The following is a 121896-nucleotide window of genomic DNA, read 5'->3' as shown; positions in this document are numbered from 1 at the left end:
CTGGTTAGCGCTTGTAGCATAATCAAATCCTGATATAATGGCTGAGTGACTGCATACCAGTAGAAATATGTATTTTGTACAAACACTATAAATGAGCAAAAAATGAGTCAGACTGTGTGCTTTTCAGCTACTTTAGATGATTTGGCAGTTGGACTGAGCAAACCGGAGCCAAACACAAGCTTAGATTGTTCAGCAAATGTCCGGCTAAGTCCGGGAAGGGTTCTATTCGCAGATCCCCTCAAGTTCCTGATTGAAGACACATGCCCAGTGTCCTATGTATGTTTGTTTCAATGTATATATCTATGGAGGATATAAACAAGGCACATATTAAATAGGAAGAAAGGAGGACAGTAGGAGTATGTTTGAGTTTGTGTGTATGTATTGGCACATGCGGCAGAGCCTGGATCCCCTTGCCACTGGACCAAGACCCTGCTCTGTCAAGCCCGTGTGGTGGCTGGTGTGCAACGGCCACCCCACGTTAAAAAAATCCACTCACAGGCATCTTCCACCATTTAAAATGAGTTCAGTCACCTGAGTACTCATTTTTAGTGTGGAAGCTAGTTATCCTCAAGGGACTGCCTATAAATGAACAAACATATTAAATGTATAAGATAACAGTACTCCCATTCCTAGACACCTGAAATGGTGATGAAATGAATAAAAAAACACTGGCATTGTATTGGAAGACAAATAGGAGATATTTTAATAAGTATGTTGGCTAATTGTTTACAACATGATCAAAATCAAATGAGCTTTATTTTACTATTATCCTATTCCCACAGGAAATGTGAATACTTTATATATAATATATCAGCTTCAGTGGTTGACCAGGTCCTTTTTTTAGTTCGGTTTGATGTGGCACAGGATTTGAAGGGCTGTGTTCCAGTTTAGGTCTGGATTTGATCTGCATGTTTGTGCATTTGCTTACACTCTGGTACTACTCTACTCGGAACTCCCTCACGGCAAATGAGCCAAAGGTGGGCAGAGAAAATGTTACAAGGACACGCTGAAAGTCTCCCTGATAAAGTGCAACGTCCCCACTGACACTTGGGTGTCCTTGGCCAAAGACCGCCCTAAGTGGAGGAATTGCATTCGGGAGGGTGCTGAGCACCTCGAGTCTCGTCGCCGAGAGCATGCAGAAATCAAGCGTGGAAAGAGCGTGTGGCAAACCTGTCCCACCCTCCCTTTCCCTCAATGACTATCTGTCCCACCTGTGACAGGGACTGTGGTTCTCGTATTGGACTGTTCAGTCACCTAAGGACTCATTTTTAGAGTGGAAGCAAGTCTTCCTCGATTCCGAGGGACTGCCTATGATGATGATGATGGTACTACAACATCTTCACATCAAATAACCAGTGCTGCTTTTTAACCTCCTGATTTCCAGCAGTGATAAATCGTAGCTTTCAGAACGTCTTTGTTTCTCTCCCACCCCATCCTTCCCAGAAGCTCAAAGGTGCAGCCCAGATTTTGGAAAGAGGGAGGGAGCACCAATTCAACACAAGGATGTGCAACAGTTGTGAATTCAATGTCTAGGCTTCTCTGGGTATTAATCCGGGTGATGGAGGCTGGGGGTTTGGGGCACAATCTTGTTCATTCAGCAGAGGATCAGATATTGCTACAGCGACAACTTTAAAACACAAGGCTGGTAAAAAAAAAAATATACAGCTGAAGTTCTGCTTAAAATATTCTTTAATCCTTGTTGGGGGAAGAGAGGGAAGGCTTCTTTTCCCACGAGCGGGCCCACTGATATAGAGGGTCGACGCTCGGCCCAGCCCACGTAGCGATACTCGAAGTTAGCAGACAGAGACGGATGGCAAAGTATAACGATCTTTATTCCGAACGTCCGGGAACAACCCGCATCACAGCCGCCTGTGAGTGGGGATGCTCCCCAAACAGCACAATCATACAACTTTTATACATTTCAAAAACCCCTCTGTTCCCGGACAAGACCTCCCTAGATCTCTAATTGGACTACCTTATCAGCGCTACTTCCCTAATTGGACTACCTTATCAGTACTACTCCGGATTGACAGGCCATGATCTCGTGACCATCTTAGACCGTTCCCAGAATGGTATCATTACGTTGGGATTTGTTATACATTTCCTTTGGAGCCATGAAGTCTCTCTCTGGTCTCTTCTCACCGCCTTATCAGCGGTCTGTTTAGGTTCTCTCCTATTGACATTCCATGTTGGAATACTATCTGGTATCCCAACCCATAACAGTACCTTCTGGAGCCTTGGAGCTGGAATGTACAAGGCGCGAGAAGAGGTACAAGGCGTGAGAAGAGATACAAGGCGTGAGAAGAGAAGCCTTTACCTCCTTATGCAGGGACCAGCACTTTAACCCTTGTCCCGCTGGTACCCCTAATGCCAAATTTCTCTTACAATCCTCAAGCTGATGCTCATACTTGATAAGGGATTAAGGGGTTATGGGGAGCGGGCAGGGAAGTGGACCTGAGTCCATGATCGGATCAGCGATGATCATATTAAATGGTGGAGTAGGCTCGAGGGGCTGTATGGCCTACTCCTGCTCCTATTTCTTATGTTCTTATTCATAATAGCCATTTAAGCTATCAAAGTTATCCTTGTGTTCGCCAGAATTAAGTGTACCCAAAAATCCAGTGCTGTAATTGAACCATGACTATCCCCCTTCCCTGTTATTTTAATATATTCTACATCCATAAAGGTGTCTAACTTGACGGGTATTTCAGTTATCAATGAGGGGTCACGTTTTGATACTCACAATGGGGCCATGTGTTCCAGTTCCGAACTGCTGTTTTCCCATTCAGTTGTTTGCGAGCGGAGGCCTCCTGGCCCACACACACACCACGCAGTTCTTGGGCCGAGCCACACTACACCAGACGGGGGAAAGAGAGTGCCAGGCAGAGCAGAATGTAACTCCCACGGCAGCTCTTGTGCACCTCCCTAATGGTTTCATGGCGGCACTTGCGATGGTCTGGGAGCGAATGATTCGTTCTTTCGGCTGGATGGGGCATGGGGATGGGAAGAAATCCTCAGCTTCGGATCTGTGAGTGCCACTGATGGTGGAAAAACGGCACACCTATCATCCCCTTTAACGTAAAACCACTGACAAGACGCCAATATTTTACTTCAAGCTAATTGGAAATTGAACAGCATAGATAAGTGTGGGTACAAGTTAACATTGCCTATATATCAATTCGGAAGAGCAGTCCGTCATCTTTAGCTTAAGCTTAGCAGTCTAGTAACTCTTTGTTGGTAAAATGGGTGCAGATCTTCACAGTTCATACTTGTCATCAGCCTTCGCATTGTCTGCCTCAAAGCAGACAATTGCACTTTTCCCCTCAGGGATGTATACAAATGCATCCACCTCTCCACCTCCATTGCTGGGTTTCTGGAAGTGTATTTCCAAAATATCCTGAAGGATCTCTTCATCCATTACATCTGGAATTCCAGTAAACAGCACGCTCCTCTTGGACACAATCTCACACGTCTGAAGGTAAAACAGAAAGCAACAGAACGTTTCAAAAGTATGAAGTCCCTGTACTGCAGTCACTGAAAATAAAAACAGAGGAAGCTGAAAATATTCAGCAAAGTCAGGCAGCTTCTGTGGGGGAAAAAGGACTAGAAGATATTACAGTCCTTTACAGCTGAACGGTACTGTAAAAAAGAACAGAAGAAGGGAAAGGGGGAAGGGACGAAGGAAAAAAGAAAAACAAACACATGGGGCAAGATGTTCCCTAAAGGCCCTCAATGCCTAATTGCCCGCTGAGAAGAACTGCCAATGTTCGGTGAGTAAAGCTGGCAAGAATTTCCATTTTCATGTTTAAAGTAATTAAAACGAATCGCCCGGCGAGAAAATGGGCGTTGGACACTCATTGTCAGCGGTTTTCTCGGCTGTTAGGTGGAAAGTTAGTAACATGGGCGGTCGTTACCAGAATGGACGGTAAGTACTAAAATTTAGTCCGAGGCTAAAATTTGGGCCTAGGGAGGTGGGAAACCTTAAAAGCACTCACCTACCGCCCCGGTTAAACAGCTTTTCCAGGGCGGGTCTCTCGGCGATCTGGACGTCAGCGGTTGAGGCCAAACTTACGCCCTGGCGATTGTTCTCGGCGTTGCACGTGGGCGGTTCGGTCCCAGCGGGTGTGTTCAGGTGTGGACGATAACATTGAAAAACTTAAGTGGAAACTTTCGCCGGGCGGAAAAACAGCTGTACCGCCGAGAAAATTGCCGACAATGAAGGCGAAAGTCTAGCCCATGGGAAAAGAAATAGAACGACCTGTGCATTGCTTGGGTGGAGAACGGGAGATGGTTAAATGGCAGGCGTGATGTTAGCAGGAGATAAATGGAGACATAATGAGAGAAATAGAGACATATACACGGCACAGAGGTTGTGTGAATAGCTAAAGCTGACAGGTAGAAAGGGAAGAATGAAAAGCTGGCAAGGCGCAGGAGGCTCCAGTGGCCTAGGACTCTGGTTGGTGAAGGAAAAAACAGCGGATCAACATTAACGGTGCACCCGATCGGTGCGCTGTAAATATTACACTGTTCTCGATCGGTGCGCTGTAAATATTACACTGTTCTCGATCGGTGCGCTGTAAATATTACACTGTTCTCGATCGGTGCGCTGTAAATATTACACCGTTCTCGATCGGTGCGCTGTAAATATTACACCGTTCTCGATCGGTGCGCTGTAAATATTACTTCCCTGTTCTCTGACTAGTACGCTGTAAATATTACTACCCTGTTCTCTGACTAGTGCAGTGTAAATATTACTCCCCTGTTCTGACTAGTGCAGTGTAAATATTACTACCCTGTTCTCTGACTAGTACGCTGTAAATATTACTACCCTGTTCTCTGACTAGTACGCTGTAAATATTACTACCCTGTTCTCTGACTAGTACGCTGCAAATATTACTCCCCTGTTCTCTGACTAGTATGCTGTAAATATTACTCCCCTGTTCTCTGACTAGTACGCTGTAAATATTACTACCCTGTTCTCTGACTAGTGCAGTGTAAATATTATTACCCTGTTCTCTGACTAGTACGCTGTAAATATTACTACCCTGTTCTCTGACTAGTACGCTGCAAATATTACTCCCCTGTTCTCTGACTAGTATGCTGTAAATATTACTCCCCTGTTCTCTGACTAGTACGCTGTAAATATTACTACCCTGTTCTCTGACTAGTATGCTGCAAATATTACTCCACTGTTCTCTGATTAGTACGCTGTAAATATTACTACCCTGTTCTCTGACTAGTGCAGTGTAAATATTACTCCCCTGTTCTCTGACTAGTACGCTGTAAATATTACTACCCTGTTCTCTGACTAGTATGCTGTAAATATTACTACCCTGTTCTCTGACTAGTACGCTGCAAATATTACTACCCTGTTCTCTGAATAGTGCAGTGTAAATATTATTACCCTGTTCTCTGACTAGTATGCTATAAATATTACTACCCTGTTCTCTGACTAGTACGCTGCAAATATTACTCCCCTGTTCTCTGACTAGTACGCTGTAAATATTACTCCCCTGTTCTCTGACTAGTAAGCTGTAAATATTACTACCCTGTTCTCTGACTATTACGCTGCAAATATTACTCCCCTGTTCTCTGACTAGTACGCTGTAAATATTACTACCCTGTTCTCTGACTAGTGCAGTGTAAATATTACTCCCCTGTTCTCTGACTAGTACGCTGTAAATATTACTACCCTGTTCTCTGACTAGTACGCTGCAAATATTACTCCCCTGTTCTCTGACTAGTACGCTGTAAATATTACTACCCTGTTTTCTGACTAGTGCAGTGTAAATATTACTCCCCTGTTCTCTGACTAGTACGCTGTAAATATTACTACCCTGTTCTCTGACTAGTACGCTGTAAATATTACTCCCCTGTTCTCTGACTAGTGCAGTGTAAATATTATTACCCTGTTCTCTGACTAGTACGCTGTAAATATTACTACCCTGTTCTCTGACTAGTGCAGTGTAAATATTACTCCCATGTTCTCTGACTAGTACGCTGTAAATATTACTACCCTGTTCTCTGACTAGTGCAGTGTAAATATTACTCCCCTGTTCTCTGACTAGTACGCTGTAAATATTACTCCCCTGTTCTCTGACTAGTACGCTGCAAATATTACTCCCCTGTTCTCTGACTAGTACGCTGTAAATATTACTACCCTGTTTTCTGACTAGTGCAGTGTAAATATTACTCCCCTGTTCTCTGACTAGTACGCTGTAAATATTACTACCCTGTTCTCTGACTAGTACGCTGTAAATATTACTCCCCTGTTCTCTGACTAGTGCAGTGTAAATATTATTACCCTGTTCTCTGACTAGTACGCTGTAAATATTACTACCCTGTTCTCTGACTAGTGCAGTGTAAATATTACTCCCATGTTCTCTGACTAGTACGCTGTAAATATTACTACCCTGTTCTCTGACTAGTGCAGTGTAAATATTACTCCCCTGTTCTCTGACTAGTACGCTGTAAATATTACTACCTTGTTCTCTGACTAGTGCAGTGTAAATATTATTACCCTGTTCTTTGACTAGTACGCTGTAAATATTACTACCCTGTTCTCTGACTAGTACGCTGCAAATATTACTCCCCTGTTCTCTGACTAGTATGCTGTAAATATTACTCCCCTGTTCTCTGACTAGTATGCTGTAAATATTACTACCCTGTTCTCTGACTAGTACGCTGCAAATATTACTCCCCTGTTCTCTGACTAGTACGCTGTAAATATTACTACACTGTTCTCTGACTAGTACGCTGTAAATATTACTCCCCTGTTCTCTGACTAGTACGCTGTAAATATTACTCCCCTGTTCTCTGACTAGTACGCTGTAAATATTACTACCCTGTTCTTCGACTAGTACGCTGTAAATATTACTACCCTGTTCTCTGACTAGTGCAGTGTAAATATTATTACCCTGTTCTCTGACTAGTACACTGTAAATATTACTACCCTGTTCTCTGACTAGTACGCTGTAAATATTACTCCCCTGTTCTCTGACTAGTATGCTGTAAATATTACTACCCTGTTCTCTGACTAGTACGCTGCAAATATTACTCCCCTGTTCTCTGACTAGTACGCTGTAAATATTACTACACTGTTCTCTGACTAGTACGCTGTAAATATTACAACCCTGTTCTCTGACTAGTGCAGTGTAAATATTATTACCCTGTTCTCTGACTAGTACGCTGTAAATATTACTCCCCTGTTCTCTGACTAGTACGCTGTAAATATTACTCCCCTCTTCTCTGATCGGTGCTTTTTTTTGTGTTCAAGTCCCTGGAGTGCACTTGAACTCACAACCTTCTGATTCAGAGGCGAGTGCTTCCTGTTCCCTGACCAGTGCGTTGTAAATCTTAATCCCCTGTTTTCTGGGCCCTTGAGAAATGTGTCAGATTTCCCATCAATTCTGCCCAGTGAAAAGTGTGTGCATTGCTCAGCATCTCTCCTCAGTCGCATTGTCAATTCGGAAACTTACTGACTGTCACTAAACTCAACTCACGACCCCCATAAAGTATATATAATGCACACATATTCTAATTGTTGCCTGTAGGTATGATAATTTCACTTGATAAAAAATATTCATCCCGATAAAATAAACAAAAGACAAATGGCAGACTGCGATTCCTTCAATACCTTCAGCTTCACAATTTCACCAGTAATAAAAGGCGAGACCCTCAGAGGCATATTTTTCTCATATCCTCGAAACTCCACTTGGTGAAACTCTTTCTTCGTCAAATTCTGAGCAACTGAAAGAAATATTAGATAAATGAAACTTAACTTTGTATCCAGGTGTAGTCATGCAAGTATTTCTGCCTCGAGCACTGCTATTCCTGTAGCACCGATCACTTTTGGAAAGTCTCTAAAATCCTTCACATGTTGCCTCCATTGTTGGTCCCGTCCCCGAGGACTCAACAATTATCGGAGCAGAAAAGGATGACTTGTCGGGCCTCTGTAAGACTTGCTTGGTGACCGGGCACTTCAAGGTGTGTGGCAATGAAAGGGAGCGAGTGGGGCTCATTGTATTATTCCCTCTTTCTTCTAGTGGCCAGGACATCCTTGAAATCTTTGATTTCTCAGTGGAACATAGGAACAGGAGTAGGCCGGTCAGGCCCATTCGAGCCTCTTCATCCATTCAACGAGATCAGTAGCCTAACCGAGACCAGGAACTCACATTGTGGGGCCCTGAGAAGCGTAACTATTTTCCATTTTATTCCTCACTGGGTTGTTTTGTGGGCCTTTTGTGGACTCAAAATCTGTGTTTTGACCCCCAACAGCTTTTGAATTCACCAAGGAGGGAGCAGGGCAAGGGGGGGCTACAACTAGACTCATATTTTGAAGTTCCACCCCCTCAGCTGGTTAAGGCAGTGGGTAGCTGAGCTGCACGGACCTGGAAGGTTGCAGGCTTGATCAATTCTGCGACTACTCACAAATGGATTCATTTTTTTTCATCATTTAAACCTGCGACCACTTTTTAAAATCACACGTGCTTCATACTGTTAAAATCATACATGGAACAAATCTCACCCTCGCGACTGTTCTTCACGTGTGAGTCCAGACAGTGATCCTCGGCGTGATGTTCAATCACAGGGAACATCACAGCCAATCCGGCCCTCAACCAAATCTATGCCAGGAGTGTCCAGACAGTGGTCATCGAAACCTGCAAGCCCCAGCAATCTGAAGCAGAGGAGGGCCACAGGACTAATTCCAAGTCTAAAGCATCTTAGTTATCAAGATAGGCTGGAAGAGTTGGGACTCTACACCTTACAGCAGCATAGATTTATGATTGGGGTTTATAAGCTAATGAAGGGAATAGATGGGGTTTCAGCTGACAGTTCATCTCAACTAAATAGGTTAGGCTGGTCCAGAAGTCACAAATTTAAGTTGTATAGGGCTAGATCTAGGTTAGACGTCAGGAGGTGGTTCTTTACCAAATTGGCCAGAAATAGCAGCGATCCTGGGGACTGGGAGAAATTTAGAACTCAGCAGAGGAGGACAAAGGGTTTGATTAGGGCAGGGAAAATGGAGTACGAGAAGAAGCTTGCAGGGAACATTAAGGCGGATTGCAAAAGTTTCTATAGGTATGTAAAGAGAAAAAGGTTAGTAAAGACAAACGTAGGTCCCCTGCAGTCAGAATCAGGGGAAGTCATAACGGGGAACAAAGAAATGGCAGACCAATTGAACAAGTACTTTGGTTCAGTATTCACTAAAGAGGACACAAACAACCTTCCGGATGTAAAAGGGGTCAGAGGGTCTAGTAAGGAGGAGGAACTGAGGGAAATCTTTATTAGTCGGGAAATTGTGTTGGGGAAATTGATGGGACTGAAGGCCGATAAATCCCCAGGGCCTGATGGACTGCATCCCAGAGTACTTAAGGAGGTGGCCTTGGAAATAGCGGATGCATTGACAGTCATTTTCCAACATTCCATTGACTCTGGATCAGTTCCTATCGAGTGGAGGGTAGCCAATGTAACCCCACTTTTAAAAAAAGGAGGGAGATAGAAAACAGGAAATTATAGACCGGTCAGCCTGACCTCAGTAGTGGGTAAAATGATGGAATCAATTATTAAGGATGTCATAGCAGCGCATTTGGAAAATGGTGACATGATAGGTCCAAGTCAGCATGGATTTGTGAAAGGGAAATCATGCTTGACAAATCTTCTGGAATTTTTTGAGGATGTTTCCAGTAAAGTGGACAAAGGAGAACCAGTTGATGTGGTATATTTGGACTTTCAGAAGGCTTTCGACAAGGTCCCACACAAGAGATTAATGTGCAAAGTTAAAGCACATGGGATTGGGGGTAGTGTGCTGACGTGGATTGAGAACTGGTTGTCAGACAGGAAGCAAAGAGTAGGAGTAAATGGGTACTTTTCAGAATGGCAGGCAGTGACTAGTGGGGTACCGCAAGGTTCTGTGCTGGGGCCCCAGCTGTTTACACTGTACATTAATGATTTAGACGAGGGGATTAAATGTAGTATCTCCAAATTTGCGGATGACACTAAGTTGGGTGGCAGTGTGAGCTGCGAGGAGGATGCTATGAGGCTGCAGAGTGACTTGGATAGGTTAGGTGAGTGGGCAAATGCATGGCAGATGAAGTATAATGTGGATAAATGTGAGGTTATCCACTTTGGTGGTAAAAACAGAGAGGCAGACTATTATCTGAATGGTGACAGATTAGGAAAAGGGAAGGTGCAACGAGACCTGGGTGTCATGGTACATCAGTCATTGAAGGTTGGCATGCAGGTACAGCAGGCGGTTAAGAAAGCAAATGGCATGTTAGCCTTCATAGCGAGGGGATTTGAGTACAGGGGCAGGGAGGTGTTGCTACAGTTGTACAGGGCCTTGGTGAGGCCACACCTGGAGTATTGTGTACAGTTTTGGTCTCCTAACCTGAGGAAGGACATTCTTGCTATTGAGGGAGTACAGCGAAGATTCACCAGACTGATTCCCGGGATGGTGGGACTGACCTATCAAGAAAGAATGGATCAACTTGGCTTGTATTCACTGGAGTTCAGAAGAATGAGAGGGGACCTCATGGAAACGTTTAAAATTCTGACGGGTTTAGACAGGTTAGATGTAGGAAGAATGTTCCCAATGTTGGGGAAGTCCAGAACCAGGGGACACAGTCTAAGGATAAGAGGTAAGCCATTTAGGACCAAGATGAGGAGAAATTTCTTCACCCAGAGAGTGGTGAACCTGTGGAATTCTCTACCACAGAAAGTAGTTGAGGCCAATTCACTAAATATATTCAAAAATAAGTTAGGTGTAGTCCTTACTACTAGGGGGATCAAGGGGTATGGCGAGAAAGCAGGAATGGGATACTGAAGTTGCATGTTCAGCCATGAACTCATTGAATGGCGGTGCAGGCTCGAAGGGCCGAATGGCCTACTCCTGCACCTATTTTCTATGTTTCTATATTTCAGTATTGAGTGATAGATGAACACAAGCAGCAACAAGAACCGCAAACTTTGCAAAAAGACAAAAGCATTTACTGCTTACAAATACACAGAATCAAGTCAGGGCAAGACATGTTAAAATCTATAATCATTGAATACACACAGCAGGAAGTCCAAAGATGCAGAGGCGTTGGCGAAGAAGCCCGAATTACTATGTGCCAAAGAAGGGGACATTAGGAGGGGAACAATCCACATATCTTACCTCCTTCGTCAATAAATTTAATTACAACATTGCCGGAATCTTGCAACATCTCAATTTTTTCCACTTCTCCTCCAGAATTTCTCAGTTTGCTGAAGTGCAGCTCCAACTTGTCAAGAATCTGATCGTTTGTGAAAGACTTTGGGATTTCCGAAAGCAGGATTCTATTTTTACACACTCGTGTCTCAATCTGCGGGAAAAGTTCATTTGTAAATGTCAATTATCTTATTTCATGGAGATTGAGCGCAGACTGAGTGCAGGCCAGAATGCATAGCTGACCCGGTAAAACTCACAAAAGCTCTCAACTTAATGCCCATTTGTTAAGACCTATAACATGGCACCCGACAGAAATGCATTCTGAAACCACTGCAACGTAACACGTGGTAAGATGGCATCATCATAGTAAGCGTTGAACCAAAAAGTGAACCGGTCAAACAAGCAGTCTGATAGAAAAGAGGCAGCAGGGGGGGGTCAAGAGAAGTGATGAAGAAGTAGAGCTGGGTGTTGTCAGCGTGCTTGTGAAAGCCGACCTCTTATCTGTGGATGATGGGCACATCAATAAAAACAAGGAAGGTCAGGATGTGAATAGGGCCACTAAATAGAAAAAAAAGAAAGACTTGGATTTATATAGCGCCTTTCACGACCACCGGACATCTCAAAGCACTATACAGCCAATTAAGTACTTTTGGAGTGTACTCAATGTTGCAATGTGGGAAACGCGGCTGGCAATTTGCGCACACTTAAGCTCCCACAAACAGCAATGTGATTGTTGTGTATCTGTAAAGCATGCACTCTGATGTTCCGCCACCAGGGAGCTCATCCCCTGAAGACCCAAGGGATCCCTTGGGAGCACTGTATATAAGCCTGCCCCTAAGGCCTGTTCCTCACTCTGGAGTGTCTTATTAAAGACTGAGGTCACTGTTACTTTAACCTCCCTGTGTGCAGTCTCATCTGTGTTAGGAACACAGTAACTGGTGACGAGTATACGAATCCAACGCAAAGATGCAGCAAACTGTGGGCATCCTGGAGAAGTTCTCAGTGGGTGAGGACTGGGAAGCCTATGTCGAATGGCTAGACCAGTACTTTGTAGCCAATGAGCTGGATGGAGAAGGAAGCGCTGCAAAAAGGAGAGCGGTCCTCCTCACAGTCTGCGGGGCACCGACCTACAGCCTCATGAAGAATCTTCTGGCTCCAGTGAAACCCACAGATAAGTCGTATGAGGAGCTGTGTACACTGGTTCAGGAGCATCTTAACCCGAGGGAGAGCGTGCTGATGGCGAGGTATCGGTTCTACACGTGCCAGCGATCTGAAGGTCAGGAAGTGGCGAGCTACGTCGCCGAGCTAAGGCGACTTGCAAGACAATGTGCGTTTGATGGCTACCTGGAGCAAATGCTCAGAGACTTTTTTGTACTGGGCATTGGCCACAAGACCAACCTACGAAAACTTGTGACTGTAGAGACACTGACCCTCAGTAAGGCCATTGCGATAGCACAGGCGTTTATGTCCACCAGTGATAACACCAAACAAATCTCTCAGCACACAAGTGCTAGCAATGTTCAGAAGTTAACTGGAACTGTGTTTGCGAGCAGAAATGTACTGGGCAGAACCCACGAGTCTGCAACTGCCAGCAGGCCGCAGGTGACCCAGATGACTCAGAGTCCCCAACAAATCTGAATGGTGACAGATTAGGAAAAGGTGAGGTGCAACGAGACCTGGGTGTCATGGTACATTAGTCATTGAAGGTTGGCATGCAGGTACAGCAGGCGGTTAAGAAAGCAAATGGCATGTTGGCCTTCATAGCGAGGGGATTTGAGTACAGGGGCAGGGAGGTGTTGCTACAGTTGTACAGGGCCTTGGTGAGGCTACACCTGGAGTATTGTGTACAGTTTTGGTCTCCTAACTTGAGGAAGGACATTCTTGCTATTGAGGGAGTACAGCGAAGATTCACCAGACTGATTCCCGGGATGGTGGGACTGACCTATCAAGAAAGACTGGATCAACTGGGCTTGTATTCACTGGAGTTCAGAAGAATGAGAGGGGACCTCATAGAAATGTTTAAAATTCTGACGGGTTTAGACAGGTTAGATGCAGGAAGAATGTTCCCAATGTTGGGGAAGTCCAGAACCAGGGGTCACAGTCTGAGGATAAGGGGTAAGCCATTTAGGACCGAGATGAGGAGAAACTTCTTCACCCAGAGAGTGGTGAACCTGTGGAATTCTCTACCGCAGAAAGTAGTTGAGGCCAATTCACGAAATATATTCAAAAGGGAGTTAGATGAAGTCCTTACTACTAGGGGGATCAAGGGGTATGGCGAGAAAGCAGGAATGGGGTACTGAAGTTGCATGTTCAGCCATGAACTCATTGAATGGCGGTGCAGGCTAGAAGGGCTGAATGACCTACTCCTGCACCTATTTTCTATGTTTCTATGTTTCTATAGGAGGAATGCAAGGCAATTCACACTTTGTTGGCGTTGTGGAGGCTTCCATTCAGCCTATTCATGCCGCTTCAAAGGGTATGTTTGCAAGAGCTGTGGAACAATGGGGCATCTCCAACGAGCTTACAAACGAGCTGCAAACTCTGCAAAACCTGCTAACCACCACGTGGCAGAGGAAGATCAGTCCATGGTGGATCAAAGCAATTTCGAGTCTCAGAGAGAGGAGGCAGATGCTGAAGTACACGGGGTGCACACATTTTCGACGAAATGTCCACCTATAATGCTAAACGTAAAATTTAATGGCTTACCCGTAGCCATGGAACTGGACACTGGCGCAAACCAATCCATCATGAGTAAATAGATGTTTGAGAGACTGTGGTGCAACACGGCATTCAGACCAGCCCTGAGCCCCATCCACACGAAACTGAGAACGTACACCAAAGAGCTGATCACTGTCCTGGGCAGCGCCATGGTCAAGGTCACCTATGAGGGCACGGTGCACGAACTGCCACTCAGGATTGTCCCGGGCGATGGCCCAACACTGCTTGGAAGGAGCTGGCTGGGCAAAATCCGCTGGAACTGGGATGACATCCAAGCGCTATCACATGTTGATGAGGCCACATGTACCCAGGTTCTTAACAAATTTCCTTCCCTTTTTGAGCCAGGCATTGGAAACTTTTCCGGGGCGAAGGTGCGGATCCACTTGGTCCCAGAGGCTGGTGGTCTTTCAGAATGACATATTGGTCACGGGTCGGGACACCGCTAAGCACCTACAAAACCTGGAGGAGGTCCTCCAGCGACTGGATCGCGTAGGGCTGTGGCTGAAGAGGTCGAAATGCGTCTTCTTGGCAACAGAAGTGGAGTTTTTGGGGAGAAAGATCGCGGCGGACGGCATTCGGCCCACAGACGCCAAGACAGAGGCTATCAGGAACACGCCCAGGCCACAGAATGTTACGGAGCTGCGGTCGTTCCTGGGACTCCTCAACTATTTTGGTAACTTCCTACCGGGGTTAAGCACCCTTTTAGAGCCCCTACACGTGTTATTGCCCAAAGGTGAGAACTGGGTATGGGGAAAAAAAACAAGTAATTGCTTTTGAGAAAGCCAGAAACATTTTATGCTCCAACAAGCTGCCTGTATTGTATAACCCGTGTAAAAGACTTGTGCTAGCATGTAACGCGTCGTCGTACGGAGTGTGTATTACAACAAGCCAATGTTGCGGGGAAGTTGCAACCTGTCGCCTATGCTTCCAGGAGCTTGTCTAAGGCCGAGAGGGCCTACAGCATGATTGAGAAAGAGGCATTAGCGTGTGTGTGTGTTCGGGGTAAAGAAAATGCATCAGTACCTGTTTGGCCTCAAATTTGAGCTGGAAACCGATCACAAGCCCCTCGCATCCCTGTTCGCTGAAAACAAGGGGATAAATACTAATGCCTCAGCCTGCATACAAAGGTGGGCACTCGCGCTATCAACGTATAAATATACCATCCGCCACAGGCCAGGCACCGAGAACTGTGCGAATGCTCTCGGTCAGCTACCATTGCCCACCACGGGGGTGGAAATGGCGCAGCATGAAAACTTGTTGATGGTGGCACAGCCCGCAGACTTGTTGATGGTCATGGAAGCGTTTGAAAATGATAAATCACCTGTCACGGCCCGCCAGATTAGGACTTGGACCAGCCAAGATCCTCTGCTGTTCTTAGTAAAAAACTGTGTACTGCATGGGAGCTGGGCCAGCATCCCCGTTGAAATGCAAGAGCCAATCAAGCTGTTCCAGCGGCGAAAGGATGAGCTGTCCATTCAGGCAGACTGCCTGTTGTGGGGTAACCGCGTAGTGCTACCCAAAAAAGGGCAGGGAGACGTTCATCTCGGATCTCCACAGAACACACGTGAGTATAGTAATGATGAAAGCGATAGCCAGATTCCACGTGTGGTGGCCCGGTATCGACTCTGACTTAGAGTCCTGTGTACAGCAATGCAGCGTATGTGCTCAGTTGAGCAACGCGCCCAGAGAGGCACCAATAAGTTTGTGGTCCTGGCCCTCCAGACCATGTTCGAGGATCCATGTCGACTATGCGGGCCCATTTCTCGGTAAAATGTTCCTAGTGGTAGTGGATGCTTTTTCAGAATGGATTGAATGTGAAATAATGTCGGGAAGCACCGCCACTACCACCATTGAAAGCCCGAGGGCCATGTTTGCCACCTACGGCCTGCCTGACATACTGGTCAGTGACAACGGGCCATGTTTCACCAGTGCCGAATTTAAAGAATTCATGACCCGCAATGGGATCAAACATGTCACCTCGGCCCCGTTTAAACCAGCCTCCAATGGGCAGGCAGAGCGGGCAGTACAAACCATCAAACAGAGCATTAAACGAGTCACAGAAGGCTCACTCCAAACCCGCCTGTCCCGAGTACTGCTCAGCTACTGCACGAGACCCCACTCGCTCACAGGGGTGCCCCCGGCTGAGCTACTCATGAAAAGGACACTTAAAACCAGACTCTCGCTGGTTCACCCCAACCTGCATGATCAGGTAGAGAGCAGGCGGCAGCAACAAAATGTAAACGATGGTCGTGCCACTGTGTCACGGGAAATTGATCTGAATGACCCTGTGTATGTGCTAGACTATGGACATGGTTCCAAGTGGATCGCAGGCACGATGATAGCTAAAGAAGGGAGTAGGGTGTTTGTAGTCAAACTAGACAATGGACAAATTTTCAGAAAACACCTGGACCAAACGAGGCTGCGAGACCAACGACACCACGCTGGACCAGGAAATCGATCCCATCACGCCCAACAGCCCAACAAGGCCAGGCTCACCCAGCAGCCCTGCAGGGCCAACAACACGCCAGCCCAGCGAGGGCACAGCCAACACACCAGAACAGACATTTGTACCGAGGCGGTTCACCAGGAAAAGAAAGGCTCCCGACCGCCTCACCTTGTAAATAGTTTTCACTTTGACTTTGGGGGCGGGAGTGATGTTGTGTATCTGTAAAGCATGCACTCCCATGTTCCGCCACCAGGGAGCTCATCCACTGAAGTCCCAAGGGGTCCCAGCATCCCTTGGGAGCACTGTATATAAGCCGGCCCCTAAGGCCTGTTCCTCACTCTGGAGTGTCTTATTAAAGACTGAGGTCACTGTTACTTTAACCTCCCTGTGTGCAGTCTCATCTGTGTCAGGAACACAATAGTGATAATGACCAAATAAACTGTTTTTGTAATGTTGATTTAGGGATAAATATTGGCCAGGACACCGGGGCTAACTCCCTTGCTCTTCTTTGAAATAGTGCCATGGGATCTTTTACGTCCACTTTTAAGAGAGCAGACGGGGCCTCGGTTTAAAGTCTCATCCGAAAGACGGCACCTCCGACAGAGCAGCACTCCCTCAGCACTGCACTGGAGTGTCAGCCTCGATTTTTATGCTCAAGACCCTGGAGTGGGATTTGAACTCTCAACCTTCTGACTCAGAGGCGAGTGTGCCACAAAAGAAGTAGAGCTGGGTGCCATCAGTGTACTTGTGAAAGCCGACCTCTTATCTGTGGATGAAGGGCACATCAATACAAAAAGAATGGTGGGATAGGAATAGACCTACTCAGGGATGGACAGAATAATACCACTGGCAACGAGAGAGGGATGGCAGAAATATTAAATAATTACTTTGCTTCAGTATTTACCGGGGAGATAGAACATGTGGACATGACATTGGATCACCGGATTACTATGAAATAAATGCATTTAAAATAATAACAGGAGATAAATTAAATAAACTAATCAACTCAAAGAGGAGAAAACCCCTGGTCCAGACAGATTACATCCACACATTTTAAAAGAATCTAGGGAAGAGATAGCAGAGACATTACTACACATATTTAATCATTCGTTTAAAAAAAGGTGTTGTGCCAGAGGACTGGCGGATTGCTTACGTAATACCTATATTTAAGGCGCAAGTTCGGGGCCCAGAAGAGGCGAGGGCCCAGGGGCAGCACGGGCCAGCCCACACTGTGATATGTGTGCACTAGGTCCGTGCACCAGAGCATGTCTCCAAGCGTCTTGGTTAATCCTTGCTACTGGGCCAAGACCTAGCTCTGTCAAGCCCGTGTGGTGACTGGTGTGCAACGGTCACCAGACGTTAACAAAATCCAAGCACAGGCATCTTCCACCCTTCAAGATTTAGTTTGGGCCTGGAATTTTAGGTCCATCATTGAAACACCTGTGAACTTTTTGACGTGGAAGCAAGTCATCCTCGATTTCGAGGGACTGCCTATGATGATGATGATTTAAGGAGGGGGACAGAACACGTCCAGGGAACTATAGACCAGTCAGCTTAACATCGGTGGTAGGAAAAATAATGGTTTCCCTACTAAAGGAGAAAACAGAACATCTAAAAGCCAAAAATATTCTAATTAATAGTCAGCATGGATTTCAACCAAGCTTGACCAACCTCATTGAATTTTTTGAAAAGGTAACAGAGTGAGTAGACAATAGTAATGCAGTAGATGCAATTTATCTAGATTTCCAAAAGGCCTTCATAATAGACAAATGAATAAGGTCAGAGAATACGAAGACAGGGGACAAGTAGCAGAATGGAGATTTCAAGACAGAAAGCAGAGAGTAGGGGTAAAGGGTAGCTATTCAGTGGCAGAAGGTAGATAGTGGTGTTCCACAAGGATCAGTGCTGCGATCACTGTTGTTCACAATTTATATTAATAATTTAGACTTTGGAAGTCAAAAACACAATTTCTAAATTTGCAGATGACACCAAATACTGAGGAGGACTGCAACAAATTGCAGGAGGACATTAATAAACTTGCAGAATGGGCACATAATGTGAGGTATTATATTTTGGGAGGAAGAATAGGGAGGTCACTTATTACTGGGAGGGTGCGAGTCTGGATGGGGTAGAGGAGCAAAGGGATCTCGGAGTACAAATACACCAATCTCGAAAAGTAGTGATGCAGATTAACAAGGCCATAAAAAAGCAAACCAAGCAGTAGGGTTTATTTCTAGAGGGATAGAATTGAAAAGTAGTGAACTTATGCTAAGCTTGTATCGAACACTCGTACTGTGTACAATTCTGGTCGACATATTATGGAAAGGATATCAAGGCACTGGAGAGGGTGCAGAGAAGATTTACAGGGATGATACCAGAAATGCGAGGGTATACATTAGGAAAGGATGAACAGGCTGGGTCTCCTTTTGCTTGAGAAAAGAAGGCTGAGGGGTGACCTAATAGAGGCCTTTAAAATTATGGAAGGTTTTTATAGAGTAGAGTCAATGTTTCCACTTGTGGGGAAGAGCAAAACAAGGCCATCAATATAAGATAGTCACCAACAAATCAAATAGGGAATTGAAAAGAAACTTTTTTTCCCAGAGGGTGGTGAGCATGTGGAACTCGCTACCTTAGGGAGTAGTTGAGGCAAATAGTATCGATGCATTTAAGGGGAGGTTAGATAAGCGACTGAGAGAGAAAGGAATAGAAGATTATGTTGATAGATTCAGATAAGGAAAGACAGGAGGAGGCTCGAATGGAGTATAAATGCCAGCATGGACTGGTTGGGCTGAATGGCCTGTTTCTGTGCTGTACATCCAATGTAATCCTATGTAATGATGTTACTAAGAGGTAACATATAGATGAGGAAGAGGAGGGGGAATCAAGGATAGACTGGAGGTGGCAGGGCATGGGTTGGGATGGGGGGGCGGGGGTAAGAGAAGCCAGTGATGAAGATGCTCTGGCTACGATTGGATATATCAAGTGTGCAACCAAGGGAGGGAGGGCAGTCCCATCAATCTGGACAACAGAACTAAAGCAATGGATGAGGATGCTGTGCTTGATCATGTCAAAGGTGCAGAGAGCTTGAAGAGCAATAATGCACCATGGTCATAGTGACAGAGAATGTCATTCATGACTTTGTTTATGGCCATGGTACACACATAGCGACACATATGTAATGAACCGTTACGTATGCCCTGCCACAGGACACCATTGCTAATATGTCCTTACTACACAGTATAAATGCACACGAGGCCCATACTTGAGAGAAGGTCACTCTGTGACCAGCTACCTTTATTACCAAGACCTCAAGAGAGTGAAGGTGGGTGGAGCTTCCCCTTTTATACCTGAAAGTCCAGGTTAGGAGTGTCCCCCACAAGTTCGCCCCCCTGTGGTCAATGTTCTCAAGGTGTACAACTTAGGTCAGCTTATACATGGGTTACAATGATAGTTGAATACATGACAATTGCCAATTTTTAAACCAGAAAAGAGAAGGCACATTTACAGCAACTGAGGCTCTTCTGAACAAGGCTCCATTGCTGTGAGTCAGCCACAGTGCCACCTAGTGGCCGATAACTGCAGGTGATTGATCCCACAAGACCAAGGGTCCGAAATCGCCCTGCGCCCCGGTTGGGGGCAGTAACCCGCTGGGGCCGGGGCTTCCTGCGCCCGGTGCAGAAGTCCCGCCTCGGGCCGCTGAATTTGGCTTACCGCCCCTCGAGGGAAGCGGAGCGTGATCTCACGTGCTCCATTTCCTCTAGAGGCGGGTCCTGGGCTGATGCTGGGGCGGGGGGGGGGGGGGCTGCGGTGCTTTGCGGCTGCTTCGCGTAGCACTGACGTGCTTCAACGTCCCTGCCCTTCGCTTAAAGGCTGCACGACGGTGGCCCGGAGCACGCAAAAACGGACGTAGGGAAGCCGACCCGAGAGTCGTCCAAAACAAAGCGAGATGGGGGCGTTGGCGACTTCCCCTTCAACCTCCGCCCCGCGAGCGGATGTCGGGTCGGGAAGCTGGTGTTGACATCCACTCCCGCCAGCCTCGGAGGCTGTGGGGCAATTTCTCCCGCAGGGCGGAGAAGGGTCGCAGCACACTGTGATGATGCCATCCCTGGTTGAATGGCGGCCCGGGACACTAACAGCGGGGCGCTGCACTGCCATGGCAGCGTCTCCACAAGTTCCCCAGGAGCCAGTAGCACCCCTGCACTCCCCCTCCCACCCGCCCCCCCATCCCCACCCGCCCTCCCCCAGGAAAAAGGAGACATTTCACCCGATAAGCCTTACTTCAATTTCTTCTAACATCAGCAGCTTCAAGGAATGAGCTTTTATGTTAATTCGACACTCTTCTATTTCAACCAGATGCTCTTCCATTTTCAATATCTTATAAGCAACTGTAATAGAAAAAGTCAAAAGAAAAAATTCTTAGGGTGTTATAGGTTAACCAGTTTTATGTTTCCAATAATATTTACAGGTAATTCCCAATAATATGATGACAAACACCACAGCTTTGTATGGATACAGCCATATTGGTTCGCAAAACACAGGACCAACAAAGTAGGAAATGTGTTCACTTTGGATGCAATCCTCATCATCATAGACAGTCCCTCGAAGCGAGGATGACTTGCTTCCACGCCAAAAAGGGATGAGTTCACAGGAGTTTCAATGAAGGACCTAATATTCCGTATTTTTAACCAATAAGGGAAATAAGGGAATTAAGGGTTATGGGGAGCGGGCGGGTAAGTGGAGCTGAGTCCACGGCCAGATCAGCCATGATCTTGTTGAATGGCGGAGTAGGCTCGAGGGGCTAGATGGCCTACTCCTGTTCCTAATTCTTATGTTCTTTTGTTCTTATCCCGAATTACATCTTGAAGGGTGGAAGATGCCTGTGCGTGGATTTTTTTTAACGTGGGGTGGCCGTTGCACACCAAGCCACCACACGGGCTCGACAGAGCTGGGTCTTGGTCCAGTGGCAAGGATCGGTCCTGGCCTGCAAGACCATCAGCAGGCCGGGGCCATTAGAGGGAGCAGCGTACGGCAACCCGGCCCGGAAAATGCAATCACACTGCAGCTGGGAGACATTCTCTGGAGGTTTTGCACATGATTTATAAATGCATGGTATAATATTCATTACATTTCTTAGTGGCACATACTGGAGGGACGTACAGAAAGGGTAACGCAGTGCTCAGTGTATTGTAAGGCCGTCGAGTTTGGAGATCTTTAGCGGTAGAACTTTGGATCTTGTTGCTCTCCTTTTACGAGGGTCAATTTCGGGGAGCAACGCCCTGCCCCTGATCAGTGCCAAGGGTATGGGTACCGGCTCACTTTCATAGCTGGTTGCTCAGGCACCTGTGGCGGCCACCAGCAGCGAGCCCCCTACATGTGTAAATGAGGGGCCTCACAAATAAATTGGTCAGAGAGGAGCAGAGCAGGTTCCGGGCCGGTCCGCTCACCGGAGGTTAAGCTTTAAGCCTTCCTGTGCCCCCCCCCCCCCCCACTCCCTGGCTCCACAGCAGGCCCGAGGACCACTGCCTGTCCACGAGCGGACCCTCTCCCTCTGTCCATCCACTCCTCTCCCAGGCCGCACCTTGGGGCTGCTGCCGGCAAAGCGGTCGGCCAGAAATTAAAACCGTTACAACGGGATAGCACGACAAGTGCCGGCAAGGTGCTCAAATTATTAGAATGAGGCCCGAGGCCCAATTCGTGGCGAGCCATCAAAGGTCGGGGTGCACACCACTGGTTACGTGCCCAAAAAAACAGGCCGTAACTAATTTTTTTACCCCTTAATCTTTTCTGTCAAACAGGAACACAAAATATAACTGAAACTGACTCAAACACTGGGGCCAAAATTTAGTCCCGCCAGAAAGCTGCCGCTTTTTTAAAGTGTTTTTGCCACCGTTTCGGAAGAGGAGCCCTCTTTCGTGAATTTCACCTCTTTTTTTTCCAATCGGCCAGGAAGTTGGTCACAAAGGGGGCGGAAGTGTGGCGGTAAGTGCTGGTGAGGGGAGGGCGGATGTAGAGGTGGGACAGTTTCGCCGCCCCGGTCACTCAGCAGCGGAGCGGCGGTGACATCATTGCGCGTCTGCGTCACCGCGTCTCTCGCCTCCGTTAAAGGGGAGAGAATCGGTCATCAGTCGCCATCGGACACTGGGCCACCCAGCGAGGGCTTTGGCCGGGCCCAGCGGCCTGGCACCCAAGAGGGGGTGCCAGGGTTGCCTGTTGGCGGCCCGGCCGAACCCGAGGGGCACAACGGTCTGGCCGGCATGGAAGTCAGGCGGCAACAAAAAAAAAAATGGCGGCCGCGGCATTGGGCCCTCGCCTTTAATGGCCGCCGCACAGTCAGGGCAGAGAGAGAGAGAGAGAGAGAGAGAGAGCAGACAAGGTGCACCGAGAGAAAAAGCTGTCGGGGGCACCGCTCGGCGGCAAGATAATTTTGCGCGCTAAGTTTTGCGGGAGGAGGGGGGTCCCGGCGGTACGCGCGCTGATGGCCGGTCGGCAGCCGTGGATCGGAAGCAGGGACCGTCAGAAAACCCCCCCTCCCCCCCGAGCTGAATTTAGCTTGCGGCGACCATTCGACTAGAAATCGGTGGCCACTCGACTCTGCCGCATGGCCGCCGCAAATGGGCGGTAACGGGCCTTATTGGGGAGCTGAATTTCGACCCCACTGTATCCAGCAAAAATGTTCCCGCTAATTTTTTTTTGACCCACGTGGCCCCTTTAATGGGCTGCGCGGGCCATTCAAAATTTTGCCCAAGCGTGGTTTTCAATTCAAAGGCCGGCCTACCACCGCACAGGATCTGCAGAGCGCTGCGCGGCTGCAGTTTAAAGGGAAAGTTGCCCATCATTCTCGCAACAACAACAACAACTTCTATTTATATAGCACATTTAATGTAGTAAAATGTCCCAAAGCACTTCACAGAAGTGTTACAAGACAAAGATTTGACACCGTGGCACACAAGGAGAAATTAGGGCAGGTGACCAAAAGCTTGGTCAAAGAGGTAGGTTTTAAGGAGCATCTTAAAGGAGGATAGAGAGGCGGAGAGGTTTCGGCAGGGAGTTCCAGAGCTTAGGGCCTAGGCAACAGGAGGCACGGCCACCGATGGTTGAGCGATTATAATCAGGGATGCTCAAGAGGGCAGAATTAGAGGGGGTTGTGGGGCTGGAGGAGATTACTGCAATAGGGAGGGGTGAGGCCATGGAGGGATTTTAAAACAAGGATGAGAATTTTGAAATCGCTTATCCGATGAGGGTTTCAGCAGCGGATGAGCTGAGGCAAGGGCGGAGACGGGCGATGTTACGGAGGTGGAAATAGGTGGCCTTAGTTATGCTGCGGTTGTCTGGTCGGAAGCTCATTTCGGGATCAAATTCAGGGTCCAGGTTGCGAACAGTCTGGTTCAGCCTCAGACCGAAGTTGGGGAGAGGGATGGAGTCAGTGGCTGGGGAACGGAGATTGTGGCGGGGACCGAAAACAATGGCTTCAGTCTTCCCAATATTTAATTGGAGAAAATTTCTGCTCATCCAGAACTGGATGTTGGACGAGCAGTCTGACAATTTAGAGGCCGAGGAGGGGTCGAGAGAAGTGGCAGAGAGGTAGAGCTGGGTGTCATCAGCGTACCTGTGGAAACTGATGCTTTGTTTTCAGATGGTGTCGCCAAGGGGGCAGCATGTAGATGGGGAATAGGAGGGGGCCGAGGATAGATCCTTGGGGGGACACCAGAGGTAACGATGCGGGGGCGGGAAGAGAAGCTGTTACAGGTAATTCTCTGGCTACGATTAGAGAGATAAGAATGGAACCAGGCGAGTGCAGTTCCACCCAAATGGACGACGGTGGAGAGGTGTTGGGGGAAGATGGGAGTCGTCCAATGCGTCAAAGGCTGCAGACAAGTTGAGAAGGATGGGAAGGGATAAGTTTATCTTTGTTGCAGTCACAAAAGACGTCATTTGTGACTTTGATGAGAGCCGTGTTGGTACTGTGGCAGGGGCAGAAACCTGATTGGAGGGACTCAAACATGGAGTTACGGGAAAGGTGGGCTCGGATTTGGGAAGCGACAACATGTTCCAGGACTTGAGAGGAAAGGGAGGTTGGAGGTGCGATGGTAGTTTGCAAGGACGGAGGGGTCAAGGGTTGTTTTTTGAAGAGAGGGGTAATGACGGCAGATTTGAAGGGGAGGGGGACAGTGCCTGGGGAGAGAAAACCGTTAACAATGTCGGTTAACATGGGAGCCAGAAAAGGAAAGTTGGGTAGTCAGCAGTTTGGTGGGAATAGGGTCGAGGGAGCAGGAAGTGGGTCTCATGGATAAGATGAACGTGGAGAGGTCACGAGGGGAGATTGGAGAGAAACTGCAGAAAGATGGAAGTTCAGGGCTAGGATCGGGGGGAACCTTAGGGGAGGTTTAGCCCAGCATTCTAGTGCTTACAGGTATATCCAGCCCAACAGAAACCAGTGCAGGGAACCATTCAGTATTTAAAACCAATAATCTTTTAACTTTGTTCACTGGGATCCTAATACAAGTAGCACAGGTAGACATTCAGTACCAACTGATCCCGTTTCCACTTTCTTACTGATGATGGATTGCGTCTTACCTGCTTCATCGTCGAACGTAATCAGCGCACATCCCCCTCTAACTGGATACCGAATGAACGGCTGTACGTCAAATTTGACTTCTTGCTTGTAATCTTCCAGTACATTGCCAGTAAAAATCCATTGTTTCCGAGGCATACAGGAAGAAATCTGCAGAGATTTCAAGAAAGCCAGAAAGTGAATGTGACTGGCATGGGTAACAAATAAGTAACATTTGTGTAAACATATGTTAGCATTAAGATGTGGACTGTAGACTATTAAGACATACTGTCCGATATTCAATGGTTACTACTGGCCAGACTGTTGTTAGTAGAGTATCTGTCGGAAGTATTATCCACAAGGACAGTCCCACTATATAAAACGGTTATTCATTTTAGACAAGGTGTTGCATGAGTAACACTCCCTCTCGACAATTCCTTCCCTCCAAACTATTTCACCACAAAACCCACGCTCAATCTTCCACTCAGGAACTTCCCTCTGGACTATTCCTACAATATCCTTTTTCCTTCCCATTGTCGCAAGTCGCCAGTCACAGGATAGCCAAACAAGCTGCTCACAGGCCTCTGCCAGTGCTGCTAAGAGGTAATCCTTTGGCAGATGGGACCCTCTCTTACCACTTTGAACCCATCAGTCTTCGGCATTCTAATGGTTATGTTTATCCCAGGCCCAACAAAACAAAGTGTAGGCAACAATTCCGTTAATATTTGAACTCTGGTCACTGGGATCCTAATAGCAGCACACGTACCAGATCCTCGCTTGATGCTTTCCCATGATGGCACAGCCAGTGTTAGAATCTTCCCATGTGAGGAGATTGGGAATATCGGCGTACATTAGATTTTGCAGAAATGCTGGTATGGAAGGAGGCCATTCGTGATGGTGCTCATTCCCTCACCAGAGCTATCTGCTAATCCCATTTCTTCATTCTTTGATGCAGTCCATTCCTCTTCATTCACAGTAGTTTAATGCAAATGATCTGATGATTAATTTTTTTTATGTGCTGAATTACCATTTGGCTGTTATTTATGTTGCTTAATTCAAATTATTGGACAATTCACTATGGATTTCCGGCTTGTTGCTGCCTCTGTTTTCACCCCGGAGAGGCGGCAATGGCGGTGGTGAGCTCTTCCGAGCGGGCAGCCAGCTTCCAGCGTCCCGCCAGGGTTTTCGGGGCTGGTTTCGGCGGGGTCGTGGAGCATTATCGCCCGGAAGAGGCGTGCCAGTGTGCCATGCCCCTGGTTGTGACACCGGCTCGATTTTTGGTTCCCGCCCGATCCGTATCACTCCGTAGAACGCCCTGGTGGGACCGCCTGTGAAAGTAGGCGGTTGGGAATTGTAGCGGCTGCAGTGAGCGACCTCAGGTAAGTGTGATTGTTTTTTTTTTGTGATTTATGATGTGGTGGCATGAGTTATTTATTGGGAATGTTTTTGGTGGGTTTTTTTCATGGTTTTTCTCTCCCCAGGCCTCTCTTAGAGCGCTCTGGGGGCCGGATTTTCGCATGCTCAGCCAGCCTAGTGCCCGAAGCGAGGTATGCAACGCCTCCCTTAGCGCTGCGTCCCACACTCAGGACCCAGCTGATGAATGTTACTGACTGAGGCGCAAACTGTTTACTGCCCCGTCGTCATTACCGCCCCGAAATGAGCAAAGCCAAAAATCCAGCCCGCCTCCCTCAACAAATTCAACTCATCAGGAGTAGACTATCTTCTTCATCTAATTCTTCTTAAACGCTGTGAACGACTTGGCTTCAATCGTTACCTGTGGTAAAGAATTCCAAATTCTAATAATCATTTTTGTGAAAAAACAAATCTGCCCCTTTAAACTTATTAGTTTATTTTTTGACCCCTTGCTACTGAATCTTTTCAAGATTTAGCTCACAGTTCGGAACACTTCGATTAGATCCTTTTTGATCTTCTATTCTTCTCTGAATCGGGCCCAACTCTAGCACTGTAGCTCTGTGACATAGAAACATAGAAAATAGGTGTACGAGTAGGCCATTCGGCCCTTCGAGCCTGCACCGCCATTCAATGAGTTCATGGCTGAACAACAGCAGACACTCCAGGCAACCGCATATGCCACTTTGCAATTGACTCTAAAGAGGTGTGTTTGATGACTCATCACTTATCTCCTCCCCCTCCAGGAATATGTGTGCATTAGCAGGTGATCCCTATGGTGTGATTGTCTTTTTGGGAATAGCCTGCTGGATTTAGATTCAGGTTCCTCACCTCGACACTTGAAAATTTTCAACTCGGTTCAATAGGAATGAGTTGGCATGGGAGAACAAGAGCTTTTCAACATGGAAGCAACTAACGTTAGGTCTGGAGAGCTCAATGGCGCAGCATTATCATCATCATCATAGGCAGTCCCTCGGAATCGAGGAAGACTTGCTTAACATGAGTTCTTAGGTGGCTGAACAGTCCCTGATGTTCCAGGTCCCGAGCTTCATGTTAGAGGAGTGGAAGATGAGTTCTTTTAACGTAGGGTGGTCGTTGCACACCGCACAGGCTTAGCATATTTATACAGGCTCTGGCAGCTATTCATCAGCATGCAACTCCTCGAATGCAGTCTCCAGCAGAGCGATGTCGAGGCACATTAACCCAAGTGAGCCAGCACAGCACAACTGATTCTGAACATTAAACGAAAGCGATCCCAGATTACAATCGCTTCTGGCTTGTTTCCTCTCAAGCCTATGAACACCCGACAGGATAATATTGCTACCTTACCTTGAGCTGCTTCTCTAGCTCTGCTTCTTCATCTTCGAGCTTTGCTAACTCCTCCTTCATATCACCCTGCTTCTTGAAAATAGCATCGTTCTCCTTCACCGCTTCATCCATTTGTTGCTACAGAAGAACACACACATAGATCGATAAAAACGCTGAAATCATCGGGATTGTTTGCAGCACCAGGCACGTGCTAGTAATGAGCTCAAAAATCATGTTTTTCCCTTATGTAGTGCGCATTCTAACCAAGAGCTACGTATGGTGGAGACCTCCAAACAGACTGATCTTATGTTTTCTGCAAACTGAGTTTGAAAGTAACAAGTATAAGGGTTCTGAGAGTAATCCCAATAATACGTCGCCCCAACCCTTAGAGACAACACCGAGGTAGATGTTCCAATCGTAAGATCAGCAAGTGAAAGCTTCAAAATTTTTTAAAATTTCATTTAAAAAGCATATTGGCTTAGAAATGACTGTTGATGGTATTTACAGACAAGCATTTAACACACATACACATGAACAAATGAAAATGACAGGCAAGAAAAGACCAGTTGGCCCATCAAGCCTGTCTCACATACACGATGGCCAGAGCATCATGACCAGACACTTCTTATTTATCGCTCCAAACGTTTGCACAGTTTCGAACACTTCTATTGGATCCACCCTCCCCCCAACCCCTGCAGTCATGCAATACCCTGAGAAAGGCAAAGAAAAACAGAAAAACCCAGGGCCAATAAAGGGGAAAAAACCTCTGGAGAATTCCCCTCTGAACCCCTCAGGCAATGGAAAGAAGTCCAGGAGATCACATGGACTACACATTCGTTATCTGCTAATCCTTCTATATGACGCCATCTCTGACTCAGTTCCCTCTTGAATGCGTGCAGGGAGTCAGCACTCACTGCAACAGCTGTAGCAGTAGCAATATTTTGATGAGGTATTAACCCATTTAAAAAAACACAAGTTATCGCCTCCCAAGAAAATAAGGTACAGAAGAATATCATTGGAATACAAGCATTTGTAGGTAATGTAGTCAACAGTCATTTCTAGCTTATTTTTTTTTCGATGAATATTCAAGGCGAAGGCCACTGTTTGGCTTCATACTTCATTATTCATTTACATATTGCTGCATGCAAGTGAGGGAATATGACATCACTGTGTACCGATGTTACCTTATTTCCTATCCACTAAACTCCCCAATTAGTGTGCTCACTGACCTACATTGGGTCCCAGTTAAGCAACGCCCCGATTAAAAAATTCTCATCCTTGTTTTCAAATCCCTCCATGGCCTAGCCCCTCACTATCTCTCTGTAACCTCCTCCAGCCCCACTCCCCTCCGAGATCTCTGTGCTCCTCCAATTCTAGCCTCTTGCACACTCCTGAATCGCTCCACCATTGGCGGCTGTGCTAAGGACGTAAGCTCTGGAACTCGCCCACCCCCCACCCCCCAAACCTCTCTGCTTCTCTGCCTCTCTTTCGTCCTTTATGACACTCCTTAAAACTTACCTCTTTGACCAAACACCTGTTCTAATATTCCTTTATGTGGCTCGGTATCAAATTTTGTTTGATAATGCTTCTGTGAAAGAGGATGTTTTACTATGTTAAAGGCGCCAAATAAATGCAAGTTGTTGTTGTAAGCATCCAGGCAAAAATGCTCACTTTAGTTTATTTTTAAAAAACAGATCTTCTTGCTGCTTCGCCAACATAAATGATTCACTCACAAGTCCACCACGTGAATGTTCGTGATTCATGCGGAAAGTTCCCACGTTATTGTGTCCTGATCATTAATACAGCTTGTGCAAATCACAGGACTCACAGGTGAATCACACAAGTTGGAAACTTTATTGCTTCAGTAGTTTAAAAATTAAACTGACATGGTTTTCATGGTTCCCATAAAATGTAAACAGTCATAAATAAAAATAAATCCAAACCACAAAATTGCCAACCTGAAATTTTAAATGCTGCATTTGTTTTTCAAATTTCTCATCCTCGATTCCTTGTTGAAATCTTCCAATCCGGCTGTTATAATCTTCTACCATCTTTTCTAGTTCAAACTTTGCTTTTTCCAACTCAGCCTTGTCCTTTAGCATAGCATTACAATAGTCCTGGTAAGACATAAAAAGACCATTTATTACATAACTCCACCATCAACGTGTTGCCTCAATTGGATTGGAAAATTGTAAATGTCACTCCATTATTTAAGAAAGGAGGGAGAGAGAAACCAGGGAACTGCAATGCTTACCTTGCTCTTTTTTTAAAATCTGGCATTGGACCATGACTTAAATATTCTGTCAAACACACTTTATAGTTACTGAGCTGCCTTTCAGACTTAACAACCCCTTCTAGTTCGGTCTTCCCCCAATTATTATTGAGCTTCAGAATCCAAGATGGAGTTAAATGTAGTCCTTACTACTAGGGGGATCAAGGGGTATGGCAAGAAAGCAGGAATGGGGTACTGAAGTTGCATGTTCAGCCATGAACTCATTGAATGGCGGTGCAGCCTCGAAGGGCCAAATGGCCTACTCCTGCACCTATTTTCTATGTTTCTATGGAATTCACCGTAAGAAAAATATTAAAAAGTAGAATTCAAGCTCCATCCTCTTTAATTACCCCCCTCCCCCACACCCCCATAATTATTCCTGTCAGAATACATGTCGCTTTATGTAACACAAAAACATAAGAAATAGGGACAGGAGTAGGCCATACAGCCCCTTGAGCCTGCTCCATCATTCAATAAGATCATGGCTGATCTTTTATCTCCACTTCACTTTCCCACCCTGTCCCCATATCCCTTGATTCCTTTAGTGTCCAAAAATCTATCGACCTCAGCCTTGAATACACTCAACGACTGAGCATACACAGCCCTCCAGGGTAGAGAATTCCAAAGATTCACCACCCTCTGAGTGAAAAAATGTCTCCTCATCTCAGTCCTAAATGGCCGACCCCTTATCATGAGACTGTGCCCCCATGTTCTAGACTCCCCAGCCAGAGGACGTGTCCTCCCTGCTTCTACCGTCAAGAAGCTATGTAAGAATTTCATACGTTTCAATAAGATCACTTCTTATTTTTCTAAACTCAAGCGAATACAGGCCCATTCTACTCAATCTCTTCTCATAGGACAACCCTCTCATCCCAGGAATCACTCTGGTAAACCTTAGTTTTACCCCTCTAAGGTGAGTATAGCCTTCCTTCGGTAAAGAGAGAAAACTGTGCATAGTACTCCAGGTGTGGTCTCACCAAAGCCCTCTATAATTGCATCAAGACTTTGTTACTCTTATACTCCAACCCTTTTGCAATAAAGGCTAACATACATTTGCCTTCCTACTTGTTTGCTGCACCCTCATGTTAACTTTCTGTGATTCGTAACGACATTATAAATGCACTTGTGAAATTGCATTTGTGGGTTTCACTAGAGACACTGAACACAAGAGATCTCAATCACATTTACAAGGCTGCAACACTCAGAGAAATTCCTACCATGACGATTAAAAAATGCAAACTTTTATTTTCAAATTTTACTTTAAGCTTACCTTCTGATTTGCTATTTCTCGTCTGATGTGTTTCAACTGTGAGGCCTCATCCTGCAACGGGTTCTGGCGACTATTGAGGAGGCCCTGTAAAAAGAAACAGACACACATGAAGGGTTCCATTTGAAACATTAATCTCTTACAAAACTCTCAGTTTGGCTTAGTTGGTCGCACTCTAACCCCTGCTTTAGAGGTTTATAAGTTCAAGTCTCACTATAGACTTGGCCTTCAAATTAGGCTGTTATTGCTATGCAGTACTGAGGCAGTGAGTGCTACATTGTCAGACGAGTTATCTTTTGCATATTACATTAAATTGAAGCTCTTATCTGCTCAGGTGGATGTAATGTAAAAGATTCCAAGTTACATTTATAAAACAAAAACAATCTGCAGATTCAAAATCTGATTCTCCTTCAGAAGGTTGTGGGTTCAAGTCCCATTCCAGGGACCCGGAGGTTTGAGGGGCATTATGTCGTTAGCGCCACGCCTCATGCTTAGCGCCCCAGACCTGGCGCACGCTCGGCGATGACATCATTGCCGTGTGCGCTGACCTCTCTCACCACAACGCGTCAACCCCATTGCACCCCGCGAGTGAAAGTGTCATGCAGGCAGCAAGAATGGCACCGGTCGATGTCACCACCAGCTCGCGGGGTCGGACAGCCGCTGCCGAGGCGCCCCTTAAAGGGGAGGCCGCGGGCCGCCATATTTTTCTGTCAGCCGACTCAGCCTGAAAATAGCGGCCCTCGCCTCGACCGGCCAACCATCCTGCAGGCCGGCACTCCGCTATGGGTGCCAGGCTGTTGTCCTGGTCGAGGTGTCCCTGGTGTCCCGGTGGCAGCCGCCAAAGGGTGCGCAGTGGCCCTCTCCTTTAATTAAAGTGGAGAGGAGTTTTGCCGCATCAGAGCTACAGCGCTGATGTTGCCGGCGGGGGCACTGAGCTCGAGCGTGGAGCTGAACTCCGTGCCGCGCGACCGCCCTCCACGGACACGGAGCACCTCCGATAGCGCTCCACCTCCGTTGGGGGGGGGGGGGGGCGGAAGGGCTGAATTCCGCGCCGGGGGAGGAACTTCTGGGCGGGGTGATAAATGTCCCGGCCCCGGAAGGTTACCGGCTCCAAACTTCGTCCTCTCTGTTTCTTCGCAAATGTGTTTGGCAAACGTGTTTTCCCTTTGAAAACACAATGGGCTGGAATTTGCGGTCGGGATGACAGCGAGCTGGCAGCGTTGTCCGGCATTCCACTTTTGAAACCGACCGCAACATTGGGATTTGGCACAGGCGGAATCCCTGAAGTTACGGTCTGTCATTGACAGTTCCAAAACAGGCTGCGCTATGCACCCCCCCCATCCCCACCCCCCACAGAGCTGGCAAGCTGTGTAATCATCCCAAATCGGGGAACATAAGAACATTTAATACGAGCATGGCTGCTCCGATCATGGACTCAGCTCCACTTCCCCGCCCGCTCCCCATAACCCCTTATCCCCTTATCGTTTAAGAAACTGTCTATTTCTGTCTTAAATTTATTCAATGTCCCAGCTTCCACAGCTCTCCGAGGCAGGGATTTCCACAGATTTACAAGCCTCTGAGAAAATAAATTTTTCCTCATCTCAATTTTAAATGGGCGGCCCCTTATTCTGAGATTATGCCCCCTAGTTCTAGTCTTCCTTATCAGTGGAAACATCCTCTCTGCATCCACCATGTCAAGCCCCCTCATAATTTATACGTTTCGATAAGATCACCTCTCATTCTTCTGAATTCCAATGAGTAGAAGCCCAACCTACTCAACTTTTCCTCATAAGTCAAACCCCTCATCTCCGGAATCAACTGAGTGAACCTTCTCTGAACTGCCTCCAAAGCAAGTATATCCTTTCGTAAATATGGAAACCAAAACTGCACGCAGTATTCCTGGTGTGGCCTCACCAATACCCTGTACAGTTGTAGCAAGACTTCCCTGCGTTTATACTGTCAAAAATTTCAGCTCTTCCGCAGTGAGTAGGCTGTTAAATTCCCCACTAAAAGTTAGACTCAAAGGAGCTAGGTGTAACTGTGGTTTTACTGCGTTATTAGTGCTAAACAAACGTAAGGGCCTGGAAAACTCATTTTAATTTTGTGTAGTGTCAAATTTGTCCATTTTAATAAATATAAAAATGTTAAAGAATTTTTTTTAAATTACATTTTTTTTAAGTTTGTCCATCTTTATTTCAGGTTTGTCTTTTCCTCATGTGAGAGCCCCAATCTTTGTTTTGCCCTCCCTAACATTTTTTTAAAAGCTGTAATTTTAAGCGCTTACTTATGTCCTTGTTTGCTGTCTGTGAGAATTCTGTGTTTTGATTGGTTTCTCAGACAGCCCGTTGACGTCACAGCAGCTCACACTATGGGATTCCCACTATACTTCGTTGATTTGAATTGAGTGTCAGAAAACTCGAAGTTCTTGACATGGGGATCGCGAGATCCTTGTGCGGAGCATACTTCAGGGCCAACAGCAAACGCCTTTGCTTTGTTGCCAACTGCAAATTTCGGGCCAACATTATCAGGTTAATCAAAATGGAATCCATCACTTGAAGGTGATCCCTGGTCTGCGCTGAATTACTGCGACAAGTTTTGGATACTGCATCTGAGGAAAGAGATATTGGCCTTGGAAAGGGTACAGCGCAGATTCACTAGAATGGTACCAGGGCATAAAGGGTTAAAATATGAGGATACACTGCATAAACTTGGTTCTTATTCCCTTGCGGGTAGAAACTCGAGGGATGATCTAATCAAGGTGTTTAAAATAATAAAGGGGTAGATAAGGTGAAACTATTTCCTCTGGTGAGGGGACCCTGAGCAAAAGGGCATAATCCCAAAACCAGAGCGAGGTCATTAGGAGTGAAATCAGGAAATACTTTTTCACACAAAGGGCAGTGGAAATCTGGAACTCGCTCCCTCTAAAATACTGGGTCAACTGAAATGTTCAAGACTGAAATTGATAAGATTTTTGTCAGGTCAGGGGAACAAGGGATATGGAGCAACGCAGGGTAAATGGAGTCGTGGAACAGATCCGCCATGACCTCATTGAATGGCGGAACAGACTCGAAGGGCTGAATGGCCTACTCCTGCCCCTATGTTCTTTTGTCACTGTGACAAAAATCATGGGCGGTTCACCTGTTGCGTCTATGCATGCTCAGTCACTCCAGAGAAAAATGGGTTTATCAGACATTTGTACTCAGGAAAGTAATGTCCCTTTCACTATAGCACACAGTTGTTTTATTTAAACTATTGACTCACCTGTTCGAAACTGGCATGTGTGGATTCCATGATGAAATTTATGCAGCCTCAAGATTGTAAACCTGTTACAAAAATATAAAGTTTCACATTAAATTTCTCCAGGAAATAATCAATGATCTGAGTATAGACCATGGATTATATTTTGCTCTGTCTGTTATTGTTGGGACGTTTTATTATGTAAAAGGCGCTATATAAGTTGTTGTTGTGAAAAAGTGGGTATAGGAATAAAGCAGGTTATCCACTTTACAGACACACTGATATTTATGCCAGCATTAGCACAGGATACCTGATGTTTTTCTCCCTCACAATCACCCCCCCCATTTTCTCCTCCCCTTTCCGAAGGACCCTTTGTTGGAGTACAGCTGCATGTGAGCCAGCAACCGTTGATACCTCCCCTCACATGTCATTCTTCACCTGTGATTCTCTTTTGCTTCCTTGTCTGTGGGCACTGAGGCCAAATACAGCTAACTCATCAGAGACCATGGATCAAACTTGGGTCCATCCTAGGCCTTATGGCTTAGTATCACACCACAGACTGAGCCACTGTGGGAACTCTGGCCTGTGCAATGAAATCTCATCATTGATACTGCCCCAGGTCTCTGATTCATCCAAAACTTCCACAGCAGTAACTCTTGTGGCTGCTTGGTTATTTGAAATTGTCAGTGATTAGCAGATTCTACACAAATGGCAGCGACCAGTTTTTGTCACATGAGTGGAGATTTGAAGTATTCTAATTCAGGCTGCTTGAGCCTGATAACTGTACCAGTGTTTGGAAGACCTGAGCAACAAGGACTTTATCGATCCCCCTATAACCACGTTTTGCAAGTTCCTAGGCAGACAGCTGCGTAATACTTAATCAAAGCAAAGACTCCAGGAGAAGAAGGCATCTCTGTGAAATGCAATGGATGTTGATAGACTATCGTTTCAGCCAGACGGTTGGAAAATTACACAGCCGCTTCTATTAATTAATCAAATATTAATCTTGATTTTAAAACCTCATTTGTATCTTGCACTACTTAATATTAATCAGGCTTTGAATTTACAATTTTTTTTTATCAGGATAAACTTGGCTTCCAAATGACTCATCTGTGAGCAGGTAGGACTGGAAAGGTTCAGCAGAGATTATGGTATTTAAGACCTCATTTAAAAAGCTACATTTTGTTCTCCATAAACACAGGACACAAGGACTATTGCACAGTACCAGTAATTCCTATTATATTCAAACATAAGGAAAGCACTGCACACTGTACTATGCACAGAAACATTGGCAATGCAACTGATGCCAAATAACTTTACCATAATGTGAACACTTTTGCCCCCACAGTATTGACGGTATCATCTCCACCAAGTAGACAATGTCTCATGGTAATGGCATCATGCCATGTGGTTTTACAAAAAGCCAGATGGCTGGGAGATATTTTTTATACTGTGATATATGTGATCAAAGGGAATAAGAAAAGAAATACTGAATGTACACCAGTGATAACATTGGCAATTACTGACAGGGCTCAACTAGTTTGTTCATTTTCTTTTGACAGACATTTCTCCTCCTCCTCTTCCCTACTTTTTATATAAAATGAGCTTATCCTAACCCAAATTGGATGATGTTTTTTAAAATGCGTTCATGGGATGTGGGCCAGGCCGGCATTTATTGCCTATCCACAACTGCCCTTTGAGAAGGTGGTGGTGAGCCGCCATTTTGAACCGCTGCAGTCCGTGTGGTGAAGGTGCTCCCACAGTGCTGTTAGGGAGGGTGGTCCAGGATTGTGACCCAGCGACGATGAAGGAACGGCCGATATATTTCCAAGTCGGGATGGTGTGTGACTGGGAGGGGAACGTGGAGGTGGTGGTGTTCCCATGCGCCTGCTGCCCTTGTCCTTCTCGGTGGCAGAGGTCGTGGGTTTGGGAGGTGGAATAGAGGAGGGAGGAGGGGGAAATAGAGGAGGGGGGAATAGAGGAGAGAGGAGGGGGGATAGAGGAGGGGAATCGAGATGGGGGGAATAGAGGAGAAGGCGGAATATAGGAGAGGGACTGGGAGATTTTTAAAAACTTTACCGTGTTTTTTTTACACTTTAACGAGAATTTACCAATTTAACAATGAAATACAAAGGAGAACACAAGCTAAAGATCGCCTTCTGTATAAAAACACAGAAATATGATACTTTATAACTAATTTTCAAATGCATGTTACAAAATAATGTAACCAAAGTCAGCACTTTCACTTTCGATTCTTTGGAAAAGCAATTAAAACTATCATCGCTTCGCATTAGCTTTTCCCCAAAATAAAATTCGCCAATTTACTACACAACACAAAGCCCGCCAAGATGTAAAATGAAAAGAGTTAATTATCTTTTCAAATAACGAGTGTGGAACTGGAACGATGTCCCTTAAGCTTCCGTATTTTTCTCGCTATTGCGTTCTGAATCAATAAAATACACGAAATACAAAAGAAAATCAACATTTCTGCCATCACTATAAATGAGTGGAGGGGAGAGAGGACCCCGAAATCTTACCCGAAAACCAGCTGTGGGTATGTGACAGAGCAACAACGCGGCCAGTTCCGGGCTCCAGTTCTTCATGTAACTACGTACATTACAGAAAAGTGAAACTCACCAACTCCTTGGGTTGTTCACTGCAACAACAATCCAGGAGTCCACCGCAAGGGCAAAGCACATCACCTCGGCATATCAAAGCGGGCCACAATTCAATGCCCGACAAACTTTCACATATAAAGGGTTGCTGATGTTACACCATCTCTGTAATCATTATTAGATTCAGTAATAATAACTCCTCATAATCCCCTCAATGTCACTTACTGTGTTTAAAGCCAGGAAGGGTTTAGCGAGACAGAGAAGCTGAAAGGTCGATAGCCAAAGGATACACATTCAAGTTTGAAGTGGAGCTATCGAGCTCTGTTAAATTTAAAAGGTTAACATAGAAACATAGAAAATGGGTGCAGGAGCAGGCCATTCGGCCCTTCGAGCCTGCACCACCATTCAATATGATCATGGCTGATCATGCAACTTCAGTACCCCACTCCTGCCTTCTCTCCATACCCCCTGATCCCTTTAGCCGCAAGGGCCACATCTAACTCCCTTTTGAATATATCCAACGAACTGGACTCAACAACTTTCTGTGGTAGAGAATTCCACAGGTTAACAACTCTCTGAGTGAAGAAGTTTCTCCTCATCTCAGTCCTAAATGGCCTACCCTTATCCTTAGACTGTGACCCCTGGTTCTGGACTTCCTCAACATCGGGAACATTCTTCCTGCATCTAACCTGTCCAATCCCGTCAGAATTTTATATGCTTCTATGAGATCCCCTCTCATTCACCACCACCCAGTTTAGTGTCATCTGCAAACTTGGAGATATTACACTCAATTCCTTCATCTAAATCATTAATGTATACTGTAAAGAGCTGGGGTCCCAGCACTGAGCCCTGCAGCACTCCACTAGTCACTGCCTGCCATTCTGAAAAGGACAAAGAGTGTTAAAAACACAAGCCTGAAGGCTCTGAGTCTCACTGCGAGGAGCATTCGTAATAAGATGGATGAATTAACTGCGCAGATAGCTGTTAACTGAGGAAGGACGTTCTTACTATTGACCTAATCGGAGGAAGGATGTTCTTGCTGTTGGGGGAGTGCAGCGAGGGTTCACCGGACTGATTCCCCGGATGGCGGGACTGGCGTGTGGGGAGAGACTGGATCGACTGGGCCTTTATACACTGGAGTTTGGAGGGGTGATAGGGGATCTCATAGAAACTTGTGGTATTCTGAAGGGACTGGACAGATTAGATGTGGGAAGATTGTTCTCGATGATTGGGAAGTCCAGAGCCAGGGGACACAGTCTTAGGATAAGTGGTAGGCCATTTAGGACTGAGATGAGGAGAAACTTCTTCACTCAGAGAGTTGTTAACCTGTGGAATTCCCTACCGCAGAGAGTTGTTGATGCCAGTTCATTGGATATATTCAAGAGGGAGTTAGATATTGCCCTTGCAGCTAAAGGAATCGAGGGGTATGGAGAGAAAGCAGGAAAGGGGTTCTGAGGGAATGATCAGCCATGATCTTATTGAATGGTGGTGTAGGCTCGAAGGGCCGAATGGCCTATTCCTGCATCTATTTTCTATGTTTCTATGTTTCTATTCTTCTAAATTCCAGTGAATATAAGCCTAGTCAATCCAGTCTTTCTTCATATGTCAGTCCTGCCATCCCGGGAATCAGTCTGGTGAACTTTCTTCGCTGCACTCCCTCAATAGCAAGAACGTCCTTCCTCAGATTAGGAGACCAAAACTGTACCCATTAAGAATGGACCTCGGAATTAAAACGAGCTGACATCGGCTGTTGTAGTGGTCAACTTTGTAAGGGTGTTTATAGGGAACTAACATATCGGAATGATTAATTGTTACAAGCTGTGTAACCTGAGGACAATTGCAGGAGGCCAAACTGTGGAACCACAGGAAGCCCAGAGGGGCAGTTAAACAGGGCAAGGGGTCAAAAGTGACACAATGGTAAAACTCCATCTGGTGAAGGCAAGAGAGATAAGATAACATTCCAATGTGCTAATGAACTTTTGGGACACAGCGAGGTTTCTGGAAAAATACTGGAGATAGGTGTGGTCAGGATTGTGTCTTTACTTTGAGTGACAAGGGGTTTGACCATTCAAATCAATGTGTGTCTCATGTATTGAATGTCCGGCCATTATAGGCCGAGGAACTGTATAAAAACCCTGTGTTTTCTTTGTTCAGGGAGAGCAAGTGAGGACAACTCAGCAACAGGTTGACTGCAGACTTGACCCTCCCTTGCAAGAAATTAAAGACTACTTGAAGCTTCGAATCCAGACCCTGGTGTTGAGTGTTAATTTTAAATACCCCACTACAAAGGTGATTGACAAAAGATCCAGAGGCGATGTGAGGGAAACCTTTTTTACGCAAGGAGTTTTTAGGATTTGCAATGCATTGCCTCATAGGGTGGTGGATACAGATTCAATAGCAGCCTTCGAAAGGGAATTGGTGATTACTTGAAGGAGAACAAATTGCAGGGGTATGAGGAAAGAGCAGGGGGAGTGGGATTAACGGGATTGCTCTTCAAAAGAGCTGGCCAAATGGTCTCCTTCTGTGCTGTACTATTCTATGATTCTCTGAAGTAGGGATCTCACACTTCAAAAAGGCTGGTATTTTTTTTACATTGCCTAGGTATAAATGATTTCTCCATCGCACCAAAATACATTAGCTACCTTGTAATCATTTAATAAAAGGCATGTAGACATCTACCCTTGCATCATCTGCAGTTCAATGACAGAGGATGGGACGACCTTGGATCTGGCCTGGAGGCGGCAGACGTTAAAACAGATTCCCATCTGTACGCTTGCATCTGCGCACACTCGGAGGCTGAACTCCAAGTCAGTGTCAACACCTTCACCAAGGCGTACGAGATCATGTGGGCCTTACACTAAACATCCATAACACAAAGGTCCTCTACCAACCTGATCCCACTACATAGCACTGCCCCACCGATTATCAAAATCCACGACGAGGCCTTGGACAAACGTGGACCATTTTCCTTACCTCGGGAGCCTACTGTCAGCAAGAGCAGACATTGACAACGAGGTCCAACACCGCCTTCAGTGCGTCAGCGCAGTCTTCGATCGCCTGAAGAAGAGAGTGTTTGAAAACCAGGACCTCAAATCTGGCACCAAGCTCATGGTCTACAGGGCAGTAGTGATACCTGCCCTCCTATATGGCTCAGAGGCATGGACTATATACAGCAGACACCTCAAAATGCTGGAGAAGTACCACCAGCGCTGCCTCTGCAAAATGCTGTAAATCCATTGGCAGGATAGACGCACCAACGTCAGTGTCCTCGCTCAGACCAACATCCCCAGCATCGAAGCATTGACCACGCTCGATCAGCTCCATTGGGTGGGCCACATTGTCCGCATGCCCAACACAAGACTCCCAAAGCAAGCGCTCTATGTGGAGCTTCGATATGGCAAGCGAGCCCCAGGTGGGCCGAGGAAACGCTTCAAGGACACGCTCAAAGCCTCCTTGACAAAGTGCAACATCCCCACCAACTCCTGGGAATCCCTGGCCCACGACCGCCCAAAGTGGAGGAAGAGCATCTGGGAGGGTGCTGAGCACCTCGAGTCCCATCGCTGAGAACAAGCGGAAACCAAGAGTAGACAGCGGAAAGAGAGTGCGTCAAACCCAGGTTCCCGCATTGGACTCCTCAGTCACCTTAGAACTCATTTTTAGAGTGGAAGCAAGTCATCCTCAACTTCGAGGGGCTGCCTACAATGATGATGATGACATCATCTGTATGGTTTGTTCCAAACATGTCCCAGAAAGTATGACACAGAAGATTTTCAGGATAGCAGCCTCCTCAAAACATCTTTAAAAAAAACTATTGCTCCTAAAACACTTAATTGCACATTTCCCACCAACAACCTAATTTTCTCTTCAGAGGGCCGTGATTCATGCTGCAGTTCCACAACTCTTCGGAATCAGGTATGAACAGTTGTTTCAACTTAAAAATGTTCAAAATCATTCTTTACAAAAGAGAAAAATGTCACCCTAGTTTTCACACCGATATAGCACTGGTATATATTCGCAACACATTTACAGGAGGGTATACTGCTGGCAGGGAAGGGCGCGGTTTCAGTCTCGAAGCTCCTGTGGGAGTAAGGCCAGGCAATCACATACATCAGAGCTGTTGAGTTTACTCAGAAACTTAATCTCAACATCAAGTTGCCAGGTCTGTAGTAGTCCACACAAGTTGTCATTTTAGGGGGCTCAGATTAGACAGCGGTCTCCAGAAGCCAAGCCAGATCTCAACTGAACACAACTCGATTTCTTTCTCTTCTCCACACTGTAGGCCCATGCTCCATGTGATTGCTGCATGCCTCTCAGACCCACCCCTCCTTGATTCTACATGTGTTTTGGTGCAACTCCTTATCAATGTTGCATACATTCCAGCAGAGATTACTGATCAGCATCTGGGGCAGGAAATCATGACTTTCCTCCCAACCCCTGTAAGGACAATTCTGATACCTCACCAATGCTACATCAGACCCAACACTGAGTGATGATCAAACCTTGGTCTTCATTGCTAAGTACCACAAGTCAGCAAATGAGCCACTAGCTGACTTGTAATATATTAAAAATATTGCATTAAAAGTAATACATTAAAAACTATAAGGTACATTGTGTTCAGGAATCTTTGCTCAAAGAGCAGTAGGTAAGTGAGAGTGCGTGTATTTTTTAAAATTCATTCACGGGATGTGGGCGTCGCTGGCAAGGCCGGCATTTGCTGCCCATCCCCAATTGCCCTCGAGAAGGTGGTGGTGAGCCGCCTTCTTTAACTGCTGCAGTTCGTGTGGTAAAGGTACTCCCACAGTGCTGACTTTGCAGTGGAGGTTTTGGTATAACTGAATGGCTTGCTAGGTCATTTCAGAGGGCAGTCAAGAGTCAACTACATTGCTGTGGGTCTGGAGTCACATATAGGCCAGACCGGGTAAAGATGACAGACTCCTTCCCTAAAGGACATAGGTGAACAAGTTGGGTTTTTCCGACAGCCCAGTAGTTTCATGGTCACCAATACTGATACTAGCTTTTTAATTGCAAATGTATTTAATTAACTGAATTTAAATTCCCTCAGCTGCAGTGTTGGGATTTGAACTCCCGTCTCTGGATTATTAATGTAGTCCTCTGGATTACTGGTTCAGTAACATAACTAGTCTAGTGTATCCAATATAGTCATAACAAAATTAAATTAAATTAAACAATGGAACCTACTGGAATTTTTCACAATAATTACACTGGCATTTCTATCACGTCAAGCAGTAGTACTACCCTGGCAGTAAACACTGCTTCATCGGCAGTAGACAGAAACTCAAGCAGTGACTTTCCATGGCACCTTGAGATAGCAGCACCAGCATTGAAAAATATAACTGCTGCTACAGCTGATGCCAGCTTACACTTAAAAAATAGTTGGATGATGCCGGGAAAAGCAAATATGACAATAAGGCACTACAGTTTAAAAAAAACATCTGCATGAGGTTACTTTAACTTTCAGACCCTGGGATATTAAATACTTACCACATATTAATCCTGAAATGTTTTTTGAGTGAATAAAATTCAGGATACTTCATCTTGCTCCTCCTAATAAGATGGTAGTTTGTTATTTCGTGGCCCTTTTCACTGGTTGCTGTAAAACTTGTCAAATCTAATGGTGGTGCTCGTTTAATTTCTTCTTCATGCCAGTATAAATGTTTGGTTGGTTTTGGCTGAAATTCTTCCAAGCCCTGCTCTGCCCTAAAAGTTTAGTGTGGTAGGCAGTACTTCTGGTTGTTATTGACCCTGTCCCAAATCTTGAGGATAGGTATTAGTATAAAGGGGGAAGGATACTCACACTATTATACAGCACTTCATGGCATCCATTTCACTGGAAGTAAACTGTTGGCTTTAAAGCCGATATCAAGCATTGAAAAAATTGGCCAATATTGTTGCTTTCCTAGTGGTAATCAATCACTCCGGAATCAATTGCTGTTAGGAAAACATTGTGGGCCTCACTTCTTTCAGGTGGCTTCATATATGCCTCCATGGTCCAGCTGTACCTTTTGTGGTGTGTAGGTGGTAGAACTCAGCAGGTGCAATTCCTCCCCCCCGCCCACCCCCTCAAACCCCAGTCCTCTCTATTCCTCTGACATCAGGGCAGACACAAAAAGAACCCGTCCCCTCTCATCACAATTTCTGGAGTAAAAGGAGCAGAAACCCAGCAAAACCAAGTCCTATCCTCCTGGGCCTAGGAATTTCAGGACCATCTTGTTTAATTTGAGGCACACTTCAATAGCAGTTGATATACATGTTCAAAGTTTAATAAACCTCCACTCTTGAAAGGAATTAACTCCGAGCTGGAACATGCTTCAACATCTGTCAGTCGCCTGAGTTCCAAGTGGCAATTATTCACACGCAAGCCTCACAGCTGGTCCCACCCTTGCCCTCCACCTCCCCTCCCCCAAACACACATTCCCAGGTAAATCACTCGGTAGCAATCCGGAACAGAATCTCAGGCTAATTTTTCCCAGCCCTCGACCAGGAGCACTGAGGTCAACTGTAATGCTTCTAATCCTGCTCGAGGTGATCAGCATCCTGGGCAATCAAACTTGGAAACTTCCTAGTTTGTACAGCTTAGCGACACACTGGCTCAAGTTGCTCAGTCAGTGACAGACCCAAGAAAGCCTCGTTTTATTGACATTTAGGCAGCAACTGTTAAAAACCCAGAATTTCCCAACCTTAAATATCTTAAGGTTTCTCAAAACTGATCTTATGCGGGCTAAAATGGCAAATAAGAATAGAGTATCGTTTAAATTCATGAAAAGATAAGATTGGTGGTTCAGAGATTTAGGGGAACATGTACATGTATCACTAAAATGTAGTGGTCAGGTACAAAAAACAAAACAACCTGTGTTTATATAGCGCCTTTAACGTAGTAAAACGTCCCAAGGTGCTTCACAGGAGAATTATAAGACAAAACAAATAAACTTGACACCAAGCCACACAAGAAATTACGGCAGATGACCAAAAGCTTGGTCAAAGGGGTATTAAAGGAGGAAAGAGAGGTCGAGAGCCGGAGAGGTTTAGGGAGGGAGTTCCAGAGCTTAGGGCCCAGGCAGCTGAAGGCACGGCCACCGATGGTTGAACAGTTATAATCAGGGATGCTCAAGAGGGCAGATTTTGAGTACAGACATCTCGGAGATGGGGGGGGGGCGGTGTTGTGAGGCTGAAGGAGATTACAGAGATAGGGAGGAGCGAGGTCATGGAGGAATTTGTAAACAAGGATGAGAATTTCGAAATTGTCGCATTGCTTAAGCGGGAGCCAATGTAGGATTTCTGAATCTCTCTGGGCTTACATTTGACAGTGAGATGATTCTTTCAAACAATTAGAAGTTTATTAAAAACATAACAAACATGCACATTAGCAGCAGTGGTCAAATATCCTGTAGATCTACCTTAGTTACAACAGAGATACAATGAGGTTATAATAAAAAGCAATATACGTTACGCCCCTTTTGATGGCTAGTTTGAACACACGGTATGCTGTTTTGGCTGTTCTTCAACAGATCTTTTGCCGTGTGTCCAGCAGGGAGAGAAGAGAGAGAAAGCAACCTGTGTAGCTTGAGTTTTTAAATCCCTTAAGTCCATTGTCCTCAGAAAAGCCCCACGATTGGACCTTGGCTCGAGGGCAGTTTCTTATTGGCTCTCCTCACACAGGTGGTTGTCTGGAGGCCAATACACAAAAGCCATGTGGCATCTCTCTGGGGGCTTTTATTTTGTTTCAAAACTCAGCTCATGCTGGCAAACTGTGGGCTTTCATTCTGTTTCAACACAAACAGGCCGTTCCGTATAATCTACACCTTTAACATTTATACACACACAGAATCAATTTTTAATCATTAATAAACACTTTTATTCTTACAAACTCCCCACTTTTGAGGGGGAAATATCCTTATTGACCCCTCATATATCGTAAGCGTTGAGGAGGAGAGGAAAAAAAGTGGGTTGCCTGTCTTGGTCTCCACCTCGTAAGGTGTAGGGGATTTATTTTAGTCCAATCACATCTCCAGTGGAGACTCTCCCCTTCCCGTATCTTCAGTGCTCCGTCGCTTCTCGAAGCACGTTGAGGATTGATGATGTTCGTGAGTCATGCTGCAGCTCCCGGTTCTCCATCTTCCCTCGGCTTCGGTCATGGCCAGTGTCGTCCTGACAACCGTATCATGGTCTGTGGGAAACAAGATCGGTGCAGTATTTACTCTTTGGCTGTTTTTAACTGATTAATGCGAAACCACTTCTTGTACTTAACACCCTTTTTCCCCGGTAACTGAATCAAATAAACCGCGGGGTTCAATCGGTCTATACTCTTGTGTGGTCCCCACCACCCGGGCTCAAAGGCATGCTTCTTTTTCCCATAATTTGGAATAATTACCGAGTCTCCCACCTTGTATTCAAAGGGATGTACTTTCTTGTCAAAGTACTTTTTAATTTGTCTTTTTAACTTCCCCAATTTGGTGGCCACAAATCGATTGATCTGATCGGTGATCTACCACTTGTTCCAGCCACTTGGAACTACAGGTTTTCATTGTCAGGGGACTCATCCCTGTTAGTGTTAGCTGGCCTGGTGTTCTCATGAGCCTCCCCGTCATGGCCTGATATGGGGAGACCCCTGGTGTTCTATGAGGTGTGGACCTCATTGCCATTAAGCACATTGGCAGCATGTTAGCCCATTGAGTGGGGTGGTCCAAGCACAATTTTTGTAACATTAACTTGAGGGTCCCGTTCCCCCTTTCGACCCCTCCGGACAACTGGGGGTGATGAGCAATATGTAATTTGTGTTTTATCCCCAACATTTCCTGCAGGTGGGTAAAAATGTTACCGGTAAAGTGTGAACCTTGATCGCTGTCCACTTGTACTGGTACTCCCCACCGACAAAACACATGATTCAATAATGTTTTGGCTGCTGTGATTGTGGTGTTGGAGCGGCAGGGGAATGCTTCGATCCACCACCACTAGGGCATGCTGAAAATTGCCATGCGCCTGTGGAATGAAGTCTATCTGGAGGTGAGTCCATGGCCCTTGAGGTGGGGGTGCGCTTTGAAGCAAGGCTTTGGTTAGTGCATGCGGGAGGATTGTGTTGCAGGCACAGTAGGCATTGTGCCACGTATTGGTCGATTGTTCCCCTCATGGAAGGCCACCAAGCTGTGGATGCTACCTCGTAGAAGGTTACCAAGGCCGAATAGTGCCCTGCTGTGGGGTGGGAGTGAAAGAGGGAGAGCAGTTCCTGACCCACCTCTGGTGGAACACACACCACCGGGCAGGCGTTTGGCTTTCTTTTGAACATCAGCAACTGCTCATCTGAGTAAGGGGCAGTGGCTAGTCTGGTATTGGGAGCCCAGGCTGTTGGTTGAGGAAGGGTTCTGTCTTCCTCGTGCCAGGTGCTTATAACAGCATATGACCAGTATTGCTACTGCAGGGATTTTAAATCTAGGTGATCTGTTGGGGAGGCCTTGCTAACAGCATTGCAGGGCTCAGCAACTATATCCTCTATCTCCCCATCAATCGCAGTGTCCTTGGCTGCTCTGGAATTTCCCTCACTATATGGACCCTCTTTTCTATGGGCTGCTACCTTTCCTATGAAGCAGGGCTGGGATCACTGTTTAAGGTATGACCAGAGCAGGCGTAACCAGGGCCCATGGACCAGGGCCTTACCATCTATCGTACAATAGTCATTTTTGTGGTATAGGGACAGGGAGAGCCTGGTGTTTATAGCATATGCATTATCGGACCAAATATTCACGGGCCTATCTGAGGTTTCCCTTGCAGCAGTTAGAAATGCAGCGATTTCTGCATATTGTGAAGACTGTCTGTTGCATCTTCGCTGGATGGTTCTTTCTGGCAATACCACAGCATATCCGGTGTGAGGGGATCCTACAATGTGATAGGAGGACCCATCGATGTAGACATCTGGGGCACCCTGTATGGGCTCTTTCTGCACAGGATGGGTCTCAAATTTAATCAGGGGTAACGGACATTCATGCGGGTCCCCCTCATAGATCAGAAATTGTGGCAGCAAGGTGGTGGGTTTGGAAATGGTATCAATGTCTCTTTCCATAAATTCCAATGTCCATTTGCTGAGGCGCTGCGAGGAAACTAGCGAATCTCCAGCTTTTAATCAGTAGTTTCAGAGGAGTGTGCAGGATTGTAGCCTGTAACCCAGTAATAAAGGTAACGTGATGTACCGACCAGAAGACGGCCAGTAGGTGGCGCTCGCATGCGGTAGAAGTCTTTTCTGCCCCCTGCAGGATTCGAGACGCATATGCAATGGACTGTAGTCGATCAGCTCGCATTTGGCACAGAACTGCAGTGAGGCTTTGCTCTGTGGCCCCGACCTCCAAATGGAAGGGCTGCGTGGGGTCAGGAGGGATCAGACATGTGGCCTGTATCACTGCAGTTTTTAAATTTAGCCACAGAATGGGTGTGGGTATCAGTCCATGCCCATGCCGGGCGTATGTCATCACCCTGCAGTTTTATTAAATCATACAGGGGCTTTGCACACTCTGCAAAGCCTGGGATAAAGTTCCTTTGGTACCCCACCAAACCCAAGAATGATCATAGGGCTGTTTTCGAAGTTGGTAATGGCAGTCACTGTATTATCTCCACCTTGTTTGAGTCAGGGGACGATCCCTCTGGAGTAAAGGACACTCCTAGAAAGGTGACCCATTCTTTTACTAATTGAGCCTTACGGGGATTCACTTTTAGTCCCTCCTGAGCCAACAATGTCAAAAGTGCGTGCAAAAGGGACAGATGCTCCTCCATGCTGTCGGTTGCCAGCAGTAGATCATCTACGTACTGCAACAAGCAGGTAGGGTGGGAAAAGTCTTTTAAAATTGCAGCCATTCTTTTGTGGAATATCGTGGGGGCATTGTGGAACCCCTGAGGCAGGCATGTCCAGGTGTAGCTCTTGTCCTCAAATGTGAATGCAAATTTGTACTGGTCTTCCCCTTTAACAGGGATACTCCAGAATCCATTGGCGATGTCGAGGGTCGAGAAAGAAGTACTTGGAACCAGCAGGAATTTGAGATAATATGGTGGGAGTTTCTCTTGCTACTGGTGAGCAGGCTGGTGTTACAGAATTTAACTTTCTGTAATCAATAGTCAGTCGCCAGCTGCTATCAGGCTTTTTAACCGGCCATGCGGATGAATTGGTCGTGAAAGTGCCTGTCCTAAGAACACCCTGCTCGACTAGGGATTTTATGGTGTCTCGGATGTAAGGGTGACTCTCCCTTGGGATGGGGTACTGTTTAGTGAATGAGTGGGGGATGGTCCCTCAATAGATTCCTCGCCTGCCATTTTTCCAGTTATGCTTGCATGTGCATCTAGGTGTTCTCGAATTAATTTCGCCACAGCTTCATTTTCGCTCCCCGGAGCGTCATACTCAGATGGCTTTTTAATAGCAAAAGCCGAGTGAGAATCTGAAATTTCTATCACTCCTGCCTTAGCTCCCAATCCCATCCAAACACAGTCCTGATTATAATCGATCGCCATACTGATCCAACACATCAGTCCCTAAAATTCCCCTTCCATCGGGGGTGGTCACCAGCATCGGCGCTGGGACCTTACAGGTGAAGTTCAGTGGCCTTCCCTGTATACGCCATGGTTGTATCACCGTTAAACCCTTTAAGAGTCATATAACCCTTGCCCGCCGTCGCATGGCGTTCAGGGTATGGGATGTGGATGGCAACTGCTGAGCCAGAATCGATAAGCACTATCTGCTGCCTGCCTCCTTTTAAGACAACACGAACTACTGGTCTCCCGCTACCATCATGTTGGAACCCCACTTCCGACCAATCTTTGGAGGGCCGAACCCTGTCACAGGGTCGATCCTGGAATGGGTCTCTCTAATGAGTGTGCATTGTCGATTACGTGCACCGCTAAATAATTTTGCATCCTCCCCGTGGCAATTTGGGTTTGTATAAGGGTTATCAATTGATCCAATCATTGATCTGTCCCAGAGGGCTTGGATTCGTCCCTCAGGAGGTATCTATGTGTTGCAAAATGGTTCGGTGCTGGTCTGGGTCTGCTGCAGTCTTTTGCTAGGTGGCCTACCTTACTACAATTAAAGCACTGTCCCTTAAAGAGGTAGTTTCAAGAGCCCTCCATCATTGACACTGGTTTATTTGCAGTTGGTGGTGACTTCCCCTTTAACTGGTCTTTTACCATCTCCCAGGCTATTTGAGCATTAGTCTCTATATCTGTCCACTGATTGGTGGGCCTCATGGCTATTCCCAAGGTGGTTTTAACTAAAGGGTGGAGTTGGGTCAGGAACATCGATTTAAATTGTTCCTGATTCTTTCCTACTGGAGCATTTGCGGGTGCCTGGTTCTGCATACGTTGATAGGTATCGTACAGGCGATTACTGAATGCTCTAGGGGTCTCTTCTGGGCGCTGCTTGGTCTGATTAAGCAGAGCCACTAAGTTCAAGTTTTGGATCCTTAAATGGTTTAGGATCATGGTCATGAGCCCATCGGCCGCTGTGCCAGGCTGGAGGACTGCTTCTGGCAGATTATCTTTTAGGGAAGTGGAACAGGCCAAGAAGAGGACTCGTGTTAAGTCTCTCTTCCAACTCGGGGTGACCCCTCCTGAAATTTGCCCACCTCCTATTAATTTCCAGTGGGTCGTCCCCATCATTAATGTACTCCAACTCGTGGCTACATGCCGTGGCGTCTGTACCAGATAGGGGCCGAGAGTTGGTATAGTTACTGGTGATGTTGCCGTGCGCATTACGTCGTGAAGTGGTTACTACAGCTATGATTGGCCCTTGTGTCTCCAAGGTATCCCGAACTTACTTTTTAGTCTCGCTATTTCTAGTTGGCACTGGAAGTGATGTGTTTCCCTATGTGGCTTCTTAATAACTTTTCTTAATGCACCCCTCGCATCTTATATCTCTTGCTGGAGCCTCAAATTTTCCAATTTATTTTTTAACTCTAATTTGTTTTCATTTGCTTCAACGGCTGTGGTGGCATTTAAGTTTGAAAGGCTTTGTGGCTGTAGCAGTGAAGCTGCCTGTTCAGCCCCTCTTTCTAATTGCTTAATACTGTGGTTTAAGTGGCCAATTTCTTGTCTTAACTGCTGTATAACTCCCTTTTAACTGCTTCACAAGTTGGAGGGAGGCCTTCTTCCTTTTGCTGTTTTATATGTTCAATCTCTCTTTCTTTTAACTGAATCTCTTTTACTTGCAATTCTTTCAAATCTTGTATCACTTTGGCATCTTGCCTCATTAATTCCGCATCTCTCCTGGCATAATAAAAAGCGCTAAACGCCACAAGACTGTTTTGATCTCAGCTCTTCCCTATCTACCCTCTCCTGTATAATTTTCATCATCTCCCCAAATGAAGCAGACCCTTGTGCTGTGCCTGTGCCCTTAACTCTTCTGCGTCGTGTATTGGGAGCTTTTTGGACAACCTCTCCTGATAAACTAGCTCAACATTACTTTTTATTGTTGGCTTTCTGTCCATGACCGATCCCTTCATCCTGTGTCTTTTGAATATAACTACTGGTGGGTGCCCACTTAAACAATTCCAACCCACCCTACTTAAACAGTTACAACTATCGAGACAACTGCTCCCTATGACGCAACTCCCGATCCGTTTACTTGTTTCAATTATAATCGCAACACAGGTTAGAATCGCAACTCCCGAGATTTCCAATTGTTCAAAATAATCATCAAAAGCTGTCTCGCCAGTTGCCCTCATTCTCCACCAATTTTGTAGGATTTCTGAATCTCTCTGGGCTTACATTTGACAGTGAGACGATTCTTTCAAACAATTAGAAGAGTTTATTAAAAACATACACATTAGCAGCAGTGGTCAAATATCCTGTAGATTTACCTTAGTTACAGCAGAGATACAATGAGGTTATAATAAAAAGCGATATATGTTACGCCCCTTTTGATGGCTGGTTTGAACACACAGTATGCTGTTTTGGCTGGTCTTCAACAGATGTTTTGCCGTGTGTCCAGCAGGGAGAGGAGAGAAAGCAACCTGTGTAGCTCGAGTTTTTAAATCCCTTAAGTCCATTGTCCTCAGAAAAGCCCCACGATTGGACCTTGGCTCGAGGGCAGTTTCTTATTGGCTCTCCTCGCACTGGTGGTTGTCTGGAGGCCAATACACAAAAGCCATGTGGCATCTCTCTGGGGGCTTTCATTTTGTTTCAAAACTCAGCTCATGCTGGCAAACTGTGGGCTTTCATTCTGTTTCAACACAAACAGGCCATTCCGTATAATCTGCACCTTTAACATTTATACATACACAGAATCAATTTTTAATCATTATAACACTTTTATTCTTACACCAATGTAAGTCAGCGAACGCAGGGGTAATGGGTGAATGGGACTTGGTGCAAGATAGGACATTGGCTGCCGAGTTTCGGATGACCTCAAGTTTACATAGGGTAGAATGTGAGAGGCCAGCCAGGTGTGTGCTGGAGTAGTCAAATCTAGAGGTATGGATGAGGGTTTCAGCAACAATTGAACTGAGGCAGGGGCGGAGACGGGGCAATGTTACGGAGGTGGAAACAGGCGGCTTTAATTATGCCGCGGATGTGTGCCCAGAGCGCATTTCAGGGTCAAATATGACACCTAGGTTGCGAACAGTCTGGTTCAGTCTCAGTTGCTCGGGAGAAGGATGGAGTCGCTGGCTAGGGAACCCAGTTTGTGGCAGAGAGCAAAGACAATGGCTTCGGTCTTCCCAATACTTAATTGGAGAAAATTTCTGCTCATCCAGGACTGGGCTTGTCCGACAATTTCGACCTATGTAATGTTAACCTTTCTATCAGTGGGCTAGAATATAAAGAGGTTTTGCTACAAGTTTACGAATCTGGAGCAATGTTCCCTCAAACTTTCTTTCCCTGCACAGGCCTTTTAAATTGGTTACGTGGCCATTGTTTCTCTTCCAGTGGGACAGCTGGTGAGCAACCTGTGTGCGCGAACCTCGCATCTTCGGAGGGGATGGGTGGCAGGGGACGGGACACTGATCTGGAGTATTGTGTACAGTTCTGGGCACCGTACCTTAGAAAGGATATAATGGCCGTGGAGTTAGGGTAGATTCACCAATGTTACCAGGGCTCCAAGGGTTAGCTTAGGACACATTAAATAAACTAGGTTTGTATTCCCTGGAATATAGATGGCTAAGGGGGTGATTTGAATGATTTTTTAAGATTTTGAAAGGATTTGATAAGGTAGAGAAACTTTTTCCAGTGGTGGGGAGAGTCTAGGACAAGGGGACATAACCTTAAAATCAGAGGCAGGCCATTCAAAGAGAAGTTAGGAAACACTTCTTCACACAAAGGGTGGTAGAAGTGTGGAACTCTTTCCCACAAAGAGCAGATGCTAGCTCAATTAATAATTTGAAATCTGAGTGATAGATTTTTGTAAGCCAAAGTATTAAGGGATCTGAAGCCAAAAGAGGCAAATGGAGTTAGGATACAGATCAGCTAGGGTCTCGTAGAATGTTGGAACAGACTCAAGGGGCTGAATGAGCTCCGCTTGTGCCTATAAGGCTCTGTTGAAATGTTCCAAATCTGAAATTAGTTTAGTCATGGCACTAAATGTTATCTTGAAAAAAAAATGTTATCTTAAGGAGAGCACTCTTTATTGAAGGCTTCCCGTCGCCTCCGAGTCAGGAAGTTGTGAGTTCAAGTCCCACTCCAGACTTCAGCACGAAACCTAGGCTGGAACTTCAGTGCTGTACTGTCAGAGGTGCCATCCTTCGGATGAGACGTCTGACCTCTCGGGTGGATGTAAAACATCAATAATACTATTTGAAAGAGTTGGTTGAGTTCTCCCCAGTGTCCTGACCAATATTTATCCCTCAACCAACATCATTAAAATAGATTTGTCTGCTCATTATTACATTGCTGTTTGTGAGACCATGCTGTGTGCAAATTGCCTACTGCAACAGTGACTTCAAAAAGTACTTCATTGGCTGTAAAGCGCTTTGGAACTCCCCGAGGTTGCTAATGGTGCTATATAAAAGCAAGCCTTTCTTTTTACATACCCCAACTTCCAGCCTGCTCTGTTCTTTTTAAATAAAAATGTACACACGGGAATAATTATTAATTTTTCAAATGCATTTAATGGCAATTCCACTGTTTAAATATAAACATGTACTAGCACAGCTTGTATTTCCCAATTATTGAATTCTTGGTTTCTAAGATTCTTTGAAAAAGTGAGAATCTACCAGTTGTTGGAGGTATACGTTCATGATCAGTGGAAGTTTTCTACACCCCACCCCCTCCCAAAATGTTCCCTTCTCAAGTGCACTGATTCCTTTATGGGATACAATTCCACAAGCATCGTGTGCACCCTAGTCTTGTCAGCCAAGTGGAGATCCTTCCTGTACAAGCCTAGAAGCCACCAGTAGATTATTCAACTGCAGGAGACAAAACTGAGACTGACCTGATACCTCAATCACACATGCTGCTTCCCAAACAGAATCAGACTGTTGCTACAAAATTAGCATTTAATTCTAAATAAAATCCTCCTTTCTGCCATTGCCCCCTCCAATTATTTTTCTCCAAGCATGGAAAGCATTTTTTAATGACTAGATTTGACACCATTGTGCTAAGTTACAGCAATTGTTCCTTCTAGTTTACCTTTATTCTTCAAACCAAATTCCTGCCACAAGGCTGCCTTGACTACATTTAGTTGGGTTAAACACGAGTTTAAATTGAAATGGTTCAAATGTGGAACATTATATGCCCCTGCAACGTGCTAGTTTATGGCAGATATACGGCAGCATTGAACACTTTAAAGTAAAAAAATTCCATTATTCTGGCAAAGGAATGTATTCACATATCTCACTAATACTCAAAACATTTTAAATGAATATTTATTTATATCGATATACAATTTAGAATCGAAGCTTCTGGAAGAACCATTTATTCTTTCCTGTCTTGTACCTGCAGAAAAATAAAAATTAATATATAAATTAACATCCTCAAAGGTTAGGGACCACTTACAGCTTTATTTTCACAATAACGCTAAGTACAATTCATAAATGATCATTAGCACAAGCCGTGGAAGGAGAGGCAAGGTAACAGAGCCTACTGCGTGCTCCAAAAATATCAGTTAGAGATATCTCATACATGAAGGTCAAGTAGATTCCCCTTCAGATGAATGTTAGATGGCAAACTGAAGCCATAATGGTGTTTAAAGGTCTGGACCTTGGGTGAAAGTTATGACAGTTTGTTCTCAACACTCATCCATGGAGAAGATATCATGGCAAGATAGACAAAGTTGAATTTGGAAAGATTACATTTAAATACTTTATTTCACAGATAATGGGTCAGAGGTAAGTAGAGTTTCTATTATTCAGTTTTCCCTGTTGGTGTGTGTCTTGTTATCAATCTGGCAGCTGGTTTAGGAAATCACTTGTCTGAGTACCTTGAATTAGCTAATCTAGTTAAAACCAAAATTTCAATGGTCTATATTTAAGAGGAATGCTCTTTTGCAAGATGTTATGGAGCATGGTAATCTATACACAGGGAACCAGTTAAGTACACAAGACACTGCAGTCTACATTTTATAGGAAAAATCACACAGCTGTGAAGTTAAGAGTGCTACTTTATTATTGACCCGCATTTTTTTTAAATAACTACAAGTTCTCATTAAATATGTTGCCTGTCTGTTGGTCAACAGCCCTGCTTTTAAACACACAAATCATTCTGTTTATCTACAGAGGTCAGCAAATATATTCACACCAGATCCATCTTCTTGGTTATGTACAGCCCTTTCACTTGCAAAAAAGTTAGCCTTTAAAAGGTAGTTTTGATCAAAAACTTGCCTCCACCTCTGAAGTAGGCAGTGGGAGCAGATCAAACAAACAAGGTCCAAGTACAAAGTTCTATTATCCTTTTACTTTAAAAAAGAGGTAAAAGTTATTTTTAAAATTAATAAAACATCTCATTTGATACCCACAAGACTAAATTTTCATCTTAAATCCACATTTGATTCATACCTTTCCTCAAACTTTACTTTGGCTTCCCGTCTGGCTTTGCGCTTCAAAGCAGGATCCCTAAAAACATCCTTGTTCACAATAGTCTTATCCAGGGGAATGTCAACTGAGTACCTGGAAATAAAGAAAACAATTGAAGCCAAGTAAAATGAAAAATTGCTTATTTACCAACTCTTGATTATGAGTTGCCCATGGGTACATGCATCAATTCACCATGTAGCAACACTTGATATTTAATAGCACAAGTCTAGGTTTTCTGAATTACCACAAAGAAAACGAACTCCATGCGATCTGATCTGAGAAAGCTGGAGCAGTGGTAGGGATGTTTTAAAATGGCCCAAGTTAGGGTGGCATCTGCTGGAGGTATATGTATTTGGATGCCACATGCGAACACGATTCAGTGTTATTTTCCTTCCTCCCAAAAGGTCAAATAGCTTGTCAACATTCACTGCCTAGGCTTACAAATAAAGAATGGCCACTTCGGTGAGGTACTGGAGGGGGATCAGCACCTGTGGAATCACACTTCAAGAAGAGAGTCAGCACCATCAGAAGGGAAGATATTTACAGAAATCAGAAGGAAAAACATAGGTTTTGTATACTCAATGACTGGAGCGGATCAAGGCAACAGGCCAACACTACTTTCTCAGTGCAGCTGGGCTGGTCAATAAATGTGGCCTTAACAGCATTGCCCACAACCCGTGAACAATAATAAAAAAACAAAGATGTGCAAAAGTCTTCCATGACAATGAAATTACTGAATTTTATTAATTGAACAATTTAGGGGGAAAATGAAAACCATTAGAGACAAACTACCAACTACTGGAACATATATGCAGAACATGGTTCTAGAGAGAAGGGTCCTAGAGAATCAAATGTTGAGTCAGCAAAAAGTTTTTATTTTGAAAACTAAATTTTCTCCCACTCCAGAATATAGACTCCTTGTTTGATAGCCATCCACAGCTGACACCTGCCCTCCGGTACTTGCTTTGCTTCTCCCAGTGATTGTTGGCAGGTTATTAATCAAACCAGATCCTGTCTTCACCCAACACCCATACACATACATACATCCAGCAGAGATTTGTGGTCAGTCAACAGGTGCAGGAACACCAGCTACTTTCCCCCTGTTCTGGCCCAGTGGCACCAAGTCCAACTGCTGCTCCAGCTAAGCACAGGTTACCTCAACACAGATCAAATCTGGGACTTTCCCTACATTTTCATAGTTCAGTTGTTCACTACTTTAACCAGGTAAGGCACTCGAGGCCCAGTGCACTTAATGTCCCACATCTGACCAAGAGTTTTTGATGACAACAGTGGGTGGCCAAAATATTAATCCGGAAAGTGTTCAATTTCCCAACGCTATCATCTCTTATCTTGACCACCAAATTCAATGATGGAGCAAAGCAAATTAAATAGACTTATTTAAATCAGTCAAACTAGGTCTCAATCTTTAAAAGGTTACACTTTACACAACAAAGCAAAATATGCAACTGCTAAAATCCAAGGACACTTGCAAAGTTATATGTGCTGGTCAAGACACTTTCATATTTTAAAGGAGGCATACGAAATACTTTCCTTTATTAGCCGAGGCATAGAATACAAGAGCATGGAGGTTAGGCTTGAATTGGTTAGGCCACGGCTGGAGTACTGTGTGCAGTTCTGGTCAACACGTTACAGGCAAGATGTGAAAGAGAGGGTATGGAGGAGCTTTACGAAAATGTTGTCTGGACTGGAGAATTTTAGCTACGAGGAAAGATTGGAAAGGCTGGGGTTGTTTTCTTTGGAACAAAGAGGGCTAAGGGGAGACTTAATTGAGATGTATAAAATTATGAGAGGTCTAATTAGAGTGGATAGGAACTCTAATTTTACTTAGATGGAGTTGTTAAGTGCTTCCTGCTTCACTCACTTATTGATTGCAGTGACAGTACTTGGATAGACAAGTGAAGTGCCGCAACCTACAGGACTACGAACCAAGAGCTGGAAAGTGGGATTAGGCTGGATAGCTCTTTCTCAGCCGGAAGACACGATGGGTTGGAATGGCCTCCTTCTGTGCCGTAAATTTCTATGATTCTAAGTTTATGTTTGCCCAGAGGAGACATATTTACGCAAGGATCTGTCAACAGGTCATCAAGAAGCACCCATCAAACTAGAGGAAAGATCACTGCTCGGCAATAAAATTTGCAACAAGAACAAACTAACTTGGAAGCTCACTTATCTCGCAGCATTTCATCACTGAAAACTGTTGCTGTTCACTATGGTCAGATAAATGTGTACAGAATGATACTGGTCCATCAGCTACTGAGCTCAATACAAAACTTGCAGTGATGGGTTGCCCTCAAATTAAATGTTCATTACTGTCACTGCAATCAATAAGTGAGTGAAGTAGGAAGCACTTTACAACTCCCATCTAAGTAAAATTGGTGAAAATTACATTTAGGTAATTTAAAGCCCCGAAATATTTGATACAACCCGTTTTCCAGCTCCCAGTCACACACTGAACAATCTTCGCAACATTTCACACCATCAAGCCACAGTTAATTAGATACAGTCAAGATTCAACTTACAAGTTGGAAATTTTAATTCCCCATAAAAGTAGAAGTGCTCTTTATACATGAATCCTGCATTCTCCAATTAGTGGAACAGCAGCCCAAGTATTCATCCTCTCCCACCGTTCGCAAATAGGGAGATGAATGATTTGCATCCAAGCTCCCAACGCCACCTCGTTTACTAAATGCCAGGCAGCATTTTGGTGAGCTGTCTTCTCAGTACCAAATCCCCCAACTGGACAGGTACAAAATTTAAGAGTGTACCAATGCTCAATCAGGGTCACTGCCTAAAGGTTTCACGCAAGGAGCACCAAGCTGTTGAGAAGGGGGCAGGTAGGGCAGAGGAAAGGAAGAAGAAACTGAGGCTAACTAACAGAGTTATCACGTTTCTCTCTTCATCTGGCCCAGACATGCAGAAAAGACATCAGACCGCATGGGGCACCACTGTCTACTTTTTATTCATTCTCTTCTCCCAGCCCCCCACATACCAAACTAAGTTATTTTGCACTGTACAGTAACAGCAATAACCACCTACACTCCCAGTATAACATGAATGTCAAATAAAATTTCAAATGTGCCAAATAAAGGGAAATCTAGCACACGTTACCCTCGTACACTGGGTTTTACGACATAGGCACGGGATTTGAAAGATTCTTGCAATGGCTTCTCTTCCCAGTCCCACAGTCACCTCTGGTGTCCCCCGAGCATCTCTCCTGGGCCTCGTCCTATTCTCATCTACATACTCCCCTCTCAGTGACATCATTGGGCAACATAATGTGAGTTTTCACTTGTACACTGATGACCCCCAGTTCTACCTCTCCTGAACCCTCCACCGTCTCTATACTATCAGACTGCTTGTCCGACATCCAGCACTGGATGAGTAGAACTTTCCTCCAATTAGATATCGGGAAGACCGCAGCCATTATCTTTGGTTCACGCTACAAACGCCATTCCCTTTCCACTGACTCGATCGCTCTCCCCGGCAACTATCTAAGGCTGATCAAGCCTGTACTTAACTTTGATAAGTACATACTTGATCATGAACTGAGCTTCCTAACTCGCATCCATTACATCACCAAGATTGCCCATTTCCACCTGCGTAATGTCGCCTGTCTCCGCCCTTACCTCAACTTATCCGCTGATAAAACCCTCGCCCATGCCTTGATCATCTCCAGAATTGACTATTCCAATGCACTCCTGGCCGGCCTCCCTAGTTTTACCCTCCATAAACTTGGTCATCCAAAATCTCTGCCACATCAAGTCCCGCTCACCCATCTCCCCTGTGCTTGCTGACCTACATAGGCTCCCGGGTAAGCACTACCTCGATTTTAAAATGCTCACCCTTGTTTTCAAATCCCTCCATGGCCATGGCCCTCCCCTCCCCATCTTATCTCTAATCTCCTCCAGCTCTATAATCCCCTAGACCTCTGCGTTCCGCCTATTCTGGCCTTTTGAACATCCCCGATTTTAAATGCTCCACCACTGGCGGCCGTGCATTCAGCTGCCTAGATCCTAAGCTCTGGAATTCCCTCCCAAAATCTCTCCGCCTCACTTCTCGGTCCTCCTTTAAGACACTCCTTAAAAACTACCTCTTCGACCACGCTTTTGGTCATCCGCCCTAACATCTTATATAGCTCGGTATCATTTTTTTTGTTGTTGATATCACTGCTCTGAAGTGCTTGCTGTTGTTCTTACCCAGCAATTCAATGTTACTGACATTCTGGTTAAAACCACCTACTGAGTACACAAACCAAGTTCTGCAAAACTTTCAGTAAATCACAAACAACAGCTTTTATATTGAAAGTGCAGTCCCCAACCTTGGAATCTGGTCTTTTTCCACCTAAATTTAAGGCCTTTTATCTCGGAGTGATTTTCAGTCCTACAGACACTTCTGAACACATCACTGCATCAACAGATAAACTCACAGACGATTTGCATGTACAATGACATATGTTCAGACACTTACCTGGTTGGCATCAGGTGGTTGTAGTTGTACACTTTCACAAAGGACTTGATCTTGGACCTCTTGGCCACCTTCTTCTTGCCCATTTTGGCAGTCACTTTACGAGGGTAACGATCAATACCAGCAACAAGGGCATGACTGTAAGGCCTGTCAGAGGTCCCATCATCGATGTTCTACAAGACAAGCACAATATTTAGATTATGGTACAATATCGAGCAGCCAAGATCAAAAATGTAGTTAGCACACCCAGGGCACAACTGGCAGTCATGCTGGTTTTCTGCTCAGCTGCGAGCACTCCAGGACTTTCACCTGGAGTCAGAAGGTTGGGAGTTCTACTGCTTGAGCACATAATATAGGCTGAGCCTCAATAAAGCAAAGAGGGCACCCTGCTATTGGTAAGGCTCTCCAACAGATGTTAAAGATCCCACTGCATTTGACTATCAACCGAGATTTTGCCCAGTACAGCTGCCAATATTTCTCCTTCAACCACAAAGAAAAAAACACCTGATCAACAGGTCATTCATTTCATTGCCATTTCTGGGATCTTCTACACACAGTCGCTGTTGCTGTCTACAGGAATAGTCACTGTATAGACATGATAAGGCACTTGAAGGGAGTCCAGGGTTATGGGGAGCGGGCAGGGAAGTGGAGTTGAGGCCAAGATCAGATCAGCCATGATCTTATTGAATGGCAGAGCAGGCTCGAGGGGCCAAATGGCCTACTCCTGCTCCTCTTTCTTGTGTTCCGTGTCTCCAACATGACCCCTCTCCGAATTATTGCAGATGAAATGAGAGATTGATCGAGAGACTGGCTTGGTCAGTCATGTACATTCTTGCAATTGTGACCTCGCCACAATAGCTCTCCCCAGCCTCATTAGTTCACCACTCCACCACCCTTCACCTCCATGGCACTGCTCACTGCTGGTGCCACTCCCACCAGTTCCAATGCCGCAAGCCAGCACAACTAGTAGGTTCTCCTCCTGCACCCACTTGATCACATCCCGCGTACCCAAAATTCATCCGCACCCCCACCCACCCCTCCCTTTTCTCAACTCCATGTCACCACTTGTAACATTATCCATGGGCAAAGCACACGTGTGGCAGCTGGGGCAAATACCCAACTTTATCATGCTAGCACCATGATTCCACAAATGTTGCTGTACACCGGACATCAAGTCAGAACTTTCTCCAGTTTAACAGCGGCAGGAATGCAACCATCAAAAGCACCAGTCAGTATCCAAAAACTCCATGAAGCATCGGGAGATACTTTGCTACAAAAAGTTGCTCTGTAAAGTAAAATACAAATGGATCCACAATACCTTACATAAGAACATAAGAATTGGGAACAGGAGTAGGCCATCTAGCCCCTCGAGCCTGCTCCGCCATTCAACAAGATCATGGCTGATCTGGCCGTGGACTCAACTCCCCGTAACCCTTAATTCCCTTATTGGTTAAAAATCTGTCAGCTAGATGTAGCTCACTGAATTGCACTGATCTCTTCTTACTAAAGAAGCTTAAAGCCACAGACTATGGTCCAACTTTTGTTAAAAGCTACATTTATAATATGAAATTTCGCCAGCAACCACAATTAGAAGAACCGTACCTTTACGATGACACCTTTGCGTCCAGCATAGCGGCCGGCCAGCACCAGAACCACCTTCCCTGGTTTCATAAACTTTCCCATCTCTGTGAAAAGGCAGATGATGTCACAAAGGCAGCCCATTAACACAAAAAATGTACCTCAAGAGGAGCGAGGAGTTCTGGCATGGCTAGCATTCACTCATCTGCAACCAACACCACCAAAATCAGATTTGACGAGCAATCAAGTCTCATTTCTCGTTTGTGGGGCCTTGCTGGTTCTTGGTTACAAGACAGTGATTGCACCTTGAAAAGGGATTCATTGGCTGTGAAGCACTTTTTGAGAAGCCCTGTGGATGCGGGAAAAAAAAGTTTTTTATATATATATATATAAAAATGCAAGTTTTTTCCAACAGAAAAAGGTGTGCTCGTGGGAGTACTGCCACTGATCTGATTGCATTGTCGGATTGTGTAACCTGGTCTTTTAACATTTACACTGTACAACCCATGCCCAAGGCCTCCACTGCACGTCGCAGTGTCTCCGGGTACAACATTAAATGGAAAGCTGGCATTGCGGCGGCTGAGGCCTTTTATGGGACGTGCTTTATAGTTAAGCAGTGAGGCTGGGGGCTGAGGGGTGGGGGGTGGGGGGGAAATCTGCGGCCCACCCAAACTGAGAGCCCGGGACTTGCCGCCGCACCAGCGCCCAAAATAAAAACCCTCAAATCCACAGCAGAACCCGGCCCCGATCCGCCAAAATAAGGCGCCGACCGCTTAAAGAAGAACCATCCGCTCGATTCTGGGCTCAAAGGGGGCCGGCTGCGGCGCTCCCAGACGGCGGATGGAGAGAGATTGAGATCGGTGCGTTTACCGGCTTAAGTGCTGCTCAATGGCCGCCACCCGCAGTAAAGGAAGCTCGCCGGGTTCTCGCTGACCTTTGACAGCCTGCGCCCGCTGACGTCAGCGCCACTTCCGCAATGCTCTTGCACAGGGCTCCCAGGCCTGGCAGAGTTGCAGAGAGAGTAGCAGCAATTGGTGCATCAACATCAACCAGTCTTTGCACATGAAAATCATCGTGAACTTTGTAGCATTTATGAAGTTTAACAATAAATATGCATACCCCACCCCCAAAAGAGATGCTGTTAAAATAGAATAACTTGCATTTATATAGCGCCTTTCACGACCACCGGGCGCCCCCAAAGCACTTTACAGCCAATAAAGTACTTTTTCCCCCAAGTGGTGTCATTGTTGTAATGCAAGAAACGCGGCAGCTAATTTGTGCACAGCGAGCTCCCACAAGCAGCAATGCGATTATCTCGTCATTACCTGTTTTAGTTGCTGATTGAGGATAAACATTGGCTAGGACACCAGGGATAACTCCCCCGCACTTCTTCGAAATAGTATCATAAGATCTTTTACATGCACCCGAGAGCGCAGACAGGGCCTCGGTTTAACATCTCATCCGAAAGACGGCACCGCCGACAGAGCAGACCTCCCTCACTACTGCAATCAGTCAGCCAGATGGGCTCCATAGTCTTGCTTTTTTTGTAGCTATCTTGTGACTTCATGGAAAATATTTCTCAGCAGGTCTTTTTGTTCATTTGTGAAGCACAGGACACAATTGGGGTGGGTGATTCCACAATTCAGCTCCCCCATCCGCATTGGGGAACACTATTTGCAACTAGCTTATGTTAAGAAATCTTGAAATTATCCGAGAGGCGCTGCTGGTTGATGGAATGTTTAATTGTTATTTATAGATGTTATTGATTGTATTAGGATTCTTGGGATTGTCTTGCTACAATATGAATGAATTGTATAGCTGATTGCTTACAAATAGAGTGACTGTTATGCAGACCAGTGGTTTTTAAACTTTTCTCAATGGAAAACCTACTGCAAACAACTTGAGTTTATACCGCACCTTTAACGAAGTAAAATGTCCTGAGGTGCTTCACGAAAGTTAGCAATCAAAATTTGACATTGAGGCACAGAGGAGATATCAGGACAGATGACCAAAAACTTGATCAAAGAGGTAGGTTTTAAGAAGCATCTTAAAGGATGAGAGGGAGGTGGAAAGGTTAAAGGAGGGAATTCCAGAATCTAGAGACTAGGCAGCTGAAGAGACTGCCACCAATGGTGGACAGATCAAAATCTGAGCTGTGCAGAGATCTCAGAGGGTTGTAGCGCTGGAGGAGGTTACAGAGATAGAGAGGAGCAAGGCCATGGAGGGATTTAAAGACATGAATGAGAATTTTTAAATTGAGGCATTGCAGACAGCAAGCAAAGGGGTGATGGGTGAACGGGATTTTGTACGAGTTAAGATACGGGCAGCAGAGTTTTGAATGACCAGAGATTTATATAGGGTTGAAGATGGGAGGCCAGCCAGGAGAGCATTGGAATCATTGAGTCTAGAGGTAACAAAGGCACGGACGAGGATTTCAGAAGCAGATGAGCTGAGGCAGGGGCGGAAACAGGCAATGTTACACAGATGGAAATAGGCAGTCTTGGTGATGGAGCAGATATGGAGTAATATTATCGGGGACTGCTTAAAGACCAAAACCACAGTACTTTCATTGTAAAAATAATTATTACCGAGTAACAGAAAAAATGTGCCATAACAACTTGTATTTATATAGTGTCTTTAACATAATGAAACATCCCAAGGCAGTTCACAGGAGTATTATGAGACAAAAAATGTGACATCGAGCCACATAAATAGAAATTAGGGCAGGTGACCAAAAGCTTGGTCAAAGAGGTAGGCTTTAAGGAACGTCTTAAAAGGAGGAAAGAGAGGTAGAGATGCGGAGAGGCTTAGACAGGGAATTCCAGAGCGTAGGCCCTCGGTAACAGAAGGCACGACCACTAATGGTTGAACGATTATAATCAGGGATGTTCAAGAGGTCAGAATTAAAGGAGAGCAGATATCTCGGGGGTTGTGGAAGATTACAGAAATAGAGTGGGGTGAGGTCATGGAGGGATTTGAAAACAAGGATGAGAATTTTGAAATCGAGTCATTGCTTAACCAGGAGCCAATGTAAGTCAGCAACCTACATTATAAGTCAAGAAACAGTAAAATTCAGAAATGTGCTGAAACGGATGAGGATTTGATGAGCTGGTGAGTCCTGTGGGATACCCTTGCATGCAATGATGGTCTGAGTATGCAAGTTTGAATAGCTATTGTAAAGTCCTGACCCTGCAGTAGAGACTCACACGAGGCACATGCTGAAGTCAAGGTCACTCAGGACCTGCACCTTTATTTCACAGCTCTCGAATGCCACACTTGCCCGAGACCTGCCTTTATACACCTGTGTGGGACAGGTGTGCAGTGTCGCCTGCAAGTGCATCCCTGGTGATAAGGTATGCTTGTGGTTACAGGTCATATCTAGATATAGTCATGTATAGCATGGTAAGATACAGTTATATACAGTGGTGTGAGATACATGACATCACCCTCCCCCAAGGTCTTATTGTCTTTATAGATTCAGTCTCTCAGGTGGTCTACGCTCTCGCGTGGAGCGTCTTAGTTGTGGTTCAGTTGTTTGCCTTGATGCCTGTTTTTCTTTCGGTGTGATTGCTGGTATCTCGCCTGGGCTGTCTGTTTCGTTCAGTATGATTGCTGGTATCTCACCTGGGCTGCCTGTTGAGACTGCCCTTTCCTCAGGTTGTTCCCTCTGTCTGTCCACCAGGTGTGGTGTGAGTTCCATATTGTAGTCTGCCTCTGGTTCTGCAGTGTTGTTGGTGAATCTACCTTTTACTTGGTCTACATGCCTCTGGCAGGTTTGGCTATTGTCCATTTGTACAACCAGTAGCCTGTTTCTTTCCTTGCCTGTTACTGTCCCTGCAAGCCATTTGGGACCCCTGCCATAGTTTAGCACAAAAACTTTGTCCCCTATCTCATTCCATCTCCCCCTCAAATTTTGGTCATGGTACTCAGTTAGCTTCCGGTGCTTTGCCTCAACAATTTCATGCATGTCTGGGAGGATTAACGAGAGCCTGGTCTTTAAGGTCCGTTTCATCAATAGTTCCGCGAGGGGGAACCCCAGTCAACGAACGCGGATGAGATCTGTATGCTAGCAGCAGTCGCGACAGGTGGCTCTGCAGCGTGGGACCTTGGATTTTAAGCATGCCTTGTTTAATGATTTGCACTGCTCGCTCCGCCTGGCCCTTGGAGGCCGGCTTGAACGGTGCCATCTTAACGTGATTTATGCCGTGGTCAACTATAAAATCTTGGAATTCTGCGCTGGTGAAGCACGGACCATTATCACTGACCAATACGTCAGGAATTCCGTGCATTGCAAACATGATTCTAAGGCTCTCCACAGTGGTGAAGGTGGTGCTCGAGTTTAAAATGGTACATTCGATCCACTTTGAAAATGCATCGACGACTACGAGGAACATTTTGCCCATGAATGGGCCCGCATAGTCTACGTGCACTCGCGACCATGGTTTGGTAGGCCAGGGACTCAGGGGGGCCTCTCTGGGGGCATTGCTGAGTTGGGCACAAATGGTGCACCGTCGGACGCAGAGCTCCAAGTCCGCGCCAATGCCAGGCCACCAGACGTGGGATCTGGCTATGGCCTTCAAGAGAATGATCACCAGGTGCTCGCGGTGGAGCTCCTGGACAAACGCCTCTCTGCCTCGCAAGGGCATAACTACTTGGCTGCCCCACATCAGGCAGTCTGCCTGTAGTGATAGTTCATGCACGCGCCAATGGAAAGATTTGACCTCCTCGGGGCAGGCATCGCGAGCCTCTGCCCAGGCACCAGTTAAAACACACCTTTTGACTAAGGATAACGTAGGGTCGCTGGTCGTCCAGGCTCCGATTTGGCGAGCCGTCATGGGCGAACCTGTGGACTCAAAGGCATTGATTGCCATGACCATCTCACAGTCCTGTTCGTCGGACCCTTCCGTGGTCGCCAGGAGTAGCCTGCTAAGCGCGTCGGCACAGTTGTCTGTGCCTTAGTGCAGTCATAAGACGCCAGCATGAGTGCCCACCGTTGAATGCGCGCCGAGGCGTTGGCGTTTATTTCCTTTGCTCTCGGATAGCAGGGACGTGAGGGGTTTGTGGTCGGTTTCAAATGCGAACTTGGCCCCGAAAAGGTATTGGTGCATCTTTTTGACACATCTTTTTGACACCGTACACGCTCCGCCCACGAAAGTGACCTGGAGACATAAGCAATGGGTTGTAATTTACCCGCACCATTGACATGCTGTAAAACGCACCCGACCCCGTACGCTGACGCATCACATGTAAGAACTAGCTTTTTACCTGGGTCAAAAAAAGTCAAAACACTGTTGGAACACAGAAGGGTCCGTGCCTTATTGAAGGCGCGTTCTTGGGTGTTCCCCCAAAACCAATCGCACCCCTTTCTGAGTAGCACGTGGAGAGGCTCCAGCAGCATGCTTAAGTTCTGCATAAAGTTCCCAAAGTAATTGAGTAGCCCGAGAAAGGCGCGCAGTTCTGAGACATTCTGGGGCCTGGGTACTAGACGAATTGCTTCGGTTTTGGATTCTGTTGGGCGGATTCCATCAGCGGCAATCCTTCTGCCCAAAAATTCAACCTCGGGTGCGAGAAACAGACACTTGGATTTCTTAACTCTTAGGCCTAACCGATCCAATCGCATTAGTACTTCCTCCAAATTGCGGAGATGGGAGTCGGTGTCCCTGCCCGTGATGAGTATGTCGTCTTGAAACACAACCGTCCCCGGGATGGACTTGAGCAGACTCTCCATGTTGCGCTGGAATATAGCAGCTGCCGACCTGATGCCGAATGGGCATCGATTGTACATGTGTTGATGGTGGTAAGTAGCTTAGACTCGGTCAGTTCTTGCGTCATATACGCAGAGGTGAGATCTAGTTTCGAGAAAAGTTTTCCTCCAGCCAATGTGGCAAATATGTCCTCCGCTCTGGGCAGCGGGTATTGGTCCTCTAGGGAGACTCTGTTTATGGTAGATTTGTAATCCCCACAGATTCGTACGGATTCATCAGACTTCATGACAGGGACGATGGGAGTTGCCCAGTCGCTAAATTACACGGGTGAGATAATGCCTTCCTGCAGAAGCCGGTCCAGTTCATGTTCAATCTTTTCCCTTATCACATAAGGCACAGCTCTAGCCTTGTGATGGACTGATCTAGCATCCTGTGTGATGTAGATTTTAACTTTAGCCCCTTTGAAGATGCCCACACCTGGCTGAAAGAGATTTTCAAATCGACTTAGAACTGTTGAGCAGGAGGTCCGTTCCTCGGACGACATGGCGTGAACATCATCCCATTTCCAATTTAGTTTTGCCAGCCAGCTTCTCCCCAACAGTGCTGGGAGATCTCCGGGGACAATCCACAGGGGAAGTCGGTTCACCATCCCTTTGTGTGTGACAGAGCATGGCGCTGCCAAGGACTGGGACGATTTCTTTGGTATAGGTCCTTAGTTTGGTGTCGACCCTCGAGAGTTTTGGTCTGTTGCTTTTGTGCAGCCACAGCTGTTCAAATTGTTGGATGCTCATGAGAGATTGACTTGCTCCTGTGTCCAGTTCCATGTTGACGGGTATCCCGTTGAGTAGGACCCTCATCATTATTGGAGGCGTCTTGTTGTAAGAACAGTGGACATTGATTGTGTTGACCCGCTGTACCTCGGTGTCCCGGGCACTGTCCCCACTGTCTTCTGGTCCGCTTTCCGACCCATCCGATTCGTATACCAGCCGAGCTGCTGTTTTTCTGCACATGGGGGACAGATGCCCTGTGTAGTTGCAGTTTCTGCAAACGGCATGCTGAAATCGACACCCCCTTGATGAGTGCCTTCCCCCACATCTCCAGCACAAAACGCTTCCATTGTTTCCGAAGGATGAGCTGCGTCTGGCTGATCTCTTGAGCTTCTCTCAGTTTGTAGTTGATTGCTCGCATTGTGGGTTGATGAGGTGTGAACGGCCGCAGCCATTGATGGCTTCTGGCGCCACTGCCTGCTGTTGAGGGCCTGCTCTCCTGCCTTTGTCTGTATGTGGGGGTAGCAGCTTGTTTCACCCCTTGTTCTGATGTTTCGTTAGTTGTCATACCCGCAGAATAGATCAACCTCGTTTCTTCTTCTCCTGCCAAGAATGTCTGTGCGACCAGTGCTGCTGCCTCTAGGGTCAAGTTCTTGGTTTCTATGAGCTTTCGGAATATGCCTGCGTGGCCTATTCCTTCAATATAAAAGTCTCTCAGTACTTCTCTCCTTAGTTCATCGGAGAACTCACATAAACTAGCCAGCCTCCGAAGTTCCGCCACAAAGTCGGATATGCTCTGGCCCACACAGCGTCTGTAGTTGTAGAGCCTGTGTCTGGCCATGTATAGGCTGCTCGCTGGCTTCAGGTGGTCTCTCACCAGTGTGCTCAACTCTTCAAACGACTTGCTTGCTAGTTTCTCGGGTGCCAGCAGGTCCTTCATTAAGGCGTATGTTTTCGAGCCACAGCTGGTCAAGAGATGGGCTCTTCTCTTGTCTGCCTTATCGTCGCCCAACTAGTCTTTAGTTACAAAGCTTTGCTGGAGCCTTTCCATAAAGTCCTCCCAATTATCTCCAGCATTGTATTTCTCATCTGAGCCGTTGGTAGCCATTCTGTGGATTCTGTGATCCTGTAACTCGTCGCCACTGTAACGTCCTGACCCTGAAGTACAGACTTACACGAGACACATGCTGTAGTCAAGGTCACTCAGGACCTGCACCTTTATTTCACAGCTCTCGAATGCCACACTTGCCCGAGACCTGCCTTTATATACCTGTGTGGGACAGGTGTGCAGTGTCTTCTGCAAGTGCACCCCTGGTGGTAAGGTATGCTTGTGGTTACAGGTCATATCTAGTTACAGTCATGTATAGCATGGTAAGATAGTTATATATAGTGGTGTGAGATACATGGCAGCTGTGATGAAAGCAAATGCAGTAACTATCCTGTTCATAGCAAGACCCATAAAATGCAATTAGATGAATAACCAGTTAATCTGATTTTGGTGGTATTGTTTGATCGAGGAATGTTGGCCATGACACTCGGAGATCTCCCTGTACTGGAGTGTTAGCTGAGACTGTGGTCAAACTTCTGGTATAGGACTTCAAAGCACAATGAAGCCAAACTGACACACAATGCCCTTTACAAGGAACCGTCATTAGGCCAGTTTCCAGTCGTCAAGGCAACTATTTGACACCTACAGAAATTTCCCGCTATCCAATATAGTACAAGCAGGTTAATGGACAGAGGTCAAAAAGGGTTTTCAACTCTTGAACTGTCTTTTGACAAAATGTTGCTTATTGGCAACTTTAAAAATTTTCATATGGGCTGTGAAAAGCTAAATCGCATTAAAAATTGTAACTTGTGCTTTAAAAAATATTGTCCATCTTAAAGGATGTTGTTATTCAGGTCAATAATACTGAAAAAACACACCATCTTTCTGGGGCATATTGCTCCCAGTTAGAATGGTCACATCTGCTGTAAAGTAGGAACCCAGGTTTGGCCTAGTCTGCAGAGTAAATTTTTAAGCAAGATTTCCCTACAGTATCTGGGAGCTGTGAAATACAAGGATTTCACCCACTACAGATCTGTACTTGTTGGACTTTCTGCAGAAACCTTCTACATCAAGAGAAATCCTTTACCTTGCAGCAGTTTCCCCTCCCAAATTTTCTCAATTTATTTGCTCTCCTCTTCTAAAGATATTGAGGCTGATTTTCATCCGTTTTCAGGCAGGAATGGAGGCAGCATGACAAATCACAGTGGAGGACTCACTCCCTGTGCCCATTGATGTCTGGGTCATGGGCATTTTGGTGAATCTTTGTAATAAGCAGCCTAGTAGGAACCCTCCAAATAGACATGCAACTCATTAGCCCACACAAATCAGGGCTCTATGACATCAATAGGACTCTAAGCAATTTTCAGATATTAATGCTCTCCCTCATGAAAACTGATCAAAGCCTCTCGCTCGGGTGGGCAATGGGTGTGCTCCGCCTCCTTGATGTCCAAGAGTAAAGATAGCCTCACTGACTCATTCATTGGGGTACAACAGGTTTACTGCCTTTTTACTGAGCTGCAACATCGGCACACCACCAACAACCGGCAGATGGCGGTGTCCTCTTGTTTATGACATTCTCAAGCTGGGTGACTGCATGGTGATTCTGTTGCTAAACAGAACTTCCTGTTATAGGAATAATTGTGAAAATACACATTATAAGCAAATACATAAATCTGTGATTAGATTAATGCTGCCCAGAGAACACGTTGTTTACTATAACCTCGGTTTGTGCCACAAAGCCTAACTCAATATAGTGGACATCAGCAAGAAATCACCTTCAGTAAGCGACATGACATGACATGACATGACATCCTATGACAAATCACGCTAAATTCTGAACCTACTGTGTGTGCAGCAGGATTTTCTCCCCATACTGAAATCCTACAGAGAAATCCTTGGGGCAGTGAAAATGACAGTTTCCGAACAGATCCGAGTGATAACAAGTCAGTTGCTCGGATAATAAACACCCCTGGTCAGGAAAGCTCAGTCAGCTACAGTCAATATCTGCATCAGTAAGCCTTGAACCTGGCACATTTCTGATGAATGGGAAAGTGTTCACGGACTTGAGCCCACAACCTTCTGACTCAAAAGTTGAGTACCATCAACCGAGCTAAGCTGCTGAATACACTTTTTGGAAATAGAAACGGATTAGATCGTTAAAATTGTAACTACCTGGATTATAAATTCTGACTGGAGAGGTACTACTTAAAATGACTGCACATTAGATATTTTCTTCGAATTTTATTGTGTACACACTTTGGTACGTGGGACAGAATTTCAAATACAGCAATAATTCATGCCACAAAGTTGTACTACTGCAAGATTTTACAATAAACCCCAAAATATACATTTACTTTACATAGCAATCATATGTATACATAAAATTATTAAATTATGCAGCTCTCACCATCATTCGGAGTTCATAAATGAGAAGATATGACACAATGGGTTTCAGTATAAAGATTTGTGGGACAAAGCAATTAAGTTTATTCATGTATATATACAACATAATGGTCACTTGGTCTGTTTCAATCTTGTGCTATAATAGTGCATTTTCTGGTAAAACGATTGAATTATGTTCATCAGTGAATTGGATGAATTTTTGTACACTTTTAAACTTAGTCAATACATATATTTATTCTGTGTTTCTCCTGCACTGCAGCCTCCTCTACATCGGGTTACAATTTAACTAGGCTCCTCTCATCACTTATAGTTTGGTTTTGTGTATATTTTTTTTTTTTTTAAAAAGAAGCATTCACAAGAATTGTTGTATTCATTTTAAGAAAAATGAGATAGCTAATTTCTGGATGAAAATATTACTGAAAAACCCTTTTCCAAATTAGTCTGTATTATTGTTTGTATAGTTTAATTTAAATATTTTGAAGACTGTGTGGCATTTTTTGTTTTAATCGTCACTTACCTTTTGATGAGAGAAATATTTTTGATATCACTTGGTACTATCGTGGTGTGCAGCTAAAGGATGCTTCTAAAATAAATACCATGAAACTCACATAAATCAGGAGTTGGTAAGCATCAATTTCATGGTTAAAAGTCAATTAAAAACTAGGAATTATTTTAAAACTTGGCAAATTATATTAGGAGGAAAATTATAATCATAATATTGTATCTATCAGATAACACACTGCTCCACTGATCCAAATGTCATGTTGTAACATTGCACAATCTGGCCTACCACAGAACCCAATGTTAGCTTTCCCTCCCCACCATTAAAAACAGAATACGTGTTTATAATTAGAAAAGCATAAACAAGATCTTTCTATTCCCTTCTGGGCTATGGAGAGTAGCAAGTATTGGGGCAATGCTCAGTCTTAAAGCATAGCAACGGTACACTTTACTGACTACTATCGTGTGCTGCAGAGTGAAATATGATCAATAGTGTGTTAGACTAGACAGCTGCATGCTGAGGATTTAATGCAGATTATAGGATATTTCTCTACCCGAGCAGCATTGTAGGATTTATAGTAAACTGTGTCACTTCAGGAGGCATTAGTTTCCATTGTGACGTCAGAGCCTCCTGGTGTCTATGCCAACATTACAAAGGCAAGCAATCTTTCTCTTGATAACTCCCCAAGTTTCCAGTCATATTTAGAAAGAAAACTTGCATGTGTACAGAACCCTATCACACCCAAAGCGTTCTCCAACCATGAATTATTTTTGAAGTGTAGTAACGGTTATGTGGGTAAATGCAGCATCAAATTTATGCGCTGCAAATCCTTCAAAGCATTAAATGAGACAAATAATCAGTTAATCTGTTTTTGGTGGCGTTGATTGGGGAGAAATGTTGGCTGGAACACCAGGGATCTTTAACTTTTACCTAAACAGGCAGATGAAGGCTTATTGTTCTATCTCATCTAAAAGACAGCATTCCCCTTGTACATCACAGAAGTGTAAGCCTAGATTATGTATCACGTCCTGGAGTGGCAAACATAGACAAATAACGCAGATGTTCAAGCAGCATGAGGTTTGAGCTTGTGAAGTGTAAATTAGGTCCCAAGACAGACTGACTGAATGAATGCAGCAGAACAAGACTACCTCCTTCAGGGATTCCCGCACTGCCTCCCCTGGTGCTGGGTGGGTGGGAAGGAAGGGCCTGATGCCAGATTCAGGCTACATTTACGCTATACTTGTGTTGTTGCAAAGGGAAACGGCTTTCATTTGCGGATGGCACCAATTTTGTAGGGATAATTAACAGAGGAGGACTGCGACAAAATAAGGTTAATAAACTTACAGACTGGCCGTGTAAACGGCAAATTAATTTAAATATAACTAAGTGTGAGTTTGTGCAATTTGGGAAGAGGAATAAGAAGGCCACATATTCCCTGGAAAACAAGAATCTAAATGGGGTAGAGGCACAAAGGGATCTCAGGCTACAGATACACACATCAGTTAAAGTAGCAACACAAGTCTAGAGGAATGGAATTCAAAAGCAGAGAAGCTATGTTACACATATAGAACCTTGGTTAGACCGCACTTGTCACTGTGAACAGTTCTGGTCTCCATAATTACAAAAAGGTTATCAAAGCTCTAGAGAAAGTGCAAAAAAAGATTTACAAGAACGATACCAGAACTGAGAGGGTACAATTATCAGACTGAACATGCTGGGGCTCCAAAAGAGAAGAATGGGAGGTCTTGAAAATTATAAAAGGATTCAATAGGGTGGAAGTAGAGAATAAGCTTCCACTTGTGAGGGAATTCAAAACTAAGGGCCATAAATATAAGATAGTCACTAATAAATCCAAGTAATTCAGGAGTAACCTTTTTAGTCAGAGTGGTGAGAATGTGAAACTCGCTACTATTCGGCGAATAGCATAGATGTATTTAAGAGAAAGTTAGATAAGTATGAGGGAGAAAGGAATAGAAGAGTATGTTGATAGGGTGAGATAAAGAAAATAGAGTAGGAGGAGGCTTGTGTGGAGCTTAAACATCGGCCGAATGGCCTGTTGCTGTGCTGTAAATTCTATATAATAATTTCCTCGAATACTTCCTTAAAGGCACATTATTCTGCATAGAATCTACTAAATAGGAATATGGTTGAATTGTGACAACGGCATAACTAGTTTGCGAAATTAATTTGGAAGAGACTTTATCATTCCTCCGTAATTCCAGTGTGCATCTACTCAATCTACTGATTATTATGGTCAGCAGCACTGTTCCAGGCAATAATACCGGTACACAGTCAATCTTCCACAGTTTTCAGTGGGAGACAACATAGCAGTAATGCAAAGTATACAAGTAAATTGAAGGATTAAAAAAAACCTTTTTAACCCCACAACTCAGAACAAATACATTTATAAACCAATGAATTTTGAGAATTGAACTTCCAGTCTCCTAAAAATAAAAAACAGTCCAAGTTATAAATAGTCTACCCATATCAATTTCAAGTTGCTTTGCTATGAAAAAAAATGACCAGTAGTTTGAATTAAGCAATATAAAATAGCACAAGAGGCAGTTTGTATTGGAAAAAAAATTCAAGGAGGACTTTTCTGTTACAAATACTTAAAAATAGCATACAGGAGGAGCTGGCAGCCAGAACCTCATTTTGGCTTGGCTATACATTGAGTTGGTCAGTTTTATTTTTGAAAAAGACAAAATAAATGATCAAACTAACAGCAGTTGCTGTTTCGATGCTAAACAGGATTACACATTTAAAGTAAAGATCTCAAATTTGGTTTGATTGTGAAAACCAGTATCAGCCGTTTCTGTTTTGCTTCGATCTTTCGCACAATGGAAATCAAATTGGTACATGCGATCCAAGTTACCAAATATGCAGACAAAAAAATATATAGAGTTATAGAATTCCTTCTTTCTGCTTTTTAATTTATGGGACAAGAACATTACATTATGCACAGAAATTGATATCTTTCTTTCTATTCCTTCCATTTCAAAATGGAGTTAGTGTTGTTCAGAACAATTTTCACATCTACATTACAAATAACTTGCATTCTTATGTTCTACTGTAGTGTGTGCTCTAAATGTACCAAAGGAATGGAACATTTCTGATCCATGTTTTGCTAAATAAATATGGTAACCAAGGACATTGCACAATCAGAAATAATTGACTGGACCTTCCTCTAAGTTTTTAGTCTGGATTCTGTGAGGCATAGAGTACTTCAGCTTAGAGTATAGCATGAACTGCGTGCATCCAAAGTAAAGTGATACTGTTTTCAATGACCTCACAATGATGTGATTAATTAATTACACTTAGTGGTTGAGACATGTATGGTTTGCATACTAATTTAATATAGTGTAAAAATGCGATTATGGGAAAGTGATTAAGATATCAAAATTCTTCTTCCAACACGTATGTTTGATATCCTACAGACCAGCGAGCAGCACTGACCATATGCTGTACAACATTAAACAGAATGACTTCTCAACAGAGTTCAGAGCTAGCAAAGTGAGGAAAAGCAGATAAAAGAAAATGGAATTCCTGATTTTATATCAGAACATCCCAATCACACTGAACAATACACCTTTACAACATAACTGAATATATTATATCTGTATGTGTATAAATTTTAAATAAATCTATATATTTGTAACCAAGACATTTTAGTTAATTACTTGATTGCAACCATTAAATTACAGTTGGCTCTTGCTGCCAAGAGTGACTGATCCTTGAGAAATATTACTGATCCCAAGTGTCTGAAATTAAATGACACTCCCCTAATCAAACATGGGCACTTACTGTAACCTGTTCAGGTCATACCCAATGCCCAGAAAGTACAAAACTAATATGCGTGACAGGCATAGAGACACATCACTAAGTACAATTAAGATACAGGCTGCACAATTTGTTTGATGTTCCAATGCACAATGCCATGGATTGGTAGGACAGGGGTCTGTGCAGAAATTCCCCACATGGTAAGTCACCCAAGCTTTGAAGTTAGGTTCCTTCGTAAGGAAAGTTTAAAAAGATACACACTGCCCTGAGCTCTCATTTCTCAGAGAAAAGCATAGGCCCAAAGGTAGGCTACCTGCCCACCTTCATTGGCTGAGGACTGGTGTGCTGGTGTGGGGACAGGAAAACAATTAAAAAGGGCAAACATTAACATTTACAATTTAATTCCAAAGGTTGAGAAAACAAAACTTGCTTTCAAACTTAATAAACACTGGGACAGAAAAATGTTGCCCTAGAACCACAAGATTCTCTGACATAGGGGGCCTCATTAAAAATACTTTGAGTTTGCACTGAGAAATGTGGTTGAAGTGCATACGCTTCTTAACTAGGCTGCAACACTGATAACCTGTTTTACTATAGCAGACATTCCTCTGGCTAGCTGACTATTAGAGATGATGACAATGATCACGTGAGTCAGTTCTCACCTAGCTGCAAGTATTCACAGAAATGTGGAACAAAAAAAAACCTCCCTGAATAACTATGAATTACAAGTGTCCCTTTTATAGAAAGCTGATTTAAACCATCTAGCTATAATATATTTAAAGTCTTGCAATATAGGGCCCAAGTTTCCACATGATTTGCGCCTGATTTTTAGGAGCAACTGGTGGAGAACGGTCTATTTTAGAAATCGCAATTCTCCACATTTTTTTTTCTGCAGTTCTAGTCAGGTAGAACAGTTCTACTTTGGAACAGAATTTTTTCTTCAAAAGGGGGCATGTCCGGCCACTGACGCCTGATTTGAAAGTTTCCACAGTGAAAACGTACTCCAAACTAAAGTAGAATGGAGCAAGTGAAGATTTTTGTAGAACTGAAAAAACCTGTTCTACACATTAAAAAATCAGGCGCAGGTTACAAATTAGGCGTCCAGAAGGAGGTGGGGGGGGGGAGGGAAGTCATTAAATTCTATAATAAATCCTTATTTATACTTATACAAATATTATATAAATAAATCCAACCTGAATAAACATTTATAAGAAAAGATTAAATAAACCATCTTCCTACCTGTGTGAAAGTGCTTCAGCCAGGGAGAATTCTGCAGCCGTTCGTGCCGCTGAGCGCGAGGGGGGGGGGGGGAGGAGAAAGCCATTCGTGCCGCTGAGCGGGAGGGAGAAAGCCGTTCGTGCCGCTGAGCGGGGGGGAGGAGAACGGTTTGTTGCCGTGGAGGGGAGGGAGGGGAAGGAGACAGCGGTTTGTTGCCGCGGAGGGGAGGGAGGGGAAGGAGACAGCGGCTTGTTGCCGTGGAGGGAGGGGAGGGAGGGGAAGGAAACAGCGGCTTGTTGCCGTGGAGAGAGGGGAGGGAGGGGAAGGAGACAGCGGCTTGTTGCCGTGGAGGGAGGGGAAGGAGACAGCGGCTTGTTGCCGAGGAGAGAGGGGGGAGGGAGGGGAAGGAGACAGCGGCTTGGTGCCGCGTAGGGGAGGGGAGGGAGGGGAAGGAGACAGCGGCTTGTTGCCGGGGAGGGGAGGGAGGGGAAGGAGAGAGCCGTTTGTTGCCGCGGAGGGGAGGGAGGGGAAGGAGACAGTGAGAAGGTTAGCCTCAGTGCTGATGGCAATGTGATTTTATTAAAAAATGTTCAAAAATTAAACAGCTACAAAGGACTACAAAAATGGCCGAGTGCCAATGTTTTTTTCACACTGAGCATGCGCGAACGCTCCAACGCGCACGTGCAGCGTTGCCGGCAGGAAAAAAACTAATTTAAATAGTACCCGCCCCTCCCACTTACAAAATCGGCGCGAGTGTAGGCTCCGCCCCCCTGGGCGCCATGCTAAACAGACAAGGAGCTGCAAAGTGCTCGAGAATAGCGCGTTTTTTTTCTGGCACTGTTTTAGGCGCGAAAAACGGGCGCCCAGCTCGGAGGGGCGCCCGTTTTTTATCCTGTGGAAACTTGGGCCCAGTGTGCACTTCTTGCCAATGTCACATTTGCTTCCTGTAACATTATTCCCTTCACACCTTGTTAACACTATTGTTATAAAACAGCACATCCTATAATTCAACTTGAGCAGCGCCATGAGCAATGTCATTTTATAAATATTAAATTCCAGTCTTTTTAAAAAAAAACTTCTGTAGTTACTTATAAATTTGAATTAAAATATAATTGTAACTGACTTCTGGGAAAAATTATCCAGTCATCAATTTAACATACCTCAAAACTTTCGGTTGAGGTTGTGATATTTGAAAAAAGAGCAGCATTGGTTTAATTTGCAATGGATTTGAACATTTAAATCAATCTTTCATAGGACAAAATAGAGTGTCTTGAATAAAATACATACATCAGGAAACACTAAAAAGCATCTTTGATGTTTTTTAACTGTCGAACAGCAGTGTCGACTGGAAGTTTGAAGTGCAGGTTGCTAAGACGACTGAGTATATTGAGTGTACTCTCAAACCCAGTAGAAGCCATGTAGCTCCATGGCTGGTAGTGACTTTGGACAAGTGTCCCTGACTTACAAATCAGGTTTACCCAGGAAACCAAACGCCGCTCGTTCAGCGCCATGCATATCAAGGCCTTGAATTCTGAATCCGCACTGCGCTTGTAAGGGTCATGTTCGGTAAGCACAGTGTGCACTGCAAAAAGTAAACTTTGTTTAGGAGTCACAACGCCACTTCCAGTCACTGGCAAGGCAAAGGATTGAGAGAGCTTGCGAGCAGGAGACTCTACAAAGGCGCGGCCATTTCTGGTGTTGTAGTACTTCACAAAAAGTTGCCAGGGGTGCATGGTTTGTGGAGAGGCTGTGAACGAGGGAAGGAGACACGCAATTGGTGCTAGGACCAAACTCATTCCTTGAGAGGAGGCATACAAACCGTGGCTCATCAGGTCTCGGAGAGCAACGGACAACTCTTTTCGTACAGCTGTTGTAAGTTCATTCTTCCCACCAAGACAAAGGTCACGGCTGCTGATCACATGCTCTTCAGCTGGTTGATGGTTTAAAGCCAGCTGCTTTACTTTATCCACAGCACCTTCTAATTTCAGGAGCAGTGGACTGTAGTCCTTGTTTGTCTCATCAGCCTGCCACAGTCCACGTGGGATCTGACCAGTTGCACACCCGAACTGGCTAACAGCAAATATCTGCAGTACTGCTAGTGCTCTGCGCATAATGTTTAACCCAGTCTCCCTCATCTTTCTGGCTGTTTCTGGATCCACTGTAAAACAGAAATAAAGTCAGTTTATTTTTTAAAAAGAAAAAATATTTCTAACAACAGATAATGCTTGCACTTTTTAATTCCTCATGTCAAATTAACTCAATGTCTCACAAAAGGAATTACTTCTGAAATGCAGTATCACAATAGTCCTCCACTCCAACATAACCAGATATTATTTATGGGTCTCAAAGGTAGTCTAGCTGAGTTTCCAGAGTTGTTGCTGTTGTAAATAAGGTGAAAATATTTGCTGTATTTTAAAAATGATTTTTATAAGCATTACACCGTACTTCCAAAATCTGATTATTTAAACGAGAAGTGGTTGTTTTTAAATCCACACACACATTGGGAGAAGGAGTGGGGAGGATTTTTTTTAAAACACAAATGGCTATCAGCTGCTTTTGCAATGAAGTGCTAAAAACACAGATGTCTCAATCATCCTAGTTGAATGACACTGATTATTCTCCACAAGACAAAGGCCAATAATTAACACTTTGGATAAGATGTTCTGATGATACGGTTGGCTTTTTTTAGAATATCCATGTAATGTTCTATTGAAAGCCTGAAGGGTCTGTGGGATAATGACCATGAAAAGATAGAAAAGATAGATAAAATTAGACCTCACCATGGCTTCCACCTGACAATTTTGCACTTGATGCTTTAGACGGAGTCGCTCCATGCACACTGCATGTACACCTTCCATTCTCAGTCTGTGGAGGGCTTCCTACTTCATCTGTGCAATGAAAGCATATACACACACATTACTTTGGTGAAATTTTTAGGTAGGCACTTCAATAAAGTTTTCAGGGCTTTTAAAAAAGATTTCATAGCATCAGGACATGTATGTTATTGTACTGGCTGGGGAGAAGGCTAAGATTTTAATTCCAGGGTATTAGTAAAGCAAATTAATGTATGAACAGGACTCATATTGATTTAAGATTATAATCAAAGTTACACATCACCTATCACTTGTGACCTTTGAGACTCAGTAATAAAATGGCTCCTGGCAGTTTGCTTTGACATGACCCGATAACCTTGAATGGGCAACATCAGATCTCCCTCCTGAACCCGCCAAGTTAAACAGACAAACGGCAATATAAAATGTATGATGCTGAACAGAGTCCTTTTCTGGTTACAGTTCACATGGACACATTATAGGTTTGGATGACCCAGAAACAACCTCTATACTTTTGGGGGGAGACAAGAAATATGACATTTCACATTTGAAAATTCTCTTGCTAGTTGCATTTTTGATAGCTTACTTTCACATGCCAGATTTTGATTGGCACGCACACACTTTCTGGTGCACAGCTCATCATTTATCAAATTACACAAAGGACATTGGAGATTTTTGTTGGTGGGAGGTAAGGGTGTTCCCTACCAACAAAATTGCCCACTGTCGGGCACAAATTCTTTGTATATGCGCTTTAGTTACAAAACTTTTTCTAATGCATTGTTCAGCCTTCTATCCAACTGGATATTGACCAGTCAAAGGCTCGAAAACAGATTCTGGTCTTCCCTGCCAGATAAATTAGCTCTAATACTATGTATCTGTCAAATGTCTCAAAGTGTTTCACGTGAATTATTTTGAAGTGCAATGGTATAGCACGCAGGCAAAGACAGCAGATAACCTTGCACACAAACAGCAATGACCAGTTAGTGTATTTTTGGTGGTGTTGGTTGAGGTAATTCTGGCAGAATATTGGAAAAAATTTCCTGCTCTCTGCAAAATGCCACGAGATCTTTAACATGCACTTGAAGAAGACGAGGCCTTGATTTTAATTAAATCATTTGAAGGAGTTAGCATGCTCACCTCCCTGGAAAGTAGTAACTTATAAAAATAAAAGTGTATATCCAATTCATTTTAGATTCTGAGCAGTACACTCAATCAAATTTAAACTCTCAAAACCTCTAACAATATATATATATATATATATAAAAATTTAAATAGTCATACATTCCATTTGGTGTTTTGTTGCCTTTCCCGGGTTTCTCACCGTGTACAATTACAGGCGAAGGGGCCAGTGATCTGCCCATAGCTGCGCCCCAATTGAGTGCATGACAGCAACCTGATCACTCTTCCACCAGTTTTCCCCTTCTCTCTGTGAGGAAGCTTGGCCTGTGCTCCGCAATTCTCCACAACAGCAAGGTCAAGACTGAGAATTCCACATGAATGTCTGTAATCACAAACGACTGTCCTGCTGCTACTACTTGGTATAGTGCCTTGAGGTTCTAAAATACTGTAATTCCACACCATCCTATCAAAATAAATCTTTAACCTGTAAAGATTCAATTCAATCTCTTAAAAATGTCGGCAGCTAAATTGGGCTTTTACTCCAAAAAGTCAGGAGCTTTGAACCCTTTAAAGACAAACATTAAAAAAATGTATTTAAGTGGTGCTGACAGAGGAGAACATTTTAATTTCGGGACTTGAAATCCAGAAGTGTGCCAACATTCTGAAACCACAAACTTGAATGTACTTTTTATTGTTAAGAATTGCATTAACTATGAATTGTTTCAGACATGCTGTCTGTCCAGTCAACTGGGTAAATTCTACTTCCAGTAATGTCAGCAGTGCAAAATTACAAAAAATCCACACCCAGACTACTTCTGATCAGTAATTATAATACATAAAAATTTGAGAACAAGGTGTGTCCGAGACACTGGTAAAAGTACAATTATCACCCTATATTTACAATTATGTGGAAATTCAGGTGAATACAGTTGTTTTAGATATTCCTACCCCAGTAAGGCAAGAAAATGTCAAATTTGTCGAATGTATGGGGTTTTGGATTCCTGTTTCTATGACTTCAAAATAGATGGTTTCAAATGGCTCCCTCACATTTTTCACTGCCATTCAAGGTTTATAGAATCATAGAATGGTTATAGCACAGAAGGAAGCCATTTGGCCCGTCGAGCCTGTGCACTTCAGCTAGTCCCACTCCCGCACCCCTACAAATTTGTTTCCTTCAGGTACTTATCCAATTCGCCTTTGAAAGCCATGATTGAATCTGCCTCCACCACCCTTTCAGGCCGTGCAATCCAGATCGTAACCACTCGGTGCGTAAAAAAGTTTTCCTCAGGTCACCTTGGTTTTTGTCACCTGCTCTATTACTCTGAGAACATCGTGTATAAAATATAAAAATAAAATGAAAAGCCAAGTTCTAAATGTTCTAAAGAGCAAACATTTTCTGCAAATACATGTTAGGTCAAATATTTTTAAACAGTTTGATGGTTTTCATTCTATCCTCGGTGTATTCCACTGTACAATCATAAGAAAAGTACCTGCCATTATTGGAAAACTCTGATCATGATTCCCCTCAACCATCTGAACTATATCTAGGAGAACAGCTAGCAAACAATGTGTTTCCAGACATATTCTGGTCTGTAACCATCAGCTAGGATGTGTGCAAGAATAGCTCAGTGTGGTCTAATATGTCCACCCTCCCTGTAGAGAGGTGCCTGGTCCAATCCACCAAGAATTATGGCCACAAATCCAGAACCTATCACTCTCGGTCTGTGTGTGCTGATCCTACAAGTACGTCATTCAGCAAAACAATAAATACAAATAAAAAATAAAATCATGCAAATGCTGGAAACCTGAAACAAAACAGAAAAGGCTTGGCTCTGAAGAAGGGTACAAGCCTAAAACATCGACTGTCTATTTTGTCCATAGATATACTGCATTTCCAGCTTTTTCTGTTTTTATTTCAAATAAAATTATTTAGGCAAAGGGGAACACAATTAATTTGCTCTGCTTCACAAGAGCACAAAATCTATTCATCTAATTTTACTTGCATACCGAAAGAATTGAGATTTGAAACTTTGTAAGTATATCATTCCCATTTCAATCCTAGGCTAATTGATCTTAGGATCAGTAAGTGTAATAAACACCAGTGGCTATTGAGAGCAGCACAATAGATGTACATACCTTGAAGAAAGTTGATGAACATTTCGAGGTCAGAAATCTGTGTTTTAAGCTGGTCTACCAACTGTTCCTTCACTCTCGCTGGATTCACAATTTGGGCAATTGCTGCATCGACACGTTGTCGGAGTTCTTCTGGTGACAAATTGCTAAAATCTTCATTTAGATTCACATCTAGCTTCTTAATCAATTCGTCTATGATTACCTGAAAAAAAAAAACACACATCAATGCACATTTCTTCTGTAACCCCCATCTTCCCCCTATATTTTTGGGTCTCATGTATAACTCCCACTTAAGACCGCATTGCGGCACTGGAGCTGCGGGTGGATTCACTCTGGAGCGTCCACGATGCTGAGGATGCCGTGAATAGCACTTTAGTGAGTTGGTCATACCGCAGGTAAAGGTTACACAGACAGATAGGGGATAGGTGACCAACAGGAAGAGCAGTGGAAGGAAGGTAGTGCAGAGGTCCCCTGCGGTCATCTCCCTCCAAAACAGATGCACCGTTTTGGGTACTGCTGGGGGGGGGGGGGGGGAATGACTCATCAGGGGAGGGCAGCAGCAGTCAAGTCCATGGCACCGTGGGTGGCTCTGTTACACAGGAGGGCAGGAAAAAGATTGGGAGAGCGATAGTGGTAGGGGATTCTATTGTAAGGGGAATAGATAGACGATTCTGCGGCCGTAATCGAGACTCTAGGATGGTATGTAGCCTCCCTGGTGCAAGGGTCAAGGATGTCTTGGAGCGGGTGCAGGACATTTTGGAGGGGGAGGGTGAACAGCCAGTTGTCATGGTACATATAGGTACCAACGATATAGGTAAAAAATGGGATGAGGTCCTACAAGGTGAATTTAGGGAGCTAGGAGTTAAATTAAAAAGTAGGACCTCAAAAGGTAGTAATTTCAGGATTGCTACCAGTGCCATGTGCTCGTCAGAGTAGGAATCGCAGGATAGCTCAGATGAATATGTGGCTTGAGGAGTGGTGCAGGAGGGAGGGATTCAAATTCCTGGGACAATGGAACCAGTTCTGGGGGAGGTGGGACCAGTACAAATTGGACGGTCGGCACCTGGGCAGGACCAGAACCAATGTCCTAGGGGAGTGTTTGCTATGCTGTTGGGGAGGGGTTAAACTAATATGGCAGGGGGATGGGAACCTATGCAGGGAGACAGAGGGAAGTAGAATGGGGGCAGAAGCAAAAGATAGAAAGAAGAAAAGTAAAAGTGGAGGGCAGAGAAACCCAAGGCAAAAATCAAAAAGAGTCACAATACAGCAAAATTCTAAAGGGGCAAAGTGTGTTAAAAAGACATGCCTGAAGGCTCTGTGCCTCAATGTGAGGAGTAGTCGTAATAAGGTGGATGAATTAACTGCACAGGCAGCAATGAATATGATATAATTGGCATCACAGAGACATGGCTCCATGGTGACCAAGGCTGGGAACTCAACATCCAGGGTATTCAACATTCAGGAAGGATAGACAGAAAGGAAAAGGAGGTGGGGTAATGTTGCTGGTTAAAGAGGAAATTAATGCAATAGTAAGGAAGGACATTAGCTTGGATGGTGTGGAATCTGTATGGGTGGAGTTGCGGAATACAAAAGGGCAGAAAACGCTAATGGGAGTTGTGTACAGACCACCAAACAGTAGTAGTGAGGTTGGGGACAGCAAACAAGAAATTAGGGATGCGTGCAATAAAAGTACAGCAGTTATCATGGGCAACTTTAATCTACATATAGATTGGGCTAACCAAACTGGTAGCAATACAGTGGAGCAGGATTTCCTGGAGTATATTAGGGATGGTTTTCTAGACCAGTATGTCGAGGAACCATCTGGAGGGCTGGCCATCCTAGACTGGGTGATGTGTAATGAGAAAGGACTAATTAGCAATCTTGCTGAGCGAGGCCCCTTGGGGAAGAGTGACCATAATATGGTAGAATTCTTTATTAAGATGGAGTTAATTCAGAGATGAGGGCCCTGAACTTAAGGAAAGGTAACTTCGGTGGTATGAGACTTGAATTGGCTAGAATAGACTGGCAAATGATAATTAAAGGGTTGACGGTGGATAGGCAATGGCAAACATTTAAAAATCACATGGATGAACTTCAACAATTGTACATCCCTGTCTGGAGTAAAAATAAAACTGGGAAGGTGGCTCAACCATGGCTAATGAGAAATGAAGGATAGTGTTAAATCCAAGGAAGAGGCATATAAATTGGCCAGAAAAAGCAGCAAACCTGAGGACTGGGAGAATTTTATAATTCATCAGAGGAGGACAAAGGGTTTAATTAGGAGGGGGGAAAATAGAGTATGAGTGGAAGCTTGCTGGGAACATAAAAACTGACTGCAAACGTTTCTAAAGATATGTGAAGAGAAAAAGATTAGTGAAAACAAACGTAGGTCCCTTGCAGTCAGATTCAGATGAATTTATTATGGGAAACAGAGAAATGGTAGACCAGCTGAACAAATACTTTGGTTCTGTCTTCACGAAGGAAGACACAAATAACCTTCCGGAAATACTACGGGACTGAGGGTCTAGTGAGAAGGAGGAACTGAAGGAAATCCTTATTAGGCGGGAAATTGATGGGATTGAAGGACGAATAATCCCTGGGGCCTGATAGTCTGCATCCCAGAGTACTTAAGGAAGTGGCCCTAGAAATAGTGGATGCATTGGTGATCATTTTCCAACAGTATTGAGTCTGGATCAGTTCCTATGGACTGGAGGGTAGCCAATGTAACACCACTTTAAAAAAAAAAGAGAAACAGGGAATTATAGACCAGTTAGCCTGACATCAGTAGTGGGGAAAATGTTGGAATCAATTATTAAGGATGAAATAGCAGCCCATTTGGAAAGCAGTGACAGAATCAGTCCAAGTCAGCATGGATTTATGAAAGGGAAATCATGCTTGACAAATCTTCTGGAATTTTGAGGATGTAACTAGTAGAGTGGACAAGGGAGAACCAGTGGATGTGGTATATTTGGACTTTCAAAAGGCTTTTGACAAGGTCCCACACAAGAGATTAGTGTGCAAAATTAAAGCACATGGTATTGGGGGTAATGTATTGATGTGGATAGAGAACTGGTTGGCAGACAGGAAGCAGAGAATTGGGATAAACTGGTCCTTTTCAGAATGGCAGGCAGTGACAAGTGGGGTGCCGCAGGGCTGTGCTGGGACCCCAGCTATTTACAAATATACATGAATGATTTAGATGAAGGGATTGAGTGTAATATCTCCAAGTTTGCAGATGACACTAAACTGGGTGCCGGTGTGCGCTGTGAGGAGGACACCAAGAGGCTGCAGGGTGACTTGGACAGGTTAGGTGAGTGGGCAAATACATGGCAGATGCAGTATAATGTGGATAAATGTGAGGTTATCCACTTTGAGGGCAAAAACATGAAGGCAGAATATTATCTGAATGGCGGTAGATTAGGAAAAGGGGAGGTACAACGAGACCTGGGTGTCATGGTACATCAGTCATTGAAAGTTGGCGTGCAGGTACAGCAGACGGTGAAGGCGGCAAATGGTATGTTGGCTTTCATAGCTAGAGGATTTGAGTATAGGAGCAGGGAGGTCTTACTGCAGTTGTACAGGGCCTTGGGCGAGGCCTCACCTCGAATATTGTGTTCAGTTTTGGTCTCCTAATCTGAGGAAGGACGTTCTTGCTATTGAGGGAGTGCAGCGAAGGTTCACCAGACTGATTCCTGGGATGGCAGGACTGACATATGAGGAGAGACTGGATCGACTGGGCCTGTATTCACTGGAGTTTAGAAGGATGAGGGGGGATCTCATAGAAACATGTAAAGTCCTGATGGGACTGGACAGGTTAGATGCAGGAAGAATGTTCCCGATGTTGGGGAAGTCCAGAACCCGGGGACACAGTCTAAGGATAAGGGGTAAGCCATTTAGGACCGAGATGAGGAGAAACTTCTTCGCTCAGAGAGTTGTTTGCGGTAGGGAACCGCAGAGAGTTGTTGATGCCAGTTCATTGGATATATTCAAGAGGGAGTTAGATATGGCCCTTACGGCTAAAGGGATCAAGGGATATGGAGAGAGTCAGAGGAGATGTATTAGCATGGATAGAGAATTGGCTGGCGAACAGAAAGCAGAGAGTCGGGATAAATGGGTCCTTTTCAGGTTGGAAATCGGTGGTTAGTGGTGCGCCACAGGGATCGGTGCTGGGACCACAACTGTTTACAATATATATAGATGACCTGGAGGAGGGGACAGAGTGTAGTGTATCAAAATTTGCAGATGACACAAAGATTAGTGGGAAAGCGGGTTGTGTAGAGGACACAGAGAGGCTGCAAAGAGATTTAGATAGGTTAAGCGAATGAGCTAAGGTTTGGCAGATGGAATACAATGTCGGAAAATGTGAGGTCATCCACTTTGGAAAAAAACACAGTAAAAGGGAATATTATTTGAATGGGGAGAAATTACAACATGCTGCGGTGCAGAGGGACCTGGGGGTCCTTGTGCATGAATCCCAAAAAGTTAGTTTGCAGGTGCAGCAGGTAATCAGGAAGGCGAATGGAATGTTGGCCTTCATTGCGAGAGGGATGGAGTACAAAAGCAGGGAGGTCCTGCTGCAACTGTATAGGGTATTGGTGAGGCCGCACCTGGAGTACTGCGTGCAGTTTTGGTCACCTTACTTAAGGAAAGATATACTAGTTTTGGAGGGGGTACAGAGACGATTCACTAGGCTGATTCCGGAGATGAGGGGGTGACCTTATGATGATAGATTGAGTAGACTGGGTCTTTACTCGTTGGAGTTCAGAAGGATGAGGGGTGATCTTATAGAAACATTTAAAATAATGAAAGGGATAGACAAGATAGAGGCAGAGAGGTTGTTTTCACTGGTCGGGAAGACTAGAACTAGGGGGCACAGCCTCAAAATACGGGGGAGCCAATTTAAAACCGAGTTGAGAAGGAATTTCTTCTCCCAGAGGGTTGTGAATCTGTGGAATTCTCTGCCCAAGGAAGCAGTTGAGGCTAGCTCATTGAATGTAGTCAAATCACAGATAGATAGATTTTTAACCAATAAGGGAATTAAGGGTTATGGGGAGCGGGCGGGCAAGTGGAACTGAGTCCACGGGCAGATCAGCCATGATCTTGTTGAATGGCGGAGCAGGCTCGAGGGGCTGGATGGCCTACTCCTGTTCCTAATTCTTATGTTCTTATGAAAACAGGAAAGGGGTACTGAGGTGAATGATCAGCCATGATCTTATTGAATGGTGGTGCAGGCTCGAAGGGCCGAATGGCCTACTCCTGCACCTATTTTCTATGTTTCTCAGAGGGCAGGCAAATATTCCGCTTTCAGGATTCTCTCAATGTAACTGGCCACCACAAGGTTTAGACAACACTCCTGATAATCCCTCCTCCGGTGAGCAGAGACAGTGATCTGTATGGAAAATCTCTGCTCTCTTTCCACCCTAATATGTATCTGATATGTGGCGAATTACAGCTCCAAACTGGTGTCTTACCATTATACAGCCCAACACCATGTGTCAGCCGTGGCACCACTCACCCAGGAGGCAGAAAGTTGTGGGTACAAGCCCCACTCCAGAGACAAGCACATAATCTCGGCTGGCACTTCTGCGCAGTACTGAGGGAGTGCTGCACTGTCAGAGGTGTTAAGTTGTGGATGAGATGTTAAACCTAGGCTCTTCAGGTGGACGTAAAAGATCCCACAGCACTATTTAAAGAATAGGGAGATTCTCCCAGTGTTTTGGTCAAAATTTATCCTCAATCAATACCACTAAAACAGATAATCTGGTCATTTATAATAAATGTGCTTTGAGTGAGTTTGCTGTGTACAAATTGGCTGGTGTGCTTCTTATATTCCAATAGTGACTACACTTCAAAAGTTCTTCATTGGTTGTAAAGTGCTGTGGAATATCCCAAGGTGAAAGGCGCTATATAAATGCAAGTCATTTTTTCCCCCCCTCTTAGCTGATGTTACTTCGGAACATAGAAACAGAAGTAGGTCATTCCACCCCTCAAGCCTGTTCCACCATTCAATTAGATCATGGTTGATCTGTATCTTAACTCCATCTTCCCACCTTGGTTCTGTAACCGTTAAAACACTTGCCAACAAAAATCTATCAATCTCAGTTTTGAAATTTTCAATTGATCTAGCTTTTGGGGAGAGATAGTTCCAGATTTCCATTACCCCAATAGTTTATAGTTAGTTGTTGAGGTACTAACTTCTGTTTCACCTCAACAATTAATTAAACAACCCTTTATATTAGTAGTTGGTTATCTTGAAGCTTAGGAAGGTCCAAGTCTAAGCACTGAGGCTGTTGGAATTTTAGTGCAGTTATTATTGCTTGATTATACCTCTAGACTAAATTGATCATAGATGAAATGAGAACATGTGTCTGCAGTACACCGTGACTTTCAATAGTACACAGTCACAAGCCTCACCCGCTGGCGCTCTAGGACTACTGACTGGGGGAGGGATTCATAGCTGCCCTCCTGGTAAGCAAATGTCTCCAAATCATCCAACTGTGTCTTTAACTGTATAATCAGCTCCCTCTGTTTCTGACGTTGGGCCTCTAGTCGCTCAAGTTTCTCCCTTTCAGTCTGAAACGCAAACATAAAATAGATCAAATGGACATCTGTAGTGTATTTGAAATACTGCTCAAGAAAACAAAACACAATTTTAGACTCTCCCATGGGAAAACTGCAGTCTTCCTATCCAAAAACATAAATATATGTCCATAAATTGCATAGAAACAAAAAAAAACTATTAAAAAAATATACATAGTCATTGAATACAGAACTTTGATTAAAAAAATCGGAATGTCTGAATACTGAAACTGAATGAAATTAATGAACCAAGCTGGAAAATACTGAATGAAAGTTATCCAAATACATCAAATGCAGCTCCATCCTACAGTAAAAACTCGATAAATGCAACCTATTGGGACAGGATAAAGCAATGACCTAAAGCAATAGCAACGTTATCAGTTGAACTATATATGATAAGAACAGAAGAGATAGGAGCAGTAGGTGGCCATTTGGCCCCTCGATCCTGCTCCGCCATTTAATAAGATCATGGCTGCTCAGCTCCACTTCCCTGCCCGCTCCCCATAACCCTTTACTCCCTTATCGTTCAAAAATCTGTCTATCTCCACCTTAAATATATTCAATGACCCAGCCTCCACAGCTCTCTGGGGTAGAGAATTCCACAGATTTATGACGCTCTGAGAAGAAATTTCTCCTCATCTGAGTTTTAAATGGATGACCCCTTACTCTGAAACTATGCCCTCTAGCTCTAGATTTCCCCACGAGGGGAAATATCCTCTCTGCATCTGCCTTGTCGAGCCCTCTCAGAATCTTATACGTTTCAATAAGATCATCTCTCATTTTTCTAAACTCCAATGAGTATAGGCCTAACCTGCTTAACCTTTCTTCATAAGTCAACCCCTTCATCTCAGGAATCAACCTAGTGAACCTTCTCCAAACTGCTTCCAATGCAAGTATAGCCCTCCTTAAATAAGGAGACCAACATTGTATGCAGTACTCCAGGTGTGGCATCACCAATACCCCATACAGTTGTAGCAGGACTTCTCTGCTTTTATACTTTATACCCCTTGCAATAAAGGCCAACATTCCATTTGCCTTCCTGATTACTTGCTGTACTTGCATACTAACTTTTTGTATTTCATGCACAAGGACCCCCAGGTCTCCTCTGTACTGCAGCATTTTGTAATTTCTCTCCATTTAAATAATAATTTGCTTATTTTTTCTTCCTGCCAAAGTGGATAACCTCACACTTTGCCACATTGTACTCCATTTGCCAAATGTTTGCCCACTCAGCCTGTCTATATCCCTTTGCAGATTTTATTGTGTCCTCTCCTCACAACTAGCTTTCCCACCCATCTTTGTATCATCAGTAAACTTGGCTAAATTACCCTTGGTCCTTCATCCAAGTCATTAATATAGATTGTAAATAGTTGAGGACCCAGCACCGATCCCTGCGGCACCCCAATAGTTACCGTTTGCCAACTGGAAAATGACCGATTTATCCCGACTCTCTGTTTTCTGTTCGGTAGCCAATCCGCTATCCATGCTAATATATTACCCCCGACCCCGTGAACTTTTATCTTGTGCAGTAACCTTTTATGTGGCACCTTATCGAATGCCTTCTGGAAATCCAAATACACCATATTCACTGGTTCCCCCTTATCCATCCTGCTCGTTACATCCTCAAAGAACTCCAGCAAATTTGTCAAACATGATTTCCCTTTCATAAAACCATGCTGACTCTGCTTGACCGTATTATGCTTTTCCAAATGTCCTGCTACTGCTTCCTTAATAATGGACTCTAGCATTTTCCCAACAGATGTGAGGCTAACTGGTCTATAGTTTCCTGCTCTCTGTTTGCCTCCTTTTTTTAAAAAAAATAGGGGTGTTACATTTGCGGTTTTCCAATCCGCTGGGTCTTCCCCAGAATCCAGAGAATTTTGGTAGATGACAACCAATGCATCCACTATTTCTGCAGTTACTTCTTTTAAGACCCTAGGATGCAAACCATCAGGTCCAGGGGACTTGTCCGCTTTTAGTCCCATTATTTTACCGAGTATTTTTTCTTTAGTGATAGTGATATAGTGATTGTTTCTCTCTCCCTATAGCCCCTTGATTATCCATTATTGGGATGTTTTTAGTGTCTTTTACTGTGAAGACCGATATTTGTTCAAAGTCTCTGCCATTTCCCTGTTCCATTATTAATTCCCCTGTCTCATCCTCTAAGGGACCAATGTTTACTTTAGCTACTCTCTTCCTTTTTATAAGCCTATAGAAGTTATTACTGCTTTTATATTTCTTGTTAGTTTACTCTCATACTCTATCTTCCCTCTCTATTATTATTTTTTGAGTCATCCTTTGCTTGTTTAAAAAATGTTCCCAATTCTCTGGCCTCCCACTAATCTTGGCCACTTTGTATGCCATTGTTTTCAATTTGATACCATCCTATACTTCCTTAGTTAGCCACGGATGGTTGTCCCTTCTCAGTCTTTCCTTCTCACTGGAATAGATTTTTGTTGATTTATGAAATATCTCCTAAAATGTCTGCCACTGCTTATCAACTGTCTTACACTTTAATCTATTTTCCCAGTCCACTTTAGCCAACTCTGCCTTCACACCTTTTTAGTCTCCTTTATTTAAGCTTAGGACACCGGTTTGAGATCCAAATTTCTCACCCTCCAACTGAATTTGAAATTCAACCATGCTATGATCACTCTTTCCAAGAAGATCCTTTACTACAAGATAATTTATTAATCCTGTCTCATTACACAGTATCAGATCCAGGATAGCCTGTTCCCTGGTTGGTTCCACAACGTACTGGTCAAGGAAGCCATCCGGATACACTCTATGAACTCTTCCTCAAGGCTACCTTGACCAATTGGATTTGTCCAATCAATATGAAGATTAAAATCGCCTATGATTATTGCCGTACCTTTCTTACAAGCCTCCATTATTTCTTGATTTATACTCCGTCCAACAGTGTAGCTACTGTTAGAGGCCGAAAGGCTATGCCCACCAGTGACTTCTTCCCCTTATTATTCCTCATCTCCACCCAAACTGATTCTACATCTTGATCTTCTGAGCCAGTATCATTTCTCACTCCTGCACTGATCTCATTCTTTATTAACAGAGCTACCCCACCTCCTTTTTCTTTCTGTCTATCTCTCCGAATTGTCAAATACCCCTGAATATTCAGTTCCCAGCCTTGGTCTCCTTGCAACCACGTCTCTAATGGCTATCAGATCATACTTATTTATATCTATTTGTGCCGTCAACTCATCTATCTTATTACGAATGCTGCCTGCAGCCAGATAAAGATCTTTTAATTTTGCCTTTTTACCATTTTCCCCTGCTTTGACCCCACTTTCTGATACTCTTATTTTTATACATTCTGTCCCTTCCTGTCACACTCTGGTTATCATTTCCCCCATTGCTACCCTGCTCTATTGCCGCCTTCTTGCTCTTTGACTTTTCAAATTTCTGCTCACCTGAACCTTCCCTCTCTTCACCGCCCCCCCCGCCCCCCACACTTTTAGTTTAAAGCCCTCGCCACAGCCCTAGTTATTCGATTCACCAGGACACTCGTCCCAGCATGGTTCGCGTGAAGCCCGTCCCAACGGAACAGCTCCCTCTTACCCCAGTACTGGTGCCAGTGCCCCATGAATTGAAACCCATTTCTCCCACACCAGTCTTTGAGCTACAAGTTCATCTCTCTGATCTTATTTATCCTATGCAGATTTGATCGTGGCTCAGGTATTAATCAGATTACCACCTTTGTGGTTCTGCTTTTTAATTTAGCCCCCAGCTGCTTATACTCCCTCAGCAGAACCTCTTTCTTTATCCTACCTATGTTGTTAGTACCTACGTGGACCACGACAACTGAATCTTCCCCCTCCCACTCCAAGTTCCTCTCCAGCCCAGAGATGTAGTCCTTAACCTTGGCACCGGGTAGGCAACACAGCCTTCGGGACTCACGCACTCGGCTGCAGAGAACAGTATCTATCCCCCCTAATGATACTGTTCCCTACCACAACATTTCTTTTTACTCCCCCTACTTGAATGGCCCCCTGTACCACGGTGCTGTGGTCAGTTTGCTCATCCTCCCTGCAGTCCTTGCTCTCATCCAAACAGGGAGTAAGAGCCTTGTACCTGTTGGACAAGAGCAAGGGCTGAGGCTCCTCCATTACTACCTCCTGGGTCCCCATACCTGCCTCGCTCGTAGTTACACCCTCCTGGCCTTGAGCATGGACCAAATTTGAATTATTGAAACTCGGGGGTGTGACTGCCTCCTGGAATACAGCGTCCAGGTAACTCCCTCTCCCTGATGTGTCGCAGTGTCTGAAGCTTGGATTCCAGGTCATCAACACGGAGCCGAAGTTCCTCGAACTGCAGACACTTACTGCAGATGTGGTCGCCGTGGACCTCATTGGGGTCCCACATGCAGCAGCAGTAACACATCGCCTGCCCTGCCATCTTTAACATATTTAATTAATTAGCCCGATCGAGAACACCGACGTTGGTGCGTCTATCCTCCCAGTGGATTCGCAGGATCTTGCGGGGGCAGCGCTGGTGGTACATCTCCAGCGCTTTGTGGGGTCTACTGTATATGGTCCACATCTCTGAGCCATATAGGAGGGCAGGTATCACTACTGTCCTGTAGACCAACATCCCCAGCATCGAAGCACTGACCACACTCGAACAGCTCCGTTGGGCGGGCCACATCATCCGCATGCCCGACACGAGACTCCCAAAGCAAACGCTCTACTTGGAACTCCTACATGGCAAAAAAGGTGGGCAGAAGAAACATTTCAAGGACACCCTCAAAGCCTCCTTGATAAAGTGCAACATGCCCACCGGCACCTGGGAATCCCTGGCCCAAGACTGCCCTAAGTGGAGGAAGAGCATCCGGGAGGGTGCTAAGCACCTCGAGTCTTGTCGCCGAGAGCATATAGAAACCAAACGCAGACAGCGGAACGGCAAACCAGGCTCCCCACCCACCCTTTCCTTCAACCACTGTCTGTCCCACCTGTTAGAGACTGTAATTCCTGTAATGGACTGTACAGTCACCTGAGAACTCACTTTTAGAGTGGAAGCAAGTCTTCCTAGATTTTGAGGGACTGCCTATGATGATGATTTAATTAAAGTTGATGATTTGAAGTTTTCAACGTTTAATTTTTAAGCCCAGCTCTTAATTTAAACCAATGCCCAAGAAAAGAGAGGAAAAACTGACCAACCAATCACTTCTCTGCTTTCCTGTGAATTCACACTTTGAATCTTTTGACTTCTTATGATTTGTGGTGACTGTTCTGTTGTCCTTTCAATGCTGAATATTCTAGTAGCTTTAAAAATATCAATTTAATTTTTAACAACATTTACAAAAAAAAAACAAATTTTACCATCTTTAAATATGGAATATAGCAAGTTCCTCCCAACTCCTGTTCAAACTCACACCACCACTCTCCCCTCCAATTTCATGCTGGGACATATTTGCCCTATTCCAATTTTATGCTGGCTTGGTCATTTCTCTCCCCTCCCCAACTTCATGCTGGCATTCTCCCACCTACAATGTGGCACCTTGCTTCTCACGCCTTACCCGTGAACTTACCCAACCCATCTTCTAATTGCTGTCACTAATTCTCTTTCTCTCCTGTTCCTACAGACATAGGCCAATGGACACCTCTGGATCTCATTGGAACATAGGGACAGGAGAAGGCCATTCAGCCCCTCGAGTCTATTCCACCATTCAATATCATGGCTAATCTGCAACCCAACTCCATATACCCATCTTTGGTCCATATCCCTTTGATTAACAAAAAGCTATCAATCTCAGATTTAAAATTAACAGCTGATCCAGCATCAGTTGTCGTTTGCGGAAGAGAGTTCCAAACGTCTATCACCCTTTGTGTGTGGAAGTGTTTCCTAATTTCACTCCTGAAAGGTCTGGCTCCAATTTGTAGACTATGCCTCTTCTCCCTAGAATCCCCAAAAGGAAATAATTTCTCTCTATCTACTCGATCAGTTCCCCTTAATATCTTGAAAACTTCGATCAGATTACCCCTTAACCTTTTAAATTCTTGGGAATACAACTCTAATTAGTGTAATCTCTCCTCGTAACTTAACTCTTGAAGTTCTGGTATCATTCTGGTAAACCTACGCTGCACTCCCTCGCCAAGGCCAATATATCCTTCCTCCGGTGTGGTGTCCAGACCTGCTCACAGTGCTCCAGGTGTGGTCTAACCAGGGCTTTGTACAGCTGCAGCATAACTTCTACCCACTTGTATTCTAGTCCTCTAGATATAAAGGCCAGCATTCCATTAGACTTTGATTATTTTCTGAATCTGTTCATGACATTTTAATGATCTATATACCCGGACCCGCAAGTCTATTTGGACATCCACTGCTTTTAGCTTTTCACCATTTAGAAAGTACCCTGTTCTATCCTTTTTAGGTCCAAAGTGGATGACCTCACATTTGCTTACATTGAAATCCATTTGCCACAGTTTTGCCCGTTCACTTAATCTATCCTTTGTAATTTTATGCTTTCATCTACACTGTGTACAATGCCGCCTATCTTTGTCTCATCGGCAAATTTGCATACATGATTTTCTATGCCCTCATCAAAATCGTTAAGATATTTTGAATAGTTGAGGCCCCCAACACAGATCCCTGCGGGACATCACTAGTCACACCCTACCTATTATCCCTACTCTCTGTATCCTGCCACTCAGCCAATTTCCTAATAAGGTCAATAATTTGCCCTCAATTCCATGGATAATTACCTTAGATAACAGTCTCTTATGTGGGACATTATCAAATGCCTTCTAGAAGTCATATAAATAACATCCATAGACCTTCCCTAGTACACTACTTTAGTGACCTCTTCAAAAAATTCAATCAGGTTTGTCAGGCATGGCCTACTTTTCACAAATCCATGCTGGCTCCTCTGATCAACTGAAAATTTGAGGTGTTCAATTTCCTGACAACTGATATTGGGCTAACTGGTCTGCAATTTCCTGGTCTCCCCCTCTCGCCGTTCTTAAATGTCGGAGTGACATGCGCAATTTTCCAATCTAAAGGAACTGTTCCTGAATCTAGAGAACTTTGGAAGATTATAGTTAGGGCACCTGCAATGAATTCCTTTAAAAGTCTGGGATGGAAGCCAACCTGGGAAGTTGTCACTCTTTAGTATCATTATTTTCTTTACTCACATTAATTTTATTGAGTCCTTGTCCTTGATTAAATATTACTTTCCTTGGGATTTCCGGCATCCTATCCTCTTCTACTGTAAATACTGATGCAAAGTAATTATTCAACATATCCACCATTTCCTTATCATCACTAACAATATCACCCCTTTCAGTTTTTAAGGGGCCAACATTGCTTTTGACTACCCTCTTTTTCCTAAGGTAATTGTAAAAATTCTTCGTATTGATCTTGATATCCCTTGCAAGTTCCCTTTCATATACTCCCTTTTTGTCGCTCTCATTGCCTGTGTTTTGTGACCCTTTGCTGTTCTTTGTATCTTTCCAAGTCGCCAGGACCTGTGCCATTTTTTGCATTTTTAAATGCTTTTTCTTTTAGTTTTATGCTTTACCTCTTTCGTTGTCCATGGCTTTTTTTTGGCAAGCAGAGCTCTTGCCCCTCGGGGGTATAAACTGGTCTGTATCACATTTATTTTTTTCAACATCTCCCACTGATCTTCAGTCGTTTCACCCATTAACAGATTTTCCCAGTTTACTGTGGACAGTCTCTACTTCATCCCGTTGAAGTCGTCCTTCCCTAAATCATGAATCTTAGTCGTCATTTTACATTTCTCCTTTTCAAATGCTTCATTAACTCGGTCATATTATGATCACTTTTGGATAAATGTTCACACAGTTAGGCTGTTACTTAAATCTGGTTCTTTACTAAATCTAATATGGCTTTCCCCCTTGTTGCCTCCAGGACATATTGTTGTAGAACACTATCCTGGGCACACTTATAGGTGCTAGTCTGCTTATCCCAAACTATATGAAAGTTAAAATTCCCCATTAAAACCACTCTGCCTTTGCTACACGCTTGTCTATTCCTGATGGTTTCAATCACCAGTACACCCTCCTCTAATAGTACACAGCACTAGATCCACTCTCATCCCTGTACCCAGCCAGCCGAGGCCCAACATGAACATATATGCGGCTCGCCAAAGTCGGAGTATTACCCCAACCCAACATATGGCACTCTGCCTCAGCACTGCATTTCCCAGCCATGCTAGCTCCAAACCCCAACAGCACCAACCCTGAGGCAGCACCAGGGCCACCCACCACCATCCAGGGGTGGCTCCGCATCCAGTCAGGCATCTGCAATCCTGACACAACATGGTAATGGATCCTGCTGTGTCCTACCTCATATTTTGACATGGAACAGTCAATGTATGCTTTTCTTGCACATCTGATACAATCTGAAAGATTTATTTCAGACAAATAAAAACCTGTTGCTGAAAACAAACTTGCAGATTGTAGAAGGAAGGGAAGAAGCTCAACAGCTCTGAGGCCTTGGGGGAATAAAAGTGTAATAAAACTACATTAACTTAAATAATGATGTAAAAAAAAAGGTCTTATCAGACACACGCTCAAGAGTCCCAGAACAGAACATGCTCATGCAGGGCAAGCAATTCAGACTTGCAGCTTTCTGTTTAAAGCATACAAGGACCATACAGACATGCAAATTACATTTTGACAGTTCCTGAACCATGCACACTATAGTCTACTACTTTTGAATCAAAGTCGCTTAATTTAAATTCTCAGTTAATTCAGTAATTTTAAAACAAAATTTCCACCTCGCTGTGTTAATTACATCACTTAATTCAAACTACTGGCTAATTCAAGTTTTAGTGCAAAAAATAAATGAATTATCAGTAATCTGTGTTCACAACAATTTCATTTGTTATGCATAAAAAATTAAACTTGGAATGTAAACTTACCAAACCTTCCTGTAGTTCAGGCATGATCAATAAGAAAAAAGATTAGATTAATTTGATATACAGTATTACAATTATGTAATTGTTTCAAATTTCAGGTGTTAAATCAGCAATATCAGCTTCTTTGAAATTTATGTTCCTGTTTATTTATTGAACCATGCTGCACGTGTAACATTTTCAATCCTATGCCTGAACACAAATCAAGTGGAAAATGTTACCATTTGCAATTTTGGCCAGTTGCTGATAATTGTCTGTTGTGATTATTCCTTAGGATTGCTGCTGATTACGTTTAGAAATGTATTGGATCTCACATCTGTGGTACTTACTTTTCTTTGATCCAAAGAACTTTGTAATTTATGGCTCCTTGAATTGACATATATAAAAAAATAATTCAATGCATCAAAATTTTGTGAAAGACCCAATATTAAACATTTAAAGATGTAACATGTAAAAATTACATTGATCTATGTCACTTGTTGGAGATTATTACTGTTCTGATATCACTTATGATACTACCTTTAATATCACACCTATATGCATAATACATAATATCGGGTAGTATCAATTCCACTAAAGTAGGCAGGTTGGGTTATTATTAGTATTGAGGCCAAAGCTGAGTAATGGAAAATCAGTCTTTTTTTTTTAAATAAGAAATTTGAGTGAAAAGTACACATCATTAAGGTTCGTTGGGGGCGGGGGAAGATCGCAGCAAACAAAACAGAAAAATTGTTAATACTCATCAGCATTTTTTGTTTAAATGTTAAATGCAGAGTACACACCTGAATTGTCATAACCTGCCTTTTCTCTTTACAGATGCTGACTGACTGGTGTGTATTTCCAGCTTTTTCCATTGTTCAGATTTCCAGTCTGTCCTTTTTATTTTACAATAGTAGGTAATGTAGGCTTTGGCTTCAAACATCCAGCAACTGTAATATTCTGAATATTTGATTTGCAGTTACAATTTGAATATATTTGTGAAATTGCAAATAAGCATTCAAAATACATTTGTTTTCTCAAGTCCATCACTCTGACTTTAAAAAAGATTAACCTTGATTGTTGATATTCATGCCAAGTGACTTAAATATAACCATTCAGAAAATACAATAACAAGTATGGTAATAATTCTCTTGAGAATTCCAATCAGTACTGAAGTGTTTGAAAAAAAAACAGTTTAATTACTCAGAGAGGACTGCGCATGTCATAACGCGCTGTGGGTTTATTTAGGATCATTTTTAATGCAATCTCAATTATCTGTATCTTTCTTCAGAAACTGCAACGTGCAATTTGTGGAAGCAGTATTCAGATATTTTCATCTTTGAAATACAGTACATCTGTACAACTTCTGTTTGACACTTGGGATCATTCTCACGATGGCAATGTGCTGAATATGCACAATACAATCTGAGGTAGGACAATTATTTGTTGACATCTGTTAAACATACAGATAAGAAATACGTTCTGCAGTTAACATTCCAAAATATTGCTGAAGAGTATTCAAGAGGCTCACTGGTGTATTAACAAGCTGTGTCACAGATTACTAAAATGCTAGTTAAGACCCACAATTCTACTCATGACGTATTCTGGATCTTAACAGGGTCATCACCAAGAAGCACTAATCACAGCCAAGTAGCTTCCCGATATGGGAGGAACAGTTAGAGCGGCTTGGAGCTATTGACTACTTTCAGAACTGTGTTAGCAGAGTTACTTGCCAACTTTTCTGCTGGGGAACAGTGTACTGCACTGGGGGACCTAATGAGGGGAGAAAAATAATTGGAAAATAGAAACGTGAATACAGCATATAATGTGCTTTCCAATAGAATCCCTACATTTTGGACTCTGATTTCGAAATTCCTTTTAGATCCACAGAACCACAAATGATCACATGAATTACAGCAACAATTCTGCTAAATTAGTGAATTGTAACTAGCAAAACAGTTTTGGTCAAATGCATGAAATGTTTGTGCTGCAATATTTGCATAATGACTTCTATATATACACACAATTAAATTAGGTGATGATTATAATGCAGCATCAGTAAATTCGTCAATACATTAGTAAAAGTGCATCTAATTATCCAGAATCACATTTGAGATACAAGTGGTAACGACCAGTAATTTTACACAATTGGCGGTGTCAGGTAATAGAAGAACTATTGACTACAGGGAGATTCTGGTATACTGAAGCCATATCATATAGCCAGGTGAAACTTATATAGCCAGGTCGTGTCTTTGAAATTCAGTCCACTATAACGACTGTTTATATGCAATACAAACAGGTTAAAATCTCAATTACATAGCTAGGAAGGTGATAACTAACAAAAGTAATTAAAAAAATTGAGCTGTGCATTTTGTTGCAGCGAGTTTTCAATTAAGAGTGTGCAATTCGAAGTAGGTCAGCTTGACAGATCTGGGCATTTTCATGTACTCTCAAGTTACAAATTGGCAAACAGTTGTTGAGCAACAAAGCGTAGGAGGAGGGAAGGGGGGGGGGGGGTGGAACCTGCCCTTGTAACAATGGGGTTATGGAGTGGAGGGGCATCCAGCAAACACTTCAGATTTGTAATGTAGCTCATGTAATTGATTTGTTGTGCACCGTGTGAACTTTCCCATAATTTTTTATTCCAGAAAAAGTTGGGCTTTTTAAAAAAAATATATTTTTTTTTAAAATAAAAAGAGTTGCATTCAAATTTGGCCAGGTCTGTGAAAGATGGGAGTTTGCGGATCAAGCTCCTGCGGCTGGTCGGGTGAAGCAGATGTCCCGGGTACATCCTTACCGCAGTGTCCAGCTGTGGCCCATCCAGTGCCCGGGTGACGAAGGGTTGCGGGCAGCCCTTGAAGGCGAAGTCCTCCAGCTCCTTCAGCAGCCGCTCCTTCTGGTCGCTCTGGGCGCTGACGATCTGCTTGAGGCGGAACTGGACCTGGGCGAAGTGCGAGGTGAGGGCAAGCAGCGACGAGTTGAGCAGCTCCTGCTCGCCCTGCAGCCGCTGCATCTTCTCCGCCATTACCGCCGCGCCGCCCAGCGGGCCGGCTTCAGGAGGCCCGGCTCTCCCTTTCTCCGCCGCCGCCTCTTCCTCTTCCCCCTCGGGGCTCGCCACCGCCCCAACCGGGGCCCAGCGCTCGCCGGCCAGCCTCTCGGAATCCGACAGCGACATGTCGTCCATCCTCGGCCCTCGATATTCGCGGCTCTTGGCAGCGGCTCTCAAAGCGGCCGCAAACCGCTCGCCATTTTTTGCGGAAGCAGCGCGCGTCTGACGTCACGATCGTCGCGTCACTCGTAGCGACCGGGCTTTAAAAAATAATAATCACACACAAAAAAAAAACACACAGTTAAATGCCGCAAATACTCGTCAGGTCAGGCAGCATTGTGGAGCGAGAAACAAGAGTTAAGGTTTCAGGTCGATGAGCCTTCGTCAGATAGGCTTTGGTGACAACCAGGTAAATCCAGGTGTGCAAGACCATTCAGCCCTTCCTGGTTAAACTATTCAGAGTGATCCTACCCCTCCACCTTTCTGGCACTCTGGAATTTCTTCCCTAAACTCTGGAATTTCTTCCCCAAACTCTGGAGTTCTTCCCTAAACTCTGGAATTTCTTCCCTAAACTCTGGAATTTCTTCCCCAAACTCTGGGAGTTCTTCCCTAAACTCTGGAATTTCTTCCCTAAACTCTGGAGTTCTTCCCTAAACTCTGGAATTTCTTCCCTAAACTCTGGAATTTCTTCCCTAAACTCTGAAATTTCTTCCCTATCCAGTTTAAAAAAAAAATGATTGCCTCCACTTGTTCTATCTGAGATGCCATTCAATGTTCTGATCACTCTTTGGCCGATTCCAACGTCAACTTGAATTGATATAGCTCTTTTGGTCGTAAAACGTCCCAAGGTGCTTCACAGCAGCACCCTCAAACAAAATTTGACACCGAGCCACATATAAAGAGATATTCGGGCATGTCACCAAAAGTTTTGGCCAAAGTGTAGGTTTTACCAAAGCATCCTAAAAGAAGAGAGGTGTAGAGATGCGGAGAGGTTTAGGGAAGAAATTCCAGAGTTTGGGGCCCAGGCAGCGGAAGGCACAGCCGCCAATGGTGGAACGAAAACAATCGGGGATCGGCAAGAGGCCAGAATTTGAGGAATGCATAGATCTCAGAGGTTGAAGGGCTGGAGGAGGTTACAGAGATAGGGAGGGGGTGAAGCCATGGAGGGATTTGCAAACAAGATTGAGAATTTTTAAATCGAGACGTTGCCGGACTGGAAGCCAATGTAGGCCAGTGAGCACAGGTGTAATAGGTGAATGGGACTTGATGCAAGTTAGGATATGGGCAGCAGTGTCTTAGATGAGCTCAAGTTTACAGAGGGTAGAAGGCCTGGAAATCATTGGGATAGTTGAGTCTAGAAAGTAACACAGGCATGGATGAAGGTTTCAGCAGCAGATGAGCTGAGGCAGGGGCAAGTTGGGCAATGTTATAGAGGTAGATGTAGGGAGTCATGGTGATGTTCAGCTCAGATCAAATAGAATGCCAATGTTGTGAACAGTCTGGTTCCAACTCAGACAGTGGCCAGAGAGAGGGATGGAGTTGGTGGCTCGGGAACAGAGTTTGTGGCAGGGAACAAAGACCATGGCTTTGGTCTTTTCAATAATTAATTGAAGGAATTTTCTGCTTGTCCAATACTGGATGTCAGACAAGCAACGTGACAAATTAGAGAAGGAAGGGTCGGGAGAGGTTGTACATGGTGTTGTGTTTTTGGATGTTGTCACAGAGGGGCAATATGTAGATGAGAAGTAGGAGGGGCCAAGGATAAATCCTTGAGGATTCCAAGGATAATGATGTGGGAGTGGGAAGAGAAGCCATTGCAAGAGAGTTTCTGGCTATGACTGATAGATAGGAATGGAATTAGGTGAGTGCAGTCCCACCCAGCTGGACAATGGAGGAGAGGTGTTAGAGGAGGATTGTGTGGTCAACCTAAATTTTCTTTGTATGAGTTTAAACCCGTAGCTTCTTGTCCTAATTTAAAGTAATTCTTCTGGGTTTATGTTTTCCTATCATTTACAAACTTGTCCACCTCTATAACATCTGTTGGATATCTCCATTGAGGCTGGAGAGCCCATCTTTCAACAGTCTTTACTCATTACGGAGACCTTTAATATTGGGGATCATCTTTGTGGTTCTTCTTTGCACTGCCTCCAGTGTGCTGATGGAGTTGGATTGTGATCTTGCACAGGGAAGGCTAAGTTTCTTGGAGGTTAAAGAAACACTTTCCCCCCTTTCCTAGCAAGGCTCTATGATCGCTGGAGAGCAGCACATGCAAACCTAATCTTATTGTCACATAACATCCACACACAAGCACTTAACAGCAAGGTCCCTGGATAGCAATCAAGAATAGAAACTGTCTAATTTGTTTTCCTTTTACAAGCCCAGGGATGCAGAGGTGAACTGTAGTGCAACCTACCCTCATCACAGTTCAGAGATCAAAATTGGTATTCTCTTGGACCATTTACTTAAACGACCAGATAATCTGTTTTAGTTATATTGGTTGAGGGATAAATTTTAAACAAGAGACCAGGAAGAACTCCCCTGCTCTTCTTTGAAATATTGCCTTGGAACCTTTTAAATCTACCCGAAAGGGCAAATAGAGCCTCAATCTAACATCTCATGTGAAAGGTAGCACCTCCGACAATGCAGCACTCCATTGGTACTGTACTGGACTGTCAGCCGAGATTTTGTGCTCAAGTCTCTGGAGTGGGACTTGAACTCACGACTCAGTGAGAGTGCTACCACTGTACTTGTACAGTTGACAGTATTTCTGAAGGTTTTTGTTGGTTTTATGATCTGAAATAAGCATTACTCAGATTTTGTCATTCAAAAATATATACACTTTTTTTTAAATATACCTGCTAATCGTTTTCAGCACTGTCCATAGAGTGAAAAAGCAGCTGATCTGGGATTGGTTGAACTGCTCCATAATGTATTTTGGCTCACTTCTTCCATGCATGCATCGAGACTGGAGATTGCACATGTATAGAGGAGGTGTTTTCCAAGCCACAGCTAGATTTTTTGTCACTTTTTTGGTTTAGAGTTTACCAGAATAATGCTGTTCAAGTCAAAAAGGATTACTGATATTTTAAGTATAAAAATAAAAGTCGTTGTAGGAACTACAATAGAACTTTATAGAGTAAAGTTAAAATAAATATATTAATGCCCACTGCACAGGGAAATATCAAACAAATGTGTTAAATACTTGTCCATTATCTTTACCAGTACTTTTTGATCATTTGATCCTGTTTGGTTTATTTTCTTGCTCAGGAAATAAAACATGTTTAAATTATTTTTTAAATAAAAGTAAGTGTGGGTTATAAGAACAGGTATTTAGAGCAGAATTTTGCTCTTTCAGATGGACCTGACTGGCTCTAGCCTGGGTTTTACATTCTATTATACAATTATTGATTGTTAACCTTATTCCTCACATTTTTCCATGGATGTTGACTGCTCTGATATGGACTAAATACGAGCTCTCTCCCTGGGCCCTGCCTGGTAACATAGGGATCTCACCCATGTATGTGCAAACAGACCAAAAACAGTAAGTTACAGAACATAATCAATCAGGCACTATGACTCACACACAAATAAGCCAGTGGTTCACAATGCTGTAGTAAAATCCTAAATGAGAAACAGTGTAATTTATTTAAATTAAATAAAACTCACTACCACTTTTACCCCACTCTTTATTTCCAAACACTGGAAATTCTGTAAGTACAATGACCGAATGCTCAATAATGCCAATTAATACTTCTTGCCAGGGAATATCGTCCTTATCTCAAAAAGTAGCTACAATTCGTCATAAGAATATAAGAAATAGGAGCAGGAGTAGGCCATTTGGCCCCTCGAGCCTGCTCCATCATTTAATAAGATCATGGCTGATCTGATCATGGATTCAGCTCCACTTCCCTGCCCGCTCCCCATAACCCTTTAGAAACATAGAAACATAGAAAATAGGTGCAGGAGTAGGCCATTCGGCCCTTCTAGCCTGCACCGCCATTCAATGAGTTCATGGCTGAACATGCAACTTCAGTACCCCATTCCTGCTTTCTCACCATACCCCTTGATTCCCCTAGTAGTAAGGACTTCATCTAACTCCTTTTTGAATATATTTAGTGAATTGGCCTCAACAACTTTCTGTGGTAGAGAATTCCACAGGTTCACCACTCTCTGGGTGAAGAAATTCCTCCTCATCTCAGTCCTAAATGGCTTCCCCCTTATCCTTAGACTGTGTCCCCTGGTTCTGGACTTCCCCAACATTGGGAACATTCTTCCTGCATCTAACCTGTCTAACCCCGTCAGAATTTTAAACGTTTCTATGAGGTCCCCTCTCATTCTTCTGAACTCCAGTGAATACAAGCCCAGTTGATCCAGTCTTTCTTGATAGGTCAGTCCCGCCATCCCGGGAATCAGTCTGGTGAACCTTCGCTGCACTCCCTCAATAGCAAGAATGTCCTTCCTTACTCCCTTATTGCTCAAAAATCTGTCTATCTCCACCTTAAATATATTCAATGACCCTGCCTCCACAGCTCTCTGGGGCAGAGAATTCCATAGATTTACAACCCTCTGAGAAGAAATTCCTCCTCATCTCAGTTTTAAATGGGTGACCCCTTATTCTGAGACTATGTTCCCTAGTTTTAGTTTCCCCTATGAGTGGAAATATCCTCTCTGCATCCACCTTGTCGAGCCCCCTCATTATCTTATATGTTTCAATAAGATCACCTCTCATTCTTCTGAACTCCAATGTGTATGGGCCCAGCTACTCAACCTATCTTCATAAATCAACCCCTTCATCTCCGGAATCAACCTAGTGAACCTTCTCTGAACAGCCTCCAATGCAAGTATATCCTTCCTTAAATACGGAGACCAAAACTGTATGCAGTACTCTATGTGTGGCCTCACCAATACTCTGTACAGGACTTCTCTGCTTTTATATTCCATTCCCCTTACAATAAAGGCCAACATTCCATTTGCCTTCCTTGCTGTACCTGCATACTAACTTTTTTGTGTTTCATACACAAACGAACCGTCACTTAATGCTGAACATGTCCCAGAAAGTTTGTTTGAAGAAAATGTTTTAAAAGTTACATTTTAGCAGCTTCTTTGTTATGTACACCTTCTTTGCAGGCAAACACTGAATAAAACTGTTGTAACTGCATCTCTCCGAAACCATCAGCTCATCTTATACTATTCTTCCCCACATTTTTGCACAACTAACAGTGGGAGGAATAAGCGATTTAACAGCATTCAATGCCACTTACTGATTTGATTGGTCCTGACAGTTTTTAGTTGTGCTTTCCAACTGATCTAATTGGTTCAGTTGACAACTTTCAATCCCAATGAAAAGGTTGTTTTTTTAATTTGAATGGTTGACAAGCTGACACATAGGTTGTCAGTTCACGAAACTGAGTGCTACCAGATGATTCACAAACAAGAGCAATATTCTGTTTATCCCGTGCTTTATTTTAACTATAAAATTGTGCTTGTGGACTTAAAAATGGCTTCCCTTCCTGCAATGTAATAATGCTTCCTCCTGTGCTATTATAATGCTTCTCAAGTGATGTTCTGCATATCTTATTAAATGTTTTTTGTGAAAAATATTTAGACATATCTATTGTATTGGTTTAATTTTAAATTACAGTTTAGTTCGAAATTACCAACGGTTTCTTTATTTTGCTTTAAGAAGTTTAAACAGTTGAGAATTTACTGGGCCTGGCGAATGAATCATCTTCAGTCCGACGAGGTGCTTCCGTGGTTTTTAAAAATATATCGAGAGGTTTGTTACAGCTTCACTCTTCTCGATGTTAATTCCGAGCCCTCCTACTGTCGGTTTCAGTAACTCCTCCATGATGTCATTTGGGGGGGGGGGGGACGTTATTTTATTTCTGAATCAAACACAAAGTATTAACTTATTTTAAAATAGTTTTAATATTGAGAGCCAAACAGAAAACACGGCAATTACTTTTGACAAACGCCTTTTGCATACATAATGGATGCATCTTACCTGCTTGCTTATTTGAATCTTAATCTAACTTTGTGGAGGGATATCTAATCTGCTTTCACAAATGCACATATCTTTTATTTATTTAATTTTAAGAGCAGTGTGGTCCCAGGGTGTTTTGATACAAAATGGAGCGCTGGTTTGTGAAACTCGAGGCAGGAATTTGTTTTCGAATATGTTTAACCAATCGATGAGACAGAACGGCAGGGGTCACGTTCGTTGTAAAGCTCAGACTTGCAGTCTTGTGTGCATTTGGCAGCTCCGGAGATGGAGGGCAGCGCTTGGCTGCCGCTGTGGCTTTCCATTTCAGTCTGGGACGAGAGCTTCTGGCTTCCTCACAACGTCAGTAGGGCACAGCTGGAAGATTCACAGAACCCGGTCTACCCCCGGCTGAAGGATCTCTACTTTCTTCTGCCCTGGACCTGGGCGATCTACGTGTTGCGGCTTCTCTTTGAAAGGTAAAGGGAGAGTGGGGAAAAATACACCCATGAGCAGAGTATGGCAAATGTAATCTTGTGTACGTGGATTTTTTTTTCCCCCCCGCTGGCAAGCTAGCACTCCCTTTTTATATAGGCTGTAAACTTCCAATGAACTATGTTTTGAGAGTACTTTATTTGGGAATTTCACTTTAAGCGAACCAACCAATCGCCCCCCCCCCCCCGCCCTCAAAAAAGACATCCTCATAATTGAAAAAGCGAGGCTTGTCAGCTCGAAACTCCCAACTTTACAAGTAGATGTCCTGGCAATGTTCCACCGGCAGACGTCGCCAGGCAATTGCAGTTTATTGTACAGTGTCCACGCATGAACAGCCGCCTGACACTTTGCAATCATAGAATAAGAAGGCCATTCCGCCCATCGTGTGTGCCTCTGCTGGCTCTTTGAAAGAGCTAGCCCGTTAGTCCCACTCCCCTGCTCTTCCTCATAGCCCTGCACTCTTTTTTTTCCATTCAAGTAAATCAGTTGGTTTCATTTTTTTTTAAAAACAGCTGCAATTTGCATTTATATAGCACCAATAACGTAGTGAAAAATTCCAAAGCGCTTCACAGGAGCGTTATCTCTTGTGGCTCGGTGTCAAATTTTGTTTGCTATCAGGACAGGTGACTAAAGGGGTAGATTTTAAGGAGCCCCTTAAAGGGGGAGAGGTAGAGAAACGGAGAGGTTTAGGGAGGGAATTCCAGAGCTTAGGACCTATGCAGCTGAAAGCATGGTCGTCAATGCTGGAGTGATTTTTAAAATCGGGGATAGAAACATAGAAAATAGGAGCATTAGTAGGTCATTCGACCCTTCGAGTCTGCACCGCCATTCAATATGATCATGGCTGATCCTCTATCTCAACACCATATTCCCACTTTCTCCCCATATGCCTTGATGCCTTTTTTGTCTAGAAATCTATCCATCTCCTTTAAATATATTCAGTGACTTGGCCTCCACAGCGTTCTGTGGTAGAGAATTCCACAGGTTCACCACCCTCTGAGTGAAGAAATTTCTCCTCATTTCGGTCCTAAATTTCCTACCATATCCTGAGACTGTGACCCCGACCCCTTGTTCTATACTTCCCAGCCAGGGGAAACATCCTCCCCGCATCCAGTCTGTACAACCCTGACAGAATTTTCTACGTTTCAATGAGATCCCCTCTCATTCTTCTAAACTCTAGTGAATACAGGCCTAGTCGACTCAATCTCTCCTCATACGACAGTCCTGCCATCCCAGGAATCAGTTTGGTGAACCTTCGCTGCACTCCCTCTATGGCAAGTATATTCTTTCTTGGATAAGGAGACCAAAACTGCACACAATACTCCAGGTGTGGTCTCACCAGGGCCCTGTATAACTGTAGTAAGACATCCTTGCTCCTGTACTCAAATCCTCTTGCAATGAAGGCCAACATACCATTTGCCCCTAACTGCTTGCTGCACCTGCATGTTTGCTTTCAATGATTGGTGTACAAGGACACCCAGGTCCCTTTGTACATCAACATTTCCCAAGCTATCACCATTTAAATAATACTTTGTCTTTATGTTTTTCCTACCAAAGTGGATAACTTCATATTTATCCACATTATACTGCATCTGCCATGTGTTTGCCCACTCACTCAACCTATCTAAATTGCCTTGCAGCATATTGGCATCCACCTCACAACTCACAATCCCACCTAGTTTTGTGTCATCAGCAAACTTGTAAATATTACATTTGGTTCCCTCATCCAAATCATAATATATATAAATATATGTATATATATGTGTGTGTGTGTATGTATGTATGTGTGTATGTATGTATGTGAATATCTGGGGCCCAAGCACTGATCCCTGTGGTACCCCACTAGTCACTGCCTGCCAACCCGAAAAAGACCCATTTATTCCTACTCTCTCTTTCCTGTCAGTTAACCAATTTTCAATCCATGCCAGTATATTACCCCCAATCCTATGTGCTTTAATTTTGCACACTTACCTGTTATGTGAGACTTTATTAAAGGCTTTCTGAAAATCCAAATACACTACATCCACTGATTCTCCCTTATCTATTCTATCAGTTACATCATCAAAAAACTCCAGTAGTATTGTCAAACATGATTTTCCTTTTATAAATCCATGTTGACTTTGTCTAATCCTGTTGATGTTATCTAAGTGTACCGTTATCACATCCTTTTATAATAGACTCTCGTGGGCCACCCTGAGCTGCGAGAGAACACCACCACAGGTCGGGAGTATAAGAGCTTGGAGCAAGCCACTGCAGCTTCCAGCGCAAGCCGACAGAATTTTGCGACGGCTTTGAGGTGGGTGACTGGGTGACGTCATCAGGACCCAGGTTGACATTTGGAGCGTGATGAGGAGCATCGGCGAGGCCCTGGTACAGTGGAGGAGCGGGAAGGTCGTGGTGGCCTTGTGAAGAGGGATCATAGCTAAGATTTGGTGGGTGATCGTGGCGGAGGAGCGGCGAGAGTTCGTGGCGGAGGAGCGGCGAGAGTTCGTGGCGGAGGTGCGGCGAGAGTTCGTGGCGGAGGTGCGGCGAGAGTTCGTGGCGGAGGTGTGGCGAGAGTTCGTGGCGGAGGTGTGGCAAATGAGGGTACAGGGCCCAGAAGGGCCGAGGGCCCAGGGGCAGCACGGGCCAGTCCACACTGCGATATGTATGTGCACTAGGTCCGTGCAACAGAGCAGGCCTTCAGTCGTCCTGGTTAGCCATTGCCACTGGATAAAAGCCAAGCTCTGTCAAGCCCGTGTGGTGGCTAATGTGCAACGGTCACCACACGTTTAAAAATAATCCACGCACAGGCATCTTCCACCCTTCAATTGGAGTTCAGGACTGGAACATCGGGTCCTTCATTGAAACATCTGTGAACTCTTGTGGAAGCAAGTTATCCTCATTCGAGGGACCGCCGATGATGATGAATAGACTCTAGCATCTTCCCTACTTCTGATGTTCGGCTAACCGATCTGTAGTTTTCTGTTTTCTCTCTCCCTCATTTTTTAAATAGTGGGGTTACATTTGCCACCCTCCAATCTGCAGGAACTGTTCCATAATCTACAGAATTTTGGAAGATGACATCCACTATTTCCATGGCTACCTCTTTTAGTATTCTGGAATGCCGATTATCAAGCCCTGGGGATTTATCGGCTTTCAGTCCCATTAGTTTCTCCAGCACTATTTTTTTACGAATAATCATTTCCTTTAATTCCTCTTACTCACTAGACCCTTGGTACCCTAGCATTTCTGGGAAGTTATTTGTGTCCTTTTCCGTGAAAACAGAGCTGAAGTATTTATTTAATTGTTCTGCTATTTCCTTGTTCCCCATTATAAGTTCTCCCGTTTCTGACTGTAAAGGACCCACATTTGTCTTCACTAATCTTTTTCTTTTTATATAATTGTAGAAACTTTTGCAGTTGGTTTTTATGTTCTTTGCAAATTTACTCTCATACTCTATTTTTCACCTCTTAATCAATCTCTTGGTCCTTTTTTGCTGAATTCTAAATGCGCAAGAAGTCAGAATTGGAGGACGCAGAGATCTCGGAGGATTGTAGGAGGTGGAGGAGGTTACGCCGCTGAGGAGGGGCAAGGCTGTGGAGGAATTTGGAAACAAGGATGAGAATCTTCAAATTGAGGCATTGCCTGATCAGGAGCCAATGTAGGTCAGAGAGTTGAGGGGTGAGCGGGACTTGGTGCAAATTAAGAGACAGGCAGTAGAGTTCTGGAGGAGCTCAAGTTTATGGAATGTGGTAGATGGTAGGGGAGCATTAGAATAGTCAAGTCTAGATGTAAGAAAGGCATTGATGAGGGTTTCAGCAGCAGATGAGTTGAGGCAGGGGCAGGTCGGGCTACATTACAGAGGTGGAAGCGAGCAGTCTTGGTGATGGTACAGATATGTAATCGGAAGCTCAGCTCGAGGTCAGATACGACACCAAGGTCGCAAACAGTCTGGTCCAACCTCAGACAGTTACCAGGGAGAGGGATGGAATCAATGGCTAGGGAACAGAGTTTGTGGTGGGGATCAGAGATAATGGCTTTGGTCTTGCCAATATTTAGTTGGAGGAAATGTCTACTCATCCAGGACTGGTTGGTGGAGAAGTAGTCTGACAATCTGAGGGTTGTAAATCTGTGGAATTCACTGCCTCAAAGAGCTGTAGAAGCTGGGATATTGAATAAATTTAAGACAGAAATAGATAGTTTCTTAAATGATAAGGGGATAAGGGGTTATGGGGAGCGGGCAGGGAAGTGGAGCTGAGTCCATGATCAGATCAGCCATGATATTGAATGGTGGAGCAGGCTCGAGGGGCCGTATGGCCTACTCCTGTTCCTATTTCTTATGTTCTTATGTAATTTACAGACAGTGGAGGGTCAAAGGAGGTGGGGATGAGGTAGAGCTGGGTGTCGTCATGTGGAACCAGACATTGTGTTTTTGGATGATGTCACAGGGAGTCAGAATTTAGATGAGAAATAGTAGGGGGCCAAGGATAGATCCTCGAGGAACTCCAGAAGTAACGGTGCAGGAAGGGGCAGAGAAGCCATTGCAGTTGATTCTCTGGCTACGACTGGATAGATAAGAATGGAACCAGGCGAATGTAGTCCCACCAGCTGAATGACGGAGGTGAGGCGTTCGGGGAGGATGGAGTGGTCAAATGTGTCAAAGGCTTCAGACAAGTCAAGAAGGATGAGAAGGGATAGTTTACCACTGTCACAGTCACATAGGATATCATTTGTGACTTTGATCAGGGTCGTTTCAGTACTGTGGCTGGGGTGAACACCTAGGAGTTCTGGTAAAGCTAGATACGGATTTGGGAAGCGACAGCACTTTCATGAACTTTGGAGCGGAAAGGGTGGTTGCAATTATAAAGGATGTGATTAATTTATGTAACAGTTGATATTTGCCAATGGATGATACATAAGAACATAAGAAATAGGAGCAGGAGTAGGCCATTTGGCCCCTCGAGCCTCTGATCATGGACTCAGCTCCATTCCCCTGCCTGCTCCCCATAACCCTTTACTCCCTTATTGCTCAAAAATCTTTCTATCTCCGCCTTAAATATATTCAATGACCCAGCCTCCACAGCTCTCTGGGGCAGGGAATTCCATAGATTTACAACCCTCTGAGAGAAGAAATTCCTCCTCATTTCAGTTTTAAATGGGTGGCCCCTTATTCTGAGACTGTGTCTCCTAGTTTTAGTTTCCCCTGTGAGTGGAAATATCCTCTCTGCATCCACCTTGTCGAGCCCCCTCATTATCTTCTACGTTTCAGTTTATCACCTCTCATTCTTCTAAACTCCAATGTGTATAGGCTCAACCTACTCAACCTATCTTCATAAATCAACCCCCTCATCTCCGGAATCAACCAAGTGAACCTTCTATGAACAGCCTCCAATGCAAGTATATCTTTCCTTAATTATGGAGACCAAAACTGCAATCGGTACTCTAGGTGTGGCCTTACCAATACCCTGTAGAGTTGTAGCAGGACTTCTCTGCTTTTATACTCTAACCCCCTTGCAATAAAGACCAACATTCCATTTGCCTTCCTGATTACTAGCTGTACATACATCATTAAGTTCCAAGCATGTGGTGTCCTTCCATTATGTCTTAAGTTTTGATGATGAATGTTTAAAAACAAAATTGGATTGTGGCTCCACTCAAACTAATGAACACCTAATAATGATAGGAGATGCTTGTTAAATCGTATTTTTTGTTAAAAGATATTACCATCTGCAAAGTTCCCCCGCCCCCCTCTCAATTTTGTTGCTAATTTTCTTTGCTGCCCACCTCATCTAAAGGCATTAACTCTTTGCTGGATACAGTTAAATGCTCTGTGGTGTACCTCTCACAAATGTCCATTATTCATGTGTGACCCTAGACAATGAGTGTTAGTAGCTTATGTGTCAGTAGCATCATAGCCAAACCCAATCCCATCCTCACCCAACCTCCATGCACTTGTTTTACCAGCTTGTTTTACCGGAGTCCCTTCGGCCGGCCCCACGTCCTTGAGTCCCTTTGGCAGGTCGTCCCGGAGTCCCCTCGGCCGGCCAGATGCCCTTCGAATCCGGTGCTCCTCCCGGGCCGGGTGGCCGTGGACCGAGCGCTTCTCCCGGGCCGGGTGGCTGGCTGGAAGATGCTGCGTTGTACCGAGCCGGAGCCGCTCTTTGTGATGTGAAGACGATGCGGAAACATCAGCAGAGACCCTTTGGTCCGGGCCGGTGCAGAGTATTTTCGGCTGGGGACAGAAGCGGATAACAATTGGAAATCAAACCTGGGCCCTTCTACAGCTCAGCTAGCTCCTGGGTAAACCTGCTCAGACATTGGAATCAATCCGTGAAGTTGCCAAACATGGCAAAGTTATGGTACATGCAGGGCCACATCACACTCGCATGTACATGCGGCAGAGCAGTCAGGGTCCACATGATGTCAACTTTCTTTAACTTTAGAAAGTATATGAGGCATGTATGGATGGTTGCATATATTTAGGGAGCATTACATAAAATCAGGTTTGAGACTATTACTTGGGTGGCAACATGCAGAGATGTGGGGGTGGGGGGGGATCATGTTTGACAAATCAGATAGTTTTTTGATGTTGTGACTAGCAGATGGGTGAGGGGGGACCAGTGGATGTGGTGTATTTGGATTTTCAGGAAGCACTTACACAAGGTTGTTGCACAGGATTGGGACCCATGGGATTGGGGATGGTATGTTGGCATGGATTGAGGATTGGTTAATGATCAGAGGGCAGAGGGTAGGAATAAACGGATAATTATTTTTAACCAATAAGGAAATTAAGGGTTACGGGGAGCGGGCGGGTAAGTGGAGCTGAGTCCACGGCCAGATCAGCCATGATCTTGTTGGGTGGCGGAGCAGGCTCGAGGGGCTAGATGGCCTACTCCTGTTCCTAATTCTTATGTTCTTATTAATGTTGGGGAGGTCCAGAGCCAGTGGTCACGGTCTAAGGATGGGGGGTGGCCATTTGGGAGCGAGATGAGGAGAAGCTTCTTCACCCAGGGAGTGGTGGGCCTGTGGGATTCTCTGCCACGGAGAGTTGTTGAGGCCAGTTCACTAGATGTATTCAGGAGGGAGTTCGATGTAGTCCTTACTACTAGGGGGATCAAGGGGTATGGCGAGAAAGCAGGAATGGGGTACTGAAGTTGCATGTTCAGCCATGAACTCATTGAATGGCGGTGCAGGCTCGAAGGGCCGACTGGCCTACTCCTGCACCTATTTTCTATGTTTCTATGGCAGACTTGGGACACTGCTTGCTGGGCATGGACATGAGAGGGAGTTTCACATTTATTTTGGTGTCTGGTATTAAACAGCACATTTAAGAAATATTTTGGTCAAGTTCCCTCGATCAGGAAGGACACAAGTTCAATCTCCGATCTGTACTGAGCTAACTGATCTAAAAATGAAGAGAGATGTAAAACGGGCTGCCGATTCGCTACCATTCACTTTACGCTATCACACAAAGTCGTCAAAATTGCCCCCACGGTCTCAGTTCAGAAGCTGCGCGACACTGAGAGTCCTGCACACCGCCCCACACATTTTGTTTTCCTCTAAGACCCCAATTCTGTGCGATTTAGTTAAATTTTCTTTTAATTCAAATTATGTGCCCAAAACTGGACGCGGGGAAATTTCACCCCCATAGAATCAGAGAATGGTTACAGTACAGAAGGAGGCCATTCGGCCCCTCGAGCCCATGCCGACTAGTGGAAATAATTTTTCCTAATTTAGCTTATCAAAATGTTACATAATTTTGAACATCTTTATCAAATCTCCTCTTGACCTTCTCTGCTCAAATGAAAAGAATACTAGATTCTCCAATTTCTTTTCATATCTATGAATTATTTTAACAAATTGCTCCTGTACCCTCTCCATGGACTTTACATCCTCGCTAAAGTAGGGCACTCAAAACTGAACATCATACTAATGGGAACAATATACTAATGGGAACCTAACCAATTCACTAAGGATAAGGGGTAAGCCATTTAGGACCGAGATGCGGAGGAACTTCTTCACCCAGAGAGTGGTGAACCTGTGGAATTCTCTACCACAGAAAGTTGTTGAGGCCAATTCACTAAATATATTCAAAAAGGAGTTAGATGAAGTCCTTACTGCTAGGGGGATCAAGGGGTATGGTGAGAAAGCAGGAATGGGGTACTGAAGTTGAATGTTCAGCCATGAACTCATTGAATGGCGGTGCAGGCTAGAAGGGCCGAATGGCCTACTCCTGCACCTATTTTCTATGTTTCTATGTTTCTATCAGTTTAGCTCTTTGTTGTGCTATGCAATGCAAAGATGCAGAATCAAACTCACATTTCCCCACTTGGTGGGTTTCAGTCTCTACAGTGCTGTCAAAGGATATTGCTTGGGCAGAGGCATTAGGGAGGAAGATCTCCCAAATACTAGTACTATTGACAAATAGCAGTGGGAGAATGTAGAGCACTACTGACAAATGTCAGTGTCAGACTATATAGTACACTAATCATGTAAAGTTTGTTAACAACACCACTTGTACTTTGTCAGACTTCCTCTGTATTAACTATACTCCCCAATATGGTGGTGTCATCTGCAAATTTTGATATTGTACTTCTGATTTCCAAATCCAAATTATTTATGTAAATCCTGAACAACCGTGGACCCAGCACTGATCTCTGTAAAACACTGCTTCCCACCATCCTCCAGTCTGAATAACTACCTTTGACCCCCATCTCTCTGTTTTCTGTTTCAGAATATATTTCTCTTGAAATCTAAATAATTCCCACTGCTGTTCGATCTCTTTGTTTGTCCAATTTTTAAAAATGTTTATCCCTAGTTCAATTCTTATCCCCTCAAAATTAGCTTTTTTCCCAATCTATTACTTAAAAAAAGAGGAGATGCTATTTTTTTTTAAATAGTAACTTTCAAAAGGGGATTAGATATATACTGGAACAGGAAAAATTTGCCGGGTTATGGGGAAAGAGCAGGGGAGTGGAACTAATTAGGTAGCTCTTTCAAAGAACCGTCGTCCGCATGATTGGCTAAATGTCCCCCTTCTGTGCTGTATGATTCTATGACTATAAATCATCACTGACAAATATTAGTGGCAGACTGTAGAGCACTATTGACAAATACTAGTAGACTCTAGAGCACTATTGACAAATTGATTGTACTCTGGGTGGGGACTTGAATGTCCATCACCAAGAGTGGTTCGGTAGCACCACTACTGACCAAGTTGGCCAAGTCCTGAAGGACATAGCTGTCAGATTGGGCCTGTAGCAGGTGGTGAGAGAACCAACGCGAGGGGAAAAACCTGCTTGACTTCCTCCTTACCAATTTACCTGTCGCAGATGCATCTGTCCATGACAGTATTGGTAGCTGTGACCACCGCACAGTCATTGTGGAGACGAAGTCCCACCTTCACACTGAGGGGACACTCCATCGTGTTGTGTGGAACTATCACCGTGCTAATTGGGATAGATTCAGAACAGATCTAGCAGCTCAAAACTGGGCATCCAGGAGACGCTGTGGGCCATCAGCAGCAGCAGAATTATATTCCACAAAAATCGGTAATCTCATGACCCGGCATATCCCTCACTCCCTCACTCTACCATTAGCATCAGGCCAGGCAACCAACCCTGGTTCAATGAGGAGTGTAGAAGAGCATGCCAGGAGCAGCACCAGGCATATCTAAAAATGAGGTGTCAACCTGGGGAAGCTTCAACACAGGACTACTGCATGCATAAACAATGGAAGCAGCATGCTATAGACTGAGCTAAATGATCCCATAACCAACGGATCAGATCAAAGCTCTGCAGTCCTGCCACATCCAGTCGTGAATGGTGGTGAACCATTAAACAACTGATGGGAGGAGGAGGCTCCATGAATATCCCCGTCCTCAATGATAGCGGAGCCTGGCACGCAAGTGCAAAAGACAAGGCTGAAGCGTTTGCAACCATCTTCAGCTAGAAGTGCCGACTGGATGATCCATAATGGCCTTCTCCTGAGGTCCCCACCATCACAGAAGCCTATCTTCAGCCAGTTCGATTCATGTCATGTGATATCAAAAAATGGCTGTGCACGGGATACAGCAAAGGCTATGGGCCATGACAGCTTCCCGGCTGTCATGCTGAGGATTTGTGCTCCAGAACTAGCCACACCTCTAGCTAAGCTGTTCCAGTACAGCCAGAACACTGGCATCTACCCGACAATGTGGAAAACTGCCCAGGTATGTCCTATCTACAAAAACAGGGAAATCCAATCTGGCAATTAGCACCTCCTCAGTCTACTCTCAATCATCAGCAAAGTGATGGAAGGTGTTGTCGACAGCGCATTCAAGCGGCACTTACTGCCATGACCATTTGGCTCCAGACCTCATTACAGTCTTGGTCCAAACATGGACAAAAGAGCTGAATTCCAGAGTTGAGGTGAAAGTGACTACCCTTGACATCAAGGCAACATTTGACCAAGTGTGGTATCAAGGAGCCTGAGTAAAATTGAAGCCAATGGGAATCGGGAGGATAACTCTCCACTCGTTGGAGTCATACCTAGCACAAACAAAGATGGTTGTGGTTGTTGGAGGTCAATCATCTCGGCTCCAGGGCATCGCTGCAGGAGTTGACAGTGTCCTAGGCCCAACCATCTTCAGCTGCTTCATCCATGACCTTCCCTCCATCATAAGGTCAGAAGTGGGGATGTTCGCTGATGATTGCGCAATGTTCAGTTCCATTCGCAACTCCTCGGATAATGAAGCAGTCCATGCCTGCATGCAACAAGACCTGGACAACATTCAGGCTTGGGCTGATAAGTGGCAGGCAACATACACGCCACACAATGCACTATGCAATGCCTATCTCCAACAAGCGAGTGTTTAACCACCACCCCTTGATATTCAACGTCATTGCCATCACCGAATCCCCCATCATCACCATCCTGGGAGTCCCCATTGACCGTAAATATAACTGGACCAGCCACATAAATACTGTGGTTACAAGAGCAGGTCAGAGGCTGTGTATTCTGCGGCAAGTGTCTCACCTCCTGACTCCCCAAAGCCTTTCCACCACTAACGAGGCACAAGTCAGGAGTGTGATGGAATACTCTACACTTGCCTGGATGAGTGCAGCTCCAACAACACTGAAGAAGCTCAACACCATCCAGCCCGTTTGTTTGGCACCCCCAACCATCACCTTAAACATTCACTCCCTCCACCGCACCATGGCTTCAGTGTGTACCATCTACAAGATACACAGCAGCAACTTGCCAAGACTTCTTCGACAGCACCTCCCAAATCCGTTACTTCTACCACCTAGAAGAACAAGGGCAGCAAGCGCATGGGAACACCATCACCTCCAAGTTTCCCTCCAAGTCACATACCATCCTGACTTGGAAATATATTGCTGTTCCTTCATAGTTGCTGGGTCAAAATCCTGGAAACTCCTCCCTAACAGCCCTATGGGAGTATCTTCACCATGTGGATTGCAGCGGTTCATGAAGCTGGCTCACCACCACCTTCTCAAGGGCAATTAGGGATGCCCACATCTCAGGAACTAATTTAAAAAATACTAGTGGCAGACTAGAACACTACTGATGGATTTTTATCAGCAGATCATTTGTTTGAAATTGATTTTCTTCACCACGTCCCTAAATCTCCTCGAGCATCTTCTCTTCTGTGGGTGAGGGAATGGTCTGGAAATCTGCTTTTAGGCTGGCTCTACCAATGGCTCTCTGCAGTTGCCTACATGAGAGGATCTTTGGACCAGTCTGGAGTGACTGACTGTCCAATTTATCCCTCCCAGTGGGAAAGCACTTGGACTTTACGCAGTACCTCAGATTTGTTGGCAAGTTGTGACATGAACATGTGTCCGACCACTTCATGGTATCACCCAATGACAGAAAAATCTCCTTTTCTAAAGAGTTCTAAAATTCTGTCAACAGCAGACAAGATTTTTAGGCCTAATTGCCTTTTCCTGTTTCTAAAAATTCTTATAATTGAGAGCTGATATTAGATTTTGATGTTATAACTACATTACCTCTGCTTGTTATTTCAATGTTGTGTTTTTTCTTTGAGCCAGATGGTCTTTATCACAGGACTTAAATATATAATGCTTGTCTATAATATATGCATTGTACACAATGGGGGTCACTTAATTGTGTATTATTCTACGGGCATCCCATTTATATATGTGGTGTCCTATACTAATAAATTGTAACATTGCTGAGAAATCTTAACACTCTTAAGTGTTATCTTAGTTTAACTGGTTTAGTGTAGGTTTCACAGAGGTGTAGCAGTATCTGACAGAATCCATGATGGACTCTGACAAATGATATGGTCACATTTTGGTAGGATTCACTGAGGTCCCATCAGATGTGAAATCACAGAGTCACGGGATCATTTTCACTGTATTTAAAATAACTGCACACTGTGTTACTTCTGCTTATTGGTGTACTCTCAACATTTTTGTTTTTATGGTTTTAGGTTTATTGCAACACCATTTGCTAAGTTCCTTGGAGTAGACTGTAAGCCAATTCAGAAAGCTCAGCAAAACATTGTTCTGGAAAAAGTGTTCAAAGATATAACTACGGTGAGATTATATTGACCGAGTCTTGGAAATAATTATTGCAAAGAGAACTTAAGTTCAATAAATATATTTGCAGCAAATGTTTACAATTCGAGAAAATGAACTGGTTTGTTTCTAAAATTAAATGTCTCATTTTTCATAATACTCAGCAACAACAATTTGCAACAGCAACAGGTCCTTTTAAATGTATAAAAATGACACAAAGAAAGAAAGACGACCACCCCAAAACACTTTACAGCCAATGAAGTACTTTTGGAGTGTAGTCACTGTTGTACTGTATGAAACGTGGCAGTCAATTTGGACACAGCAAGCTCCCACAAAGAGCAATGTGACAATGACCAGATAATCTGTTTTTGTTATGTTGATTGAGGAACAAATATTGGCGAGGACACCATGGATAACTCCCCTGCTCTTCTTCGAAATAGTGCCATGGGATCTCTTGTGTCCACCTGAGAGAGCAGACGGGGCCTCGGTTCAGTGTCTGATCCGAAAGATGACACCTCCAACAGTGCAGCACTCCCTCAGCACTGCACTGGAGTGTCAGCCTAGATTTTTGTGCTCAAGTTGCTGGAGTGGGACTTGAACCCACGACCTTCTGACTCCGAGGCGAGAGTGCTACCCACTGAGCCACAGCTGACTCTGCGCTACAGAGCGACGTAATCTGACATAAAATGGGCACCATGCCAAAGAAGGAAATATTGGGAAGGGTGACCAAAAGTTTGGGGAAAGAGGTGGATTTTAAGAAGGGTCTTGTCGGAAGAGGGCAGTGGAGGGGTTTAGGGAGGGAATTTCAGAGTGTGGGGCCTCGGTTGCTGAAGGCGTGGCCAGCAATGGTAGGGTGAAAGGAGGAAGCGATACACAAGAGGCCAGTCAGAAGAATGGAGAGTTTTGGGAGGGATGAGGTTGTAGGGTTGGAGAAGATTACAGAGATAGGGAGTGGTAAGGCCATGAAGGGATATAAACACAAGGATGAGAATTTCAAATTTGAGGCGCTGGGGGGGGGGGCCGTAAGTCAATGTAGGGGAACCAGAAGCCAATTTAGGTCAGTCAGGACAAGAGTGCTGAGTGAACGGGACTTGATGTGGCTAGGATATGGAGAGCAGAGTTTTAGAGGAGCTGAAGTTTACAGTTTGGTCAGACAAGATGGCATTAAAATAATGGAGCCTGGAAGGGACAAAGGCATGGCTGAGTGTATCAGCTGCTGCTGGCCTGAGGCAGGGCAAAGGTGGAAATGTTCTGAGAGCTTCTGGTGAAATCACCCAAGATATTTTATATGGTGAGGTACAAATTTGTACACTGTGGTTTATTTTCCCTTACCCAAAATCATTGACTTTTTTTTTTACGGATACTACACTTCAAATCTACTTTGATACCTTCAGGTCAGTATTTTTAGCGCCTTGTTTTGAGCGTATTTTACCTTGCTGAACACCATGGTAATGAATTTCAAAAATACGGATGGCCGAATTGACATCTAGGAAAAGATCCTAGTTGACTCTATGGAGCTGCTTGCTGCACCCACTGCTAAACAGCCTACCATTGTATTAGAAAATGCTACGTTTCCATGAGACTGCTATACGACTGTCACAAATCTGATTTCTCTTCCCAGATAGTAAAGTTTTCAACTTGCAATAATTATCTTTCGTTATACCAAAGTATCATAGTTTACTATGCCTATTGGTAACTTGTAATCCAAAGAAATAATTTCTGATACTTAATATTCAGTTTTATGTGGTCTTTTTTACTCATCTTGTAGGAACCTGGCAAAAATCATCTGACTCGTTTGGCAAAACAGCTGGATTGGG

General features: G+C 44.3%; 4 protein-coding genes across 6 annotated transcripts in view; 1 reads left to right on the top strand and 3 right to left on the bottom strand.

Moving 5' to 3' along the window:
* Positions 1-1318: 1318 nt before the first annotated feature.
* Positions 1319-37021, bottom strand: ifi35 (interferon-induced protein 35). Its single transcript, XM_070864363.1, has 10 exons — positions 36938-37021; positions 34425-34486; positions 31167-31250; positions 29583-29741; positions 27646-27762; positions 24930-25077; positions 20634-20740; positions 11159-11345; positions 7637-7749; positions 1319-3472 (listed from the first exon to the last, which is right to left on the bottom strand). The coding sequence occupies exons 2-10, from the start codon at positions 34452-34454 to the stop codon at positions 3257-3259; spliced, it is 1161 nt and encodes a 386-aa protein (XP_070720464.1). The 5' UTR covers positions 34455-34486; positions 36938-37021; the 3' UTR covers positions 1319-3256.
* A 16825-nt stretch (positions 37022-53846) lies between these two features.
* Positions 53847-62027, bottom strand: rpl27 (ribosomal protein L27). The gene is made up of 5 exons (XM_070864362.1): positions 61942-62027; positions 61096-61178; positions 59497-59666; positions 54991-55101; positions 53847-53932 (listed from the first exon to the last, which is right to left on the bottom strand). Exons 2-5 carry the CDS (start codon positions 61174-61176, stop codon positions 53884-53886), a joined length of 411 nt encoding a protein of 136 aa, XP_070720463.1. The 5' UTR covers positions 61177-61178; positions 61942-62027; the 3' UTR covers positions 53847-53883.
* Positions 62028-76812: 14785 nt separating this feature from the next.
* Positions 76813-101277, bottom strand: rundc1 (RUN domain containing 1). Its single transcript, XM_070864361.1, has 5 exons — positions 100826-101277; positions 88992-89150; positions 82581-82779; positions 79275-79382; positions 76813-78652 (listed from the first exon to the last, which is right to left on the bottom strand). Exons 1-5 carry the CDS (start codon positions 101210-101212, stop codon positions 77793-77795), a joined length of 1713 nt encoding a protein of 570 aa, XP_070720462.1. The 5' UTR covers positions 101213-101277; the 3' UTR covers positions 76813-77792.
* Positions 101278-101410: 133 nt separating this feature from the next.
* Positions 101411-121896, top strand: part of LOC139233810 (ceramide synthase 6-like) — a 49487-nt gene continuing 29001 nt past the window's right edge. The window contains exons 1-4 of one of the 3 annotated variants that reach the window (XM_070864359.1): positions 101411-101486; positions 107338-107536; positions 119992-120097; positions 121848-121896. The exon at positions 121848-121896 is cut by the window's right edge and continues 82 nt beyond it. In XM_070864359.1, the coding sequence (XP_070720460.1) occupies positions 107346-107536; positions 119992-120097; positions 121848-121896 (346 nt within the window). In that variant the 5' untranslated portion in view covers positions 101411-101486; positions 107338-107345. Of the gene's footprint in view, positions 101497-107318; positions 107537-119991; positions 120098-121847 lie in introns of all 3 variants that reach the window. The other 2 variants (XM_070864357.1, XM_070864358.1) reach the window with 2 other exon arrangements.

The sequence above is a fragment of the Pristiophorus japonicus genome, chromosome 21, assembly GCF_044704955.1.
Source record: "Pristiophorus japonicus isolate sPriJap1 chromosome 21, sPriJap1.hap1, whole genome shotgun sequence".
In the NCBI taxonomy this organism is placed as follows: domain Eukaryota; kingdom Metazoa; phylum Chordata; class Chondrichthyes; family Pristiophoridae; genus Pristiophorus; species Pristiophorus japonicus.
The sequence above is the reverse complement of the archived record's forward strand: the minus strand, read 5'-3'. Positions and strand labels throughout refer to the sequence as shown.

Coding starts and splice junctions, on each gene's coding strand:
- ifi35 (XM_070864363.1), bottom strand. CDS start 34,454: ATGGAATCCACACATGCCAGTTTCGAACAG. Junction 25,078..27,645: donor AGCTAGAGAAGCAGCTCAAG/GTAAGGTAGCAA, acceptor AAATCTCTGCAG/ATTTCTTCCTGTATGCCTCG. Junction 7,750..11,158: donor TAAATTTATTGACGAAGGAG/GTAAGATATGTG, acceptor TATTTCTTTCAG/TTGCTCAGAATTTGACGAAG.
- rpl27 (XM_070864362.1), bottom strand. CDS start 61,176: ATGGGAAAGTTTATGAAACCAGGGAAGGTGGTTCTGGTGCTGGCCGGC. Junction 59,667..61,095: donor GCAAAGGTGTCATCGTAAAG/GTACGGTTCTTC, acceptor CTTGTCTTGTAG/AACATCGATGATGGGACCTC. Junction 53,933..54,990: donor AAAGTAAAGTTTGAGGAAAG/GTATGAATCAAA, acceptor ATTTTTCTGCAG/GTACAAGACAGGAAAGAATA.
- rundc1 (XM_070864361.1), bottom strand. CDS start 101,212: ATGGACGACATGTCGCTGTCGGATTCCGAGAGGCTGGCCGGCGAGCGC. Junction 82,780..88,991: donor TAGTCCTAGAGCGCCAGCGG/GTGAGGCTTGTG, acceptor TTTTTTTTTCAG/GTAATCATAGACGAATTGAT. Junction 78,653..79,274: donor ATTGTCAGGTGGAAGCCATG/GTGAGGTCTAAT, acceptor TCTGTTTTACAG/TGGATCCAGAAACAGCCAGA.